General features: G+C 29.0%; 6 protein-coding genes and 1 pseudogene across 10 annotated transcripts; 3 read left to right on the forward strand and 4 right to left on the reverse strand.

Moving 5' to 3' along the window:
- Nucleotides 1-4,128: 4,128 nt before the first annotated feature.
- Nucleotides 4,129-12,877, forward strand: LOC132951163 (luciferin sulfotransferase-like; annotated as a pseudogene).
- A 2,941-nt stretch (nucleotides 12,878-15,818) lies between these two features.
- Nucleotides 15,819-22,411, forward strand: LOC132949854 (ATP-binding cassette subfamily G member 4-like). Of its 3 annotated transcripts, XM_061020938.1 has the most exons (14): nucleotides 15,819-16,442; nucleotides 16,528-16,771; nucleotides 17,161-17,322; nucleotides 17,392-17,509; nucleotides 17,786-17,975; nucleotides 18,062-18,207; nucleotides 18,418-18,659; nucleotides 18,738-18,854; nucleotides 19,245-19,363; nucleotides 19,469-19,634; nucleotides 20,353-20,453; nucleotides 21,077-21,235; nucleotides 21,312-21,497; nucleotides 21,572-22,411. In XM_061020938.1, exons 3-14 carry the CDS (start codon nucleotides 17,226-17,228, stop codon nucleotides 21,725-21,727), a joined length of 1,797 nt encoding a protein of 598 aa, XP_060876921.1. In that variant the 5' UTR covers nucleotides 15,819-16,442; nucleotides 16,528-16,771; nucleotides 17,161-17,225; the 3' UTR covers nucleotides 21,728-22,411. The 3 variants fall into 3 exon arrangements, with proteins under 3 accessions (XP_060876921.1, XP_060876922.1, XP_060876923.1); XM_061020939.1 differs by lacking the exons at nucleotides 15,819-16,442; nucleotides 16,528-16,771 and adding an exon at nucleotides 16,778-16,930; XM_061020940.1 differs by lacking the exons at nucleotides 15,819-16,442; nucleotides 16,528-16,771 and adding an exon at nucleotides 16,933-17,070.
- A 900-nt stretch (nucleotides 22,412-23,311) lies between these two features.
- On the reverse strand, nucleotides 23,312-26,671 carry LOC132949853 (protein kintoun). The gene is made up of 3 exons (XM_061020937.1): nucleotides 24,310-26,671; nucleotides 24,027-24,220; nucleotides 23,312-23,959 (listed from the first exon to the last, which is right to left on the reverse strand). The coding sequence occupies exons 1-3, from the start codon at nucleotides 26,299-26,301 to the stop codon at nucleotides 23,602-23,604; spliced, it is 2,544 nt and encodes an 847-aa protein (XP_060876920.1). The 5' UTR covers nucleotides 26,302-26,671; the 3' UTR covers nucleotides 23,312-23,601.
- A 5,747-nt stretch (nucleotides 26,672-32,418) lies between these two features.
- On the forward strand, nucleotides 32,419-39,221 carry LOC132950960 (ATP-binding cassette subfamily G member 4-like). Of its 3 annotated transcripts, none has more exons than XM_061022604.1 (12): nucleotides 32,419-33,003; nucleotides 33,737-33,854; nucleotides 33,951-34,125; nucleotides 34,481-34,626; nucleotides 34,691-34,932; nucleotides 35,026-35,133; nucleotides 35,202-35,320; nucleotides 35,517-35,685; nucleotides 35,753-35,853; nucleotides 36,704-36,862; nucleotides 36,939-37,124; nucleotides 37,753-39,221. In XM_061022604.1, the coding sequence occupies exons 1-12, from the start codon at nucleotides 32,895-32,897 to the stop codon at nucleotides 37,900-37,902; spliced, it is 1,782 nt and encodes a 593-aa protein (XP_060878587.1). In that variant the 5' UTR covers nucleotides 32,419-32,894; the 3' UTR covers nucleotides 37,903-39,221. The 3 variants fall into 3 exon arrangements, with proteins under 3 accessions (XP_060878587.1, XP_060878585.1, XP_060878586.1); XM_061022602.1 differs by having other exon boundaries at nucleotides 32,424-33,003; nucleotides 33,936-34,125; XM_061022603.1 differs by having other exon boundaries at nucleotides 32,430-33,003; nucleotides 33,936-34,125; nucleotides 35,205-35,320.
- A 2,313-nt stretch (nucleotides 39,222-41,534) lies between these two features.
- Nucleotides 41,535-46,416, reverse strand: LOC132949855 (large ribosomal subunit protein eL27). The gene is made up of 4 exons (XM_061020941.1): nucleotides 46,277-46,416; nucleotides 45,653-45,884; nucleotides 43,858-43,997; nucleotides 41,535-41,638 (listed from the first exon to the last, which is right to left on the reverse strand). Exons 2-4 carry the CDS (start codon nucleotides 45,869-45,871, stop codon nucleotides 41,590-41,592), a joined length of 408 nt encoding a protein of 135 aa, XP_060876924.1. The 5' UTR covers nucleotides 45,872-45,884; nucleotides 46,277-46,416; the 3' UTR covers nucleotides 41,535-41,589.
- A 5,676-nt stretch (nucleotides 46,417-52,092) lies between these two features.
- Nucleotides 52,093-57,107, reverse strand: LOC132950465 (uncharacterized). Its single transcript, XM_061021949.1, has 6 exons — nucleotides 56,575-57,107; nucleotides 55,361-55,565; nucleotides 54,715-55,103; nucleotides 54,449-54,641; nucleotides 52,923-53,210; nucleotides 52,093-52,854 (listed from the first exon to the last, which is right to left on the reverse strand). The coding sequence occupies exons 1-6, from the start codon at nucleotides 56,832-56,834 to the stop codon at nucleotides 52,414-52,416; spliced, it is 1,776 nt and encodes a 591-aa protein (XP_060877932.1). The 5' UTR covers nucleotides 56,835-57,107; the 3' UTR covers nucleotides 52,093-52,413.
- A 10,322-nt stretch (nucleotides 57,108-67,429) lies between these two features.
- LOC132950223 (ATP-binding cassette sub-family G member 1-like) lies at nucleotides 67,430-105,887 on the reverse strand. The gene is made up of 13 exons (XM_061021541.1): nucleotides 105,702-105,887; nucleotides 105,206-105,620; nucleotides 91,555-91,810; nucleotides 86,662-86,779; nucleotides 78,120-78,354; nucleotides 74,531-74,676; nucleotides 72,680-72,918; nucleotides 70,681-70,782; nucleotides 70,364-70,491; nucleotides 68,703-68,871; nucleotides 68,519-68,619; nucleotides 68,279-68,434; nucleotides 67,430-68,204 (listed from the first exon to the last, which is right to left on the reverse strand). The coding sequence occupies exons 3-13, from the start codon at nucleotides 91,661-91,663 to the stop codon at nucleotides 67,857-67,859; spliced, it is 1,851 nt and encodes a 616-aa protein (XP_060877524.1). The 5' UTR covers nucleotides 91,664-91,810; nucleotides 105,206-105,620; nucleotides 105,702-105,887; the 3' UTR covers nucleotides 67,430-67,856.
- Between the last annotated feature and the right edge of the window lie 22,083 nt (nucleotides 105,888-127,970).

Consider the following 127,970-nt stretch of genomic DNA (forward strand, 5'->3'; position numbering starts at 1 on the left):
TTTTTGTCAGTGCACACTTTGTGTTTGAGAAGTATGACACGATTTCCGTTATATTATACATTGATAAATCGATGATATATTATCATGGTTTGTACTATTATTTCGAATGAAACTTTTGTGTTATATTTTAATAGGTAGAAAGTAAAATATTATGATTTGCTTTAACCTCATACGACGATTTCGATTCAATTTTTCGGTCGGTTATTTTATTGTTTATGTATTTACAATATTTGAAGGTTTTTCTATTCTCAATAATTTTCTTCTGTACACATTTCTGTCCACGATTACATTCGATTGTATAGCATTTGACATTTGTAAGCTTATTTGTTATTAATTTATGTATTGCATAACCAAAAAAATATTCGAATATGTCTATAGGCACATAAATTATATTTTTTGAACATTTGAAACAACAAGTCTTAAATGAATATGATTATAGGTAGATAATGTTACACAATAAATCGTCGGACGGTCTTGGACGAACAAGTAGGTATAAAATTATTCAAATATTGTAAATGGTCCAAAATAAAAATGAAATATTTCTCAGCGGCAAAGCATTATAATATTATAATAATAATTTAAACACATGTAGAGAAGATAATCAGTTAACGGCTACATTATCAATACATAGTATTGTACTATGCATAACGGCATTATTACACTCAACTCGACACAATATGCTTAACATAATTTATAGTTATATTACCTAACTATACAATATACAATATACAATAACAACAACAATTTAGGTATACAATTTTATTATAACAATATACAATATGCATGACATAAGATGAATGAAGTTTATGATAAAATATTTAACATAATATCTTTTAAATAATAACTTTATCACGTCATAACCCTGATAAATAACACAATTTGTAAAAAAGGATAATACACAGGATATACATAGGGGAACACAGGATGAAAATAATGGTTATGATAATGAACAAAGTTTTATGAGAACATTATTTATAGTTATAATACCTAACTATACAATATACAATATGCATGAATAAAATGAATGAAATTGATGACAAAATATTTAACATAATATCTTTTAAATAATAACTATAACACGTCATAACCCTGATAAATAACACAATTTGTAACAAAAAAAGGATAATACACAGGATATACATAAGGGAACACAGGATAAAAATAATGGTTATGATAATGAACATTTGAAAAATATGAAAAAATAATAAAAAAAAAAATATGACTTATATCTCGTCGTCTCATAGCTATTCCATATCCTCAGGCGGTACTGTGCCGCACCAGCAACATAAAGTTCTACCGACTTTAAGGATTCTTCTCCTTAAAGCCGATAGAATTGACCTTCGGCGTGGACGACAAACCACTGCAGGCGAAACTTCAGGTACAATTTCCAGCTGCAGAACTGGCTGAATTTCCGTCGTTACAATAACGGCCTGAACACAGTCCGCGGAAATGTGTTCTAAGTCCAGTGCAACATCTGCAGCAGTTATCGAATGCCGGAAACTTCCATTATCCATCACAACGTTTCCCAATGGCCTTTTTTCGATTAAATCGAGGAAACGTCGATGAATACGCATGGGTATGACCAAGTTCAATGATTTTCTGACAGCCGCTGCACACAGAGCTTTAGAAAGCGCTTCAGATAATTTAAGTGTGGCAGCAAGCTTCGATCTATGGCGCTTTGGAACTTTCAGCTGCGAAACAAGTTGCGTTTCTGGCGTTACTGCAACAGTCCGAACACAGTCCGTGTTCCTTTGTCTCGGTGCTACATTTAATTTGTTGTACATAGCCGCAGACTGTGTATTAGCTACAACTCCAAGAAACTCCAATTGGTCCGTCGTTAACTTGTATGCGTATCGTGTTTCTTCATCAACCTCGGAGTAAGAATCTGAAGTCGGAGTTTTTTGTTCACGATCCATAACTAAGTTATAATTAGTCAACTTTACACAAGAATAAGAGAAATGCAAATGACAATTAATCGGAGATAAACTGTTTGAATAATAATATGATAAATAACATGTGAATATTGCATAGCAACAAAATGTAATAATATAGACAGCCAAAACATTATTTCACAATGTCATTTATTTATTAATTTTTTTTTTTTTTCATATAAAGGAAACTAAATTTATTTTCAATAAATACCTCTAATAATAAAAAATAAATGAAAACAAACCTTTATTGGGAATAGATAGCTGGTATAATAATAATTATATTTAAATTTAAATACAGAAATGTTTAGTTACAGCATGGAATCTTATTCTATTAAATTTTTAAATGTAAGGTATCTACATGAATATTAAAAAAGCGGGTAAGTGGATGTCACTCTGCCGAACAGTAAGTTAGGTTAGGTCACAATATAAAATTTATCTTGGATTCAATGATATAATATCATTGTATAAGAAAAACGATTCTGAGAGGAGACGGTTTATAAGTCTAGATTTTTTTAATTTTTATTATTTATTATAGCCTTATAGTAGATTTAATATTAGAATATTAGAATTTGTTTTACGCAACGGTGATAAACAAATCGTTAGAAATTAAAATCCCATTCTAAGCGGATTTTCGTAATTTGTCAGTAGTTTTTCCCGTGGCATTAAATAACTATTGAGAAAATCGAAAAATTGCCTCTATTAAGTGCCATCATCTTGATCCAATTTGCTAAATGATAAGGTACTATATTATGTTGAAATCGAAGCACTCCATCTGGTAGAAATTTTGTATATAGGATATATACAAAAAATAAACACCATTGTAAAACCACTAGCTTCCCTCTCAGCTCAGAATCTAAAATTGTACGGGTTTTTAACTACATAACAATTTGCAAATTTCGAACTTAAACTGCTTATAAAAATAATATTGTGACTATGTATGTTTCATAAATTATATTAATTTGTATATGAACAACACATGAAGAACCTTGTATTACATTTTCAAGGATTTTGACTTTTCATCACATTTTTAACCGAATTGTATAGCAAAAAAAAACTAAAAATAATCTAAAATGTCAAATGTTGCTCAAAACGCATAAAATATATTAGAAAAGTTTTGTTTTAATTTATTTTAGCTAGGTAAATTAGTTATTAGCTAATATTATTGCTATGTAGGTACTCTGTCAAACAAAATTTTTAAATTTTAATAACATTCTTCAAAATTGAAATATCAAAAAATAATCTTTTGAGATTCACTAGATAATATTTCTACCTTTAAGTTCATTTTAATAATAAAAATAACTAAGAAAACCGGGTTCTGCTTGACGTACAAATGGCCATGTTATGCGTTACCTAGTAAGATATATAGGGACATGCGGGTGAAACATCCTCTATTCCTCTTAAAAAACGTCCTCTAAAAAAAATGTTTGTCATAAATCTTCAAAGGTGATGATGTTAAAATTATTTACTTTGCACTAGCTCAATTGATAATTAACTACACATGTGTTTGGGACGTAGGTATAGATTTCAAAACCACACCTTTCCCCACGGATATGTTAATCTGTTAAAAATAATTTTAAACAAACCTAGACTTTATTCAATCAATTTACTCTATTCTGAACTTTCTGTTGACGATTTAAATTCTATTTTACACGACTACGTAGGACGTCGAAACGGCGAAATTTGGGAAAAAAATCGAACCTTCCGACGCACGTATTTATGCTTGTATATAGTAATACCCACTCGACGGCGGCGATATCCTAGGCCTACAAATTTAGCGGGGAACGCGAATACGTCTTCGGCCCGAAAAAAAACGGCAAAAAACGAAGGCATCCGATGTTATTTTGGCAATAGCCGAGATGCTTATATTATATTACTTTATTATTTATTATACCACCATATAGTTTTTAATTATTCGTATCTATACATAACATCCAAGATTGTTATGCAATAACCACGAGGTGTATAACATTATTATAATATTAGTATATAGCTTTTATGATTTCGTAGCCCATACAAGGTTAGGTTAGGTAAATATTAGTATATTATCGTGAATAAAAATAAAAATAAATATCATCTACAAATTCTGAGTCTATGGTAGGGATAAATTATTTTTTGTCGTCCCCCTCCTAAACCACATTCACGATAAAATATATTTCTTCGGACCATCATGAAAAAATAAATGTTAGTAGTAAATTTACTTTGTTATGAGTACCTACTATCGCATGTTTTAGAGTATGTCTTGCTACTGAAAAATTCTTCGAGAAAATCACACAAGCTCTAAGTGTAAAAATGGCCGACATAACGTATTCGAACGTGGACAACGAAATGTCATCTATTCAGAATACGTATTACAATAGCAGCTATCAAACAGGATTATTAAAAGCTAATGATGTCGTTTTACCCGTCTACTACAAAAACTTTGGGCAATGTATAGAAGACATGGACGTCAGAGACGATGACATTTGGGTCTGCAGCTTCATGAAAACAGGTTTCAATTAATTTTACTAAATTATATAAAACTCATTAATTTATAAATAAAGACCGTTTATAATTGCGTTAAAAATACGTCAAAATTGCAATGAAAATATATCAAAATTCCTGTATAAATATTTTAAAATTACAATAAAAAATACATTTAAGTTACATAAAAAATTCATAAAATATATAATTGTTAATTACTTACTTAAATAACATGATGGACTTCAACATATTACAGAATTATAAAATAGTATTATAGAAAAATATTGTAAAAAAGTATTTAAAAATTAAAATATATAATTTGTCTAAATTAAAATATTTATTTATATGCATTTCTAAATAATTGTGTTCTTGAGAATTGTATCGTCTTTTACTTAACGTAGGTATGTTTATAATTTATATAATAAAAAAGTACGTTCTTTACTTATTATCGGTTCATATTTATACAATTTGGCGTTATATCTAAATTACCATTTTGATTTACAGCCATAACCTCAGAATAAGTTTTAATAGTTATATATCTTTCATTTTTTTCTAATACAAATTTAACAACTTTCCCATTGGAATCTGAAATATATCGACTAATAAATTAGTAGTTATTAACGATAAAGTAACACAAAATATTTCAAACGCATGACCTTGAGTTTGAAACAAATTTTTTTTTACTGCATAAATGTGGACTTCTTATTAAGTTAACTTTTTAATCACACTCGCTATACAGACTGCTAAAAATGATCGACGCACCTGACTTGAAACTTTGCGCACTAGGAAACGGTTTTTTTCGGAAAATTTTAGTTTTACTGTCCTAAAAGGCAATGACAGACACAAAAAAAAAACACATAATTATTCATTGTAAAATCAATACATTCATCGCTTCGCTCGGAATCTAAAATGAAACATGGGCCTCTATCAATACTGCGGTTAAACATTTTTTAAATACTGTACACTCTTGTTCAAATAAAATATAAAATATCCATTGTCACAATTTATTTTTTATAAGCATATTTAAAGTATGCTATATAAATATTGATAAAATACGTAAAAAAGACGAAAATTTAAAAATTATTATGAGTTAGAAATTCATAAAAAATTGTATTTTATAATCAAAGATTTGAAAATATAATTCAAGATTCATCATAAGTTTGTCTAACTTTATCAACAAAAAAAAAAATGTCTATAAGAAAGTCAAATTAATTTTTTATGAGAGTTTGAAGTTCAAATTTTTACAATATTAGATATTAATTCGATTTCTCATGTAGCGATTTTCTTATTTTGTTGTAATTCAAAAACGATTTACCGTAGACACTTGATTTTTATGATTTATCTCATATGTTTATTTTATCAATTCCCACACTTGATAAAATTGATATATTTTGAGCTGTTTACGGACAATTTCAAATTTCAATTTTCTAGTTTTTTTTTTCTATAAATATCAATAAAATGTTATTTGTTGAACCAAAAAGAGTGAAAGGCTCCTGATATATTTCTTAAATTGCAGTTGAAAAATATTAATAATACATAAGCACAATTTTTTTTATAAGTATTTAAAGTTCGAATTTTGACAACAATTATCAAATTTAAAATTTAATAATTATTTTGTATAGTTAAAATTTTATAAAATGTTCAACTTTTATATCTAACAATTTAAAATTTAAAACAAGGTTCCACGTAAATAGGTTATATATAAATTACTTTATTCACAATATCATCAAAAATACTTAATAATATCATAGGCTGTCTTCCCTCAGAATCGTTTTTCTTATACAATGATATTATATGATTGAATTCAAATTTAATACCATCCATTACATTGATTCACTTGTAACCTACTGTACAGCAGAGCGACACCCACTTGCCCACCTTTTTACTATTTATTTTATATGAAATTAACTACGTTAGGTTTTATAAAACCTAAAATATATAGTTTAATATGCATTATAAATAAATTATAGTTATAAAATATATTTAGTATTTCATAAAATATTCTAATACAGAAAAAAAAGAAACGATTCCTTTTTAACGGCCTTTTTATGATAAAATACGAAAAACTATCCAATTACAAAGCAGTGTAAAAAATATAATACATTTTAAGAAAAATATGTTTTCAGTAAATAGTAATTAATGTAGTGTATTTCATTATAATATGATTGTTTTATTACCTAAGAGACCAAATCCAACGAGAATGATCAGGACGGGATATTAGAGGTTGTCTGGGGTTACGTATATCGGTATATCCCAGAACTTCGAATATCCATCATCACCGCATGTCGCCATAATGTAGTATTGACGATTTGGATTGAAATCAAAATCTCTGAAATTATTTCAATATTATTATTGTAAGAACATACTACTTTCGAATATTTGAGATCATAAATAAACTGAATATTTACAACATGTACAATATATTTTTTACTATTACTAAAAATAATCTTTATTTTGTATAATATTAAACTATTAAAAAGTACAAACATACAGTTGTACATATTATGGTAAAGAAAAATTGTGACCCACTTGTAACCTACTGTACAGCAGAGCAACATCCACTTGTCTAACTTCTTTTTTATAAATGGTTATATCTAAATAAAAAAAAACGGAATACATTTTAAATCCTTAGCTATAAAAGTTGAACATTTTATAAATATTTAACTACAAAATAGTTTTCAAATTTTCAATTTGATTAATAAAATTGTGACCATGTATTTTTAATAATTTTCAACTGCCATTGTAAATTTGTAACTATATATTAGGAGCTTGTATTAATTTTTCAAGCTTTTTTACCTAACAAATAACATTTTATTGATAGATATTTATAGAAAAAAAATTCATAAAAAATGGTATTTTTATATCTAAACTATTCTAATCTAATAATATCGGTAAACAGCTCAAAACAAGTCAAAATGTTTTAAATATTTTAAGATTTATAAAAAGTCCAAGGTAATTTGTTTTAGAGTTACACCAAAAACCAAATTTCGTCAAAAACCGATTTTACGTAAAAAATTGAGACATAATACCTATATTGTGTTCCAGGAACTACATGGTGCCAGGAGATGACGTGGTGTATTGCAAACGATTTGGACTTCAATGGTGCCAAACAAAGCCTGTTCGAAAGATTTCCTTTTTTAGAGTAATTATTACAATATATATGTGACATACCTATCATTATATTCTGTCCAGCGAAAGAGCTCAACTCTAGCGCGCATCCAAATGAAAGCTCAAACTCTAATTTCTCGCACCATATGAGATCGCTGGTCACGCGCGGACTGCAACTTTTTTTGGTAGCCACCTATAGTTGCTCTCTCTCGCTGGACTGAGTATATTATTATTATATTTATATATTTTATCTACGGACCGTGTTGATTTGATTATAGATTGAGTACTCTCGGAGACTATGAAAAAGCTATACTGGATAAACCGGACATAAAAATACCGAGGTTTTTGTCGAATTCGGTAGAGTTCATAAACGGTTTGAAATCTCCAAGATATATCAAAACGCATCTACCTTACAAACTTCTGCCAAAAAAACTTAGGAATCAATCTACCAAGGCTAAAGTACGACCCATTTGCGTAGTATTTATTGTATAATATTACTATGGGGATAGTTTTTTTTTAATATAATATAACTAATGCATTCAAAATGCTAGTAATGCTGATATTAATATATTATATGCATATAGGTGTATAACTAATTTGCATACCTTTTTTTTTACTGTGTAGGAACTTAGATATCTCATTTTTATATTATTGTAGGAATCTTAATCAAAATCACTGCTATACTCTGTTAAAATTTATTTTTATTTTCGAAAATTCATCATTTTATACTTTTTTGAGTTAAATAAAAAAATATTGATAAAAGTTATTGGACGTGTAATGTTCTCGACAGCTTGGTACCCACTATCGTAGTTCTAATAGTAGATAAGTGGCTGCCGAGAATCGAGATATTATAGTTGCGGGTCGCAGACAATTTGTTTGATGTTGTAGTCGTGGTTGATAATAAATAAAAGACAGTTGTTGTTTTATTGTGAATTTTATTATATTGTTGATAATTTTTCTAAGTCCAAAATATGCTCGTACAGAGTGGCGTGAAGGTGCTTGCACTAATGGGTGGTAGTACACGTCTGAAAACAGGCCGATTCGGGCTCCCTTATATATGAAGTTCCCCGTACCCCTTGCCTATAGCTACTGTATCTCGACTCACGGATGTGATGTGTGTGACCATCGTTCCGGCCCACGCATTTTATGACTTCCAGTATAATTCTGTGTATTCGATTTGATATAATCATTTTTAATTTAATTTTAATATTTTTTATAATGACTATCGTTGCGTACAGTGTTGTAATCAAAATAATCATTCTACTGTTTCATATTTTTATATATTGAACATTGTGGTATACAGAGCAATTATATGGTTCAATGAATTCCTAATATCCGTTTCTCAAACAAGACATTAAAATGTAATATTATTTAATAAACAGAAGGAACCCTTATTTCCGTTTCTATTATCCGATATATGCCGAATTACAGTATAGCTAATCTATAGTATAGTATAATTACTATTATATTACAATGGTGTTGTTAAGTAGTAACTGGCTTACTACAGACGTATGAACCTCGCAACTTATTAATTATTATATATTTAAAATTTTGTGTGATGTACCAAATTACCTAATCCTAAGTCACAAAGGAAATATAATTTATGTTCCTATTAATATTTTATATTATGTAAACGTAAAAAAAAACATTTTTTCTTCAATGAAACCCTAATTCCTAAAAGTAATATAATATAACTTATTATTAATAAGGTATTTAATTTTGTAAATTTATATACATGTTCAAAAAACTATTTTATAAAATCAAGTTCTAAGAAGAAAAAATAAATATAATTTATGTGCCTAACTTTATTTGTACCTGTTTAATTTAATTTAATATAAAGGCATTATGATTCTATATCTATGCTATCTCTATTAACAAAAGCAATTAATATTTCGATATAAAATCTTTTGGCTTAAAGAATTAATGAATTGTTGTACTGGAAAACATTACAAGGAATGCTCAAAATTAAATATAAATTGCTGAAGTACTCCTTGTAATTTTGCGCCACTTTAACCCCTGGGATTTTATATATAATATGTATAAAAGTGTTATTTTAGATTCTGATCAGTTGATCAGTTGACTGAATCGTCTGAATCAGTCGTTAATTACAACGATGAGTGCTTTTCTTTGTGTCTGATGGCACTTTTTGGAGCAGTAAAACTTCTTCAACCTTCAACTTTGTAATAAAATATTATAATATTATAACCTTTCAGATCATATACATGGCCAGAAACGCAAAAGACACTTGTCTTTCATATTTCCACCATTTAACCTTGTTTGGTGAATATAAAGGAAATTTTGAAGAATTCTGTAAACTGTTTGCCTCCGATTCCGGTAAGTAAATTTGTAATAAACTATAAAAGAAAAGTCACATACACTAAGAACGAAAATAAAGTTTGTTATAGTCCGTTTTTTGACCACATTCTTGGCTACTGGAACCGAAGAGATGTTCACAAGTACTATTCTTGAAGTATGAAGACATGAAACAAGTAATTGATCAATCCTTGTTATTATGATCTGCTCATCGTACATATCCCTTTTATATTGTATACATAAAACATATATCCCTTTTTAATAACATTTTACATTTATTTTGATAGGGTCTACGTTCGGTAATTCGACGAACGGCTCAATTTTTAGGCAAAGATATGCTTGACGATCAGCTGTTTGCTTTGGAGGACCACTTAAGTTTTGAAAGCATGAAAAAGAATAAGGCTGTTAATAACGATTTATTTATTGAGTTAGTCTGCAGTACAATGAATTTTTCAATCGGCAAAGGAAGTTTTTTAAGAAGTGGTACTGTTGGAGAGGGCAAAACAAAAATGTCACCAGAGCTTGTGAACATTTTTGACGAATGGGAAGAAAAGTGTTTAAAAGAAAGCGGATTAAAGTTTTTATGAAATTAATTTTGTAGTAACTAAGTATTAGGTACCTATATAGAAAAAATACATACATAAAGTAAGTTCCGTTAGACAATAAAATAAATAAAATACTAAAATGTATATCAAAAAATAATTCATTGAAAATGTATACCTAAGGATTGAAAATGTAAAACAAGGTTCCACGTAAGTTGTTCATACTGTAACCAAAAAATCTAAAAAAATATATTAACACAGTTGTTTTTTAAAGTTACCTATTTGAAGTTCAAGTTTGGGCTAAATTAGATATTTAAACGAAGAACAATGATTTTAGTTTTGTTATAATTTAAAAATATTATTCGTGGTTACTTGAAACTTCTAAGTTATATTACCGTAGCAGTATGGTAGGTATTATATACAAATAATATTAATTAAACTTGCCGGCTACCCTTATTAGTAATAATAATATAAATATTATATAAAATATCCTTGGCTGACAAACTATTTCCGCTCAGAATCTTAAAAATAAATACTATTAGTTACTGTTAAAAAATAATTTTATTAAGGCCCCCCCCCAAAAAAAAAAAAGTACCAATTATCGGTGATGGTGCCTGCCTTTTCCGTTCAATTTCCTTTCATTTCTTTAACACTCGAGAAAGATGCCAGGAGATCCGAAATACTCGTATATCTCTGATAATTGGAATACCGTTATTAATATGTCTTACAATTCATATGGTGACTTTTCCACTTATCTATTTCTAATATTCTTAATGTTACAAAAAACGTTATTGTTACTTCAGAGGAAGATTTATCTATTTCTAATAATGTTAGTGTCACAGACAGTTTAATTAATAAAAGTGAGAAGCGTTGCCGTGCTGCTAGATGTACAGATAGACATCGATGCAACCAAGTCAAGGAAGCTAAAAAAAAAGCCGAGAAAAGCATTATTCGGTCTGAAAATCAATTGCGCAAATGGAAAGGCGAAACACCTGCCAGGTGCTGCAATATAGGTAGAACAAAACTCGATACCTTATTACAGCCACCAGAACCGTTATAACTAAATTTATTATTGAGTCCAGATAACAACAATACTTAAGCCCGGCAACGTCTAGTAATTCAGCTAGTATATAATATTTCTATACTTAAATAAAAACACGGGATAACTATGAGCCATATGGAATGTGGGGTAATTCAATATACATATACATTCCTTATATACACACGTGACATATTCAACACATAAATATAATATTTAACACCTCTCTGATCAGACGTTTAGCAGTGGAAGCTCGCCAGGGGAGGCAAGTGAGGCTGAGCCTCACCTAACTATTGTACAGAAAAAGGAGGTTTATATATTATAGTTATAGTTATTTCCATTCGATTTTAAGAATATTATTTTCAATAATATAATGTACATTTTAAAATACAAAAGCTTTTTGTTATTATGTATTATTTTAATGACAAAAATACAAAATAAATTTATTTTGTCGTAAATAATATGAATTATCATAGTACACATGATTACATACTACATACTTCGTCAATACGAATGTTATCAAAAATCACGACGAAGACGTTCGTTGAGCGATATAACGATCTCGACGAAAGCCGAAGAGTACCGAGAGGCTATAGTAATATAGTAATTAGTAATATTTAGCCGCAGACGAGATGGATGGCCGTACAATAAAAAAAATAAATAATGGTAGAGGAGGAAGTCGGAATTTAAATTTTAAATTTAAATTTTATCTTCCTTAGCTACAATCTCTATTGAGAAGGAGTTCATAAACACTTTATCAAAAAATGATGAAAAATTCTATGAAAAAATAATTGACAAATTTGCATTACTCAAAGACAGAATAATAGATTTAATTTACAAAACATAATATAAAAAAAGATTTATTTTTGTTTTTGTTTTAGTAAATAAGATTTATGTGATAAGTATTTTTTTTTTTATGTATATGACATTTGAAATAAATATTATATGGTTTATTATTTATATGTTTTTAAAGGTTATAGAATTGAATATTAATTGAGTTATATTAAAAGTTAACTAGAAAGTTAACTCATTGTTATATTTTGACAGCATTTTTTCTCCAATACATTTTGAAAATATCTGCCTCACCCCCTCATACGGTTCACGAGCCGCCACTGACGTTTAGTAAAAACAACAAATCAATTATCAGCAGCGCCAGACGACACTCACATTATAAAATCATGAACGCACTGTAATTTGTAACTCATATTAATATATAATACTTCAAGACCTATCCGATCAGACGTTCAGTAAAAGAACACAATAAATTAAACACAGCGGCACCTTTGTCACACCGCACAAAATAAAATCATAGACACATTAATACTTTAACATTACGTTCAATCGATACATACCGACAAGGAAGGGATTACACAAAAATCATTCTATATAAGGATATGACAAAATCTACACAGAAGCCAGAGGAGCCAGATCAGCCCAGCTCATCAGTCCGTCCAAAGGAGCCTCAAGACACAACGCCCACGCCCGTATGCACTACAATATATTTTACGACACCCATGTCATATACCCATAATATGTATATTGTATACCCTTTATATATATATTATTCTAACTATTTTAGACTCTGAGCGGAGCGATGAATGTATTGATTTTACAATGATGTATGTTTTTTTAATTTTTTAATTTTTTTTTGTCTGTCATCACTTTTTACTTTTTAGGACAGTAAAAGTACTTCGATTTTCTTCAACAGTATCTTTTCTGATAGGAAAGTGAATCAAGTTGGTACTTTGAGGAATCAAAAGTAAAATTTTTCTAGTAGTTTTTAAAAGCGCCGTGAAAAACAAAAGAAAAATTAAGGAAAAACTAGAATTTTCACGCAAAATCATTTTTGGCTAAATCGATTTTGGTTTTTGGTGTAACTCTAAAACAAATGACCGCAGATATATATTTTTTTTGAATATTTATATTAGAATTTTCTATACACCATGCATTTTTTTTTTTAAAAATATTTTGACTTATTTTGAGCTGTTTATAGGGACATTTTCAGTTTCCAATTTTTTTAGTTTTTTTCTATAAATATCAATAAAATTTTATTTGTTGGGTTCAAAAGCTTGAAAATGTAATAGAAGGCTCCTAATATATTGTTTCAAATATGGATGAAAAATATTAAAAATCCAGTAACAATTTTTTTATAAGCATTTATAAAGTTCAAATATTGACAAAATACGTAAAAATGACGAAAATTTCCAAATTATTTTGAGATAGAAATTCATAAAAAATTTTCTTTTTAAATTTTAGATTTATCAAAAAAAGTAATTCAAATTTAACACCATTTATTACAGTGACCCACTTGTAACCTACTGTACACTGTGTACAGCAGAGCGACACCCACTTACCCACCCTTTTTTACAATTTATTATTCTTTTTCATTTTCCTTTTATCTTTTCTTATTTTCAATCTACTACATAGTATTTATAGATATACCGTCACGGCATCACATGGGGTGAATAGAAACAGTTTTAAACTTTTAAAGCTTGTAGCATCTTAAATATATAACATAGAATAATGAGTGATACCTTAAAATATAGGTCTCTGTGGACTGTGAGTACATTAATATAGTACCATTGACAACATTATTTAATGCTTGATTTTATATATATTTTTAAGTGCCTTGTTTCTATATTTTCCTGCCGAGTGGGGTAAAAAGAAACGTGTGTTGTTTTTTATCAACTTTTGTGATTTAAACTCGTGGAAGGTGAATAAAAACAAATTGGTAGGTAAGTAAATTTTACTAAACAGTTAAATTACAATTTTTTTCTTGCCTGTTGGTGGGCATATTCTTCAATAATGTCGTCATATTGGACTATAGGAGTGCATTTGTTAACTTTGACTCTATAATAAGTATGGCTAAGGAGTTTAAACGTTTAATTCCAATTGTAGACCGCAGATAATGTTTTAACTCTTTTAAGGAAAATGACTTGACAGAAAATGAAGCAGTTTCCAAAGACAATAATTTGTTGTAAAACACCATTGGCTTCGACCAAATTGCCTTTTAATCATTAACGAATTCTTTACAAACTAAATTAATGTGTTATTGAAATTGGGGGAACAAAATGCACTTTACCACGCCCCTCACAAATTTCAAAACTCATTTTGAAACTGTTTGAATTTTTTGAGGAAACCATTATTTTGGAAGTTATAGCTGCCATCCAAAGCTTGCGATATTACGTTTATGCGCATGCGCGCAACGCTACTTGACTGCCAAGCGCAGCGCAAAACAATTTTTTTTTACGTTTTTAACAAAAAAAATCGAAAATATATGCCTCGATTTGTTGTGTAAAACCACCTTAGACAGGCCTCGGAATTAAACAAAGTTGTTAAAAAGCACATAATGTTCTAGCGTTAGCAGTTAGCACTCGCTAGCTGCGCTGAGCCCGTAAAAAAAAATCAAAAATATCCTCCGATTTGCTGTGTAAACCACCTTGGGTAGGCCTCGGAATTAAACTTTTTGAGTGTCAGTATTGGAGCGGTCTAAGGGAGGATCTTGACGGGCGCCTAGGCCACCCCCCCAGCTGTTGAGGACATGTCGGCCATTCTCTGCGGCCCTGCCTTCGAGGACTTGCCGCTGGATCACCCAGTGAGGGCCGATGTTCTTTACAATGCGGAGGAGACGTTCAGGATCTTTTACAAGATGGTTGAAGAGATCCTGACTCTCAAAGAAGAGGAAGAGAGGGCCAGACAGGCGGATGAAGCCTAGCGGACAGGCTATGAAGGAGGACCGCTGACATAGGGGCAATCTGGAACGCGATGTCAAGGGCGGCGGACTCCGGTCGGCCCGAGAAACCGGCTCGGCGGCTCAACAAAGAGTATAGTATCTGATAATAATGTATTCATGTTTGTAATTATTCATTATTTTTAGTGCATAATAAACGATGGCGACGCTGTCGAAGTAATGCGCAAGCAGTCCCGGCAGCGCCGTCGATAACAAGAAAAAAAAAGGCCTCGGAATTAAACAATGCTGTTAAAAAGCAATTATCTTCAAGTAGATGACAGGTTAATGGTTACCTATATACTATATCTAAGCTAGCTCCAGTCGCTAGACTCGATGGCCAGTGCCCAGTCTGTTGGAGTAACATAAGTATATTATAGTGGCTCCGGTCGCCGAACGCGAGTTGCGCGCATGCGTATAAACGTAAAATCGAACTTTGTATGGCTCTAACTTCCAAAATAATAGTTTCCACAAAAAAAATCAAACAGTTTCGAAATCAGCGTTGAAAAACAAGTCTTTTTGCAAAAAAAATTTTTGAATAGTTTGGGGCGTGGTAAAGTACATTTTAGCCAAGTCGGGTAGGTAACAAACAGGGCTAAGGAAAACAATTAGAAAAACCTATTTGTGTGGCGGGGGGGGGGGGGGGGGGGGGCTAAAAAAGTGGTACTACTTACACTTCAGTTACGGAAAAAGGGTTTGAAGTTAATACCTAGTTATCTATTTTACTGCTAGACCGCGTTTCTCTGTAATGTTTATGAGTGCTGTAAATACAAATTTTCGAATTTCTTTACTAACGTAAATACATGAGAAAATAGATCTATTTTGTCATGCGTAAATACTGCTTTACTGCTTTACTAGCCTTTAGCACGATTTTTGGGTTGTAGCCATGGATAAAAGATAGGGTTGTATAGTTATAACTTGTAGATAATATTATTATCTGTGGTACAGCCGTACTTTTAGGTAGTTTTAGCATAAAATATAGCCATAGATAAGAAATATTATAAGTACGTTACTTAGATAATACAATCATACTTGAAATACTTGATGCTCGAGCGACGAGCACAGACAGAATTATCGAGGTCTCACTGATCTTCAGTATATTAGTCTTTAAGAAAAATATACTATAGATGAGAATACGGGACAGTTCAATTAAAAAACCGCGACACATTTTTGCCGAAAACGTATGGATTGCATACCTTCAAACATATTATTATAGGTCCTTATCATTGGTTCGACAACGCCGAAGTATTTATCATATAGGAAACCACTACGATTTTGGGGATCCTATGTCGTAGAATTTTAACATTGACTGTACCGTAATGGTATCTATAGTATTTGCTTTAAGCCTATTTTTTTTTTATAGTATGCCTTATACGTTTTAAGTTAATGATAGTGTTATTTTTCTAGGTATCTACTGTAAATGTGCTCAGGACATATTGAAGATAATAGTATATTTACTCAACGACATCAGTATGTTGCTGCAATCAATAAAACGTCTGCTTAAATCAAAACAATCACGTACCTACTCAAAAAATGCACTTGAAGAATGCCTAAAACTAATCAAACTGCATTTATATGGACAATAGCAATGAGAATATGACGTACTCGTACTAGAATGTGGGGAAACGCCTTTGATGTAGAAATAGAAATAGTTAGTACGCTATTGCCGTTTATTTTAATTTAATGTTTATTTTTCTGTTATGGTATTTCGTAACGTCTGACACTCTAATTGGAAATGTTCAATGTACAGTGTAATGCAACAGTTAAATTGAAGTTAGGTTAATCAGACTGTTAGAAAAAAAAAGTATAAGTAAAAATTATAAATTCAAAATGTTTTATGGTCTGAATAATTTTATTATTTACCAATTTTGAATTGATTTTGAATTTGACATTGATTTATAATCAACAGTACATAGGTACTACTGTAGATTCTGTAGAGTATAAGCATAGGTAATCTCTTTTCTATGACCAATCCAACTTATTTATTTATTAAACTGACCTTTGAACTACATAATGATTATTTTTGTTGAATATTGACAGATAGTGTACTAAAAATCTTTTAAATGGAGCTATCATATTTATTATACATTTGGTGATAAATCGACATGGAACTGAATTCAATGTTGTCAAACAAAGGACTAGATTTAAGATTTGTGGATATAACGTACAAAGTAAACAATTGGACTGATACATTTAAAATAGGTATATTTTTTATATTATGAGCAAAAATGAACTCTAAGAATAATATATTTAATAATACTTTATTTACAGAAAAGAAAACTATTTTAAAAGGTGTGAGTGGTGCGTTTTATCAAGGTCAACTATGTGCAATTATCGGATGTTCGGGATCTGGAAAATCATCATTATTAAATGCACTATCTGGTTATAAGTAAGGAAATTACTTTAAAAGATAAAAATTTTATATTTTCCTCTTTTGACTAGAAAAATCATACAGTACATTAGATATTAATATTTTTAAATTCTAGAAAAATATCTTAACTAGGAAATATTATTTTATTATTATTTTTATTTTGAAAACTATCTATAATGTTTAGGAATAATATTTAATTTTATCGTACACTTTTGGTAGTTTTTATAAAACCAGTAAATAATAACTTTGACTTATCATAATGTATAAATAATCCTATTAATTTATTAATTATAGGACAAGTGGATATAGTGGAACAATATTTATTAATGACAAACCTCAAGAATTGGAATCATTTCAGAAACAATCATGTTACATTATGCAAGAAGACCAACTTCATAAGCAATTAACGGTCAGAGAAGCTATAGAATTTGCATCAAAGTTGAAATGTTTAACTTTATCATTAAACGCAAGCAAGCTTAAAATGGTAAGAAACTTAACTTTTAGTTATTCCCATAATGGCATAATCCATTAAGAAACATCAATTTTATGCTATAATGTGAACTATTTCAGATAGACTTGATTTTGGAAAATTTGAATCTGCTTAAAATTCAACATACGGCTACAATGAATTTATCTGGTGGTGAACGTAGAAAACTATCCATTGCATTAGAACTGGTCCATAATCCAAGCATCATGTTTTTTGATGAACCAACCAGGTGAGTTTATTTACTGATGATAATATTGTTGCTCATGTGTAAATGCATATAAAATAAATATTTTTATAATATTACCATATTATTTAACTTTTCGATTTTTTTAATTAATTCACTATTAATAAATAAAAAATTATGATTTTTAGATTTTATGTTTAAATATTACATGATTTCAATGATTGGATTAATTATATTTATTATAATTCAATTTAGCGGGTTAGATAGTTTATCAGCAAATCAAGTAATAGCCACATTAAGAGAACTAGCCAACACAGGTCGTAACATAATTTGTACAATACACCAAGCTTCTGCTTCACAATTAAAGATATTTGACATTCTTTATGTACTTACTCCATCTGGCCAATGTATTTATCATGGTTTGACATCAAATCTTTTAGATTATCTGGCCGTCCAAGGTTTACGATGTCCATTGTATCATAATACTGCAGACTACAGTTAGTATACAACTATTTATTGAATCTTTATTTTAAATTTTTATGAAAACTAAATTAATTAATTGATGGTTTCGATAGTTATTGAAATAAGTCTTGGAGAGTACGGAGATCAAGCTGAAAAATTGGTAAAATATATCGATAATGGAAAGTCTACAGAATGGTTAAAGAATACTTGTCAAAAACATTTAGTTAAAGGTTTGTGAAAATGAAACAATTTATTATTTAAGTTTTTTTGTCTGTGGCACCAAAGGTTTTAAAAAGTGGTTGGGTGATTTCAAAACTTTGTGGCCTCAATATCTTCATATTTAATTTAAAGGTGCCGTAATATATATATATATTTACTCATAATAAAGTTATGATATAAATAAAATGGCCCTAATAACATGAACTTCTGGTTTATTTCAACATATATCATAAGGCTTCTATAAAGTAAATATTAAGTAATATTGTGGTGTAGACATGTTATACACAAAATATAGTGTTATGTATGCTTGTTTTTGTAAGCAAGTTTAATTTCTGATGTGACTGTCAGATTTGTAGATAGTTTTCTATTACACAATTTAACACGGGTTTATCTAATTTCAGAGAATCAGTTGATAGCTGTTAACATCAATGACAAATGCAAAGATACACAATTTACCAACCATTTGATTCAACTTGTTATTTTATCACACAGGTCTACAATTAAGACATTAAGAGAAAAAGTATTTACAATATAAATTTAGATTTATTTTTACCATTTACATAGTATTTACTATACATAAATTATATAAATACATATTAATACATGGTATTGATTGTATTTATAGTTCATCACTACAAGATTGATGGTTCATATTATTGTTAGCGCTGTATACGGTTGGGTATACTTCGGTGTTGGTATCAATGCATCATTTATACACGATAATCTAATGTTGTTGTTCTTCAGTTTACTGTTTATTATGTATACTGCTAGTTCGTCAATGATAATCAACTGTAAGTCTTGTACAAATAATAATAATTAATAACATGTATACAAGGTGATTCACCAAGAATGTTCACCTCCATTTTTTCCTTTAATAATGAATAGATTCAAACTCTGATTTTTCTAAATATACACCTGTATTTAACTCTGTTTTTTATAACGTAAATTATTTAGTGGATAATATTTTTTAAAATGTTTGTTCTAAGGATAATTTATTATAGTCCTTAAAAATGGACTTACAAAAATATAAAATATATGTAATATTGGATTTAGTATTTATTATTACTAAGTATTACTTGAGCCATTTTTACAAATTAATAATTAATAATTATTAATGTTGATGGATTAACATAACCATTAACATTTTTAAATCACCATAGTCCCTAACTTATGAATCCATTATTTATGAACCTTTTATTTTTAATACAAAAAGTTAAATAACTAAAACCCTACTTGCATTTTCAGAAAAGTTATCCACTAAATATAGACAGTAAAAAAGGGGGTTTCTTATTTGAAAAACTGATGTTTATATTTAATCAGGAGTACAGGACACTCCTTACGTAGTACAAAAAATCTCAAGAATTTAAAAATCAGATTTTGAATATCTGCATTATTGAAGAAAAAATAGATGATCATGCTTGATGAATTATCCTGAATAAGTATATTGAATAAAATAAACTTTGTGTGAGTATTATAATGTATAATATATTCATGACATTTGTGTTGTAGTTCCCTTGGAAATTCCAATACTTTCAAAAGAGCATTTCAACCAGTGGTATTCCTTGTCGTCATATTATCTGAGTTTCACTATAGTAGACCTACCAATTCAGGTAATGGTTTGAAAAGCCTCAATGAAAAAAATAAAATATTGAAAATATATCTATATAATAATGAAAAAATTGTACACACACATGGTTATAATAATAAAAAAAAAAAACATTAAACAAACACCAATACATCAGATAAAGATATACTTTTCTGAAACTACTTCATAACTGAATGAGTTAAATTTAATATGTTTACTGTTTAGTTTTTTTTTTTTTTTTATTGAACTTAAGCCCGGCGACCATGGCCATTAGCTGTTGTAGGGGTTATGAACTGTGGTAGGGGTAAGTTTGATTTTACGATTGTGTTAACGGTTGTTACGGTAGGTAGCAAACACGTGTATGTGTGGCAAGGTTTTTAACTACTATGAACCCGGGTGGTCAACCATCCGGGAGCTAGTAGCTGTGGCCGTTACTTACTCCCAGTCGCATTCCGCGACTGGTAGTAGCCAGCGCGCCACGCCAAGCCACTGTTTAGTTGTATGTATACTAGTATACTACATTTTTTTTGATGCATTAACTAATGTTTGTTTTATAAACATGATTCACTGACTCAATGTAACACTGTCGTAAGATGTATCCCTAGTATTATTTTTTTACACAAATAACAAGTTATTTATATTTTTTAGGTTCTGTGTACATTTTTGTACTGTGTAGTATTGTACTATTTCACTGGACAGCCACTTGAATGGCCAAGATTTGGATTGTATACACTCATGATGTTAATGGTGGGACTGTTATCACAGACCATAGGAATGTTAATGGGAACATTGTTCAACGATTTAAGAGTGAGTATTCTATAATATGTTTATGGCATTAACCGTTAACTAGTGTTAATTACTTTTTTCGATATTATGTTTATAGTTCAGCACGATTCTAACAAGCTTCTTGCTCATGCCATGGATGATGTTTGGTGGAATTTTCATTAAAATATCTGACACACCAGAGATTTTTCGATGGTTATTTGACATTTCCTTTATGAAACATGCCATGGAAGGAATAGTGCATTGTGTTTACGGTTTGGATCGACCCAGGTTATATTGCCCCAAAGTATGCTATTACTACCATGTTTGAAAGATTCAAAGTTCTGTTGTATAATATTTAAACTTTGAATATCATTTCAGATTTACTGTTACAGCTCTTCGCCGTCAAATATATTAAAAGATTTGGACATGCCAGTCAACAAGTATTGGTTTAATTTCTTTGCTGTTACTGCCATTTACTTGTTATTGAAGGTGTTGACATATTTAGTGTTGAAAAAAAAGTTAGAAATTCACTGATGGGCCTCCATGTTTAGTTTTATGTTTCATAAGTCATCATACTATTATTATTATTTGAACCATCCGCATTGATATTCTTACCAATGATTTTTTTTGTTTGTACTGTTACCCTGATTAACTTTGCCAAAGATATAACATTAAAGTGATGCTAAATAATAATTATTATATTAATAAATTAAAAATAAAGTCAATTATTTAATTTAAGTTTTTAAATCACAAACTAATGTAATATTTAATGAGACTGGTGATTGCTGTGTGACTATTATCACTGTTTAATTTATTGTTATTGTTTACCCTTATGTTATTCACATACTTTGTTTTATTTATTGTTTTAAAAAATATGTTGTATTTTTAATTTATTATTTATGTAGCAGAATGTTCACTCTAGTCTACAACATGTTTACTTTGTACGGTTTATTATAGACACACATATTATAGTTTTATATATTTCATTTGACTTGATATATTTAAACACATTTTATGTGTCTTTTGGCCATAGACTAAGGTCATTCCAATTGTATGAAGTATATTTCAAAATCTTGATGTTTTTAAAATGTTAAATTAATTTTATTTTTATAACAATGTAAGCTTTATTGTCAAACAAATTAATCATCACAAAAAGTATCGTAAGACATGTTCCATAGAATTTAATTTTTATATTAATAAATATTAAATAATATCAGTTTTTGCCTAGTTATTTTATATATAAAATATTAATACTGAAATGGAATAAACGCCGAATGAAATTGTACACCTTAAAAAAAGTTTAGTAAATTGCAGTTTGCTATCTAAAACTGGTTTTTTCCCATGTTAACTGGTCATTCTCCTAACGTAAGCAGAGTTTATACTATGTATTATGTAAATGCAACGCATAAAAGAGAATTTAAAAAAAAAACTCATTAGTTTAAATTTAGGCCACCACTATACAAGAGATAGTTTGTAAACATAATTCATCATTTTAGGATTGATTGGTTATTGTCTATAGTCATCTTAAAACGTTTTTACATGCAGGCAGGTCTTTTTTTATAAATAATTTCTAATTATGTCTTATTTATCTTTTTACTACTAAATCAAAAGGCAATATTTATTTTTAAATGTATACTATTGTTTTATGCTTAAGAAAATGGCAGAATAATTCTACTTATTACATTACGATTTTGGAAAAATACGATATTCATTATTTTAGCAAGTTGCTTTGTTTGATATACAAAAACTAGCCCAGACACATGAAGTTATATTTTCGACACTTTCTGTTGATAAATTTTAGCTTGTGCAGATGTGCAGTACTACACACAATAAGAACTATGAATATAAGAACAATTGACAAACATAATTTATAGAAAAACTCAATCAGTCTTCAATTAAATGTATAGAACATTCTAATAAATATCCTATCAAATGTATATAACAATCAAAGATATTTAATAAGTGATCCCAGTGATTGGCCAATGGTTAGGTTAGTTAGGTAATTATTTTAATTTTACATTACAGCTATTATTTTTTATTTTAAACAATTGTTTGGCCTGATATTAATAACAGTATTATTGAGAAAATCACAAAAAAACAAAAAAAATCCAATAAGCATTATGATTACAACATGGACACATATATTTCAATACAAAAAGACTGCAACAGTTTAAAAAATATATAATCAACCAATGTAGGTGAAAAAAAAACAAACAAGACAATAATAATTTACAAATAAAAACTATGTGTGATATGTTTCTAAAATAAAAAATAAAACACTACGCACCCAAAGAAAATCTCTAATAAACATTTACCAAACAGTAATTTAATAAATAAATGTATTACATAATATTATGATTCAATGATTGTATTAAGTAATAAAAAAGAGGTCTGATGTTCAATATTGCTCAATATTCAATAGGAAATATTAAATTGTTGGTCGATGCCTGTTTCGCAAGAGAAGCGTTTTTCCTGGCTGATTTACTCTTGCGTCGTTTGTGGTCTTTCTTAGAGTCGGCTACAACTGTAACTTTTGACGATACAGTCGTTGGTGTGCCATTAGTATTGTCATCAGACATTTCTCCGGCACTGCTTTCTGACACGCTGGTCTCTTCGCTTTCTGAAACCACATTTAGCGGCCCATACGCTCTGTCTTCGGCTTCAGACGCTTCGCTTTCACTAGGAGTATTATATTCTCGTATATTGCGCTTACGCTGCTGACGTTGTCTGTGTTTTTTTGCTTGTGCCGCTATGCTTATATTGAAGCTGAAAATTGAAAATTATGCTGTAAGACATACCGTTTAAATATTGTATGAAATTTTATAATGCATACTTTATCATTTTTTCAATGACATGATCATTAAAACGAACGGTTTTTTTTGAATTTAAATCATTCATACTTGACCCCAGTACATCTGAACTTTCAGTGTCCACGTTGTCCACGGATGAACTGTACATTTGAGAAGACAAATTAGAGTCATCTATAGTACTACATTCAGACAAAGCTCTTTTTTTTAAGATTCCTCGCTATCGGAAACAAAAAAAATTTACATTAATTTAAATATTTGTAAATTTAGAAAAAAAATACAATATTTATTCATAGCATAATCACTTACAATTGTTGGTCTGATGTTATTAAATTCAATTGGTAACGATCCGGGTATGAAATCTATTGTTTTTCTAGTTTCTGGTAAACTGCCGACAACAGCTATTGGTATGGCATTTGATTTTTGAATCTTCTTTCCTTTCTTTTTTTTTCTTTTTTCCTTAGTTGTTTTAACATTTTTATCTTTGCATCGATAATTTTCATCATTTTTCTTGATGCTCTGTTGTTTTTGATTATTTAGTTCATCTTCTTTACTATAGTCAAATATATCATCGTCATCATCATCATCATTGTCGTCATCATCACTGTCATTGAGAGGAATTGTAACACCGTTTGTTGAAGGTTTTGAGTTTTCTTTATGTGTTTCTATTTTAATACACTGAATTTTTAAGTCATCTTGGTCAAGTCCATACCAATATTGATTGTTGTCTGGTTTAAAATGTATAGAAAAATGTAATATAACATTTTTATCAGAAGGTAATACGTTGACATCAGACTTTAATAAGCTCGATTCAGATGGAATTTTTAAGCAAAAGGCAAACCATATAGGAAAAAATCCCGAACCAATGGAATGGAATTTGCCGGAGATCAAATTTTTGTCTTTAATAACTATCACAGCAATCGATGTTGGATCGACGTTTTTTACATTGAGCGTGAGAAAACATTTATTTTCAAAAATAAATTCGTGATCTGGCAGGATATAGTGTACATCATTTTCAGTGATATTACTATTATTACAGCTATTTTGCACAGTGTTGTCTTTAAGATCATTTATGTTCACATTGTCATGACCATTAGTCACTATAGCTTTATTAACATCCGTAGTATTACAATCTTGGACCTCGTTGTTATTTTCACTATTGTTCACAACTGCATCAAAATTACTATTTGCAATATTAAAGTTTTGACAACTTTCATCTTTGGACATTTCAACCTCACTAACAAGATTTTTTACATACTCCAGCGATGGCTCTGACCGCAAGACTGGAAGGCATAGAATCAACTTTTTAGTACTTTGATCAAACGTAGCATTACCTTCATTTTCCAGTACGCTGTAAGGCAAATTGATATCAAGTTTATACTTTGAAGGCTTATGACAAATTAAATTCAATGTCTTAGGGAGCACATCAAGCTCTAAATTTGCTGTAGAGTCCAACAGCGGTAAGTTAATTTCAATAATTAACTCTTTTGGTATGACAGCATTCATTTTACAATGCATATTATATCCATGTTCTTGAATGTCTATGTCGTTTCGATATTTTATAATGTACTTAGGAACAGTATACAGTGACTTTTGTTTCAACGCACCCAGATCATGATGTTGAACCGGTCGATCAACTGGTGGCTTATACGGACACCCGGGTAATTCGGCAGACTGGAGTTCGGCGGACGGCTGGAAATCCTTGATTGACTTACGTATGACCAACGACCGAGCGACACCTTTGAATGCAATTTTCGGATACTTGAGATTAGCCTTGTCTAAGACCACATTGTTGTTCTTCTCGACCATACTGAGTGCCGTGTCCTCGACCATGTCTTTCAGACTCTTGCCGTGCGTGGTCAACTTGAGCGCGTCCGGATGAAACACCACATCGTACACGTCGCACGGCTTATGGGCCTTGTCGTAGTCCTCGCGTACCGGCGACAGGCAATGCGGCAGGGACCAATGGTCACCGCCGGTGCCCGGGCGGCTGGTCGGCTTCTGCAGCACATCGCAACAGCACACGTTGATGAACACCTTCCGCACGCCGTCGGCGCTCGTCTTCACCACGTACCCGGGCTGCGGGCGCACGAACGTCACTCGGGTGCCGCGTTCCAGTTCGTACTGTTCTATCTCCCGCTCGTACTGCGCTCGGTTCTCCGGGTCGTTGATCTCGTCCACGTACTCGCACAGCAGTTTGCGGAACTGTTCATTCTTCAACGCCTCGCCGATGCTGTCCAATTCCTGTTTGGTGATGTCCAGATCCTCGAGCTTTGCCTGCCGACTGCCGTCGTCGTTCATAGCTCGATCACGCGAGTTTTCGGGCTCTCGTACTGTCGTCGTCGTCGTCGACGAGGAAAAAGCGATCGGTCGGGAGTGTGATTTTCGTGTTTGCGCAGCAGCGTTCACCGTTTGCGTTGTCCGTCCGCCGCGCACCGAACAGTAAATATTATTGTATGTATGTATTATTATATCGATAAGTAGGTGGTACAATTTTATAGTTGTGCCTACCTATTTACTACTATTGTTGTCTATTGGTGGTTCTGCGGCGGCGGCCTATGATTTACAGCTACAACTACTGTGACCGTCACGGAAGTAGCATAATAACAATGTTTACTATTATATTATTATTATATTCATGGTTTAATCGAGCATTGTTCCAAACACCAATACACCATAGATACGTTATCACTTATCAGCGATAGACCTCCCGGCCGGCCCGGCATAGATATAATTATCAGCAAATCCGGGTTTACAGCTGTTTCTTTCGGATAACACGGATGTCGGATATTTGTTGTTTTTTCCGTTTTCGTGCGTCATGGGATTCTACAACAATTATATTGTGACGTGTATGACCATTTTATAACATTAAATTAATGTATTATAACTGTCTACCTATGACCTATCATTATGTTTGAAACAGAAGTAACGAAACGATAATCTAAGTTTTTAACTAAACTCTAAAGTTACACAATATAGACATATCACATATAGGTATATTGGATATGTCGCCATATTGGCTATATATTATTAAATGTGTATACCTATAACATATTATTATTATAGTTATAATTCATAGGTATCTTAAATCGTGGTTAATCCAACTGTAAAATGGGTATTCCTACAAATTCATATTATCAATATTACTATTCCTATGATAATACACGGTAAATTATAATAATATATTATTGAGTACCTATTATTATTATCCGGACCTAGGCTCCCTCTAGAAACGGTTTACCCGAAAGATTGTCGATGTTCACTCCTATATCTATTTTAAACGTCGTTCGTTGTATTAAGCACAATATTATTATTACTAATTATATTTGTTTTTATGATTGAAATAAAGTACGTGTCTATTTGGCAACAGTCCACGTGTTCTGGCTTCTCCGTATCACATAAAAAAATATATATATATACAGCAGTGTCAATTATAAATTATAATAATTAATAAATTAGCCAATAAAATATAAAATACGTCACGACGACGATTAGTATTTGGAGGACGTTGTCGAGTTGTTATTTTCATTATGCTACTGCAGTTAACCGTGGACTACGAATTAAGTTGGATTATAGGTACATTGTTATAAAATATATGACTTTATTACATTAATCTTACACAGGCAAGTAGGTAACTGACAGGTGGTCGTCTCCTCTAGAACGTGTATATGTTGTATAACAAATATTTTAAGACGCGCAGATGTGTATTAAATAATATAAGTCATAACTATTCATATCATAGACAAGGTATTACTAGCAGGTTAAGTACTCAGCTATAATTAATATCGACGGCTATTAAAAGATTAATCATAGTGAACGTCGCTTTGTCGGGATTAGACCTATATAGGTGGCTTGGATCGAATATTTCCATAGTGTTGTAAACTTGTACGTTTTAACTCTGTTTTATTGTACCAACGATGTTAGGTAACTTGGTAGTTGGTGTGCTGATGCATATTGTCTGGTGCTGATTTTTTAATTTAGGAAAGTTGTTAAAAGGCGAAAACTGTGGTTTTCAGTAATTTTTACAACATGCCACTTGGCACACAAAATGTTTCTCTTCAAATTTTCACGTCACGAACAACTTTTTCTCCAACGAAGGCCTTTTTTATTACTATTCAATTTTTTACACCAAATTTGACAACATTTTATTTTATAATTTATTATGATAATTATAAAAAAAAAAAACCTTCAACATCTAACCGGTTGAAAACTACAGTTGTATAGTTACCTATATCAGTCATCAATAGTGTTGCCATTATGTTCCTAGCACCTATAACGGATTGGACATAAAAGTCAAAAAGTAGAAAGTATCTATAATATTCGATTGACCCTAAATTTGTTTATTTTCTTTTTTACTAATTTATTATATTAGTAAAAAATATAAATTCTTAATATTAATTCATTAAAAATTACTACCCATAGAAACCGAAAGTGACTCTAAAAACAGCGAAAATATCCATCTGACCATAATATAAGTAGCATGACCATTAAAATATAAAAATGGAAATATGAAATTATAAAATGTACGAGTAGATGTAAAAATGTAAATGTAAATAGTAAATGTACAATAGTCAATAGATAGAGTAGATAGACAGATAATGACATAGTGCAAACATTATGTAACTATTAGAGTTTAAAGTTTAATTAGGGAGTACAAATGTGATGTTTAATATTGTTTAAACCATAGCGCCCAATATTTAAATGATAGGTTTACCGATTACAAGTTAATTAGGTGTGTGGGTCGAATATCTAATATCAATTAGGTACCTACCTATATTATTTTTAAAAAGTCATTATTCAGAGACATGACAATGTGAGATCGATCCTCGTTGGCCGTTACCTTGGAGGCTTGAAACATTTTTTGCTTTTTTTCTTTTCTTTAAACAATTTTTGAAAATTCTTATTTTGGTAATTTTACAATAATTATCTTTTTATTAATAGTTAGCTTATGACGTATAAATATAATATAAAATCATCAGTTATGAGAATGTTTATTCCACATAAATCCTATATGGGCACTGGGCACTACCTATAGTAACTACTATAAAAATAATATTCATTATTCATTATATTTTTATAATTTGCAGTTTTTTTTATTTATTTATTTATTATTTAAAATACATCTACAATATATACAGTTATTTGTACAATAATTAGATTTGATAAAGGAAAGAATATAAAATTAACGGCGAATAATAGGATTGGGAAGTTATCTATTGATAACACCCAGCAATAATTTGCAGCTAAGCATTTTTTCTTGCAACTTTCGAATTTGGTAAGAATCTAGTAAGAAATCTATCTAGTGAATCTAGTAAGATACATATTTTTTTCGTTGTCTGTGGTGTAAAATTAGATCGTGATGTTTACTGTACTATTCATTCATTAAACATACTTCGTACATCTGTACAATACTTACGTATTACGTGCTGTTTTTTTATTTTATTTTTTTATATTGTATTTCACTATTACCTACCTACCTATTAACTATTATATTGGCAAAACGCGAAAACTACCACAAAACACTATTGACCTTTTTATTACATTATTACTTTTGTCTTTTTTGGTTTGAAGCAAAAAAAAATGTTGAAACAAATTAGGTACTTAAATAGTTAAATGTATTAGTCAGCTAGTTCATGAATAATAAACAACGATATTTTAAATATATTTTTGAATTACCTAGGTAATTAGGTAATATGTATGTGCTATAGTTGTTTTTAATTATTTCATGTCGTTTTAAGTATACATGTATAATAGGTTTAATAAGGTTTATTAATATCTAGGTACTATGAAGCTACTATTATGCAGCTATATGTTCATATAGATTAATTCTATAGGTGTTAACCACTTAATAAGCAGTGGCGGGCTGAAGGGCTCAATTTTGACGCAGCCGCGTCAACTTTTCATAGGGGATGGTGTCACCCCGTGACTGTGGCGCAGAGTTACACGCTAAGACCCGACTTCGTGGCTCTATCGACCACATTTTATTTACATCATAACTTTGTTATAAATTATAATGGGTCAATGTGCCGCGATGGTGGTGGTGGTAAGTACTTAATATTATGATAATGCGTCATTTGAAATATTTAAGTTCAGTCCTCCACTGATAATCGTCCATCATCCATGACAATAATTAGTAGCTAATACCTATAGGTTTGGCTTAGGAAAATATATAATATGCGGAGGCTATCTGCAGAATATATTTTGAAATATGAATTTATAATTATAGTAAGTTATCAATTATCATCGTTAATCAGTAATCTGTGTAAGTGTAACATTTTATAATTTGTTATAATTATAATAATATCATTGATTATAAATACTAGTATTTATAATCAATGATAATATTTTTAATTCATTTTTACACGAGTAAAATATTACAGCTATTTGATATTTAAATTATATTATTTATTTATAGGCAGTGGCATAGCCAGGGGGGTTTCGTGTTTACCACCCCTCACCCATTGACATTCCTCCACTAATAAATGTATTATTTAATATTTATATTATATAAAAACCGGGTTTAATTTATACCAACCACGCCCCCCCCCCAAACACTCCATAGTCCTGGCTACACCACTGTTTATAGGTAGGTATATATCAAACTGCTCACAAAATCAGTGGCGTACATTCAAATTTGCTCTGGGGGGGAGGGGGGGGGGGTTTAAAAAAAATAACCAGCACTAAAACCTTCTCTTTGCAACTACCCATTCTCCTAACAATCAAACACATTACACGTATAAATATTAATAGGCAAATTAATAGCAAAACAAATACAAAGGTTTACGTAACTCATGGCAGTTAAATATTATTTAATATGCACATAGTAAGTACAGAATATTATAAATATTATATTATTAATTATTTATAATAAAAATTCTAGTCTCCTTTTTTTATTGGATAGTTCAACCAGCACTTCATCAGGAGTAATTGAATCATTTTTGTTGATCGAGAGCATAGCTAGACCATTAAGAGTTCCACTAGAGGAACTTATAACTGTTTGAGTTGCATTCAATGAATTTGACAATGAATTCATTATTGAGGGTTGTTTCGAAAAAAAAAATTGCAGTTTCAATTGTTTTTTTTCAGCCATGATTACTATTTATTTTACCTTCAAAAGTTCAAAACCTAAAATATATCGAAATCGAATGATAATGATTATGATGTGATAATAAATCATTAAAAATTATTATTAACAGTATTCACGTTGATAGTTCAAACATTAAAATTAAAAATACCTACTCATCGTATTATGATGTACACAAATAATATCTGTTTGAAAGACAACTAAAATATATAATACTTATTAATTATTATTTATTACTTATTACTTATGTGATAGGTAACTTCTGTACTTAAAAATACAATATATACTATATCTATGTGTATGCATATTAACTTAACTGAGTTAAAAAAAAAAAAACTTCCATTTCACCGTATTATTGTCACTCACGCGAAATTCAACGATTATAACGAAATCGGTTTTTTTCTCCGTTGTCTGATCGAGTCGGTCGAGATAAAAACAATATTAATATGTATTTATATCCGCACGCAACTAACTAACTGTGTACGATCAAAATAATGTCTATTTTGATTGATATACCATATTATACGGCACCCATAATTTCGTTATGAAATCTTTTTTCGTTGTTGGTTAAGTATAGTGTTTACTGTTTACTCAATAGTCATATTATTATGACGTATATTTGTGTATACACGGTTGATCAATAATAAGAAATTCATCAATAATATCACATTATTTTTTTTTTTTTTTGGTCCTGGGGGGGGGTTTGAACCCGACCCCCCCCCCCCCCCGTATGTACGCCACTGCACAGAATACTCTTTAAATTACATAAAAATACAACAATGTTTGAAAATTTGGTCCTTGTTAAGTATAGATGATACCGTGATAGGTATATTTAATGAACATGTCATCTTTTAAAAATAAATCGTGACAAAACATTTCGTAATATCATTATAAATGAAAATGGGTCCAGCAACTTATTTGTACTTTGTAGGGATACATTTTTTTTAAAACGATCATTATTATTATATTCTGTGATAATATTTAAGTCTTCGGATCGTTACGATCGGCGCGTCGCGCATATTCTGGCCTTGCCAGCCTTGGAGTCGGTGCTATAAAAAGAGCCGGGTCGCACGTTTCCGCGTCTCATCGCGTTCTATCATAATAATATATCGCCATATCGGCACCCGCGTGTTTATCGCGCGTAGAGTGTGTCCTTCGCCCACCCACCAATCCGCTACCCACTATAACACGACGACGACGATGACGGCCGCCTCCCGCCCTCGCCGTCGTACGATTGCAGACCGACGATGATAATAATAATAATAATAACATTATAGCCACGACTGGACGGTCACCGACGACGGTAAACACGAGAAACCGGAGAGACGAACATCGGCCTTGCTCGCGGCGTGCACACACTGCACAACAATAATATTATAATAATCAGTATTATTCTTATAGTAATATTCGTAAGGCGTACCTAGTCGCGACGGAGATGATCATTTTATTTTTCCTCTCGTAGCGGTACCTAATATAATATTTTCTTCGTACGCGCGCACATGACAAAATATTGAAAACAAATTTTATTTCGTCGTGCGCGCGCAACATTTGAATAATAATAATAACGACGACGACGACGATACCTACGTAGCGAGTATCCGCGCGAGTGCGCGACGGCGTCCGAGTCGGTAGTACTGCTGTAGTAGTTCTAGTCTTGCCGTCTTGGTCGACTGCCGGGCGACGGCTCCGCACTCGAATTCTCGATTGGCTACCTACCGGTGCGTACCGAGTCGTGAGTACTGAGTGCTCGTCGAGGCACGGAGGAACTCGGCACTTCGTCAGTCGATGCTTGCACGCGGACGACGGCGGCATGGACGAACGCGACGAGTTGGTGGCCGACGGCGGAGGGATCGACGTGCAGTTCTCGGACGTGTCGTACGCGGTTACCGTCTGGACGCCCGGCAGGATATTCGGTCCGGGTAGGTACAGACGGACGGACATAAATAATAATATAATCACAGGGTTAAAGTTAACTTTAATGACATATTGAGGACCTATTGTTGTATCGTAATCTCATGAGTCGCATCGTTGGATAATATTGTTGTGTGCCTAGAGATTTCCAAAATATTATCCGGATACGGTGCTGTTGCTGTGGTAATCCGCGGTGTGGTGTTTACCGGCTGGTACATTATAGTTACCTGTAAATTCTAAGAAAAATTAACGATGTTCAAGGTGGTGTGTTGGCCAACGTTGTCCCAAGGTCTTCTGAACGATGTCGTCCAAAGACCGAATTAACTGTACAATATTAATTATTTTAATCGTAATAATTTGTTGTAATTATATTGTTCTGCTATAAAAAATATGCATTTGATTACCCTCCTACAGCTGTACCTAACAATAAATTAATAATCACGTGATAAATAATTAGGTATTCAATTATAAAAATAAAAACGATTTTTTTAATTTGACTAATTTTAGCTCCACTCAATCTTTCGACAGCAATTTAAAATAGTTTATGTAAAAAACAACTTGAGGGTTGTATCAACCCCCTTCCCTCCCACCCAATGGAATGTATACTACTGAGTAATTTTTTCTCTATTTTGTGATACATATATAACCTTATCTGTGCTCTGTCATCCATAGTTTTAATGCCAGAGGTCAATCTCCCGAGAAAATAAATAAACATTAAAACAATTTCCGTGTTTGTTTCAGAGAAAAAACAGATTTTAAAAAATGTCAGCGGCACATTCCATAAGAAACAAGCGTGTGCCATAATTGGATGTTCTGGATCTGGCAAGTCTTCGCTGTTGAATTTCATTTCTGGTTACAAGTACGATAAAACATATTTATTATTATTTATTAAGTATTGGGTACTTACATTATTTATTTATTTTTACAAATGTATTCATAGGACATGTGGTTACAGAGGAGATGTAATTATTAACGGACAGCCTCGCAATCGAAAACAATTCATGAAACAATTGAGTTATATAATGCAAGATGATAATTTACAACCTCACCTTACCGTATTGGAATCAATGGAAATAGCTTCTAAACTTAGAAACTGTACCATACAACTTGATGTCTATCATAAAATCTTAGTAAGAAATTAAAATTAATATTTAATTACCTATATAAACATTATGAAAAACTACGATTATTTTAGTTTGTCATACTATGAATTATGAAATATATCTATTTGATAATTTAAAGATATATGGAAATTAGAAATAGTAAAAATTAAATAGAAAAATGTATAGGCATCTAACAAGATAGGATAAGATTTTGAAGTTCATAATATCAATAAATAAGAATTAAAATATAAAATCGTGATTATAGGTTGCTAAAGTTAAGACTTCTTTAAGTACTTAATTTGTTTTTATAAAACAGTTAAAAACTTATGTTTAGATTACATTTGCTATTTTGCAAGAGTGATAATGTTTAATTTATTTTCAGATCAAAAGAATATTAGATAATTTGAAGTTGTCAGAAAAAGAAAACACTTTGGCAGGAAAATTATCTGGGGGCGAGCGTCGACGACTGTCTATTGCTGTAGAATTGATACGTAATCCAAAAGTGATGTTTTTCGATGAACCAACAACGTAAATACTAGTACATTATTTATTGATGTAAATCGTTACTAATATTATACTTTATTTTGTTTAGAGGTTTAGATGTGGTGTCCGCAAATTATGTGGTGTCTATGCTAAGAGACCTTGCCAATTGTGGTAAGACAATTATATGCACTATTCATCAGGCATCTGCTTCCCAATTGGAAATGTTTAATGCGTTATACATATTATCACCCACTGGTCAGTGCATTTACCGTGGACAGTCGTCAAGTCTTATAAGTTATTTATCATCTGTTGGTCTCCAGTGTCCCTTACATCATAATCCTGCAGATTTCGGTAAGTTAAACTTTCCTGCTGTTCTAGTATATCTTACTATGTACAACAATATTATTGACAGCATTTAAAATTTTTAACTTGCCTTCTAACTAGTCATTGAAGTGAGTTCTGGTGAATATGGTGATCACAACGAAACGCTTGTCAAATATATTAATAACGGAAAATCAAATGACTGGAACAATGACAAAAGTATTGAAAACTGTGAGTGAAAAAATATTGTATTGTTATTTTGTCATACATTAATATTTAATATATTATTTTATGCATAGCAGGTGTTCAAACGCAAAACCATCGTTCTAATTATTCACAACATAAATGCATCTCAAAGTTTTTCAATGAACTTCGAATACTTATTAATAGAACGTTAATCATCTCATCTAGAGACAGTGTTTGTATTTTACATCTTTAATAAGAGGTATTCTAGTCAAAAAGGCTAAAGAATAAAACAAATGATTACATTTTTGTATTAATTTAGTTATTAATTGAATAATATATTTTGATTGATGTCTCTATACCTACATAATAATATATTATACATCATACACAATTATATTAAATCATATTTGTTTCTTATATTTTTGTAGGACTTCATCAGAGTAAGAATATTTGTACCTCTTTTAATGAGTTTTCTGTTTGGTTCAGTATATTTAAATATTGGAAAAAGTGGTTCGTTCACACGTGATAATGTAATAATGTTATACTTCAGTATGATGGCCATTGTTTACTTATCTGCCTACTCAATGTCTATAAAATGTGAGTGTCATTTTACTTTATAATGCGTAAATAATTAAATTGTCTATGTATAATATTTATATTTTAGTTCCAATGGAGTTGGTACTTATGCGATTAGAATATTTCAACCAATGGTATTCACTTCGTTCATATTACACGTGTGTGACATTAATGGATCTACCTTTACAGGTTTGTAAATCATTATTTTATGTATATTAATTATTAGAGTAAAACTTTGTACTGTTGTACATTTTAACAAAAATTTTAATTTGGAAAGGTAATCAACTGTATGTATATATATTTTATCATAATGTACATTGCTGTTTACATATTGTATACTTATTATAATTAGTATTGTTGAATAGGTAATTGGTATTAATTACAGAAAAATCTATTCTGTTGAAGGTTTTTTAATTTTGTTTTGAAATTTGAGTACTCTTTATCGTAATTGTTGTAATGTAATACATTAAGCATAAAAAATAATAATAATAAAAATAGGGTTTAGTAAGAGGAAACAAATTTAAAACAATCACATCATTAATTTTTCAAATAATAATTACTAGGTAAAATAGTATAATATAGGTATCTAGTATAATGACATAATATACAAGAATTGTTATTACATTATGCTATTGAATAAAAGCATAGAAACCTCTACCAAATGTACTCTATTTAAAAAAAACTAATATTAAAAATAAAATAATATTTTAGTTACTGATATTAGACAGTTAAAGAATTTCAGAATACCTCAAAGAAAATCATTGTAAATCATAAAAAATTATCAATTTTAAAAATATACAAATATAGTCTCAACACGTTAATATTTTATCATTTTATTCTTTTCTGTGGTTTCTACTGTAGGCAAATAATAAATATTATAGGTGCCTTCTGTCTTTACACAACAATATTTGGTTCTGGTATTTTGTTTCAAACATATTAAATATTTCGCATTCCTAAAAAGTAAAAGGACAGCATAAAGTATGGAGGCATCTGGCATATTTATAGCTTATAAAAATATTTTATTTTTTATTTGTTTTAGATTATATCCACAGGTTTATTTTGTATCGTAATCTATTTAATGACTGGACAACCATTTGAATTATTCAGATTTTCAATGGTTTTTTTAATGTTGATTGTAACTGGCTTGATGTCTCAAGCAACAGGAATGTTGGTCGCAATTTTGTTTAAGAATTTCCTTGTAAGTTAATTTTTATATAAAAAATTGACATTTAAAATAAATCCGTAAATAATTATGTATACCATTTTGTTTGAAGATAAATACTATTGTTATATCTTCAATTATTTTACCAATGACAATATTTGCGGGCATTATGTTACGTATCAATGACACACCAAAAATATATAGTTGGATTTATGATGTTTCTATGTTGAAACATTCAATGCAAGGTATTTTACATGCTATATATGGTTTCAAACGATCTGCATTGCCATGTCCAGAAGTAAGTTAGATATTTATAAATGTAGTAGTTAAATTTTTTTTTTATTTAATTGATTAAAGCATTGAATATATTTGTACACCTAAAGAAGGTTACACTAACAAAAACTTTTTCAATAAGTTATGATTATATTATGTGCATTGTGCAATATAATTTAATACTACTTATAATGAAAGTTCAAAACTGGATAGGATTTTAGAGATATCTCCCATATAAATTAAATTACATTTTACGATCAGATTTTAATTACTTTGAACGGTCAATTATTTAATATATAAATTTAGATTTTTTTGAACGTAACAATTTTTAAAAACTATGATATGTGTTACATATTTTAGTTCTATTACAATTGATGGTAAAGTTTTTTAACATTTTTATGTATTCTACGAGAAACAGAGTCAGTAAACTAGGTTTTAGACTTGGACCATCCTTTTAATCAAACAATAATCGAATACATTAAATAATTGAAGATTATTGTGTTTCAAAAAATCTTAATTATTTTTTAATTATTATATTATATTTTTGACCTAACCAAATTACGTTTTATATAATTTAATATTTTATTATGCATTTAGGATAAGTATAAAGAAACATAAGTTTTAACCAAGGAAATATATTTATTTTTTTGTAGATTTATTGTTATAATGGCTCACCAGAATTAGTTCTCAAGGATGTAAATATGAGTGATAACATATTTTGGACTAGCGTTGGATACATCACTGCTGTATTTTTATTCCTTAAAATTTGTACTTATGTTGTTTTAAAACATAAACTTTCCTGATGAAAATAATTTATAATGTTATATGACTAATATTTATTACTAGTTATTAGTAAGTGTTGGTATTGTTAAAAAAAATCTATTTTGTCTGCATAGAATATATTTTTATAGTTAAATAATTGCATATCTGCTAAGTCGGATGATTGAAAATAATAATACAGTATTTATATTTATTAAGACTGTTGTAAGCACGGCTATAGCCGTGGATGTTAGGTACAGTAACACAACCATGAGGAGGAGCTACAGAGATGAAACCCATATTGACCTTGAAGGAAAAAGTTTTTATTTAATGATTTTGCTTTTTTATAAAAACATTACAGTTAATATTCAAGTTCATATAAGTTTTTAAAAATAATTTTGCTTCCCTAATTATAGCTTCTCATTGTGCAACTGTTGTGGTTTATAAGATAGATTATTGTTATGTATTTAAAGTTAATTTGGTATACAGTACGACGTTGAAAATCCAAATATTCTTGAAATATTAATGGTTGGGCATGTCCCGACAATTCGGTACTCTATACCATCCGAAAATCTACTCAAAATTTCTCATTACAGGTGATCACAGTTTTCAGATAAATAATAAATTAAAATGATGCCCAAAATCAAAATTAAATCTTAATCGTAATTTTTATTTAGGATCGTCATCGTTTTTCTGTATAGGTCACAGGTATAGTTTGAAAGCACATTCAGACTAAAAGTCAATTTTAATTGGAACAGGTGTTTAAAAAAAAATGTGGCTTACGAAAATTACCAATAAAAAAAAATTAACCTAATGTTTACAGTGATTATGTTGATTTGGTCTGAATGTGGTTTAATACTACCAAAAAAAATGTTTATTGTATTAGATATTTGGTGTTTTTTTTTGATTAATTATTATTATATTATTATAATTTTTTCTTTGTTAATTGATCTGATTGAGTGCTTAAAAATAAATTTGTAAATTTTTTTTAATTTAAGTTTTATTTATGATATCTGTAAAGTTAGTACCCAGGACCCACTTCATTGTAACATGAAATCACTTGATTTCTGATCTCAAAGCCAACAAATTTATAAACATGTATTTAATTTTATTATTCCATAATATATTATTTTGCTCAAATGAATACTACTATTAGTGTCTTTTATTGTGATCGAACTATTCATATACTGTAAATTATTTTTCATTTTCAAAATAATAATTGTTAAATGTTGTTTATGTTATATTTGACTGTAGCACAAAACTAACATTACTCTGCTATTAAACATATTTTAATAAGTGTGCCAAGGTTACCTTATAGTTTATACTGAAATATTTTTAATTATATACAAATGTTTTTTTGTCACTCGTTTTAAATGAATTTTCTTGAAAATATTATATTTCAATTTTATGTATATAATATACATTTTTAATGCGACTTATATCCTACACTGCACAATTTCAAATAAAAACCATTTATATCAAAACTATAACAGAAATATATGAAAGCACATTTATATTTAGAACATTATTCATCTTTACAACGGTCGTAGATATATTGGTTGCACAACTCTATGAAATAAATGGACTCATAATTTCATTACAAGAATGAAGAACTACAACTGAGCGCTCCTTGTGTGATATTTTTGAAATGTTGACTTAAGCAACCATAGTCCTTATCGCAAAACAAATTGAATGGTCCATGTGTTATAAGCAATTTAATATAGAAGTTGTTTAGCCAGTATATTATCTACAACCGTGATCTTTTCCCAATCAAGAATATTATTTAAGAAAACGAAACCCCCGTGTAACGCCATTACATTTTTGAATGACTACTTACGTTTTTAATTTTGTATTCCAAAGAAGAATGCTATTCGGAACATTGCCATAGTTTTTTAAGATTTTCTATATTATAAACATTGCCTAGGAATTATATGAATTGTCGTAAGCGATATTACATAGGCAGTAAGAGTTTAGTGAACATTCCTAATGTTTCTATGCTTGACTCATGCATTTATAGCATGGAGAGCTCTTTAGGAAGCAGTATGTTTAGATGGTATCACCATTCGTTGGTCACAGGGACTTCTAAAATATAATTGCAAAATTAAACGAAGTAATAATATTAATTGGTATGCCTGTTGTGTGGGTAATAATAAAATGGCCTAATGTCTAGCAGTTTACAATATAAAAATAAACTTGAATGATGATTTAAATGTAAGAAAAGAATGTTTACAGTTTATTATCATATTGCCTAAAAGAACATCACCCATTGATCATGTCTAGTCAACATAAATATTTTTAGAAATAATAATAATATAATTTCCTACATATTTAATTTTAAGGTGTTGTCAAAAATTACTAGAAAGTAACATCAATTGGTACATAAAACGGGCAATTTCATTATTGTCAGTAACATATTAAGTAAGTTAAATTTGAAGAAAACACGAAGCCTGTAATTTAATATACATAAACATTTAATGACCTATTGCATTTCGTTCACAAGCATTAAAAGTTAATGATATTGTTAAATGCAATTGGTACACGTTACAGAATCGTCAGTTTTGTTAAGGCTATTGAAAGCGATCCATTTTTAAGGGATTATTTATAATCGGATTTAGGCAATATTCATATCCACTGATTGATGTGTGTAGTGACTGATCAATAGTGTACGAGAGTTCCCCAAACGCTTTATGTAATTAATAAAAGGTATGCAACTACAGCTAAGATAGTTTTAAATCATTAACGTACATACTTACAATTACACAGCACTTTAATTTGCGATAAAAAAAAATTAACAAGTCCGCTAAATGGAAGAAAACTTTACATAGTACCAAAAGCCCGATCTTAATTTTCGAAACATTCAAATTCTTTATTTTAGGTTATGCGGGAAATGGATTTTGGATTTCTTGTATCGTTTAATTAGGAAGTACCAAATAAATTTTCTTTTTTTTTATAATTCACTTTTACTTTTACTAAACTAAATTTCTTATATAACCTAACCTTGGACTTTTGGCAGTATATAGTTTTTTCCGCTTGGTTTAAATTCACTAAACGACCAGCTTTCAACAGCTTTAAAATGTACAAAATATACTAATCTATGTACTTTCTAGAAATGGAGATTTAACAGCACCTAAATCATAAATAATCAATAATAACAAAACTGCCAAAATCCCCACTTTTCAAAGAGTTGATGTGGCTGGTGGTAGTCGTTTTCAAATTTTCAAAAATGATTATGATAGTCAATATTGTAGTAAAATAAAACCAATTAAGGTAAAATCAACATTGTTTTGTAAAATTTGTTCCACCTTGACATTATGTATTATATATTAAACAATCATTTAAATAAAACTGTCTGGATTTGAGGTTAGTGCTAACAGTTTTCTAAATTTATTTGAAATGTAAAATAAAACAAAAACGACACTAGCCATTCAGATTATTAGTTTCGTTAATATAATAGATAAAAGTTAAAAATTACAATGCACTTACATTTTTTTAAAAAAAAAAAAACGAATTATTTGAATCAGAAGTGCGCTATACACAAAGATGATTTCCTCAATACTAAGTTGAAAAAGTAGTGGTTTTGTTCATATTATCTTGGCAAAACTTAATCTAATGATATGCATTACCACTCCGAATCATGTAAAGTTGGTTTAATTTATTAAATAATAACACAATGATTAAGATTTTTTTTTTTTTTATTATCCAATAAAATGATAAATCTTACATGATGTCAACTAGAACCTTAACTTTTGGAAGAACCATTTGTTCTTTCCAGACTTGAATCTGTAAACAAAATAAATATAATTAGAAATTACAAGTGTTGATTGTTACAAAATATAAAATATTATATCAATGGTTACATGGCAGAAGGAGCTAAGTGACGTTTCTCTACGTATTTAGTCTCCTGGACCCTTCTGCCATGTAACCATCTATATTATATTAATATAATAATGCATTATCATATTAATTATATCTGGATTTATAATGCAGTTATTGCAACAGTAGATTAAAATATATATAAGATATTATATTATATCTTATGTAAGCAGATTGTTTTATAATCACATTCAGAGGAAAATTTAAATGATTATGGAGACCTTTTTAAAGATTTTGTATAGGTACATAATAAGTATTCAATATTTAAGATTATATTTATAATGCACATATTTTTTTCCTGTCTTACATATGTAGATATAGTACAAACATCTCTCGGTGTTTCATTCATTGTGATTGTATTATTCAAATTAAGGTATCATTTACATAACAATCAGGTATACCAAAAGAATAATTTTAACTGTATTTTGTCAGAAGCTTTAGTATTGAATTTTTATGATTACAACTTTACACATATTTTAGAATTTGGAATATATTAAGATGATGTTACAGTCGTGGCATGTCTCACTTCTATCTTAAAAAATTGACAATATAGTGTTCAGCAGTTCCAATTTTGTGTTGTTCGCTATAATATTTAAGTGAATTTACTATATTATATACTACTATCAAACATAATGGTTTTTTACATTATCTACAATTTTAAGCTAGTAATTGGAATTTTTAAATATTAATATTTGCTATACTTAAAACTTGATTAAAAATTTAATTATCGTAAAAATTCAACGATAGAACAGATCATGTTTTGATCCAAGGTTGATAATAGGTCAACTCAATTTGATATTTAAGCTAACCACACAAAATTGAAAAGGCTGAATGAACATTTTAGCATGTCATGCATTGGTAAGACTGAAACAACACTATACTCTGTTCGCCGAGATAATATGCAAAAAATAAGTTCGTTTTGTGCATCCTCTCGCATCACTCACCCATAGCTGCCGACTGGCGTCACTAGCCTATTGTCGTTGTGAATCTTGGAGGGGGAAATAGAGCCTCAGCGAACGAGCAGCCGTCAGCCTGCATGCGCAGAACCGGCATGTTCTCTCGGCGAACAGAGTATAGTCACGAGTATGATGTTAGTAGATAGTTTTTGAAGACAAGTATAGTATAAGACTGACTGTTTGTTCTTTAAAATTTGTATCTAAGAGGCACGACAACAAGCATTAAATGGCTGTTGTAGGTGCGAAACCACAATATCTACACTACTTAATTATCATCAAACAAAATGAGTAGTTGGTAACCCCCCCCCCAGCCAATGCTAAGCAATTGACAATATATTTTAGGTAAAATTCACACACAAAAACAACAGGATTCCTACAACAGGTTCACACCGCCGGTTCATCTGACACTGACTATATAAATATATATTGTGTTTAACATATACTGTAGATAAAAAAAAGTTATATTCTATCTCTAAAGAGAAAAGTTGTTATCATGAACTTATAATTAAATTTGATTATATATTATGGATGGAACAATGTCCCGATATTTGAAGCACATATGTGATGTGTTTCTTGTTGAGACGTGCTATTAGCGCATGCGTGTGTATACTCGTCCCATAGTTATGCCAATAACTGAATTCTCCTTGGGAATTCGTGAGTGACAACTAGTGATAATGAATGATAAATATGCTACAAATATACTTGCATGTGCGCAATTAACACATCTCAATCAGACTTGTCGCTAATATGCGCTTCAAATTGTTTACAAAGGTGAATAGGCTATGGCTACACCCATAGCATATGATTTAAGTTAATAGCTATCTAATGGTACCCCAAACAGTCTCGCAGACGTCATTAGCAACTATTAAACATAGTGTATTTTAAAAATAAACGGTATTCACATCTAGACTATAACTGCAATAAATGACCATATTTCGAATGAGGTATCGAATTAAGGGAAATAAATCTATATAAGTAACAATGGATAGTGGTTTATCTGTCATACAGTAGTATTCAGTAGTTATGTTTTACACTGCACATTGGATAAGAAATCCCAATGCTAAAACAGCCCTAATGGTTGTTTAAACTTTATAACGCATAGTATTACTTTATCATGCAATTTGTTCAATATAACTTAGATTTAACATATAATAAAAATATTAATCTTACTTCTCTTCAAATTTAACTCGGGTCTGGAAACGGTATTTCTTTTTAATCATTGGATCTTTTAAATCTTTAGGTGAAACCTTGTCTACTGTTACATCTTGTACGGAGTATCTAGTTGGCATAAGGTGGTTGTAATTGAGCACCTGAAAATAATATAGAAATTAATACATGCAGTAACATAAACATTATTTTAACACAATTATTTTTAGCCAATACCAATTTGAAAATGATTTTTATTTCATAAATATTAAAATACACTTCATAATTCTTATCAGGTTTTTATGTCATCAAAATATGTCAGACATATGCTTGTTAAATCATCATTAAGAATCGAATAAGTCTATGAGGAGATTAAACTTTATAAATATATACAGGATAGAATAACTCAAGTGTTTTAGCTGATAAATTAATATGGACGGCGCACGGGTAAAAGGGAATAAGTCAATTTTTATAAATAAAAATATATTTTTTGTTTTGTAGGTAATTTTACGCTGGTTCGACTGGTGACACTGCAATTTGTCTATTTTTCTTCACAATGTTGTTAAGAATGAGGTATCCAAATTTCAGTGTCACCAGTCGACTCAGCGTAAAATTACCTACAAAACAAAACATTTTTATTTATAAAAATTGACTTATTCCCTTTTACCACGCACCGTCCATATGTATTAACTATTGAAAAACTACATGATCTATTTTTATATCTTATGACCATGTAAATGAACCTTAAATCGACTTAGTTGGATGTACCCATTATTGTCAAGTCTAAGTCAAGCCTAAATTATGAATCTGAACTTTGAAGGTTCTTTCATATAATTTTATACCCGTAAAACTTAATTGTTTAAAAAGCTACTAAGGTTAGGTACCTAATAAAACATTCAATAAAATTTCAAAACAAATTAAAAAAATAGATTTTAATAATTTTTATTACCTAGGTAAAGAGTTTGAAAACTGAACTGTCAAGAATTGACTTCTATGAAATTATCACAACGCAGACGGATAAGTAAATAAATAATATAATTATAAAATGCCATGCCAGGTATAATGTGGCGAAGAAATTAAAGTGACAGCGTGTAATTAATCTGTTAATTTAAAAGAAATGATACACTAAATAAAAATAAAATCTGTAATTTGTTAACACTTAGAACGTTACACCCACATGGTGATTGATGTCTGTGCCTTATAAACTAAAACATTTGAAATTCATATCCAGTAGAATCAATTTTATGTTTAGTTTTAATTTTAAACCGCGTGTCCAGACCATTAGAGTACATTTAAAGGAAATAAATGTTTTCTATCTTCCATCATAGGTCATGAGGTAACGCAATGTGAATCGAATGTCAGCAACAAATGCGCCCTGGCTTTAGTGAATTGACCTATTATCTTAACTCAAAGGTAAGATCAATATCTATGTTTTAACATGGTTTGTTACACAAGTTAAGAGCATGTAAAATAGAGAAATGTATATATGGTCATATAAAACTTGCTTAAGAACTTAAATATCGTACACAAACAGGTGTTTTTACCTTAACGCTTTGCAATAGGTAAATGTTGATGTCAAAGCCTCAACAGAACAAATAACGGTTTGGCTGAATGTAAATTAGTTATGTTGGAAGTTAGTTTAATAGACAACACGTCATGTGGGTACAGTGTACTCGAGTGTAATGTCTTCTTAAAAATGGAATTTATATAGAAACTATTCTCATTTAAACTGAAGCTATGAACTTAAAAAAAAATGATAGTCATACACACGGGTACGACGTAACGGTTTTGTAATGTGTCAAACAACAATTAGTCTTACTTTCAGGAAAGGTTTGATTTTGGATCGTTTTTTTAGTTTTTCCTGTGACATGCGTTTGGTGACTTTCCGAGGGTAACGATCTATACCGGCCACCAGTGCGTGACCATATTGTCTTTCCGCTGTACCTTCATCGTAGGTCTTCATTATGACAGCTTTTCGGCCGGCGTATCTACCAGATAACACCAGCACGATTTTACCAGATTTCATAATTTTACCCATTGTGCCGCTTTTGCTGAAATCACACAATATAACATTAGTATAAATACGTCAAAAGCGTCGCACATCATAACGTGCACGAAAAGGCAACGACGTCGTGAACAAAATGTGCGAAAGGCATCCGGGGAAAATCTACTCCACATTTAACGCCACCGGAAACTATTTCAACAATAGCGAACACCGAAGTCGGGTCCAACTGTTGCTGGAAAAATAGTCCGAGGTTACTCATTTCGTGGCACGTTTACGACGACGTCGGAAATTCGACAGACGACCATTCCGGCGACGATAAATCCGTCTTTCGTGGATTTCGTTCACGGCGCGCCTCGATTGTGGCACGGTTGACACGAACGCGTACTCAAAGGCAATGCATTTGCCGTCTAATAATTAAAATAATTCGAAATTACTTACCACAAGACTACGCGATTCTTACACGAGGGCAGGCTACGAACGCCAAAAGAGAGAACTATTTGTTTTCAACAGGATTTTGAGGTTACGAGCGGAGCGCCAGTTTCAGTGTTTCACCGACTCGTGACAGTCGCGAGTCGCGGACTCCGCCTGGTGTGCCTGGAAGAAACGACGCACGCGGGCCGACAATCATATGGTGCTCGGGCATTTGGTTTTCTCGTCCATGAGAACTCGCTCGCTCACCGCCAGGCGCCAATGTTTGATTTTCATACTGACGTGCTACGTCCCATTATATTACACTATAATAGCACAGATTGTATTATAATCTGTGGTAATAGAACGAACAGATCATTTTTAGTTTATATTTTGTTCTTATTTCTCAACAGTCATCACTCGAGACTCAACACCGGTGTTCATCCGTGAAATGTTCTAGTTAGGCCAACTGCGTTGTGCGATAAGCTTAATAATTATTGATAATTATTAACCGATGTGGCTAAGGTCCCAAACATTTCCTATATTTTTTTTTTTAGCTTTTTCTTATGATTATAATAGGGCTTTAGCCTCCTTCCCCCACCCCCTACAACTATTGAGCAAATTTGTCGGTGTTTGAAAGGATATAGAAATACAAAAGACAACCTACACGATTGACATAAGCGTGACTAGACTTCATCGGCTGGGGCAGCCTAGCTAATAACCGGTGTTACCTTATTAGTGAACTGAAAAAAGACCTACCTATACGTATTTTTTTAAGCCCCCCCCCCCCCATCCAACCACAATGAAAAATTTATATAATTTAAAATGTCTAAATTATCTATTTACAATAATAATCTACAGTAACTTCAGAAATATTATTCATCTACAGCCTTGGATTACACCACCTAGCTACAAATCAAAAATAATACAACAATAATAATAATTATCAATAATACCTATAGAAGCGTACCGTACCTTTGTCGTCTGTCTCAAGTCTTTATAGTAGGTTTTTCCGATTTCGGAAGTCAGGAAATCAAACTTTGTAAGTAAATGATAATTATTATAACGATACCCACAAAAAAATCAAGTATTAAAAAAAAAAAATGTAACCCTTCTGACTTATAACTTGGTTGACCGGCACCTTTCAAAAATTGCAAGGGCAGCCCAGGCACCCTAGACTGCCACCGTAGACACGTCTATGACGATTGAGCATGGAAAACTGCAACATTGCGATTTTTAATTTTGAACTATAATATTCAAAACATATTTATTTAAATAATTATAATTTATAATAATTCAAAATATGTTAAGAGTTAAAATGTTGTGTAACTATCTAATTGTTGAAATTTTAAATACATATATGTATTTTAATATTTTTAAATGTTTTTATGTCTACGTATAAAATCAAAGAATATTTTTTGATTGTAAATCAATCATTTATTTTACATCTAATTAATAATAATAAAAGTGTTTTTGTGTAATTCACTAAAAATAATGACTAATTGGTATTCAATGTAAAATTTATGGTGTTTGAAGTATAAACAATACAGCATTTAGTGAGCAAATTTTGAAAACCTTAAAGTTTGGTGTGGGGGGCGAAAGCCCCCACTTTTACGTATGCTATTCAATGGCTCATCCCCTCCCTATAATAATTCTTAAATACGCCGCTGACCTATATCGGCTACCACATAGGCGCAAATAGCGTTTGGGATTTAGGGGGGCTAAAGCCTTACTTTGATAATATTGAATATGTTTGGGGGTCTATGGACATTTTTTTGGGGGGGGGGGGGGGTAGACCCTAAAGCCCCCATCTATTTGCACCTATGGGCTACCAGCTACTTATGATTGATTATTGACATTAATTGAGTAGTTTATTTTCTCCAAAAATATTTATATTACTATAACATTATGTTTTAGATTCTGAGCGAAGCGATTAATGTATTGATTTTATAATGATGTGTTTTTTTTAAATTTTTAAATTTTTTTAATTTTTTTTTTTATATTTGTGTCTGACATCACCTTTTAGGACAGTAAAAGTGCTTGGATTTTCTTCAATAGTAACTTTTCTGATAGGAAAGTGAATCTAGGTAGTACTTTGGGGGGTCAAAAGTAAAAATTTCCCAGTAGTTTTCACTAACGACGTGAAAAACAAAAGTAAAAATTAAGGAAAAACGGGAATTTTTACGCTAAATCTGATTTTGATTTTTGGTTTAACTCTAAAACAAATGACCGTAGGGACATGAAATGTTGACTGAATGTTTACAATTGCATTTCCTATACACCATAACATTTTCCAAATATTTTGACTTATTTTGAGCTGTTTACGGCCATTGTCAGTTTTCAATTTTTTTAGGTTTTTTTTCTATAAATATCAATAAAATTTTCTGTTGAATAAAAAAGCTTGAAAATTTAATAGAAGGCTCCTAGGATATTGTTTCAAAGGCAGATGAAAAAAATTAAAAATCCTTAGTCACAGTTTTTATTTATAAGCATTTAAAGTTCAAATTTTGACAAAATACGGAAAAATCACGAAAAATAGCAAATTATTTCTGAGTTGAGAATTCATAAAAATTTTTTTTTTAAAATCTAAGATTTGAAAATGTAATATAAGATTACTCATAAGTTTGTCTACCTTTATCAAAAAAAAAAATGTCTAGAAGAAACTTAAATTACATTTTTATGAGCGTCGGAAATTTATATTTTTACAACATTTGATATTTACTCGATTTCTCATGTAACAATTTTCTTATTTTATTGTAATTAAAAAACGAATGACTGTAGATACTTGAAAATTTCACTGAATGTTTATATTAGCATTTTCTATACACCATAAAATGTTGAAAATATTTTGACTCTTTCTGAGCTGTTTACGGACATTGTCAGTTTTCAATTTTTTTAGTTTTTTTTTCTATAAATATCAATAAAATTTTATCTGTTGAGTAAAAAAGCTTGAAAATTTAATAGAAAGGTTCCCAGGTTATTGTTTCAAAGGCAGATGAAAAAAATTAAAAATCCTTAGTCACAGTTTTTAATTATAAGCATTTAAAGTTCAAATTTTGACAAAATACGGAAAAATCACGAAAAATAGCATATTATTTTGATGAGAATTCATAAAAATTTTTCTTTTTAAATCTAAGATTTGAAAATGTAATATAAGATTACTCATAAGTTTGTCTACCTTTATCAAAAAAAAAATGTCTAGAAGAAACTTAAATTAAATTTTTATGAGCGTCTGAAATTTATATTTTTACAACATTTGATATTTACTCGATTTCTCATGTAACAATTTTCTTATTTTATTGTAATTAAAAAACGAATGACTGTAGATACTTGAAAATTTCACTGAATGTTTATATTAGCATTTTCTATACACCATAAAATGTTGAAAATATTTTGACTCTTTCTGAGCTGTTTATGGACATTGTCAGTTTTCAATTTTTTTAGTTTTTTTTTCTATAAATATCAATAAATTTTTATTTGTTGGGTAAAAAAGCGTGAAAATTTAATATAAGGCTCCTGATATATTGTTCTAATAGCAGTTGAAAAATATTAAAAATACATAGGCACAATTTTTTTTTATAAGCATTTAAAGTTCAAATTTTGACAACATTTATCAAATTTATAATTTATTAATTATTTTGTGGTTAAAAATTTATAAATTTTTAAATTTTATGGCTAAGAATTGAAAATTTAAAACAAGGCTCCACGTAAATAGGTTATATATAAATTACTTTATTCACAATAATATCATCAAATATACTTGGTAAAATCATAGGCTGACTGACCGTTTTCGCTCAGAATCGTTTTTCTTATACAATGATATTATATCATTGAATTCAAATTTAACACCATCCATTACAGTGACCCACTTGTAACCTACTGTACAGTAGAGCGACATCCACTTATCCACCTTTTTTTAGTATACTTTCGTACCTTTTTTTATATTCTGAGCAGAGCAAGGAAAGCTAATCGTTTTACATTGGTGTTTATTTTTTTTTTTTTATTCTGTATACAAATTGTCTACCAGAAAGTGCTTAGATTTCAACATATATAATCTTATCTTTTAGCAAATTAGATCAAGGTGGTGCTTTAGAGAGGTTATTTTTCGATTTTCTCAATAATTATTTAATGCCACGGGAAACACCACCTACAAATTACAAAAAACCACTAAAAATGGGATTTATAACGCTTTGTTTATCACCATAGAAACGAAATAAAAAATTATAATATCAATTCAACTTACAGGCTATAATAAATAATAACAATATAAAATAGCCAGACTGACAAACAGGCTTTGCTCAGAATCGTTTTTCTTATACAATGATATTATATCTATGAATTTAAGTTAATACAATCCATTGTACATTGATCCACTTGTAACCTACTGTACATCCACTTACTCGCTTTTTTAATATTTGATAACTTAAATTAAATTTAGCATTAGTTTTCTGTAGTATGCAACAATATTAAAATATATAGTACCTATTTATTGCATTTATATGGATTCTTAATTCCTTAGTTCTTATAGAACAAATAGGTATACTAAATGGTATTAAGGCCTGAGGGGAGATTATTTATATACCTACCTACTCTTGAACGAGTAAGAAATAATATTATGTTTATGTGGTTCATTAGATACCATTGCAAATGACTAATGCGGCTTAAAATCGGACACCCTTAAAATGAAAAAAAACATTAAACAATATAATCAAAATAAAAACTTTTGTCTCAATAAGTTTAACTATTGATTATAAATACTAGTATTTAGATTATTTAGAGGTAACTATTCTTTTTAGTTTTTTCTTTACTCATGTTTAATTATTATCTACATTCATAATCATATTATAATATAATCAATCGAAATACTTAAATACGTATAATAATATAAGTGTACATTAATATTTATTATAATACAAAAATTTAAAATTCCGGACAAATAATTTTAGAACTTACCATTTTTTTTTATAAACTTTGTAAAATATTCCTTGCTGCATATTTCATAATTGCCTAATATTTTACTTTTTTTTTTAATATTTCAAGTATAATGACTTTTTTAAAACAAATTGATTAAATGTTTTAAATAATTTCTGAGAAAGTTTGTTCAAGTATTAAAGAATATTCTTGAATGTTTACAGTTGACTTAAACATTGGCTAAAAACTAACTGCAGCCTTTGATGAAATACTTTTTAAATGTAAATGGAATAAATACTCAGATACTAATGAAAAATAATGTTCCAAATAGTTCAAAATATTAAAAAATGAGACATCTTTAGTAAAATTTGAAATCATAGCCAGTGTTAAAATATAATGTTAATGCATTTGTAAATTATATAACTGACCACTGTAATAGTTTAGGATTTATAACATAACAATAAATATTTAATTTTTAAAGAATATTAATATTAAAATAAAAATGTTTTAACAACTATATTCTATAAAGGACTCAGAATACAGTAATAAATAATTGTGTGAAACTGTATTCTTGAAGTTAATACTGCACTAGTACAAGTCTGCCTGATTGGATATTAATACAACTAACAAACTAACACTGACATAAATAACAGAGATGCACATGATTACAATTTTTTGGCATTATTATATAATCAAAACAATTTAATATTTATGTATAATATATCAAATTACTTTTATCGGCTTAGAAGTTATTTTCTACATGCGTTTGGGTTTTGAGGAATGACAGTAATATGTGACCCTTAAAAACCAATTAGGTGTTGAGGGAGAAGATAGATTAGTAAGGAATTTAATTCTTACAAAGGTAAACTTCATTCTTATCATAATTAAAATCAAAATCAAATAAAATATTGTAAATCAAAATCAGACATTATCAACTCTTATATATTTTTTTTAATAGGTCAATTATAGAAAATTTTTGGTAAATTCTACTACTATGTATTTATGTCTATTGATACCATTTTCAAAAAAAAAAAAAAAATTATTAATTTAATAAACAAAAAACAATTTCAATCAACATATTAGTTCAAATTTAAAATATTAAAAAAATAAGTTACTTTAAACTACATATTATTAAGACTTAACATTAATTAATTAACAACTAACTACAATAACTGCACAGTATATAACATTAAACAGTAATTTATATATTGAATTCATTAATTTCATATCAAAAAATGTTTTTTTAGGAATACAAATTATAAGTTATCTTGATTTCCATACCATGGTTTTTTTATCTGAGTTGAGTTATTACGCATAAAAATTGTAGTTTTTGGAGTAGAATCCGGTTTTAAAGTCCTCCAATTACCTTCATCCTTATTCTTCACAGGATTCACAACCTGCTTATAATTGTTATGCGTCCATGATTCTTTACGTCCTCTGTCATTACTATATGATACAGTTCTAGCTTTACCTGCTGTAGTATTGTCTGTAACTTTGTTTCCAAAAATGTGTTCTTTATTTTTCATCAAACTCGAAACATATAAATTATATGATTCTAACATTTTCATAACTTCTGTAACTCTTTTTTGATCATCTGTTGACAATGTTGTATTTCTTAAAGCTACAGAGAGTTTCTCAGATATAACATTTAGCAAATTAACTTCTATTGTATAATTACTAAACTTGGTTCTATGAGTCTATAAAAAATTTTATAATGATATTTTTAGTATAATAGATAATTAAGTAAATAAGTGTTTTCATTTACCTGAATGCTGTAAATACTAGTCACATTTTTAATGCTAAATAACATTGGAATGTATTTGAGTGCTCGTATGATATCATTCTCTGTTAAGAGTAAATATGAAATAATTTGACTTAAAATTTTTTCTTGGTGAACAGGATGAGGAAATGATTTTAATAAGTCCACCATCATTTGTTCTATTGGCGCTGTTTTTGGATTAATTTTAAAGAATGTAAAAATGTAGTCAATAGAACTACCAAAGCTTCTGACATCATAAGCTTTCTTAAGATGAAAGTTGGCCTTTATATAATCCTAAAAAAAACAAAAAAAAAAAAAAATTAAAGAAAAGTATTATATTATTTTATGAATACACTTTGATTTACTTTTTTACATGATTAAGGCAGGTCGATTTTTGTGCATTTAAACCAATAAGCAAAAGAAAAAAAATACACTTCCAAAAGTCCAATTTTCATTTTGAAAAAATATTTTTTTAGTATCATTACAGTAAAAGTATATTTTGCAACAAAAAAAAAAATGAATTTGGTACAATACTAATTAAAACAATACAATAAATCAAAAATCAATTTCCTACAAAACCTAGAGAAGAGAACAAGGAAATCAAATGTTTTCAAAATTGAAATCAGGCTTTAGGTAGTACTGAGTAAATTTTTTTGACTTTTATACCCGCAAGAGTTGAAACTTTTATTAACGCAAAACATAGAGACGTGTGAGTGTATCTGTGTATGTATGTATGTACATACGTTACGGATTTCCAAGAATCTTAGCCATAGTTTATATCTTTAATTACATAATGTGTTTGGGAAAACTCACACACAATAATGATCAGTCACACAGTTCTCCCGATTCATATATAATATTGCCTAACTCCTTAAAAATGATTTGCTTTCAACAGCCTTAAAAGCAAATCTATTTTATATACAAGGCTAGGCAAGTTAATGATTTTTTTTAACTCAGTTAAGTTAAGTTAATAAGCACCAATAACAAAAAGTTAAAAGTTAGTTTAACTATAGGTTAACTCAGTTAAGTTAAAAGTTAATACACACTTTTTGTTAACTTTTTATTAAGTGAAAAGAAAGTTAATTTGTTTATACAACGCTAGCTTACTTAATTTTTTTCCAACCCAAAACTAAATTATAGGATATAGTGTTAATACTTCATACAGTCTTTCCATATAAGTTAGATTCGAATGATATAAGTTTTAAACTTTAAACAATTTACGACACATATTTTTTGACATGAAAACAAAATAAACTGAAATAGTGAAATATTATAAAATTAAAAACAAAATGAATTAACTTAACTTACTTCTTAAAATGAAAAATTAACTCGTTAATTTCACGTTTATTAAGAAAGAAATTTAGTAAGTTAACAGTTAAGTTAATGAAAATCCAAAAGTAACTAGTTAAGTTAAAAAGTTAAAATAAAATTAACTTTTTAACTCGTTAATGCCCAGCCTTGATTATAATATATCCAACATAGGTCTATACCTGTATTGGTTATAATTTTAGTCATATTATATAGTAAGTTACCTTTTTATTAAACAAATAATAGTTTCCAATTGCCCCATGCACATAACCATTATCACTATGTTCTAATGCTTCAATAAGTTGATCCAATATGATAGTAATATCATTGTTATACTCTTTATTTTGACTAAATTTCGATAAGCTAAGTAAACAATTTTTTAGCAAAAGCAAATCTTTTGTATTGTCGATTACTTCACTGAAAATATTTAAAAAAATAATTCAAATGGTTGGAAAAAAAAAATTAACAACTTATATAAAAAAAAACTTACATTAGTAATCTTAATGCTTCATCTAGAATTTTATTTTTGGCATTTATATTTTTATTCATGTTTTTACTCATCCGATGATATATATGAATTAAATGCAATTTATGGTGATCCTTGTTACCAAGTTTAACAGCCATTTCAGATGCTGTAATTTCTTGTTCAGAACATTCAAAGTAATTTCCACATGTTCTTTGCCAGTTCGTTAATACTTTAGCCATTAAAAAATACCATTCAGCTTCAGTTCCATTTAGTGATAATGCTTTGAGTGCGCAATCTTTTGCTATTTGTGCACAAGATAAACCATACTCATAAAAGAATAATGTTTGAATACCAAATAATCCAGCTTTATTGGCATTGTTCATGTTATTTGGCATAATAAAATGCTCCAATGCCTAAACAACAACACGGTATAACATTAAACATAATCAAAAAGGTTAAAATATCAATAATTAATGTAGTTGTGTTATAAGCAGAAATCCAGTTATTTATTCATGGAGATTAAATGTCAAATAAATGTTGTACTAATGTAAGTAAAAAGGTAATAACATTAAGTATTGAACAAACAAAGCATTTTTTAGTTATAGTTATCTAATATAATTTATAACAGTTTGAAATTCAGATTTCTGCCTAAGGATTATGTTTTACAAACCATAGTTTCATTTGAACACAATTTCAACAAATAACCTTTCATTGAAAATGTAATGTGATTGAGAGCTATCTTAATAGATTTCAAGAAGATATCATTACTTTCAATACATTTTAAAATGTTTTCAATTTCACCAATTATTTCTAAAGCTTTGTTTGGCTTTCCTTCGGCAATATATTCATAACATATGACTATGTTATAACCAAATCTAAAAAAAATCAATTCAAATTAATAATTATAATACAATTAACTTAATTTATATTTTATAATGTAGTTGCAGTGGCAAAAAGTTAATAACATTAATTTCGTAAATTTTGTTACCTTCACACAACCCCTTAACAAAACTTAATATTATGTGAATCATAACATAATAAAATACAACCTTCATGAAGTTTCAATAAAATTCTATTACAATACCTAGGAGATAATCATCAATATACTAAATGGTTTACATTTTTTTAAATTAGAGAATAATTAATTTGAAAAATATTACCATCAAGAAAATGTAATTAGAGTGAAAGCGAAACTTAAAGTGTAAATGATTTGGTAAAATGGTAGACTATTGAGAATAAGGAATCGGTTTTCCTTTAAATTGGAAATTTAAAATGCTTAAACAATGCATACATTGGTTAATGTTTCAATTGAAGTGTGGGATTACTAGATTAGTAGAACAGTAAAACATACTAATAGGATAATCGAGATTTTCAAGATGAGACATTTGATACTTAGCAGTTATGTAGGTACATAATCGTAACAAGGTCTGAGTCCGATACGAGTCGGTACATTTTGCAGTTATATCACGCATGCAACTGCTTGAATGATCAATTTTAAACGTATCAACTATCTAATTATACAATCAAATTTCTTTCTTGAAAATCTTGAATTATTATCATTCGAGTAATTTATTATTTAATTAGGTATTTGAGTATTTCTGTTTGTTCAGAGACCAAGTGAAATTTACCATTTCCTATCTAGACTTTTCCCACCACTAGATAATTTAACTAACTATACCTAGGTAATTCATTTTGATAATTTATAGGAAGGTACCTAGTTAGGTAATTTCAGATTGCCATGACAAGCATCTACAAAAAAGAATTTGAAAAATAATAATTAGGTACCTATAAAATATGTGTTTTGCTGCTACACAGCAAGCATTTAAGCATTTTACTTTACAATATTATTTAGTATGATAGGTATTATTCACGAAGAGTACTCACAATTTCCATTTGATGAACTCGGGGAGCTTGACGTTCTCTACGCTGTACTGGCTCAGGGTGATGGATTTCATGTCCAGGTTGTCGAACAGCACGTCCGACTGATCGCTGCGGCCCTTGTACCTTTTCTGCCAAGCCACCGGATTTTCGAATCCGTCTACATAGTCGACGACCTTTGCCGATATGGCGCAGCCTTTTTCGAAACCTTCGCTGATGGTCGTAGACGCATCGACAACGGGTCGGCGTTCCCTGTTGTCCGCCATGTCCGCTCACACGCGAGCTCTTCTCCGACCACGATAAAATTTTATTCGCACGCGGCGAAAAACGGAAAATTGTTGGACGGCCCGATCGAAAAGTAATAGGGCGACTACCACCGGTCTTCAGCGGTGGACGGTGACCGGACGACTTGTCTGGGGCGAAATCATAAGAAGTAAGGTAAAATTAATCTCGGCCTAACCGTAAAACGACAATATTATTCAAAACGATTAACGACGAATCGGAACAACAATCAGAACGGTCAACGCGCCGCGACGGCTGACGGGACAATATTGTAATAGTATTGTACAAATAACGGCCTCACGGCCAGTTGAGATAACAATTGGAAAAACCCAGCGCCACAGAAGAGACGTATCTATTCTAAGACGCGGGATATAATTGACAGGACGTCGTCGTTGCACCCGCATTTGTCTCTCCGTCTTACGAAATGAGTACGACATGGCAAGAACGAACAGGTTTGCGCGGGGAAGAACGCTACGGTCGAAATATTAAGAAACGAAACGAACTCTTCGCCGCATATAAAGGAGAACTTTGGCTGCGCGATGTCGTTTTTAGTTTTTCGCTATCGGAACTTCAAAAAGGACTCATCGAAGTTTGAAAAACACAAACAATAATGGATTTTGAAACGACGAGAACTTTTTTCGTACAAGTGATATCAATAAAAAAAAAAAACGAAAACGACATTGCTCAGCCAAAAGTTTTTGCTGTACGTGTGCAAGACGGAGACAACGTAATATTATGCGGGTGCGATTATTATTATGTTTTATTTGTTTTATGTTCGTCGTTTGTGTACGGTGTACCGCAGTTCCGTGAGCAATAGTATTTACGAATATTAATTAATAATATTGATCATGATGATATTATTTATTTGACATCGAATTACAATATCATTGGCATAAAATATAATAGATACAATGATCGATTAGGTGTACGACAAAATAAATGAAAAAATTGAGCTTCGGTTCTGGTTTTAAAAGCAAAGCTCGTGCTAAAAAGAGACTTCGTTATAAGTCATATTCGAGTTATTTTTAAAAATCAGTTGAAATGCAAATAGAATAAACTAGTATATTAAAAAAAAAAAAACAAATATAAATAATAATAATAGAACGCAATATTATTATTGTTTAAAACATAATATCTTATTATACTGGATTGTGGAGGGTAACAGATTTAATATTATTACCTACTACTCTTATAACTCTGATTAATTAATTAGTATTAATATAGTATTATAATTCTAATCAAACTTAATGTTTTCAAACTTTCAAAGTCTACAGAGTATGTCATATAAAATATAATTTTTTTATTTTTACCAACAGAAAGTTCAGAACAGAGTAAATTGACCGAGTGAAATCTACTAAGGGCCGTTCTTACATCAATGTCCGGTTAAAGTTAAACGACACGAATATTCTGCCCGTAATAAAAATATAAAATCTGTTATCAGTCAGTTAGCGTTAGCCGACACCACGGACTATGATTGACTTATAACTAAATCTAGGTTTATTTAAAATTATTTAAGGTTAATTAGTCTGTCCATTGATGAATCATGACATTATTATAATTTATTGATCTGTTCCGTTTGGAAAGGTGTCAGGAGTGAACAGTGATATTAAAGTCTATATGCCCATATGTTATATTATAGTAATGCTGTTAGTGCAATGCAAATAATTCTAATAGTATTATCATTGATTATAAATACTAGTATTTATAATCAATGGTATTATGAAGATGTCACCAGGCTGTACCTCATGAACCGCGCAAGTTAAACAGTTGAAAATTTCCCAGATGATGTTGCCGCTATAACAACGAATATTAAAAATCCGTCAGATTATATAATAATATATTATAGATAATTCTATGGAACCCTTCGTGCGCGAGTCCGACTCGCACTTGACCGGTTTTTGTATTAAGATGTTCAAAATAAAAATTATAGTTTAATTTAAATAAAATAATAACAATAATAATAAAAAAAGCAGTCTTGTAAAGAATACTTTTATTTTGTATTCTTCGGAATACGTACTCGAATATTCGAAAATAGGTACTATTAAAATTTATTTTTTTACCCCGCCAATATTTATCTGGTTTGAAGTGGATGAAAATTAACATGGGTCAATCATATAATTTCATTTAAAGAGAATGACTATTGTTTATAACTTATAATGTGCCCGATTTTTAAAAGGAAAATTTGTTTCGTCACAAATAAAAACAATATATAAACTATTATTTGAGTTCAAAAAAGTATTTCTTAAAAAATAAAAAATACAAAAAAAATTATTCAGAATTTTTTGATTATTTAATGCCTTACAAGACTGTAAAATAAGTTTCATTATCATAAATAACGTTTTGGCCGTAATAGGTATATTATATTATTATATTTTGTTGCCATGGATTTATACTCGCGATTCCATGTTTATCTTATAGTATACACAGATGTTGACTAGCAGTCACTCGATTTTCCGATTTATTCGTGTATCTATACTAATTATTATTGGGTTAAGTTTGACTGATTATTTCAACTGAACAATGGATAGTCAACTAAACAACATTACTGCGACTTTGGGATTGCACGACAAGGCCGACGACCGCGACGGAGAGGAAAATGATATGAAATCGGATGTGCTCCCTCCCAATAACCCACCGGAAATTCGGCAAAACAGGGTTGACATCGAAGACGTATTATTGGCCAAAGCTTTGCGTCCGGCGGCCATACCAATGCATTATTTTCCACGGCGCATCAATATCGATGTGATCGGAGAAAAGTCTCTTGGAAATATTACGGAGGATAGTACGAAAGATTTGCCTGCAGACTTACTGCAACAGCCGTCCACCGCGACTATGCCGACTGAGATTGTTACTCCGAAAATCAAATCGATCCTGCCATCGATTTCTTTTCCACGGCAGATCGATGTCGATGTCACTGAAGAAAATATCGACCGGCCGGAAACTGCAACAGCTGAACGTGTCCGACGTAGGCCGATCCTGGCTTTGGGGACGCGACTCCTTAAGGTAGGTAGGTGGTTGTGCTGCTGGTGTGGCGCGTACAATCCTCGGTACGATAATGATGGTATAATATGAGCTTGTCTGGCTCTGTGAGACGACGAGTATAGTTAAGATTTAACTTAAAACGAGTGTTTATTCTATGTTATTGATCGAGGCATAGAGTTGCCCAGCTGACGTGTTATGAACAATATGTTACCTATTTTCAACTGTTTAAGGCCCGATTTCACCAACACAGTTAATCACGGTTAACGCTTAATCGGCTGATAACAGATATTTAACCAGCCAAATTCAGCCGATTAAAACTCCGGTTAGCTTTAACTGTGATTAACTGTGTTGGTGAAATCGGCCCTTAGTGCATAATAATTTTGTTCCATGTATATATAATATTGTTGTATCAAAAATAAAAATACTTATTTACAAATAACCTGTCAATCAGTCTTGTTAAGAATACTTTTCAAATGTATTCAGAATGCGTATTTAAATACTTGGTGTAATTTGTATTTAAAATACGTATTCAAATACTTTCTTTTAAAAGTATTTAAATATAAATACAAATATCTTTTAAAAGTATTCAAAAAACTTACAAAAATACTTTATTTTAAAATCAATAAATGAATAATGAATAATCAATAATTCAATCAATTCAATGACTAGTCGACTTTAACCACTACTAACCACGCCATAAAGTACTATTATTGAATAGTCTCTTTGATCAAGCCAACCAAACCCTCTTATGTATCCCTCCATCTATTGTGTTTATTGTGAAAATATTTTATACAGATTGTACAAACTAAAAATTAAAATAAATATGACAAAAAAAAAAAATTCAATAACATTAATACCAATATTTTATATTCAAATTATAAACTATACTACCACAGTATCACCCATTAAATAAGAAGAAATACAATTTAAAGATTAAATGCCAATCCGGTGGTCAGTGTGACAGTGTCTTGTATGCCATGGTATAATATTATGTTAATATGTTAGTGAGGAGCAGACAGGGGTTTCAGTGTTCAGTCATTTTGTTATCTGATTGTATTTTGGCGAAACCTTATTTATAAATGATCAGAAGTTAGAACCGTTTTAAAAAAAATATTTCTGTAACAAAATTTAAAATAGTACATTCCGAATTATTTGAAATTGGAATTTGGAGTAGACCACGAGAATGAAAAAAAGTATTTAGTATTCTAGAATACAAATAAAAGTATTTGAAAAGTATTCGAATACTTAACAAGACTGCTGTCAATTCGATCGACTTTTATATACTTTTATAAGTATATAAAATAAAATAATTTAAATGTGATAAACGATACTTCTATAATAATGTGATATTGTGATTAACTAAATAGCAGTATTTTATTAAATGTTGAATAAATTTAGAATGAAAACAAGGTTTTATAAGGTACATTGTAATTTGTCATTATTTTTCACGTGATAATCTTATATATAAAATTGAATATTATAATCACAAAATAATCGCCTGAGTTCGTTATTTTGATAGATGTTGTCAACATTTCAATTTCAAACGATTATAAAAATAAATCGTGCCTATGCGGTATTTTAAATATTTTTTTATCACTGTATAGGTATAAAAAATGATTCTGAGTGGAGATTTTGAGGAATTTTTTAACTTTTAATGCTTATGGCCTCTTTGACCCAGCAAAATACGTTTAATCGATAATCATAGGAAAAGTATTTTTTAAATGTTATCATGTATTGAAAATGTTTAAATAAACATTTGGTGAAAATTTCAAGTATCTATAAGGATATTCATTTTTGAATTACAACAAAATAATATAAGTGCGTTCCATAAGAAACCGTTATGCTTTACGGGTGAATATACAATGTCAAATATAATTGAGCTTCAAATGCTCATAAAAATTAATATTTGACTTCCTGGTACCTTTTTTCTTTTGTTAAAGGTAGAAAAACGTTTGTTTTAACTTTTTTGATTTTAGATATAAAACAGAAATTTCTTATGTATCTATTTCCAACTTAGTTGGACTAACAACGGTTGAATATCCATCGTAAAAAAAGGAATTTCAAATGCTTATAAAAAATGATTCCAGTGTTGGAAATAGATAACTATTATAAATTAATAAATAGTGAAAATATTGATTACAAATTGTTTTTACCGCATAATATTTACACTTAAATAATATGCTCACATTTTCAAACACGATACAAATCAAATATTTCCAATTTGAGCTAATCGAATAGAATAATGATTTTTAATATTTTTTGAAGTGTCTCGTACATAACGTTTCTTTGAATTGTTTGTCAGCCCTACGTCCCACAAGTCACAACACCCACGACAATATGTATATACCGTACATATTGAGCACACATACTGTATGTATAATAGAAATATAGAATTGACATCGGACATCACGCGAACACTGCTGAAGTGGGACGACCATCTATACAACCACAAACAACCCACCACCGATTTAAATCATCTTACAAATTACAACAAATACATTTCATCACGATTTAAACTAGATGATTATTTTTTTAATGATTTAAAAACGTGTTCATTGCTGTTGTCAATTCAGATTTAATGTGAGAAAGACATCAATTAATCTCAAATTATCATACTATTATACATTTTACTACATTTATAACGAATATAGTATTAATTTAAAGAAGCGTAGTGTTTTATTTTTTTGCGACATTGCTGACTAGCAGATAAAAAGGTGCAAACACTTTTTTAGTCGCAGCCAGCAGTCCTTGGGTAAATGACTAGGAGGTTATAGTATCATTTTTCGTAAGACTTCAAACTGCATGGTTATTAGCTAGTTTTTACTGTGGACAATATTCTACCCCATTATTTTTAACTTGCAATTCACTATGTCATGCGAGAGGTTCAAAAATAAATCATAAAATTAACACTCGTCTGTTTTTTGACACTCGGCAACATTTATGGATTAAGTTTAGTATTTTGGTTTTGGTTCATATTGTATTTTAGTGTATGGGTTGTGTATGGAGTGTACTGTGTCATCAAACTCAAGTCTCATACTAATTATTGCGATCACGTCATCACGATTCGCGATCTTAAGTTTTGAGCAATTTCATTTTATCTCATCTTGTAAAATATATTTCCTGGTTTATTTATATCGTACAAAGTGTCCGAGATCGATTTTTATCAATTTATTTTCACCGTACAAAATGTCCGCGGTATGCAACTCAAACAATAGATAGTACAAAGTGTCCGTTTACCATTTTTTCATTGCACAACATTTTAAAAAAACGCAAAATATATAGATCTATTAAAAATTTGAAATATACAAATAATAATTAAAAAATATAAAATGTATCAAAAAAGGATACTGAAAAAGCTCAACAAATCAAAGTATACTGCCGATAGCTGATGCCATTATCAATTGAGAAAAATAAACCAATAAAGGTATATATGCTAATATTGTAATATTGTAAAATATATCCATTTTTTTGAACTTATAGTACCTATAAAACCAAAAAAAATGTGCAATTCAAATTTTGACAAAATCCACGATAATTGCAAACATTATCAAATTATTTTGTATTTAAAAATGTATATTATGTTCAATTTATATATATATAAGAATTAAAAGTTTAAAACAAGGTTAAAATACTTTTAAATATAAGCTATACCTATTTAATTATTGCAAATAATAGGTAACAACTAGGCAACAAAAGAACAGCGGTAAAAAGGAAATATTTACACGACAACAGTTTAGAATTAAATTTATTTTGATGTTTTTGTTGTAATTACAAAATAATTAGGTAACCATAATAAGTTAAAATATTAATCAAATACTTAAAGTACCTATATTTTATATAGACCTGATATTATACCTAATAACTTATTATTATAGCAAAATTACATTAAAAATACAACATCTAGGACGTTACCAAATAGGTATGCGATTTTTATTTATTAGATTAACCGAATTCGTTACCAAATGTATTCATTTATTTTTTCTATTATTAAGTTGTGTTTTGTATGTATTATGAATTTTTTTTTTTTTATTATGTTTGTGTTTTTATAAAAAAATGTATTTATTATATTAGCACTATTATTATTGGCATATCATAAAACCGGACAAGAAGAAGAATAAGAGTTCTAATCTTTACTACGATAACCATAGGTGGTCCTTAGGATTTGGATTTTGAAAGAAATTTAGTCTCGTATGCCTACATTTTAAACATAATATAAATACGAGTCCATGGCTCCATGGCTGATGGGCCTTTCGCTGATAAATTATTTAACTAAAAGCTGTATTTGAATAAATCTGGTTAACAAATCTATCCTAAGTTCACCTATAATAATTGTATAACTAATTTTAATTACTGCAATCTAAACTACGACCTGCAGCCACATCTTAATTGGTTGACGGAATATCACTTCACGCGTGAAACTTAGCACGCTAATAGTACTGCGTTGGCAGCAATTTTAAGTCCAGTTAAGGAAAAAGAATTCAATTAATTGAAAACATTAGTTTGCTTTACTTTACTTTAAACACTAAATATAAATATCAAACTTAAAAACGTTAAATTTGAACTTATTGGATACAATCATCAAAACAATTTACTGTAGAAATATTACAATATATAAATAAACTAATTCTATTCGATTAAACAGTGTATAGGCACAATCGTCGTCAACAATAAACAATGCTAGCCAGTATAATATTAATTTTATATACGGCATAGTGTTTATACGTCACAATAATATAATAATAATAATAAAATGTAATAATAGATAGGTATATAACGCCATTGAAGTTACTTCAGGTATTTACTTGTAGGTACCTATCATAGTATAATAGTATATTGTGTGGCAATAGGTACTTATAATTGTTTTATCACTTGTAAAATAAAAATAGTAAATGTACTGTATTATCAGAGATTTTTGACTTTTTACACAATACCATTGATTATAAATACTAGAATTTATTTATTAATGGTAACACTATTAATTAAATTATTTATTAGTTATTGGCTATTTCTAACGTTATCACACAGTATACACACTGCACGCTACGACACACGAGGAAGTCATCTTTCTTATATTTGAATATCTGTACAATATATTTTTATACTTAGGATTACGATTACCCACCAATTTGGGGGGTACACCCACTCCTTAAAATAGGTGTGGCGGCTGCCACACCTAATACATGGGTTCGGCGCCTGCACTGCGTGGTTGTTATCGGTTAGCCAGTTAAGTATATAATTTAAAAATCAAAAAATATAATATTTTGTATTTACCTCCATAACATGTACTATGTCACTATGACAACATTATATCATCAATAAATATTATTTTCTATGGAGATTATAATAGATATTAACGTGGAGTATACCTATCAGTTATCAACTTTTATTAAACGTGTATTTTAAAATTATAATATAACTAAAAAAACATAGTGTTGTCAATCATCCTACATGTCCAAATTCACCCCATTTTACGGTATTCATTAGTACAAGAATCTTTGGTTCAGACGTTTTTAAGGCCCCCCCCCCCCCACATGCGGACAAAGTCTGTGCACGCCAATGTCCAACTACAAAATAATTTGCAAATTTTCGCAATACAGTCAAATGGTGTCAAAATTCTAACTTCAGACGCTCATAAAAAATTATTGTGAATTTTCGCTCAACTTGTTTTTTAGTTTACACTATAATAACAATGAGCAACCTTGTATTGTATTAAAAATTAGAATTCGTTTAATAACAATATAGTTAAAAATAAAATCGAAAATCGAAAATATCTTATTTTTGTTTTGTTTTACCCGACGCTTTTGAACATTACTAGGACTTTGATCTCTTAAAAGTACTAACTAGGTTCACTTTCCCGCCAAAAAAAAACTGAAGTTGTAAATCAAGCATTATTTCTATTACTTATCGTGTACAGTGTCGCAACTATAGTATAAGCTTTTAGGCTCGTATGAAAGGATTTATTTTGAGGCAACAAATTAATATTATTGTTGTTATTTTTTAAAATATACCTAATTAAAATTAAGGAAATTAAAGTTACTTTATTATAGTTATTACTTTCATTAACCATTCCAACAAATCAAATCAATATCAACGTTATCTACTCTACTAATGTAAAATTAAAATAACTGAAAAATAGGTCATACAAGGTTTTTCTAGCAAAATTGTTAGTTATACACTTATACCGTGTTGGCGTGTTTTTGCTATTAGTAATTCATTTTAACATTATTATTATGAAAGGTCGGTTTAATTTTTGCCGAAATCATTGCATTTATTGTATTAGTTAATATTCAATTATTATAATAGTCTCTATAAAACTATAGTTATATAATATTATATTATTGTTAGGTAATAATTTTTGAGTCAATAACACCTTTTGTGAATAGGTTCATGGTACAAATATGTAATAGCTTAAAATTAAAAATTAATCTAAATATTTGAAAATAACATTGCCAAAGCTGGGGAAGTTACCAATTTTTTTAACTAGTTAAAGTTAAGTTATCTTAAAATAAAAAATAACTAAGCTAAGTTAAAGTTAGTTTTAAAAAGTTACTGAATTTGAGTAACTAAGTTAAGTTATGAATTTTCGTGAAAATAATAACCAAGTTAAGTTAAAAGTTGTGTTACTTTTATTTTTTTTTTAAATACCTTTAACTTACTCATAAACGTTTTTTTTTATCTTATCGTAGGAAAATAACTAGTTTTGGTATAAACTATAAAGTAAAACAAATAAATAACAAATGCACAGACTATATTATTTTATAAATTATACAACTGTTTTAGATTATTGTTATAGCTGTACCTTACATACAGATAAAAATTATATTATATTTGCAGTATAATTTAAATATTAGTATTTATTTATTAAGAACAATTAAATAGTAGTTGAATCTTGAAATATGATTTTTTTCCATTAAAATACAATAGAAATATAGAATAGAATATAGTAGGTAGTAGAAAAAAATCTAACCTCAAAGTTTTTTTTTTAATTGTTTACCTGCACAGTCAATACAACCCATTAAAGTAAAACATATACGACTCAACTCAAAAATAAAAATAAAATTTAAACGTTAGACTTTAGAGCATCATATACAATTTATAAAGTATCTGAATTTTATTTTTAATATCAAACACGTTATTTGAGTTACATTTTGATAAGGATTTCATAGTGATAAAATTATGTAAATACTAGGGCACCATGCACACAGCCGAGAGAATGGGAAAATATTTATATTAATATATAATTAATTCATATTTTTTTTTTATATATTTATTAAATGGTAAATAAATTTAACGTCTTAAAAATCGATCAAATTCATTATAAATATAAACGTCGTTCACGTTCACGTTCTATTTGAAAAAAAACGAGTGACGTTCGCGTATCGTTCACTAAATATGAACGTGCGTTCACGAACGACGTTCTATAAAATATATAAATGCTATATTATATATAATTTCATATACATATAATCGGAATTTGAATTTTGACGATTTATTGGTTCTAAACTGTTTCAAAGGTTTGAATACTATTAAGGATCTTTTAATCTTATTATTTTTGCGTGTACCTAAATTATAAATAATAAATACAATTTAAAAACAATTGAAAAATGAATTGCATTTTATTTTTACGATCAACCTACCGCTTTAAGTACTAATTCACATGGATAGAAACAATATAGTTACAATACCTAAACTAAGGATACTTTACATAAATAGGTGAACATCTATAAACACTATTTAATATCAATGATATAAAAATTAAATACAACGCTTACAATTTACATAAATAAAAATAATAAAAATAATAATATATTGAACAATGTTCTATATATCTAAATAGCAAAGGTACCTACCACTTAGGCTTAATATAAATATACCGGTAATCCTAAATCTTAAATAAAAAAGTATTTACACTAAATTATTAAGACGGTATCAATTAAATTACAGTATATTGGGTAAATCTTTTACCAAGTTAGAGTAACAAGTTCAACATACATTTTAAAGATTATAATCACAGATTGACAGGCTTAACGACATTTCAAACTTTTTCGTAAAGTCAAAAAACTAATTATCACAATGACAAACAAAAATCCAACCATCACTGATATGTCCGTCCAATATTTTCCATCGGTCATACCGATCTCTTTGAATGTCGTTTCCGGGAAGCGGTAATGGCAGTAACCTTCTTCGTTTAAACATATCAGAGGTTCACGACCATAACCGTAAATGGAGACGACCAGCCCTTCTAGTGCATACCTCATATAACTGATGTAGGACACATAGTACAGGGCGATAGGCATGTGGTTGAAAAGTACTAAGAAACCGGCGAAGAGAATACACAGACAAGTGATGATCGAACCAATGAAGACTCCGTTCTAAAATAGTATACAATATTAGTCTGAGTAAAAATGGACACGATTTGTATACAGAGTTTACAGCATCGACTTACAACTGGGTTCATGGCTGTGCCCAGAATTAGGCCAATACCTTCAGATATTAGGGTCATTAACTGACAAACAAATAAGAACATCAAGAATCTGGTCCACGTCATCAGCTGTGCTGACAAGTAGTAAGAAATCGATGTGTAAATAAAACAAAACATCATCTGTGGAAAACACAGTTAGGTAAGGTATTAATGAAGTAAAAAAATGTTCGTACGAACGTTTTCGGTAATTTCTCGTTGACTTACCTGTAAAGGCATATTCGTGACGAGAAACGCTACGAAATATGTCGATAGCTTATACCAGTTGTTAAACAACTCTTTTCTCAGAATGTGAAGTTCGGACGGGACTGAAAAATAAAAATACAATTTAGTTGACATTATAAACGCGTAATAGGTACGCAATGCTAGTGTATTATTAATTTATAATCACATTTTAAAATAGCTGGCATAATAGACGTATAGCTTAAGTATACAAGTGTAACAATACAGAATCCGATATTGTTGATGGTCTTGCCACCGTCGATGCCGGCGTTTTCAAACAAGAGCCCCAGTAAAATCCCGACGAGGAAGTGCATACATACTTTTACATGAGTAACCGTCTACAACAGAATAATTAAATCGTGACGCTATTATAATTTATAATAATATAAACATAATATTTTGTACGATTCTTTTATTTAATTTCACTACAAACAACATCATTTGGTTTATTTAATGCCTAATTGGTATAAAGAAAGGAAGACATTGATTCAAGTTGTTTCGCTTGATTGCCTTGAACAAGAGGAAGTCTCATGGGAACTATGTTTTGGGTAGGTTATTTTGATATTTTTTCAAGAGCTTAACAGCAAAACCATTTATCAAAAAAAGAAAAAATAATTCCTACGATGTAATATGTTTAATTTGCATTTCATTGAGTATAATATTCAAATTGTATAAAATAATATTGCTGACTTGAATAATAACTATAACTATACGTACACTATGGTACATACATTTAATTAATTTCCAAGAACATTAGAATATTTGAACTTTGAATTCTAGCGTGACCTGATTATGTAGAACATAAGAATTTATTTTGTTTGATTACTATTACCTATGTGATATAATAACGTGCAACTTTAATGACCTAGTATTTATTTATTATATAATTTCCCTACATAATAATTACTTTCTTGACAGATTTAAAAACTAACAGTTTATTTTACAATGAAAATTAAATTGTTTCTTTTCAAGAAGTTTATTGATACCTGTAAATTGTACCGAATCTAATTAAACTTAAATGCCGGTTAATTAAGCGTCCTGAATATATTTTCTTTGAAAAATTAAGAGTTATGTAATTTAAGTATATTATAAAACTATTCAAAAATTATTTATAGGTAAGTCTTGTTGGTCATTTGAAAGATATTCGTAAACTTAAATTTAAATACAAAAAAACAAAAAAAAAATAAACAATGGTTTAGTTTATTTATATGTAAACCAATATTTAAAACAACTTTTTGTTGGTATACACAATTTGGGCAGAATCACTCCTTAAACATAATATGTAACCTAACCTATATATTATATAGGTAGCACAAGATTCTAATTTTGGTAACTAGGTAGTATATTATAAAATCATAAAAAAAATTTTTTTTAAATTTAATGTGACCTTTTTTTATATAAGACAATCTTTCTTTCTATTGTTTGTCGTATCAATACATTAAATAATACAAACATTTAAAATGATGCCAAGAAAATATAATTGGCTTTAATCAAGTACCAACATTAATAAAACACAATGGTGCGACCAGGATTTTTTTGAGGGAAGTTTTCGCATAGTGGACCATTTCGAAATTTATTTCCTTTATATTTTTTTTATCATTAAAATGCATTTAAATATAATAATATAAATTATGATAATAGGTACATATTTACTACCTATGTTGGTAAAAAGAATACTTTATCAACAACAATAAGTACCTTACTGAAAAGGGCAGGGAGTACACCCTTTTTAGGTATTCAGTGCGTAACTGATATAGAACATATCTGCATATAGCTGTTAAATGGTAATAGGTAAAACTAAAAACATAAATAAAAATTAATTTAACTAACCCAATCTCTGTAGACCTGCATCAAACTTCTGTGTATCAGTACTAATAATTTATTGAATTCGGAGGGCTGGTTGACCAAGACTAATGTAGTCGGACCAGGGTTCTTAGATTTTCTTTTTAATAATGTACCTGGAAATTTTAAAAGCAATTTAATCACCATTAAAGACAAGTTTAAAAATATGTTACTTAAAAAGTAATTTTATCCAACAGAAATCTGTACACTATGTAGTATATACATACATAATATACGTATAATGTACTGTATAATTATGTAAAAATGAAAGACATAAGGCATTAAAAAAAAAAAACGAATATTACGTGAATCGGCAATTTGAGGTGGTGTCCGCCATGATTGATCAATAGCTGCCGTTTTGAGTTGAGAGGTAAAATTTCCATATTCACCCGTCACTACTTCCAAAACTATAACAACATTTTTTTTAAAAATATGTCAGTAGATATTCGACAGTAAGTAAAACATTTATCATAAGAGAGAAGAGAACACATTGTGTTTTAGTAAATATAGGGTCGGTAATTTTTGATTAGTTCAAAATGGTATAGACGGTTAATCACCCAAAGTCCATTTTTATAATAATGTATAGTAGTGTTTAATACTATTTATTATAAAATTGTATTTCTAAACTAAGTGAATTTGTTATGTTGCATATGACAAGATAGACATGCAGCCATGCAGGTGAAATAAATCAGGGTGGTATCGCATATACTTAAATTATTGTCAAGTTATTGGTGATTGAAAGTGATAAGCTGTAACGGGGACGCTGTGTATCATATATATGTTAGTTTTCCAGTTCTCCGTTACAGATCCACCCCCAGCTGGCATGAAAATTGATAAGCTTTCAATCGCCAATAGTTAGGTACATTGAAGGTTAAAAATGGGTGATACAAATTTAAATTATTATTTTATGGCATATTTGTATCTCATAATATTAATTGTTACGTAAAATATTTTAAGAACAAAACAAATCATTAAATACCAGTTTTGATTTTTGATTTTAAATTCAAATTTCAGTAATATTTTACAGTTTTGCAAAATCAAGAGGACATTTTCGTTTAATCGTAATAAATTACTGTTTGGAATGTTGATAAATATACTATATAGTATATATACTACCTACCTAACTACCTACTACTCGTCGACCGTCGTATACGAGTATTTACGACTATATAGTTTGTAGGGACAAACAAGATTTTATAATAAAGAGCTGTAATGTAATATAAAATTGTAAGGTCATCAGGAAACTCGGGTGTGTACCCACTCTTCTTCTAACAAAAATATATATTAAATAAACAAATAATATATACACATTATACGTACCTCTATATTTTAAAATAGCAATACCATACAGTATATATTGATGTATTATATATACATTTTGATAAAGCAAACGTTAAAAGCGATATTATGTAAATTTTTCATTATCGAGTGAGTATCATATTATACTATTATAATATCGCTATAAAGCCCGAAGACCAGTTTAACTGTCCGACACGCAGTGGCGTATTTAGGGGAGGGGGAGACGGGGGTCAATTGTCCCGGGGTGCCAAATTCTGTGTCCTCAAAGGGGCGCCGTCGCTAGAGGTTATAACAATTTTATCAGATTTATTGAGAAATTATATTAGTGATAAGTGATAACCTGTATCTTTCTTATAATATATTTTAAATTTCTATACATATTTCTATATATAATATATATAATGTATTTTATAATATTGTCATAAAAAAAAGGCTAAAATCTAAAATTATAATGTGTTTTAATTGATTATAAAGGTTGATTTTTTTATTAGGAATAAATTGAGTGGTAATGGAAAAAAAAGTGTTCTCTAAATAAATGCAATAAGGGGAAAATATACATTTTGGGTTATCACTTTTACAGGGCTTGAAACCGATTGTAAAAATTTTAGTTTCGGTTTCAATTTTTTACACAGGTTTTTATTTTTTTTTGATTTTGGTTTAAATTTTTTAATACCGGTATTAGGAAATTTCTGTTTTGGTTTCGATTTTGTATACCAGTTTCCAATTTTTTTCTAAAATGTAGTTATTATATGTTATATGCATATTATACAATCGAAAATGTTTTGTCGATCATCACGGTACACAATGATCTATGGCCCACCGGAGATCGGACCGACCCTGGTTAGAAGAAGAGTTCACAGTTTGCTGCAGTGACTCCGACGACACGTGGACGATGGTGATTACAATAATATACGCGCAGTGGAAAACAGACGATGAAAATGGTAGCGTGATGGTAAACATATTATTATAAATGTATTAGGTATATAATATCGTCGCGGTACTCACTGAAATCAGCCGGATTGTGGTATTGCGGACAGTTAAGTCCGATTGTTTGCAAATAAGGTATGGTGTTCTGACTAGAGCCCTGGTATACGCAGTGCCCCTCGGCCATAATGTAGACGTGATCGAACATTTCGTACGTGCTGGCGCTGGGTTGGTGTATCGTGCAAACTACTGTCCGACCGCCTTTGGCCAGACCTTTCAAGATCGACACGCACTGATGTGAGCTCGTACTATCCAAACCACTGAAAATAAAATAACGAACGTGTTTATATTATTGTACATCGCTATTATAGGTAATATGAGCAGAGAATATCTAGATATAAAGATAAATAGTATTATAGTTTAAATGTTAAGGGTGTCGGTGCCGGATTTTCCGATTTCCCGCTATTTTATAAAATTTGAAAATTATATTTTATAATATTTTAATTGCTACCTTAATTTTATTATAATACTAATCTACAGTTGATACACGGTGTACTATATCAACAAAAATGACTTCACGGGAAAAACTCTCACGTTTCATTGATATCGTATGTCGAATGTTGGTAATTATTTCTTTATCTGAAAGATGAAGACTTATTTCAGGTTGGATCGAAGCCCGAATTTTCATTTTACTTTAAATGGTGCTAGAAAAATCCGATTGAAAAATAACAAATATTGTGAATTATTCAAATGAATATTTTAGCATCTGTAATTATGATTTTAAAAATCAGGCTTTGATCCTGCAAAATGTTTTATTCTTAAAAACTAACAAAATCCGACTATTCTGAGAGTATTTCCTGTAAAACATGTTTTTGTACTAAAAATTCACCGGCTCCGACGCACTTAAACAAGATATTTTCATGTTATTTATAATATTTTATTTGAGATACCTATGTAGTATGTACCTATTATGTTTTTTATAAAATAAAAAGCGATAACAAATCAATAAAAATGGGAGTTAGTTTAATCTTACAATCGAATATTATAGCTGTATTCATCTATACGAGTATATATTTTATCTTAGACGACAATTTACACCTACTGCAGGCCATTTATTTATTCATCTATAATAGGTAGGTGAGAAATAGATGAAAAAGTTATTAAAAATCTTAAATATTTTTAATCTTTTTATACTTTGGCACATTTTGATAACCATCGTTAACATAACTTTGGTGTCTTGGTGGCTGTAAAAAAAAATTGGTGAAAAGTAGATGCTTAAAATAAGCCCAAGGCAATTACAATTACCCGCTGTGGTTTGCCACTGCAAGGAAAAGTATTTATTTAGTAGGTAGGTAGTATTAAATTTATCGTGTCTTCCAATAATATGCTAAGAGTTGCCATGTCAATAATTCTATGAGCCACACAAGTATACAGTTCAGTAAAAAATTAAAATTTGAAAAAGAAAAAGATAAAGGAAACCAGTGTTAAGACAAAAACAAAAAAAGCGTCGTTATCGACCCAGTAAATAAATTTGTTTACTATACTTTAGGTACTGTTATATAATATTATTTAGGTATGGGTATATAGGTGTTTTTAATCACAGTCCGTGCAGTAATAATAATTATTAAATATATTGTATAACCACTGAAACCCGTCCAGTTCATCTTGTCACTCGGCAATCGTTTAATGTTTATTACGATTTAAAAAAAAAAACTGGTCCGAAAACTATATTTTTTCCAATATAAGAGTTTTTGGACCAGTGTTTTTTTTTTAAATCTTAACGGTTGCCGATGACCAAGATGAACTTGAGTCTGGACCGGTTAATGGTTATACAATGTAATAATCACATGATTTGTACGAAATATAAACTAAATATAAGTAATTTTAGTATGGTAATATCATGTAAAACGTTAAATTTGAAGAAGAGCTTACGTGGTGGGTTCATCGAGAAACATAATAGGTGGATTGTCAATAAGTTCAAGAGCTATGGACAAGCGTTTCTTCTGTCCACCCGATAATCTACCGCACCTGGTGTGAAGGCTGCCGGAGAGTCCGATGCTGTCTAGAATGTCCTCGATCTAATCAAAAAACAAGGAGAACAATGTCAGTTTAAATACGTGATTATAATATTACTGATGTACACGTCACACACACAAGTTTGTATTAATTAGGTATGTACCTACACGCGTGCGCATGCAGGGAAAATTAAATAATAATGCAATAGGCACGATGGGTAAGGTTTAGATATGTCATAGGGGCATTGGTTTTTCGTGACTTACACATATTTGGTGACTGACGTGAAAAAGGAAAACTCATGGTCCTAAATTGAGAAGCAAAATAATATGGCTGAAAAATGAAAATCATTTAAATAATACCAATAGTTTGAGTTCTTCTCTTGTAATTATTCGAAGAATGACATGTAATAAATAATTGTATGATAAATTAAACATAAATAGCCTTGGAGACGATTGAATTACGCTGAGGTTCGAAGAGGCCATCATAAAGACTATACTTTTATGCGAATTGCTTGTATAAATGTTGTGCGGAGAGACAAATAAAGGAAGTTTGTTCAACAGAACAATGACCTAAACAATAGTATTTTTAAATGTATTTAGGTAGTAGGTATTAAGATGCAATATATATTTATATAGGTACCAATTATCATTATTTATTAATATTTGAATAATTATGCAGTAGGTAGCAGAAATATAAGCGTATCGTTGAATGCATGAGTTAACAATACCTACTTAATAGTATAATTTGTTTTGAAAACGACTCAATATAATTACGTTAGTAAAATATTTGTTTATACTTCGTCTTCGTAATTGCTTTTTTAAATTGTAAGATACGCGTAGGTATACAAGCATCACGCCATTACTTGCACTATAATACAATTTAAAATAATTATCAAAAAATAAATAATCCCGGTTTTCTTTCGAATTCAAAAACTTATACATTGTCGATGTCCTAACATCACATCTTAAAGCTTAGAAGTTATATAGGCAAGATATGTTTATAATAATCATAACGATAACTTTTAATCATTAGTCATTAGTAATTACTCTATACAGTCTATACTATGGTAATTTTTTATATTTTAGTATTAAGAGGATTCTACCCATACATTTGTTGTATCCGTCTTACACACGTACGACATACCAAATTTTCGTTCACTAGTTTCAATAGTGTTCTGTTAGTTTTGATATTAGAGTGAATTGACCTATTATCAAACTTTTAAGTGAGAAAATTATCTGTGCGTAAATGTTGGCAATTTTTAGATACTTTAATTTTCAATCAAGATGTATCAAAAATTAAAAATGCCCATATCTAGCTTGAAAATTAAAATATTGAATAAACGCCGACGCTTATAAGTATCAGATTTGTGCACAGATAATGTTCTTATCTAAAACTTTAACGATATGTCAATTCACCCTAATATATAAAAACTAACAGTATACTATTGAAACTAGTGAACGCAAATGTGTTATGTCGTACGTGTGTAAGACGAAAACAACAAATGCATGGGTAGCTAGGTAGCTAAATGTTTCACTAGTAAAATAAAATATTAAATTATTTAAAAAATTAAAATAACTGTAAACAACAATATAATAGTATGTGAATTATTTATCAAATTATTAGATTCACCTATGATAAGATAAGATACGTAAATATGGGTTATAATATCACTTATATATACTTATATATATCTCTATGATAAAATAATAATATGAAGACATGTTACAATCATGTACCTACTTTAATTTTCAATAAAATATACAATTATTATGATATGTATATAATGAGACGTAAACCCATTCAGCTCCCATCATACATTTGGTAGATTTTTCGACCACAAAAGCTATTGGGAATAAGCAAACAAATGGATTGGAGTCGTTTGGGATGCACCGGATTAAGCGTTTGTGTAGTTATTTATTAATGTACAAAATTGTGAAATCATTATTGAATTTAGAAAAACATTTGAAAAAAATACTATTTCATTGAATATGAGTTTCAAATTTACAATAAATAAATACATTACATTTTATAATAAAATCTTAAATTACAATCAATTTTTAAAGAAAGTAACAAAATATTTCAAAAAAAGCTATTACATTTTCAATATAAAAGAGCATTTTTGTCAAACTATTTGTGAAATAAACGAAAATAAATACGTATTGAGATCATGTATAAAACTAGGTCAAATAAACATTTTTATGCTTTTTCTTCATTTTTTATCAAGGTAGTTCTAACCCGTTGCATCTGACCTTGTTGATAACAAAGAAATATAGACATAATAATTAATATTTAATATATTAGTAATATTAATAATTAGTTAATACTAATATAGTTAAGCTATATTATATATATTAAATTATAAATACAGTATGAATAAGTTATCATTTTCATGTTAAATTTGTATCTATTTATAATTAACTATCAAAGTTAAACTTCTGACATTACGGAATTTTCTATTGATTGTTGTTAACAACATGATTTTGAGTGAATGCGTTTTGTCTATATTGCGCGTGAGCCAGAGAGCAAAAACTAACAGTGCGCTAACCACCTCTTAAAAATAATTTAAACCATAAAATATGTTTTTTAAATAATTAAATTATTTTACAGTTTATAATGCAAAATATTGAGTACCTACCTGTATTTTAAATTCATATTACATTTTTTATGGTTAGGTAAAAGAATTATTTAATGTACCTACCTACGCCTTTGTTACAATTTAAAAATAAAAATTTAAATCATGGCATCGAAACAGGTTTAAAACCAGTTAATAGCAAAAAAAACGTTAGCTATTTTTAGATTCAAAACTGTCAAAAAAAAGGAACCTGTTTTGTAATTTAAATTGAAATTGAAAAAAAACAAAACCATTTTTTTGGATTTTCATATAGGAACCTTGTTTCAATTTGTAATACCTAACATGATATTCGTAAATGAAACAATTAAATGTGATTAAATGGATTATTCTTCATGAACTAATGAACTTTATTACAAGTGTATTCATAAATAAAAAAAAAATAAACTATAATTTTTTCTGACTTTGAGTTGCGTCATGAGAGAAATATAATTTAAAGTTTTAACTGCTGATAAAGTATAAAAAAAAAATTTTAATTGGTACCTATGTCCTATACGTATCTTATACCGACGTTTTTAAACAAAAAAACGTTTACACGTTTTAACAAAGTAATCTAGCATTATAAACAATACTATTACATTTTTTAATTTTTAAATCAAAGGGTTATCGAACAGTATTAATTGTTGTTTATGTTGACTTTTAATTTTTTTTCTAACTATGCAACAGTAAAACGTTTCTGAGGGATAGGTATAAGAAACAATTTGTAATGTTATATTTGCCACAATGGCTAAAAATATAGTTTTAGGGTGTAAGTGCTTATATTTTGATATGAAAGTTTATGTATTGTATCATACTTAATATATTATTATACATACAAAAAAATAAAAAAAATTGTATTAGGTATGTCACATTGTAAGAAAACGACTGATCACTTACTACAAGAAGTTTAGATTTGTAGGAGAGTGTGTATCCGAGTTTCAGGTCAGCTGCCATCATCATGATTTCTAATACAGTGAAAAGTGGGCACAGTTGGTCGTCTTGCATTATGTAACAGGATTCTTTTCTGCATATGGTACGACCCTCGTTACTCTTTTTTCTCAAATCATTATTTAATAGCAAGTCATCGTCATCAACACGGCTTGTCAGAACTTCGCCATTCATTCCTTTGCGTCTATAACACGTAGAACGAAATTCAAAATGTATAACTAACGATTGTTTATGTTTTAACCACTACCTATTGATTAAAGCCTATAATAACAAGTTCAATTGATATGTTTGAACAAATTTTAAACTAGTATTAAGATAAATATTTTTTTTATTAATTTCGTTTAATATATAATACATGCTTTCAACTCTAAAATTATATTTATTTTTATCAATATATTTTAGTTGAAGCTTAATATTTAAAAAAATAATATTTACCCAGTTATAAAAGTGTCTTATACAACTATAATAATTTTAGAATATAATAACTCGTGTCCTTATAATAATATAATATTATTATTAGGTAACTAAAAATATTATCCTTTTGTTCTTTTAAAATAATACTATTTACAATTTATACAAGACACAAGTGAATACCGCAATAATAGTAATTACTATGGTTTCTTCTTATACCTCAAAACATTTATTATTTTACTCTATACAATATAAATTTTAACGACATTTTTAAAATCCGTTTTTATGTCTTGCGGCAAGTCAAGTTGACTTCCTATACTACATTCATTGTCAACTTATTCAATGTGAACCAGACCACCCTGAGAAATACATTCAATGTCCAAATAAAACGTACTTGATATTGAATTTTGAAATGTATATTTTGATTTTTTAATGTGGGTCACCCTGTTGGAACGTTTTTTGCTGGAAGGTCATATGTTCGAAACATATTGTGAGCGAGAATTATAATAAAATTATTATTGCCTTTAAATGTTTTTATAACGATATACCTATACATAATTTAACAAATACAAAAAATACTGAAATGCACATAACATAAATTATGGTTAACCATTAATAAAATAAAACGAATATTTATTTTGTATTATTTATGGATTTCGTGATTTTACAAGACGCTGTTTGGTTACTAAATTTAATAAAATCGTTATTATGACGATAGGACTATATAGGATAGGACTATATATATAGAGGTTAGGGTTAGGTTTAGGTTAGACTACGATAGGACTATACACACAAATCTGTAATACTGAAACTGAAACAAATATCATCTCAAGTACAGATGAATATAAGAATAGTTTTAATACATGTGTAATCTTTAGTACCCTTACCAGTTTGAAACATGTCGTATATTATGTATAACCTGTAGGTTTGATTACGATTAAAATATAAAATTCCAGGCTTTGATAAAATCCCGAGAAACTCTAAGTAATTAAAATTACTAGGTAGGTATCAAAAAAATATGAAAAATTGGAATTGGAAATTAAAATAGTGGCTGATTTATTGGGGAGAATAATTTTAAATATTTTAATTATTTATATTCATGAGTGAAAAAATGTATTTTTGTTTCTAAAATTATATGCACATGGGTCATTAGAGTCCACAAATAAGGGCTAATTTTTATATATTAACTATGATTAATGTCAAATGTGTTTACGGCTGTTATCTTTTTAAACGCATGCATAAACACATATATTTTTATCAATGATAATAATTAATAACAAATAATATTATTATGTTGAAATTTTTTTTTTCCGTGAACACCTTATGGTTAAGGAGTCAAGGTAATACGAATCAAGAATGTGATGACAATCGATAATAAATGATATATTAGTAGGTACCTATTCTTATTAATACTTTGAATCTTTGATTGATTCTTTACATTATTATTAGTAATGACTTAAACAAAGAGTTATGAAGTGCAGGTATACCGTATACACATTATAATAATATTTAATAGTGCTATACACTATAAAAATATGTAAGACCTGTAAGTTCAATGGACAATGATAACTATGCATAATACTTATATAAAATTGAGTATAATTTAAAAACGTTTGCTTAAAACTCAAAAGTAATTTAACTTGCACTGCTCCTAATATAATTTATAAAAAAAATCAAATTAAAATAAACAATATTATATAAACTTCATAATATTTGTATCATTTTAGTAAATTTATATTTTATATTTTTACATTGATCAGGTTTTGATTATTCTGGGCGAAGTCGGGTAATACTGCTACCTATAATGTAGGTACATTATAATATTTAGCCTAAATATACGAAAATATTTACAACGTTGCGTTTCGAATCCTCTTAACACTGTGTTTTATTTTTAACCTTAAATATTATTATTATAGTCTGAGTCAGTCCAGGCAAACATTTTCAAACACCATTCATTTTCTGTGACATGGCTATATAATAATTTTTATTTTGACAAATAATAATTGAATAGATAATTTAGTTAAAGTTAATACGTATATTTTAAATAGTATGGTTTTATTGTTTGTTCGGCGCCATTTCCAATGGCACCACCGCATCATGAACAAAATTTCGGTGTTCAAGGCATACCTCAATATTGCCTATAGCTACTTTTTTGAAGTGTGTTTATAAATTATATTAATAGCCATTAATTTATGTATAGAAAATATATCTAATAATAGATGTCGAACAAATTTTTTTTTATAATTTTATTTGAATAACATTATGGAATTACAAAACATGGTTCTATGAACACTTATTATTATGTCCTTCTAACACGTCATAATGGCCAAACAGGTGACCGGCGCCCATATATTTTTAATAAGCAATAAAGATCTACTATAGAGGTAGGATGGCTGTATGTGTTTATGTGGTTTTAGTTTTAATATATAATAGGTATATCGATCATATAATAATTGTATACTATAGTGTAGTCACTACTCGTCATATTTGATATTTATATTAAATTAAAAAGAGTAGTTTGTATAAAACGCACAATATAATACATATTTAATTACTTATGTACCTATCCATGATAAATTTATTATACTGGCATTGATCAAATATTAATTATAAGACCCTGGAATCGTTATCATTTTTAAAGAGATTATAGGTATAATATACAGCGTAAGAAAAAAACTGATGTAAACGAAACTGCAGACCATTTATACTGTGATATAGAAGCTATATTATACATACAATATACCTAAGCTTTTTGTGTCAAGGGCACTATTAACGTCCACTAATTTGAGAAGTCGAAAAAAGTAGATAGTCTAAGTTCGTAAACGATCACGTTCTGCCTTTATTATGGTAATTTTTTTTTTACAACGGCCATGCGCTCAAATATAAGTACTAATATATTTATATGGAATCTTATTTGAATAATGTACAAGAATCATTCCGAAAAATATTAACATTTTGTGTACACTAAAAACAATACAGGAACTTTAGTAGAGTATTAGGTAAGGTACATCGAATACATTTGCTTCGAATAAACAAGATATTATTGATAGGTATTATAATTGATTTTATATTATAAAAATAAAATCAATGATGTTATATAATATAATTTATACGGTGCTCAATGGACGCTTTATTTTTAACAGCTCATATTATAGTAATTATTTTAAAATTATTTATATAAAAATAATTAAAGATCTAATGTTTGCATTTAATTAATAGTATGATTTTCATAATTTGTAAAATGTGAGAAGAAAAATATTTTACGAATAGAATTATCAAATTGCATAATATATTAATGTATAAATAATAAATATTTAATTTATGTATAGAGAACCTAACTCCAATATAAATTACATTATATACCTATTACATAATATATTACAAACATTAAACTTCCGAAGCTTGCAATAATTTAATTACAATAATTCTCCATGGTAATAATTAGGGCTACAATTTAAACACAATAAAAAATGGTAAAATATGGTAAAATATTCAAACATTTTTTTTAGATTATACATCAAAAATTAAATATTTTTTACATAAAAATCAAAAATTAATTCCATATATTACTAGTTGGATTAAGTACCTACATGGATAACCAACCACTTAGTTTATAATTACCTAGTGTATTTAAAACAATAATTATAGAAGTTCATTAAATAAATAATTATAAAATATAACGTATAATAATATATTAACGAAATTATATGCATATTATCCAAAGTAATAAAAAAAATATTGAATTAAATTGAAAATGAACCAAATTGCGGACATAGCTGACAACCACTCAATTTGGAGTAATGGAAAATAAATAAATAAATAACATACAAATGCTTAGAAATTCTACAGTCATAGTAATACATTTTAAAATTATTTACGAGTACATAATATGCAGAGTGATTCACCAAGCATGTTCACCCCCTTTTACTTCATTAATGCAGTTATTCAAAATCTGATTTTTGGAATTTATAAATATGCCTTCTTAAGTCACTATTTTTAAACTCTTAAAATTATTTGTACCAACTACTTTTTGAGTGTTCTGTGGGTATACAAACTTCTTTTTTCAAAATAAAAACGCCCTATTCCACTGTAAATTATTTAGTGATTAATTTTTCTGCAAATTATGACGTATCAAAATCAAAATTCAAAAGAGTCGTTTTTGAGTTTGTGTATTACAAGAATAATAGGTCCATGATATTAGGTTTGGAATATTAGGGGCAATGGTTAATTGAAAATTATAGTACTTACCTAATTAATATTATTTAATTTATCAATGACTTTTATTTGTTAAAATGGACGAACTATAATAAATACTAGAACCAATATAATATATTATATTTTATATTTTTGTAAGACGATTTTTAAGGATTATTATAAACATTTGAGATACTGAGATACTCGAATTTTGGACTAGATACTTACATAAATATTTTCAAAAAAATTGTCTATTAATTTACATTAAAAAGTGACAACTAGCAAATGTGGACCCCTCTTGCCTTAGTATATAAAACCATGTAGTATGCACTTGTTGCTTAATAATTATTATGTTGGGGGACGAGGTGGCCGAGTGGTCTAACGCGACGGATTCGGCACAGCCGGTCCGAGTTCGATCCTCGACCACTGGGCGGCATTTTTCTCCGTGCAAGTCACGGTGTCCGGAGAACAAGTGCCGCCATCCCCCCACCCCGGGGCACGGCAGATACCTACGGGTGCCCCAATAGAAATTCTGCCAAACACAACACACACGTGTACCAACCTACCCAATATAAAACCTACAGTGCCCTCCCCACACCCAATGGCCTATGTTGCCGCGGGTTACCCAATAAAAAAAAAAAAAAAATTATTATGTTGTTATAGTGTATAGTAAATAGTAATATTATATCATGTTATATATTATTATGTACCCTAATTATAGGTACTTGGGTGCAAGCCCGTTTTTCTATAAAATAAAAAAACGGGGTTCTCATTTGAAAAACAGAAGCTTGTAATTTGTATCTCCACTCTTTAAGTTGTACAAAAAATATTAAGAATTGGAAAATGTGGTATTTTAGTATATATTTAAAAATCACAACATTTAGAATTTGAATAGATTGATTATTAAAGGAAAATGGGGGTGAACATACTTGAATCACCCTGCATATTTGTACCTATATGATAAAATTAAAAGTTAAGTATTTTAAGTATGAAATACATTTTATTTGGTTTTCATAATATTAGGTTTCCAGCGGAGGCTATTGGTTATATTATGGTTTTTTATTTTTAAATTTTAATATTTTAGACAAAAGCTTGAGAAAAAGATAGACATTAAAATTCTCATAATAACATAGCATTTTGAAGAAATTAAATACGAATAAAGTCTAATAAATCTTATTAGTATTAAATTTAGCCGTTTAGGCGTTTGGTTAGTAAAAAAATGAAATAAATGGATTTCACGTAAGTACGTCGTAAACCGTTAAAATTAGAATTAAACAAGTTTTACGCGTTATGAATAAATAATAATAGAGTACCTATAGTCTTGTACATAAAACTGTCAAACACTATATTTAATGTATAGATACACGTTTTAGTAAGGTTTGTTTTCTTATAAAATAATAATTAACATTTATGAGTTAAAAAAAAAACGCAATCTTTCATAAAGCATATGACGGAACAGCAACTGATAATAATGCTGATAGGTACATCGGACATAATAATATTATGAAAATACTAAATGGACATCCTTCTCACCACCACATAGGTACAGCATATAATAATGATAATAATAGTAATCAATGACTTGGTGAAAGGGGTTTTATAACGCTTAGACATCACGGAGAACTTTATTTTGGGTGGATGGATGAGTAAATTATTATGGTAAGAAAAATTAGTTATTAGTTTTCTTCAACTTGTGCAGTATTTGAATACTGGGATACTGGTTACTGGTAACTTAGTGAAAAAAGTGTTTTGGTATAGGTAATAAAAATATATTTGTTGTATAACCCGATGTATGTCACTACACCACACCACATCACTGGTAGGCTAGTAGTATAATATAATAAAAATAATAATAATAATATCCTTTATATATTGATAAACATATTACACACAATATTATAATCACGTAGGTACTAACTATATTGTCAACAGTATAAAAAAATTATGTTATATAATTTTATTAAAAAATTGTATTTTAATTTTAAACATGTAAATGATGATTTAGATGTTACAAACCATACATTTAGAATAATACAAGTACCTAAATGTTATTGAATATATCTATTTTTTGGTAGGCAAGATACAAATATGTTGAAAATATTACTAATCGATAATATTATAATAATAATTCTAATACATTTTATATATTATGCATTGTATAATACAATTAGCGTACGAATTCGTAATATTTTGTGGTTATAGAATTTCAGGTCAATACCATACAAGTTAGCTATAAGTACAAGGACGTTTAATGTATAGTTCTACTTCAATAATTTGTATATTATCTTAGTTACCAATTTATGAATGCACATAATATACAGGTATTATAGCCTATCTTTTTCCCTAAGGTCTTATACATAGATTACAGGATCATAATGATATGTATTACTTACCATGTATACGTATTTAAAAAAATATATACATTAAATGTGAAATTCGCTAAAATTAAAAACATAACTACTACTTACTTAGGTACTACGTAATTCAAAATATAAAATTTCTGTATTTTGATGAATTATTATTCAAATCAACTATTCCATAAATATATTATGTGAATATAACATATAAATACACACATTGAATTAGATTTATTTCATTCAAGTCATTTTAGATTTTGAGCGGAGCGAAGAAGTTAGTGGTTTTACAATGGTGTTTTTTTTTATCCTATATACAAAATTTCTATCAGAAGGAGTGCTTCGATTTCAACATATAAGTATCTTATCTTTTAGCAAATTGGATCAAGATGGTACTTTAGAGAGGTCATTTTTTCAAGTTTAGTACAAACCATTATACATTGACCCATTTTCAACCTACTGTACAGCAGAGCGACATCCACTTACTCCGCTTTTTTTATATTTAAGAATATATTATTTTAGGTACTTTATCTTCCGCGCTTGATATTTATAATACTATAATATTATTAAATGCTTATGTTTAAAAAAAATATTTTATATTATGTATAACAAAATTATATATTATATACAGGGTGTATTTTATGTCATTGTGGGCGGGTGTTTTTAACAATTATGGATCGATGACATAAAATTTCGCTAAAACGAAAAATGACGTGTTTCTTTATTTTTAACAGGCAATTTTTTTATAACAATTTCAAAATTTTTAAACACGCAGGTGTACTAATAGCAAAATCAACTTTATTTTTTCAATTGGTTGACACATTGAGAGTGTCATTAGATTATCGATTAAACTACTTAAGTGTATCAAAAGGCAGTTATAAGAAAAAATTATTTAGCTCTTTTAAATTAAATCTATACTAATTATTTCAATTAAAACTAATGCATATTTTACTAAACTTTAGAGGACCATAGTTAATAAACGAGCGAACCAAATTTGATGATTTGACAGTCAAAATGTTTAGGAAAAAAAGCTTTACCAGAATCCATTAAAATATAGTAGTTACTATTTGAAAAAATAAAGTTGATTTTGCTATTGGTACACCTGCATGTTTAAAAATTTAAAAATTGTTATAAAAAAATTGCCTGTTAAAAATAAAGAAACACGTCTTTTTTTGTTTTAACGAAATTCTATGTCATCGATCCATAATCGTTAAAAAACACCCTGTATATATTATATACACATATTGAATTAGAACTATTTTATTCAAGTCATTTTTGTATTTAAGAATATATTATTTTAGGTACATTATCTTCCATGTACATACCGGCTTGATATTTATAATAGTATTATATTATTAAACACTTATGTTTAAAAACATTATTTTATATTATAACATAATATGTACCTATTGGTTATTATATAAATTATTAAACCGCCATATAATTTATGCTCGAAAATTAAACTAGTTTTTAACAACGATAATTAATTTTCTATATGTGTTTAAATATTTTTTGAGAATATAAAAACTTACTCAAATCCGGTAAGAATATTTAGAAGCGTTGATTTTCCAGCACCAGATGGTCCCATAATTACAGTTAGTTCACCACTGTTGAAGCGTCCAGAAACGCCTTTGAGTACTTGTTTTTTTTCTAAAGATAAAAACACATAACATATTACATTAAACAACAAATAATACTGAAATACCTATATATTCATTATTCATCTTACAAAAAATGAACTATTATCGTACTATTATATCACTATATCTGCAGGTATATACAATAGTACGTATCGACCAGATATACCAAATAGCATTGCCTATAATTGCTTGATACAATAAAGTTTATACATTATAATTTTGTATAATATTCAGATTTAGGTACTTATGTTGTGTGAAATAAAGATTTCGTCCCAAGACATAGAAAAGTTGAATGGGCGTTACGTGTAAATGTTTGAAAACAATATAAAATGGGACGCAATGATCTCGTGCTGCGTGCGTGAAACTGAAGTCTGAGCACATCTTATAATACGTTAGTAGGTAAATTTACAGTTATCTACCATTAATTTGGTTTCGTCATTATTACAAAACTTGTCACAGTCACTAGCTACTGTGATGTATTTAATTATTTTAATTTTTAAGAAATATTTTACAAAAAAGAAAATTAATATACTTACATTATTAAATGTACCTATTCATCGTTTGTCAATAAAAATGTGTAGATATATTTTATAATCACATAATTGTACGCTAAATAAATTCAATATTAAAAGTTAGTTAAAAGTACTAATTACTGACCTCGAATCATACGCCTCACAAACTAAATCAATGTCACTATATTTAATTGTAATAATATAATAATTAATTATCATACTTAATGCCAACATTATTCGTCATTTATTATTGTTATTATTATAATCGATAAGAATATTATATGGTTGGCAGGCTACGCAGGATACATATAAATTTACACAGGACACGGTATTATACCTTAATACTCAGAATACATTGTAATATTTTTAGGATACCATATTATTATGCGTTGTAAGTTATAAGTTAACATTTATAAAAATAATTTATAATTTTTATGCCTGGCGGTTGTAAGTAATTACTAACTACCTATGTCCTATATAGTGTGTTTAGCTTGCTATATTTTTGTAAACCGCTCCAGAAGTTCGGCTGCATATAAATGGTTTTCTAATTAATATCTATGTACCATACCTAACAGGACACATTGATTTTGGCGATTGAATTATGTGATTCACATAATTAAAATAATACCTATATAATTCACATTTATGTTAACTTGGCGACCATGTAATACTAACGAATTGTAAGATGTATATTAACTGATTATAGATTATATAGTATTATTATTATATTCTGTGGTAGTATATATTATGGTTTATATCCATTATATTATGTGCTGCTTATTATAATATATAGGTAGTTAATAGTTTATTCAGGTTTTGTGCATCCGAGTTCCGAGTATAATATTACCTGTTTTACCACACAGAGGTCAAGATTTCTTCAATTTAACTATTTAATAATTCCATTAAGGATAAATATTAAGTTAGTAAGTATTGTTATTCCGAAATCTTAATACATGTTTGAATGAGTCCGTCCATACAACATAAAATATAATTATAAGCAAAATCAACAGTAAATACATTTACATAGCTTTTAAGTACCTACCTTCCTATACACTTCAAAACAACTTCAGACAAAAAATATCAAGCATTTTCGAAGCTCAAATCTACAAAACTCGTTGAAATTTAAAACACGTAAAATTTGAAATTACTACATTTATTAATGTAAATGAAAGTAAACTCTGATTAGGTACTAATTTACTTTTAATTGTTATAATATAGTTTATAGTTACATTAGTTTAGAAAATGTATTGCATATAAACGTTTATTTAATAATGACCGATTAGGATCTACCTATACTAAACATATCATACCTAAGAATCTATTATTGAGTCTGATACTACATATTGTAAGATCTGCAGTTTTAACCTGAGTGCACACGCGACACGCCATCATATTATTCAAATTTATACTATTATAATGTTATATTTCGTTTCTCATCGCACTTATAATAACTAGGTTTTCAATTACTTCAAATTTATTCAGGTATATGAGTAGGTACCTAACTTTTTACGTCAACTTAAATTACTATAATTAGATTAATTATAGTATTATAACTATTAACTATCATTAATTTTTTTGTTTATTACATATTCTATCATTTTGAAACATAAAAGGAGCTTGAGTGTTTAAATAAGCCACAATAAAACAACTAATAAAAAATAAACTTTATTTTTATGCTTTAACAAATATGACTTAGAGTAGACTATAATCTTGTACTTAAAATAAGTATAATAGTAATTATATTAATACTATTATATTATAGTAATATAATAGTTTTATTGTTAAAATAAATTGTACATGTTGCCTGTATAGTTTGATTTATATTTTTATATTTATATCAAGAGAAATTGGATAATTATTGAAATTTAATTATAATAACTAATTTTTAATTTTTTTTCAATAATCATTAAAAGTAAGTACATTTTGGAGTTCATAAATCATAATATTTGGTGGCATTATTTTATTGTAAGCCAAATATTCAAATATTATCGTTGCCTAAAATGCATTTTTTTAAACATTTTTTTTAATGAATATTGTTTTAAGTAAAAAATAGAAGATTAAATTTCTCTACTTAATATTTGTTTAATGTTTTAGACAACAAAATACGTCGTAATTACACGTGTGAATACTACAAATGTCTTTCTGCAATATAGTTGTTACGGAAATACTCGTACGTTGTATTGGACTTGGATATAACTAAACAGAACCGGAAGGAAACTAAAGTCAATATAAATTCGTTTTCTCTTTTAACTGACAACAAGGTAGCTAGTTCGTCACGGTATATAATATACCATGTATTTTGAATAAAAAAAAACAGGTAGGTATAACGAATTGTACAGTTTGTTTCTAATCAAATGAATCGTTTAGATGTAAAATAATTTACTATACACAAATATAAAGATTTATACGATTTGTTAGGTCAAATATGTATTTTATTTTAAAAAATAACTATATAATTTACTCACAGGAAAAAAAATATAGAAAGAAATGATTACATAGAATTTATGAGTTTAAAAATGATAAGTATATTTAATATTATGTATAATACATACTAAGTACTTAAATCAACGAAATGTATATTTTAAAATATATTTATCATTAGGTATGGAAATTCTAAAGGAAATGAATTATAAAATAATATCAACAATTTTATATGGTACCTACCTTAGACTATGAAACATTTAACCATCGTAAATTTAAATTAAACGATGTTGCAAAATAAATGGTTCAGAAGTTATTATTTGAGTACTACCTACTAGGAAATATAGCACCTACACCCAGTAATATTTTTCAAAATGATAGACACTGAATATTAGGTAATACCTAAATAATAATATATTTAGATTTTTAGAGCAACAGTATAGTCAATAAAAAGTTTCCTATAAGTGATATAATCATACATTTTATATCTTTTAAAATTAAAATGTCAGTTTTTGAGGATAAACTGTAGGTACCTACACAAATATAATATAGTTGAATAGTTGATTATAGTTACGTAAGATAACATTTTGGATGAATAAAAAAAATGTACTAACAAACATCGTCTATATAAAGATTGTATAAGACATATTTAGGGAGGAAATGATAATATTATAATATTATATAGATATGTACTAACCTTATTTTTGGATGTATTTAATTATGAATAATTTAATTTATAATGGTCTACAAAATCTACTTATTATTGAAGAAAAATACATTGTAGGTAAGTGAAATGTTAAAACCAGTTATAATAGTAGATTCACAATATATATTATACTATAGGTACCTAATTACTATAAATTCTAGGTTTCATTTGGATTGGTATGGTAAAAAAATCACGTAAAATATATAATAAAATGATTTTGTTGAGTAAAATTTTTTTTTCTTTCTTGTCAATCTCATTACCTATCTATACGACCCGGCAAATAATTTTGGCCCACGATGTCAAAATGTATCTTAGATTCAGCTAACCGTAAAAAAAGGCTGGAGATTTCTGTTATATATTGCATTTAATATGAACGAGAGAATAATTTATTTTTATATAGCGTTTGTGAAATTATTTTAAATAGAGTTCTCCACGGCGATGATCAAGACTTCTTGTTAAAATATTATCAGGCTGCAGATCAACAATAACTATGCACGCATTTCTTCAACGTTCTGTGAAGGAGATTAAAAATGTTCTCAAAAACTAAACTAGAAAATTCAAAAAATGATCAAAATATGTACAATATAATATGGCGTATTTGAATATCTGTATACACAAAATGTTTAGATCATATTTCTTACTGCGGAATAATTCCATTCAAGTATTCAACTGTTTCCAGTTTTATGTAGTGCGTCAATAACACGCGGTTGTAAAAATATAATTTGCCACTGGTTAGAATCTAAAACAGTCTAATAATGCAAGTATATATAGGTACAGCGCTATTTTCACTACTTATACAATAATAATAACATAGAACGATAATTTCGATGTACTTAAATAATTGTTATCGATCAATCACTCGAAAAGTTTTACTTTCATCTGCTATCATTATAATAGGTGGTATAGTAGTATACCTATAATTTGTCATACCTAAATAATAACTATCAAGCGAAATGTTGTTCCGTGGGCCGATACATACACACCAAACAATCACGTACCATAATATAGTAGGTCAATGCTAATCAAGGTTACGACTTACGAATATCTTTATGTAACACTACCAAATATATAAATGATACTGTACATTATATATTATTATTAGTTTTTGAATTTGTAATTGAATATATAGGTATGTATATTTTTTACCTCTGCGCAATGTCCCGACGTCTACGGTGAACTGGATGTCCGTAAATGTGATGTCGATCGGATTGTTTTTGGGTAGGTGCATGAGTACCATTCGGGTAGCAGACGCCATGTTTTAATCCGAATTGACTAGTATTCGTGTTTTTTTGTCTGATCCGCGGATTGGATTATTTCTATAGGATGGTATCTGTCTTAACGATGTTTCGTATATACGGCGAACGTATTATTCATCATAGAATTGTGTCAACCATTAGGCAACCTGTGAACCAAAACAATTTGACGTGTCATTATATTTAAAAAATAAAACATAACAAAACGAAAACAGACAATTTAATCGTAAGATTAGGTTAGTATACTAACTATAGTTAAAGTGACCCATCTCTCCCATAATTCCAAATCGTTTTAATTTGAAGAAAAGCCGAAAAAACAGTTTCTAGCAGCATAATCAATTCCGCGGGATTCCAATCAAATTTATTAAAATAATATTATTGTGTTAAACAGTAACGCAACACTGTGAACAAATATTAACTTTCGTTTTTTAAATATGTCTAGTATAATATTATATTGTTTGTAAGACTGCAAGAAACAAAAGTTTACGAGTTAATTTTTACTGTAGATATTATTTAAACGAATACTATCTATTGGGCGAAAATGAAACGAAATGTCAAGGATGACTATGTTATATGTATATTTAATTGTTAAATATATGAAAAATATTTCGAGCCTTATATAGTTATTTACAATATATTATGTTAAATGGTCAGTATATTATATATTATAATGTATAGCTTAATAAATTATGTAATCAAATAATATATTTAACATTTGAACTATTATATTATTATTATTAATGCACACACTATTATTTGCACTAATAGTCTAGTAATATAGTGTAACATTAATTACTAGAATTAATCAGTAGAATAATTACACAATTTGTCATCATTAAAGTGGTGTTAAGTAATAAAATCAATTGTGAATAGGTGAGTAGAAAATAACTATATTATATGAACTTACGAATGTTATCGAATACACATTTAATTTGTATTTTAATATTGTTAACATAATATTTAAGTTCATAACAATAATTATATAAAATATTATAACTCACCTGAAATTAAGATACAATTTCAGAATAAGGCATAACTATAAGAGCTATATGAAGTATATAGAAAATAATCTTAACTCAATGACTTATCTGTTCTATGTAGGTAGTCAATTTATTCCATCAAGTACCTACATTATTACTAAGTATGTACCTACAATTTTTGTACTGAAACATATTATACAAGTACATCGGCGATACTGATTGGAGGGGAATGCTGGGGAATGCTGGGTAGCTAGGAGAACTCTTGGAATTTAAACCAAGTCCTTCCAAAAAAAAAACTTTGTCGCGCATTCTAATATGTGTCTATATTGTACCAATGTGATTGGTTATTTTTCTTCAATATACAATAAATATAAAAAGATAGGTAGTAAGATTAATGATAATGCTATTTCAAATTATCGGTTTATAAATACAGGAGGTAGGTATCTATAACCTATAGATAATTATAAAACACAAAATGTGCATTCTGATGAATAAAAAATATGTATTTATTTTATTGTTTACATTTGATTTTTGAAAATTATTTCGTAATGATAAGGGGGGGGGGGGAGGAGGTTAACTCAATGGCTTATTTTGGACTTTGATTTTCCAAGACTCTAGGTCCTGTAACTTCTAAATTCTAGTTACCCCCATGCGTAAGTGTAATAATACATATTATATTTATTTACATTACGGCGCCATACAACATACTGTTTACTCGGTTTATACACAGCCGGCAACGTAATTAATTCATAAAACGAAAAAAAAGGTTATGTAGATGCATCATTAAAAAATATTTTAGATATGCACGGTAGATTAATAAGTATGGAAATAAACTAATTTAAATAAATCAAACGTCTCCGCAGTTATGTTTAACCTCCGATGACTGAAATATAATATATACCTACCTGTAATATTACTTTATACATTGTTATACAAAATACGAATTACATACTATGATACGCATAAGAATATAAGATGTTATATCTGTATATTGCGGTATATTCAGAGTGTATGTGTATATCACGATAGGATTTAGATATATTTTCATGTAATTTTATTGAAAATTGTCAAACATGTTGAACCCTGCCAATATAGCTATAATACGTCACTGGAAGGGTAGAACTTTCTGGAATATCTCTTATGTTATGTAGGGGGTAAGGAGGTTTCACCATGTTCGTATTCGTACACATTTACCCATTTCGTGCCTCAAATTTATGACGTGCATAACTATGATATGAATACTTAATTGGAATGATTAATTCGATTTTTAAAATAATATTTACATAAATTTAATTTAATTATAAATTATAAATTAGCTATATATAATTATTTAAAACGAGATAATTACGATTTTAGTTTTAAGTTCAGGTAAATAAAAAAATACTATATATTTTAATAATGGTTTTTACCATTTTAAATGGATTATAGATACATTAATTTTCCCAAAAAGCAATTTGTTTAAATGGAAAAAAGAGTTATTGACGGAGACAAAAATGTCGGTAAAAATCCTGTACAGCGCTTTTTACAGCAGTATATTGTGTATTCATTATATTATATAATATATTTTGTGAATTTGTGATACCATATTGTGAGAACATTTCCAAAAATAAGTTTCTAAAAAAAAATTCTTATACATTTTCTAAAATATTCAAATACATTTTATAAAGCCACAGTCATGGGGAATGCAGCTCTCCCAAAAATTTCAGGAAATAGTTATTATTTTTAAAAAATAACAATATGTTAATGGAAGTTGTATGGAGGTTACTGCAAAAGCCTAAATTTTTGTATATACCCACTACTTCCGCATACCAAGCTTATGAGGGATCCTAGTCAAGCTTCCCATGTATCATGTATCCCCAAAGAAAAATCTTTGTGGCAAAACTGCATATAGCTCATGACATTCTATTAGACAACTATGTACCTATATTATTTCGATCTTGGAACATTTTTATAAGTAATGTAAGTATGTAACTAAAATTTACATGTCTGGGATTCATTTTTAAATTATAAAATTTCTGAAATTTTTGGAAATTTAATATTTTAATGGGTGGCGGGAGCAACTGAAAAAAGATGAATACCTTACCTTTTATGATAATTTCTACGTTTCTCACCTACATTGGATATTCTTTACACTATACATTTCTAGGGAATTTTATAAAATGGGCAGTTTTCTACTTTTCCCGTATATTTATAAAACGCGCGTTTTTATTAATTTTTATAGAAATAACGGAAACTTAATATGTATATCTCATGACCATTGTCAAGGTTTCCATCATAATTTGTAAACACATGATACACTATATTATTACTTATTATGCCGTTCGCACACCGGCCACATGAAAAGTATACGTCATATTATGCCAACATAGGAGGTAAGTACCTTCAGTGTGTATACATTATGTATGCATAGGTAGTATGTATACATCACCCTTTTCGCCACAACCGATATTTTATAGTTTTATACCATTATTATTATTATTATTATCATTATTACATTTTGTGCAAAACTAGGTTTAATCAGCAGTAAACGGCGTACGGGTTAAGTAACCGCGTGCGCGTACCTATAGGCTATATGTATATATACCGCGCCAGTGTTTCGCGCGTTTTATACGCGAGGCCGACGAAATTACAGGTTTCTCAGAGCTTCGAGGAGGCTGTGTGCGCGGAGCGCATTCACGCGTGTCGACACTATCGCCGCCGCCATGACAATCTCTGCAGCGGAGGAGTTGCTCAACGATATACTAGACTGCCGACGACACACGTATGTTTTATTTGTATACGCTGCATAGATAGGGCACAATCACTGTAATAATATTATATACGTACCTATATGTATGTATAATATTATTACCGCAGCTATTATATAATATACATTTTTATCCACATCAGCATTTACGATAAATCCCGGGCCGTCCGTCATCGCGCTGAGGTATATGTATATTATATTATATAGGTAGGTATATCATCGTACATTTGTCATCGTTAACCGAGGTAGACGAACAATAAGTATTCGTTTCAAAATCGTTAGAATTGGATGTAGGTCCGTAAATGGGAGACAGAGATAAATTTAGTTTGCAAAGATCCATACCGATCTACGGCTCCGAGATTTATTTTTTTTAAAACGTTATAACTTATAACGCATAATATTACGGCTATATTAAGATAATTGTATATGCAAGACGTTTAGCCGTTGTCCAGGGTCGATATTTACCGTAATGAAAATTGAATATGGTCTATGAATGAGCCAAAATCTTTTGACCTTCGCTCCCCCGTGTACCTATATAAAATAAAAATCAATATATCATCTGCAATAACTGTGTCGATGTTGAACGTATGTACCTATATTATATCGTTGTTAAAGTAGTAGGTACCAATAAGTACCATGTATTATTGTACCTATATATTATTTAATAACCAGTTCCATTTTATAATTAAGATATTGACTTAAATGGCGTAGAACCATGAAACCTCATAAAGCACTCGAATATTATAATAAAACAGGTACCTAATACACTACAGCATACACAGCATACAGTATAATATACACCTATGACTTCTAGGTTAAAATCTCTTCGGGAAACTTCAAAAACGGATTTTAAATACCTACTTTCAATATATTTGGTTGTTTATTATATGTATACGTCTGACCATTCACCCCATCGATGGGGCCCCAGCACATGTTTGCTTATCTTAATAAAATAGTGTACTCTGTCTAATTCGTAGGGACCCCATTGCCCAGGGCCTCAAAAAGGTTAAAGACGGACCTGCGTCTGACATGTGTATAGGCATAGAGTCGTTTGGAATTTGAATGCCATCACGAAGAAGTTTTTGTTGTTTATATAACATACATTTAAAATTAAACTTAAGACCTGCTTAGGACCTAACTTAGGACCGTTCAACGCGTACAGCTGTTATGAAATTAATTTCTCATTTATTAATGGTTTCAAGCATTCGTGAATTGCAAAGCAGTTACATTTTCTTGACCTTCTACAGACGAAAAACAGAAAAGTATAAATTCAAAATTAATATTTGAAATTGTCTTACTAGATGATGCTTCGATCATCACAGATTTTTTTTCAACTTAACAGGAGAAATATTATCGAATACTTGTTTTCTCGTGGTTTCTTAAGTCACGAAGTATTGGGTACTACTGTGTCATATTGTACCAATAGATAGTAAAAATGTTCCCACAGATTGCGCACATGATGAAATTTCCAGCAATATCATAGTTACGCATGATAAAGAATAATGTAAACTTGTTATAATACAAAACATTATGTTTGGCGTTGGTAGTTTATGTATCATAATATTATAATAATATATATATAATTTTACTATTTGAGTCTCCTATGCATAAATTAAATCCGTATTTAAAATTCCTTCATGTTTATAAAAAATCGTGTTTATTGTTTTTTGAATATCGTTAATTTATGTATGAATCATTCAAGGGCATGTACCTACTTATATTAAATATTTTTTGGACTTAAGTGAACATGGTTTTATAATATAATACTACATATTATATAGAAACGCCATTACATATAATGAGTTAAAAAAATTAATTGGTAATGGTTTTTATTAAAATTTTTTTTTTTTTTAAAATAATTATAAATAATTAAATTTTCATTCGTTTTGAGATTATATATTATCTATAAATATAAAACAACCATTAGGATTAGGGCGTATGGCTTATATGATAATTATTCTATATTATGCATGATATTTAACCACGGAAATAATAATTAATATAGTTGGACGTAAACATTCTTTAAAAAGTTCTGATTCATTCAATAAAATCTTGTTTTAGGAATAATATAATATTAAGGCACAGAAATAATACGATAATCATAAAATGTTTGTAAAACTATCTATTAGTTATGTCTATTAGTATGACATATAGTGAATAGCTGATAATCGTAAAAACTATGCTTTATTAAAAAAAAATAAAATCATAATCATTCTATTATCTTTCAAAGCATATTTAGTTTTTATTTATTTTATTCGTAAGCAAACGTAAGCACACTCGTATGGATTTATTAAGTTTTGATTATTTAGATGAGAACAATTTGTACATACGCGTTAAGTAGGTCTATTGGGTCTCAGTTGTTTAGGGTATGTTACGACTTGCAAGTTACAAGTGCGTGTGTGATTTACATTTGAAAGCGATTATTAAATCAATAAAATATTAAATTCAAATTGAATAAAAGGAAATTCTGAACCGATGTTTTTTATCCAGTTATTTTTAAATTTTACCAACAAAAGGAAAAATGTTTACACTATAATTTTTACGTAGTTAAACCTTGTGGATAACAAGACAATGAAAATTGATAAAATATATAAAATTACACTTATTATTATAATAAGTTTAATAACCAAATACGAATATTCATATTTTTTTCAATTTAAACAATCGTACGAGATGCTATTCGCTTAAAAAAAACATTGAAAATAACCTTGGATATTTATTTTGAGGATAATTGAAGTCACGAAGAGTCAATTTTTATTGCGGAGTAGGTACCTACTAGGTACACATATGTCTACTTTTTATGTAGATTTTATGTTTTCTTGATCACGAATAATTCGATTCTGTCAGTAAATACCCACATAAAAATAATATCGAAATTATAAAGCAAAATAAAATAACTTAAAAAATAATGAAAATACAATCAATTTGTAGCCTATAGGTAATTACTAGGTAATTAACAATATATTCGTGTTTTGTTATAAGAGACGATTGTCCCTTAAAATGTCTTAAACTAGTTAAACTCCCCTTCTATCAATTATACAGCAAAGCTCTTGGCCACTCTAAAAAACCATTAAACAAAATTGGGTTTAAAAAAACAATTATTAAGATGTATCACATTAAAAATTAGGTGTCTTCTTCTAGTAATTTGGTTAGCATATTATAAAGGTCTGTTCAAATAATAAAAATATAGTAATATCTAGTAGGTATCTATATAATAAACATCACTATTTATTATATCTATAAGTTCTGACCGACAGAATAAAATATTTAACTATAAATCAATCAATACCCGTGGCAACTTTATTATATCAATTACGTAGGTATGAATTTTAGTTTAATGTTATTGTTAATCATATTGGACATGTTTACAAGTATATTATACTACTATCATAGTATTAACGACATTCACAATTATTTATTTATTTATTATTTCGTGATGCATTTATAATAATTGGGTTAATGTCTGTCTGGCCTCAAACTTCCACTACTTAATCAGTCGGTTTCATCGCAGTGACCTCATTCTTCATTTTCCATCTCTAGAACTCATCTGCATTGTTTTATACGTCTATTTAACAAACAAACTAAATCTCAAAATTTCATCACACGTTTAACTGTTAAAGAATGTTTTTGCAATTGTACGTCAAACACAATAAACCTTTCTCTGGTATAATGTTCAGTACTTAATTAATATTATATTACTCGTGTATTTGGCACTACTGTTGCATAACGTTTATCCGCGTTATTATCATACGCATTGCAGTTGATATTTTATTGTATGATTTGATATTATTATTATTATTATTAATTTTTGGTCATCGATCGCTAAGGCTGAATAAACTCATTTATATTTAATTCAATATTTATAAACTGCATATTTATTACTATAAGGTAACAGGTATCAACTAGATTCTGGTTATATCTTATATAGTATTGACTGGTTTTTTCCTTACATGACAAACGACTGATTCTATAATCGAATAATTCGATTCGAATACTATTAATTTCCTCAGGACGACCTTTAATTTTTAAGGCTAATAGAGTAAATTATTTAATGAGGAGTAACTCTCGCAGTAAATAGTTAGATCAGTTATGAATTATCAATATCGTAGCTATCCTTCATTGCGTCTTTGGCAAAACTAAATTTTCGCCCCTTGTATTACCGCTAGGCAGTCGACAGTCGACACGTTATGAGAATAATGTAGGTACTCCTTTATCTCCAGTATATTATTATAATTCTGTAGGTAGGTATATACATATACATATATGGGTAGGTACATATTACAAGTTAAATTAACTACACACAAAATTCTTAAATTTCACAAATAGACAACAATTATTTTTTTGAATCGTTCGTAAATATTGTAATGAAATTTAATTTACGTACCTACATAGTTCAAAAATGATATGTTGTACAATTTTTCTATGTAAAAATTATAAGCGTTGTGGGTTTGTTTTACACCTTAAACATGTATGCACTCTTGACGTTCGCACCCATGTCACCAACCTCTAGCTATGGTACTGTTACCTCTAAGTTATCCGGCATCTGTAGATAAAGCGTAGGTAACAGGTACCTACTATATTGCAGTGTGAAGAGTTTAATGGAATATGAACTGTTAACGATGATCGCACAATTTTATTCATCAAAGCTCCAAATCGATTATCGTGTATTTTGTCAGAATTGAACCGGTTTATTACATATTATTTAAATGTATATTATAAACATTACGAGCTAGCTTTACTCCCGCGCGAATTTAGTATATTTACGCATTATGCAATTAGTATAATACACATTACACATTATAATATTTTATATATAGGTGATTTAAATTATAAAATTGTATACAAAATAGTATAAAGATAGTTAATAATAGTTAATAATAATAACTTATCCATATACTTAATAGTAAGTATTTAGTACTTATACCTACCTATATATTATTTGTTTAATATTGAAGAGTTTAAAATATTTATATCACTAATAAACCCTTAAACCAATTTACTAAAAATGACGTGTTAGCAATCATCAGAAATATTTACAGCTGTAAACCTTACAATCGTTGTATACCTACTACAGCGACTATATTCCGTAAATGAAAATTAAATTATTAAGCTTTAAATAATAATATATTATGTTACTTTATATCTGGAAAACATAGATGTTTTTTATATAATAGGTACAAAAAAGTTACAAGTTTGATATTTTAATATTGTTCACCTTTAATATTACTAAAAAGACTTAAAAAGGTGAAAAAAATTCAACTACTTTCAGTGGCACAACTTTTAAAAATATAAATCAATAGGTAGCTGAATTTTATAACGCTTTAGCAAGATTTTAATATTATGTTATATCATCACTTAGGTACCTATATTGAATAATTTATTATTTTAAGTTTTAAGTTTTACGAAAAATTAAGAAATGGACAAGTATTACAGAACATATTAAAATTGGTACAACTATTGATATAAAATAAAGATATTTAAAAAACCACAATCGTCAAAAATATATTTCTTACTGTAAAAATCGAGTATTTAAAATAATAGATACCTAGTAGATGAATATACAGAAAGTTTGACTATTAAATGTGCATTCAAGTATAAAAATGGGGGCATATACTTCGGACGTCAATAAACCACAGGAACAAGATTGCAATGGCATTGACATATTGTACCTATATATTGGCTATTATTACTATTAGTATACTGTTCGAAGCGTATAGCATATTATAATGTTCAATAAGTTTTCGAATTAAAATTGTCGATTTATACAAACAATAGGTATTAACGATTTTATATATTTTTAAATGCAATATTTATGAGCTGATAGCTAATTATTTAGGTTTTTATTAAAATATTAAGTCTTCTAAACTTTAAAATTTAAAGTCAAATTGTCTAGGCTACAAAACGGATTTAAACATAGCTTTTTATAAATTTATATTAAAACAATAGTTTTCAAAATTCAAACACATAAGTACAAGAATAAAGAAAAAACATTGACAGCATTTTTCGAAAGTCATATCATATATTATATCCAGATAATAAGTATCTATAAATATTTAACCTCAAAATATTCAAATAAATAATCAGTGTTTACTAATAACTGGCTGTATCCTATAATTATAATATGACATTTTTTTTCGGCGTAACGTTTTGGATGTTAATTATGGGTGCATTAAATAACGAAATAATTGACGTACGTAATACGTATAATTTTTTGAATATCTGTTGGAAAAAGTAAAAATTACCAATGATATTGAAAATATAGTTTTTAAACAACGAGGTGTATAAAACTTAAATAAACCTTTTTACCTAAAAACGAACTCACAAAAGACACTTAGTTATAAAATTAACAGCAGCTTACACCACCCGAGATCTAAAATTAGAATACAATAATGCAATTGAGCCAATTTCAATTATTTTTCCAGGAATATTATAGGTGAGTATTTTAATTTAAAAATTCAAATTATAAATATAATTATTAATAAATGAAACTAAACACCAATAGTTTACTATAGACAGTATATAGGTAGCAAAAAAGTTTTATTATTCAGTTGTGATTATTAATTCAAAAACAATTTACAATTTTACTCAGTTGATAGTCTACACTCTACAGCAGCATTTGCTGAATTTTTCAAAATATTTTGCAGATAGCTACTGGGAAAATAGTAGAAAACAGATTCATCAAAGAAAGAAAATACGTAATTATACGAATATAATATCTACAAGTTAGTTTAAAAGTTATATTATATCAACTATATTTAAAATCAGCATTTGATTTTTTTTATGTGACTTGTTTCTTTTCTTATTTTGTTTTAGGTACCTAGTTACTACCTATAGGTAGATACAGGTAGATATTTACTTTTACATATCATACTTTTTGTATCTTTTTTATTTGTCTTTTTTCTAGTTATTCTTTAATGTATACCAACTAGACTAAATATATAAACCAAATATATCTATAATTTATCTCGGAAATCAAAACCAAGCTTTTGACACCAATTTTGACAAAATCGGGATAAGTGGATTGGCTACATGAAGTTGGCCCACTCTCCAGTGGATTGTGTACAAGATACTCGCAAATTCTCTCAAATTACTCGCGAAATATTGGCATAATTTTCATATTAATATGTTCATGTCGGTGGGCCAAATTCATGGACGTGATTTATAATCAATAATTAGCTATAGTGCTATAAACAATCATACATCTTTGTTACTGCTCAAAAAATGGCTACACACTGAAAATATCACTGAATAAACTCACAGTACATTCCTAGAATTTAAAATAGGTACCTTAGAAAAATGATAATTGATATTAATTTTTTGAGTATAGCAACTATTTAAATTTAAATACACGGTTAAGATAAAAAATTATAAAATTATAATATTTTTTCCTAATTTGATGGTGTATTTTAAATTATATACCTTAACTTGAATTTAGGTTTATGTCAAGTCATGTCATAAATATATGATGTATGACGACAATTATAGCCTTATAAATAATTACAGTATTGTCGAGTAAATTAGGTAATTTTTAAGAACTTGTTGTATAATTTAATTGTCCCTATTGGTGAAAATGAAATCAATTTTTAAAATAAATAAATAAATGTTTATAGCTGTATAATAACTACGTTATTTATTTCTTATTTCTTCGTATTTCTTTATTTTGAAAATGACATAATAATATATGGTGCTCTTATATTTTTATTAAGAGTTAAATTAAAAATTCTTAAGTAGGTATTGATCAACTAGTCAAAAACTATTATACTATATTTCACATCAATAACTACAGTACCTCCAAAATCCTCATGTTTCTCATCGATATCCTCACTCACGCTCTATGACAACCCCCCACGTCAATTTAAAAGTCGAGATTTTTTAACCTATACTTCAAAATAAATAGTTGATTCTGTGTTCAATCAATGGGTATAGCCTCCCTCATCAAGTCAATTAATAATTATTTATGTTATATTTATGGTTCATCATATTTACTTATTATATTGTTGATTAATATACAAATTGTTAGTTTTTAAAATAAAAAAAAAATTGACCAGTAAAAAAATAGTCAAACACCTTAATTTATTACACTTGAAAGTATTGGTTATAATCGGATAAGCAATAGGTAGTGCATAACTATTAAAATATAGGACCTTTATTTATTTGTGTATTTGTACTTATGTTTTTATGATATTTTAATTTTTGACTGAGTATGTAAAATTATTACATTTTTTGCTGAACCCAAATTTGCTATAACCTTGTACCTACGTTTGTATGAGTCGCGTGGATGAGACACTGAGACGTACTTTTCAGAGATAATCATACATTTTTAAGCAAGATACATTATCACCCCCTTCCCTTATATCACTTCTGGACCATTTATTGCTATCGAATTTAATTTCAGATATGACGTTTTTTTTTTTAATTGATTTTCGGTTATTATTTAAACATTTGAGACTAGGTAATGAAACTACTAAGGTATTATAAAATAGTATAGCTATTATGTATACGTCGTTACCTATTATGTACCTATGTATAATATTGTATATAATTAAACTACGACAATAGGTCTGAATCATTGATATTATTTTTGAAAATAAACATCAAGAATTAATTTATAATAATAATAGTTTTCCGTGGACATTCAAGGCTATATTACTTATTCGACTAATTCGTTGACGTATAAAATTATTTGGTAATATTAAACAATAGGTTCGTAGTTACTTATGTTTTCGGTGCAGGGTAACAATTAGTGTTGTCGCAGAGTACCTAGGTATCGATAATTCAAGAACACCGTATGCACATTGCTGCATGTATACTTTACACAATAATAAATAAAAAAATATATAGGTAATAATAATAATATGTAATATATACTAATATGTATATTTGTGATTAAGTAACTGGGGTACACTGGCCGCCTAATATAATGTGTTAGGAAAGTCGTAACCACCACTTTGTTCGTATATTTTATAGTGTCAAACATTTTGTAGCGCAATGTATTAACACTCGAATATAGTAGGTAGAGGAACATATCTATTTACCTAATATGGGATGATTCAATTCAAAAACAAAAGCAAACAATCAGCACGTGTAGTTATTTGGACAGGAAATCGTGGTACACTGGTACGTAGGTACCTATATATATTGTTCATAAAATATTATATTTATATCATATTATTATATATTATTTATAATGCGGTGTTTACGTCGCCAAAAATGTCGAGATTATTATGCCCGCAGACCGATTTAGTTGATCACTGACACCTGCACACGGCATTTTGGAAGCTTAATTTTTTATCGATTTTTAAATCGTACTATGATCGGTCATCGAACGCTATATAGCACGTTACAACCGTTCAAAGGTACACTAGGTCGATGGTTTGTGCATTTGAGCGTGTTATGCATACGCACGACCGAAAGAGAAAGTAATAACGCATCGTCGTCGTCGTATACCAATATAATAATAATAATAATAATAATAATGATATGATTATAACGTTGCAAAGAGAAACGAGTATAAAACAAAAATCGTAATATCTTGTTAAAACGAGATATCTGCAGCTGGAAACACTCGAATTCAAAAACAAATCATTCACACCGCAAGCGGACTCGTCGTAATAATAATAATAATCCATCAATAAGAAAATGTAATTATTAATTACTAATAATATTATAATATTATATTGAAATATATAATACAATAACCCTATAACCGTCACCGCACCCAAACGGAGGCCTCAATAACACACATATGTCAACGTAAGAGAACTGAAATAATAATAATAATAACTACAACAACATCGATGTACGTAATATTCGCAAACCTGCTATATTGATATATCCTTCGTTGGAGTAATCGATGACGGGCGAGAGGACTCTGTTCACCGACGTATAAATATCCTCTTTGCCGGTGTTATGACGTCAAACGGAGCGACTGAACCGGAACGTCGTCAACGGGGAAAATATTGTGCCGTCGTTCTCGGATGAAAATTTAAAAAAAAAAAAAAACAGTCGGTGGTGCGGAAATTACAACAATGACGTGTATTGGTTGTCCCCGTCTCTTCCGGGTCCGGGGATAGGATGGACCTAGGTCGTCGTCGTCGGCGGCAATCGTCCCGTTTTTGAACGGGCAACGACGATAATAATATTATTATTATTACGATACGGAAAACGAAAGGAAAAACCGTACGAGCGGCTTTACCGCCGAAATCGAATTATTCGCCGCCACACACACGCGCGCTGTTGAAAAACAGAGAGTGTGATATATAACGTGCACAGGTAATTATTTATATATACGATTATGATTAATTAATATCGCACCGTGTAGCGCGCCGATCGATATTGTTGAGGCGGCAGACCGCTGTCGATACGTCGGCGAACACAACTGGACTGGCCACGGGTCGACCGATTTGTTTACCTATAATATATAATATCGGCGAGCGTTCTCGCGTGCGCACGCGTGTGAGTGTTACCGCGGTAGTAAATTGGTAATAGTAGAGGTACTGGTAACAGCAGTTGTAATAGTAATAGTAGTAGTAATAGTAGTGTACGACCGTCGTCGTCGCGACTGGACGTGACTCATGGGCTGAGGACGACGATGGCGGTGTGATGAAAGAAACGACAACAGCTGATCGGCGGCGCTCGCTACTACAGTTTCGCCGTGGCGAACCGGTTAGCGGGACGCCATCTGTGGGCCGATCGGCGCGACCACGATAAACTGCAAAAATTGTGACTTTTTAGCACTTGAAATCAACAGGCTATCAATACGTATAATATATTTTTAGATTCTAAGCGGAACGATGAATGTATTATGCAATTGGTCTTAGAATGATGTGCGTGTTTTTTTTGCACTTAAAATATTTTGTTTTTTGTTTTTTTTTTTTTTATCATATTTTGGAAGTACTTACTTGACATTTTCATCGAACATTTATAATGAAATGTTCTAGACATATAACTTGGTTTTCAAAATGTTTTGGCTCATTTCATCAAATGTATAGGTATTTTTCCAAGTAGAAAAAGTTTAAAAGTTTAATACAAGATTCCTTGTACGTTTTACTGATATCTATAGCAATTTAAAAATTTCTAAAATACATGGTATGCACAATTACATTTTTTAGCCATTTGAAGTTCTAATTTTGATTAAGTTGGATATTAAACGAAAAGTCATGATTTTTTTTCTAAGGATTTCAGTTATTACCTATGTTATAATTTTTAAAAAAAATTACTGCATGGACCTGAAATTTTTTGAAATTCTGTTAATTTGTTTACGCAAATTAGTAATTTCTGTATGGATAAGATAATAAGATGTACAAAATATTTAGATTAGGTAACTTTAAGCTATATGTATACCATGAATACATTCATTCAGTTCTATATACACTTCTACGGTATAATATTATGTAATATTGACTTATAAGTTAATAACAAAAAATATTTATCATATATTATTATAATAATATCTGTGTTGTTTTTGGAAAAAATTAGTTCAATTTAACTAATATTTTAGTTTATAGGTAAGACGACAAAAAACCGGTTTTTGTTCGGGTAGCGAGTCCCCCTCCACGGCATATCCTCATGGGACACCCTAGATAGATGGAAATTATTATTTTAATGGACTCGATATTTTTTGGACAAATAAATAATAAAATTTTAAATTTGATGTATTATATTTTAAGTTTTAAAATATTTCCAATTAAAATTTCTATTTTAGATTCTGAGTGGAACGATGAATATACTGCAGATTTTACAATGATGTGTGTTTTTTTATTTTTTTTTTTGTGTCTGTCATCAACTTTTAGGACAGTAAAAGTCCTTGGATTTTCTTCAACAGTATCTTTTCTGATAGGAAAGAAAATCTAGTTGGTACATTGGGGGGGTCAAAAGTAAAAATATCTAGTAGTTTTCAAAAACGCCGTGAAAAACAAAAGAAAAATTAAGGAAAACTGGAATTTTTAAGCAAAATCTGTTTTTGAGAAAATCGAATTTTGGTTTTTGGTGCAACTCTTAAACAAATGACTGTAGGTACATGAAATTTTGACTGAATGTTTATATTAGCATTTTCTATACACCATAACAGTTTCCAAATATTTCGACTTATTTTGAGCTGGTTACGGACATTTTCAATTTCCATTTTTTTTTAGTTTTTTTTCTATAAATATCAATACCATTTTATTTGTTGGTTAAAAAAGTTTGGAAATTTAATAAAAGGCTCCTAGTATATTGTTTCAAAGGCAGATTAAAAAATTAAAATCCATAGTCACAATTTTTCTTTAAAAGCATTTAAAGTTCAAATATTGACAAAATACGTAAAAATGACGAAAATTTGCAAATTATTTTGAGTTAAAAATTCGTAAATTTTTTTTTTTTTAAATCTAAGATTTTAAAATATAGTACCTATAAGATTCTTTAACAGGTTATCTAGCTTTATCAAAATAAAAATTTCTAGAAGAAAGTCAAATTAAATTTTTATAAGCGTTTGAAGATTTTCACTCGATTTTTCATTTAGTGGTTTTGTTATTTTATTGTTATTCAAAAACGAATAACTGTAGATACATGAAAATTTTACTGAATGTTTATATTTTCATTTTCTATATACCATAAAATTTTGACTCTTTTTGAGCTGTTTACGGACATTGTCGGTTTTCAATTTTTTTAGTTTTTTTTTCTATAAATATCAATACAATTTTATTTGTTGGGTAAAAGAGCGTGAAAATTTAATTCAGGGTTCCTGATATATTGTTACAATAGCAGTTGAAAAATATTAAAAATACATATGCAAAATTTTTTTTTATAAGCATTTATAGTTCAAATTATGACAAAATTTATCAAATTTAAAATTTAAAAATTATTTTGTAGTTTAAAATTTATAAAATTTTCAACTTTTATAGCTAAGGATTGAAAATTTAAAACAAGGCTCCACGTAAATAGGTTATATATAAATTACTTTATTCACAATAATCTCATTAAATATACTTGGTAATATCATAGGCTGACTGGCCGTTTTCGCTCAGAATCGTTTTTCTTATACAATGATATTATATCATTGAATTCAAATTTAACACAATCCATTACAGTGACCCACTTTTAACCTACTGTACAGCAGAGCGACATCCACTTGCCCACTTTTTTAATATTATATTACGTTACAATAAACGTGACATTTTAATACACATTTACCTACTCGTTTATATACTCATTAAGTTGATTATACCTGTCCAGTATTGGTTGTTTTTATATATCTGTGAAGGTAATAAATGTATTTCAAGGAATTTTGACATTATTGCTAATCATCCATAGACCATAGACACAACTGCAATATTTTTTTTTATCAATAACAATAATATTTGGCACGAAAAAACGTTGTTAAAAAAAAACATAAGTATTTTTGCTTATTATTCTTATTCATGCTACATAATAATTCATTCGTGTTTGGATAAGTATACACTATACAGTATAGTATATAAGTACGAGAGTGGATTGTGGATAATATAGAAAATCAATTCGCATCCGCATCCGTATACGCATATTCGTGTAATATCACGGTGTTGTTATTATGTAAGGTAATAAGGTATATAGGCAGTAGGTACAGCCTACAGGCACAAAATATATCTAGGTATAATTACAATAATTTAGGTTCGTTTGAATATTACTCTATTAATACTTCAGACGTCAATCGCTATTCTTTGTTAGACAATTTTATTGAAGAATTATTCAAAAACAATAATTAACGATCATATTTTTTGTGAATCATTCAGTATAAAAGAGTGAATAACACGGACACTTGTATACACGAAATAAATGATTTATTGTAAAAAATTATCATATAATATTTTGTGTGTACCTATACGTCATACATATACACAAAGTTACTGTAATAACTATATTAACTAAAAATCAAACTAATTAGAAAAAATAAATATTAACAACAATTTGACAGGACAGACATTCGTTCCTCTGACGACCCTTTCGTGTGAGGGGGGCACGCGACGACCATGACCGGCTGGTGTCGTCCAACTTTGAGTATAACGAATCTCGACGGACGGCGAGCGGCCTGTACGATGTTATGCACGTCGATGACCGACAATGACGGGTTTAAGGTTTTACATGACTTAAGTTTTAGTATACGTCCAAACTATATAATGTATAATGTTTGAAATGCGCGTGTAACGTACCGTCTTGTAGTTTGCCGGTCAGACCGTGCATTCTTGTTCAGTTTTTGTCTATACGTCTGGATATCAATGTGGAGCAGGTAATGTGCCTACCATAGTTAAAAACAATGTGTTTCGAATTGCAACGGCACTACTATAATATACCGGGTTTGATCCTATTGGCGTTTAAACGGCCGTTTCAGTATAAAGACTGGTTCACAGCTACGACGCCTATATACTTATACACTTATCGTGTCCAAAAGTTGAGCTCGGCCCAACCGTGTACATTTCCTGGTATAGATCATGGTTAGTGAATTATACTGCGATTACAACGGTTGATCATAGTACGATAAAAGCCACACGGCACGACAGACGACGTATAGCTGCTGTGAACCGCGGCCTTACTCCACACTTAAATGCGTCTTGATATCAGGCATAGCCGCGCTGCATAGACAATAGCCAATAGGTATATTATTACCTGCTATCCTATACTATAGGATATACTCGTTATCGTCCACCTGTCGTGCGTCCGACAGTCCAACACGCATAGTGATTATAGCCTTCTCGTTATTCGACTTTCTCTGCTTATTTTGGCACTTTTTCTTAGCTTTTGTCTATTACAAACCGCAGCCCACCAGCCACCGCCGCTGCTGAAACAGCACACAATTCAGCCTGTTCGTGCGTGCATCATCACACGGGATCGCAATTATTGGCATGGGCTTGGACTGCACTAACTAACTAACTAACTATTTTGTTCCCTAACAAAGTCTCCATTTGTAAATTACGATATTCGCGTTGAAATAGTTTCCAATATACTAACCGAATATCTCTCGAAAGACAACGAGTAGTGAGTACGACTACATTATACTCAATAATAAAATATCTGCAGTACCTACCTTTATTAATGGAATGATAAAATATTGACCTTTTTCGATGACATATATGGTATGATAGGTATAGGATTCGATATACGTTTTAACTGAGTTAAGGCATTATTGCTATAACATTTGTGATTTGTACTATAAATTTGAGGTTAGGTTTGAAAATTGTGCATATTCTGATAATATATTACCACATGTACCAATCATATACCTATTAACTATGGACAGCGCATTCCACCCCGCTCTGCCCACAATACTAGGTGATCCTATAACTGAGAGAGAAAGAACACAAAGTAGTGAATCATGGAGGAAATACTAAACTTTTTTTATTTCCATTTCCTTTATCCATAGGCTTTATCATCTATAAGACTATAAACATACTATACAATTTTATCACGTTATCAATGAAATATAACGATCGGCAACATTTTATTGTATCACAATTTTTTATTTGGCAGTAGGCACACTGCAAAACACTACTTTGTCTCTTTTCTCACTCGACTATATCGTATCCTGACTTCTCTCTCTAAGCGCTGTCCATAGTTAATAGGTCTATGGTACCTACACATCAATCTACACATTTATAGATTGTACTGTCGTATAAGTTAAATGTACATAATAAATGTTTTATTGGTTATTAGTCTATTACTTCAAACTCACTAATGTCTAATCTACAGGATTATATAGTTACAGTTTTACGCATCTGGCCACCCTGGATACCTACCCAGGTTAGGCATGGGCCTTAAAAAACAGCCTTCCCCACGCCACTCCGTTGACGAATAACTTACACAAGATGCTCATTCGATTTTGAATATTAGTGAGATACCTACTTACCTATGGATATTGTATTGGAAGATTCACATTGAACGTCGCGTTTTGTTATACCATTTTACCATCGTATAATTCACAGGTAGTTTGAATGTTTTAATTTTATCCTTGAAAAACAGTTAGTTGGTCGTGATCGAAAACAATGTGATGGATCAAAGTGTTTAATGATTGGTAGTTGGTACCTAGAACTTACATAGGAAATTATATATTATAATATGTCTCTAACCAAATTGATTTTGTTTTGTCTGAATGTTATACATGTATCATGCCACAAGGTTATACAACTATACAAAATTATAAATAAGTTTTATGAAAAATAATAATTGTGTGTTGTGTTGGCCAATAAACAGTGCGACCCCCACATAAATGCCTTCACTCCCCTCGAGCCCGGTATAATTAAGTCCGAGAAAGGCGCAATATTCATTCGTCAATAATTACAGTAAGTATAATACTTTAGCCCATAAAACATTATGTTTATATTAACGTCAGCAGATAATAATATTATCAAAATTATACCTATATCGATGTACCTACATTATGCGTATAAGATCAAATACCTGCATGGGTGGAGACTAGAGAGGTTATGACGTAGAAACGCTAAAAACAAAATTCAGTAGATTATCTTTATAATTCAAAAACACGCGGCGTGATAGATATTATGTCTGTACCCAAGTCTCCATAATATTAGTTAGAGATACCAGTCTATTATTATCATATTTTATCTATATATTTATATACCATTTGATATTGGCCAATTATCGCGTTGTTTACTACCTACGTCATACTGTGGAGTAATAATATTATAACACGGCAATGGATGGAGGATAAAAATAAAAATTATACACGTTAATAAGAAGTATTTGATAATACATTTATGATTTATCTTACAAACAGTTTATGATTAATGTTAAATAATATTATATAACTTATAAATTATAGTAATATGTGTACCACAATACAGATTGTAAACAAAATCCATAGCACCTATATACCTACATAAATCAGTAGATATTAGTACCTAGTCACAGATAATAATATAGTTGTACAGCATAATATACGTTGGTTAAGAATTATACGTTTATTATGCGTTATGATTCAAGATCAAATTCCGTAGGTATAGGCAAAGCTGGGCATTAACGAGTTAACAAGTTAAAGTTAAGTTAAAAAGTTAATTTAATTTAAACTTTTTAACTTAACTAGTTACTTTTGGCTTTTCATTAACTTAACTGTTAACTTATTAAATTTCTTTCTTAATTAACGTAAAATTAACGAGTTAATTTTTCATTTTAAAAAGTAAGTTAAGTTAATTTATTTTGTTTTTAATCTTAAAATATTTCACTATTTCAGTCTAATTCGTTTTCATGTCAAAAAATATGTAGGTATCGTAAATTGTTTAAAGTTAAACATGTATATCATTCGAATCTAACTTATATGGAAATACTGTATGATGTATGAACACTATATCCTATAATTTACTTTTGGGTTGGAAAAAAATTAAGCACGCTAGCGTTGTATAAACAAATTAACTTTTTTTTAACTTAATAAAAAGTTAACAAAAAGTGTGTATTAACTTTTAACTTAACTGAGTTAACCTATAATTAAATTAACTTTTAACTTTTAACTTTTTGTTATTGGTGCATATTAACTTAACTTAACTGAGTTAAAACAAATCATTAACTTGCCCAGCCTTGGGTATAGGTACGTTTTAATCGTGTCGTGTGATTATTGTCGTGCTATCAACATTAAGCAAACCCCTTTAATCGATAGTTTATAATATTTTACTATACATTTTACGGAAAAGATTTTAACATAAAATATGGTTATTCGTTCAATTTTTAGTTCCCGCGATCGATTCTCAAACACGTAAGACAGTATAGTAATATTAATATTAAGACAATTATTATAATTAATACTTATATAGAGTTGGAAATGGGTACATGCATTCACATGCATGCTAACCCGATATGCGATACCACCATCTGGTGCTGATACTCAGCAATAATATTACAGATCAATGCCAACGACAAAAACATAATATTGTCAATAAAATATATAAAGGGGGGAGTAGGACAGTCGTCATCGAGGAGTAAGTCACTGTAATTAATGTGTTAAATTCGAATTCATTTACATACAAGTTAAAAATTATTGTATTAACGTAAAATGATTTTGAGCGCAGATGGATTGTGTAGTATTGAACTATGTGTCTATGTATAATATTTTCATTCTTAAGCTATTAAAATTGATCATTTTATACATTTTCAATTACAAAATGATTAACAAGTTTTTGTGAATATTTTACTTTAGACCCACCAAAGTACCAACTGGATCTAATTCACTACCAGAAAACACACTCAAAGTGGAAAATCAAAGCATTTTTACCGCCCCAAAAAGCGACGACAGACAGGAAAATATACATCATTGTAATATCACTGCGTTCATCACTCTGCGCAAAATCTAATACAATAATATACGTTGTATAATATTAATCACAGAAAATCTATGCACGTGTTATTTATCAGGGTGATAAATATATTTTTCAAAGGTGAAATTAATACAATTTTGTAAGAACTGTGAGTAATTTTTAAATTTTTATTATATAATATATTAATATGTAATTGGTTTTTACAATTTTCTCAAACACTGCCGAAAAATCGTCAAATGATTTGACTATAATTCGAAATCGATGTGTCGCATGCAACTTCTTGAGCTTTAATACCGTCCTAGAAACATAATATAAATAAAATATAACGCTCGTATGTCCCTCTCCGCTGTTATTGCTATTATGTTACGCTTGCACCGTCGCGTTAAACGTGTAGAGAATAATGAACAGCTGTAGTTAATGTCATAATAAAAATATATAAAAATGATGTTCATTTATAAATGCAAACAAATTTGGGCGCTGCTAATTTAAACACAAAGAGTGCTAATACATACTATCAAGGCCACCAAAATTGCCTGTGATCACGGTTGCATGTGTTCACAAGCAATTGACATGCATATTATTATTGTTCAATGTTCAGTAAATGTTGAGTAAATGTCGAGTAGGTATCTAGAAATTAATGAATCTTTTGTCCAAAACCATGTATACATTAATTTTAAAAATAGAATTGTCTTAACGCACCTGTTGGTTACTTAATTTGTCAAGGTAAAAAATTAAAATTGTATAGATGAATGACACGCCGACTCTCCTTTGGCAACATAAGTACCTACTCTTTCATTTAATTTTAGATACCACTTGGATTGATGTGGTGAGTACCTACTTAAATAGCGTACTAGATCGTATCAAAACGCATGGTCAATCATACAGGGAAATGATTAAATAAAAGCAACTCATTTCGTGAAATTAAGATCACGAATAAAAAAAAAGACATTTAGGTTACGATAAAACAAGAATTAATCTTATACGTTTTTAGTAACTCTGATTGTAATGTTCAGAAATTAGATGAATTTTATAAATTATAATTAAAATGCATTTGCAAATAACTACTTTAGTGCATGATGATGCATATTTCGAACAAACATACTCAGCAGAAAACTAAAATCACGGCTTCAACAGTGGTCAGTGACTATAGTCTATTAGTGACTGCATGTGAAGCAAAAATTCCTTGAAAATGTTTGGTGTAATATTCAAACTCACTAAACTTCCAATGACTGAAATAATAAATTGTTGGTTCAACAAACAATATTTTTACATCAATACTATTTAAAATATTCTTCTTTAGTATGAGATATTCAAAATGTGGGTGTTGCAACGTAAAAAAAAAAATTTTTAAATTTTTAAACAGCAAAAAATATAACTTTTTTTTTTTACAAAACTTTTTCAAAATAACACAATTTTACTGAGAAAACATGTGTTTTCTGTTCGGTCGCAACGTTCAACATGAACACACATACTTCGTATTATCTCGCTCCGTTATCGCCGCAGTGCGCGTATTGTCTATTTCAGTGTATACTATCGGTCGTTTCCAATTAAAAAAGTTGCCGTATAAAAATACTCAGAAAGTTGGTAATGACTAATGATTTACCGGGTACACGCATACCCTCAAAACGTCATCTCTCAAATTCGTCTTTGTCACCCAGGCAGGATGATAAAAAATCAAAAATTTTCGTGTCATCGAACAAGTTTGCCGTTTTTGCCAATAATGATACCTGTGACAGTAGCCACACCTTCAAACAGCTCTAAAGACGACCTCACCAAGTCACCACAAACCAATCAGGATTTTGATCCTCCGGCTCCACCACTCTACATAAACAACATTGCAAATTTCTCCGCCTCCAACCACATTCTGACAAGTATCACCAGCCCAAACGGTTTTACTTGCAAGTCTTCAGCTTCTTATCTCATCATCCAACCTTCAGGTCGTTATAGTTTTAACAAAATTGTCCCTCATTTAAATGACACCGACGCCAGTTTTCATACATTTTTGCCTCGCGTGGCATGCCTCTACAGAGTCGCCATCAGAGGGTTACACCCTTCTACCTTAAGAACCGACATCTCCTCCACTCTGGACGAACTAGGTCATCAGGTACAACACGTTCACAACGCCAAAGACAAAAACAAACGTCCCTTCCCACTATTCTTTGAGGAGATCTACCCAAATGAAAATAACGTGGACATTCACATTTAAGTCTTTGCTTAATTCTAAAGTGGTTATCGAAAAACTCCACAAAAAGAGCCACATCCTTCCACAATGTCATAGATGTCAATCTTTTGACCATACGCAAAACTATTGCAACCACGCCGCCCGCTGCGTTAAATGTGGTGCAAAACATTCTACTAACGAGTGCTCCAAGGACCGGACAAGTCCAGGCAAATGTGCACTATGCTCCGATGACCATACCGCCAACTTCAGAAGCTGTCCAGCTTTCAAGAAAGCCCCAAAAAAATAAGACCTTCAAAAACACCTACAACCAAAGTTCCGGAGCCACAACCTCATTCCAGGCCTAAATCTTACACTGAAGCCATCCGGTCTCAAGATTTTCCTTCAGATCATTTTTCCGTTACATTATCCAATTTCATCACTAACCTTAACTCTCTAATTAGCCCACTAATTACTCTCCTTTCCTCAGTTCTTAATCAGATTCATCAGATCTCTAAAGTTAACTTATCTACATAAATATTTCCATAAAATTCTCCTTCATTATAACCTTATTATCTTAGGTTTCTACTTTATAGTTTACACCTCATAAATGTTTGAAATAAACCGATATCGTCGATATCGATTTTATTTTTGTACCTGCCTAATAATAATTAGGTCGTAAATTTTTTTTTTTTAATCTCATGTTTACATATTATATTTATAGTTGTTGAGCTGTAATACTTATTGTGAAAGCTAATAATAATAATATTAAAAAAAAACATGTGTTTTATGTTAAATGTATTATTTTTTGATACAGCTATCAGAAGTTGAGGCAGTCATTATGACTACAATATAGGTAACTAAAATAAAAATAATATATATATTTTTGTCTTAAAAATATTTTCCATAATAATTATTGATAAGATACCACATAATATTATAATATTATATGAGAATATTCTGTAAGAAATTACTTTATTATTATTATTTTGGTCCATGATGTGGACTATATAATTGTTTGGGTTATGGCCATGTGAAATTGATTTTTTGACTGACCCTCTTATTTTTCTATTTAACTATTTTGCTTGCAATAAATATTTTCTATAACAATGATGTATAGAAGATTTTACTATGTAATAAAACATAATAACTTTAACTACTGAAATAACTGGTATTACTACATTCATATCATAGGTGGCCTAATATTATAGTTAAATTATTTTATTTTGTTGGTTATTTATTTTACGAAGTTTTTCTTAAGCCTTAAGACATTTTGTAAGAGGCTGGATTAAGGGGGGGGGGGGTCTAGCAGGGGTGGAAGCCCCAGGGCCCTCTAAAGTACCAAAATGAAAGAGGCCCAAACAATTTTAAGCTGATACACATTTTTTAGTGATTTTAAAGAAAAGTTTTTCAATATTTAAAAATCATTTTTTTTTATCGTCAAAAACAACTAATCAGTAAATACCTACCAAAGCACTATGGTAGAAAAGACGCATTTTACTGTTATTTAATATTTTTATTATATCATCAATAGTTCATAATGTTATTTATGTAAGGAGAGAGCTTTTTCTCAATTAACTAGAGTAATAATTAAGTATATAACCAGTCAAACCTAAGAAAACTCAGACATACAAATGATTTTATACACTGAGAATAATTTGTAAAATCATTAGACTTAAATGAAGTACTTACTAAGAGAGTTGGCTTCAAGTGAAGCAAGAAAAAAAAATTTATTTGATAAAATGGTTTTTGTTTTATATATTAACTTTTGTTTGATATTTGTTGTAAATGAGTATACTGTTAATAAATTTAAAAGTTATTATGAAAATTTGAATTTGAATTAATGAAATATGAAGTATTAAATTTACTATACTACAATGAAATGAGTAGCCTTATAGACATAAATTACATTTACCTATTATTTTTATAAATTGCAATTGTCAATTTGTGAAATAGTTAGAACAATGTATGTTCCTGCGAGCGTAGTGTGTGGCTTTGTAAAGCATGTATTGTCAAAAGGACCCATATGAAATTTCAGCTCTGAGGCCCAATAGGTTCTTAATCCGGCCTTAGTATCACAATTTACCAATGATAAAAATTTTAATATTTTCCACAAACGCAGTGAAACGCTCGTAATGTATCATTTTTAAAAGTGTTATAACTATAGGGATGAGAAGTTATAGGAGTTGCATATTTTTTTGTGTATCTTTTATTTATAGCTAGGCGAACTAAAAATCTGTTCTAGATCCTAATTAAATCAAATTTGGTATTTTAACTCTGCATATTTTTGCATATTTTGGAATTTTTTTCAAAAATAGTATATTAATGATTTTTCGAGGATATAAATGCTTTTCTGTAAATTTGTATTCATTTTCAATAAATTTATCCAATAAAACGGTAATTGAACACAAAACCTGTTTTTTGAATAATACAGAGTTCAAACTTAAAATGTAAAATGTATATTTATTATAATTTAATAACGTATCTATTATTCATTTATTAGTACTTAAATTGAAATTGAATAGAACATAAAATAAATGGTTATCAAGAGACTGGTTTTTTTGTTTTATCTATAGTTCGATAATCTTAACGCGATTATTTTTCCTTTCACGATTGTCAAACATAAAATTTTCAGTCGTCCGTCGTATATGCTCTCGTTATTATTTGTGTGTTCGTTCTGTCGTTTAGTATTTTATTTATTTAAAATACCGAAAGTTCCTAGTTTAAATAAACACGTTACAGAATTTGTAAAAATGTGTTTTCTACAGATGGCGATATTTTATTTTGTAAAATGTATTTGATTAAAGTTAATGGTAATAAAAGGTTTACCGTTATACAGCATTTAAAAACAAGCAAACATGAGCGATTGGTGAACCGTCAACAAAATTCAAATTTAAGAAAACAACAGTGGATTATAAAAAGTCTATATTCTCAAAAGATTTGTGTAAGGCTATGTTGTGTGCTAATATACCCTTACTTAAACTCATAAATATTGAATTTCGATCATTCCTTGAAAAATACACATTGCATGATATCTCAACCTAGTCAACTTTAAGAAAAACATTTGTGGACGATTGTTACAATGAAACAATGGATTGTATTACAAAAAGTATTATTGGAAAAAAAATTTGCGTCTCTATAGACGAGACAATTGACGTGGAAGGTAGATTCATCGCAAATGTTATTGTCGGCACACTATTGGTTGATGGGCCAGGTGAAATATTTTTATTAACATCTGAAGTTCTGGAAAATGCTAACTTTTGAACAATAGCCAAGCTTTTATATAAATCTATGTTTCTTTTGTGGCCAGACGGAATACAGCATAATAACGTGCTTTTATTTTTGAGCGACGCCGCTCCACACATGATAAAGGCTGGTACAAATATAAAGGCATTGTACTCGAAAATGGTTTGTTACTTGTTTAGCCCATGCAATGCACAGAATCGCAGAAGAAATTCGTGGTAACTTTCCTGGGTTAGACAAGTTAATATCAAGAGTGAAACAAGTTTTTTTAAAAGCTTCATCTCGCACAATGTTATAATTTAGAACCAAAGCTCCGGGTATTCCACTTCCACCGGAACATATACTTACGCGTTGGAGGACTTGGATAAATGCTGCTTCATACTACTGCACATACTTCAAAGAAATACACGGTGTATTACAACAACTAGATTCGAGTGCCGCACTTTCTATTAAAGAGGTAAAACTTCTTTATAGTGACAATTCCCTAGAAGCTAGAATCTAACTTAGTTTGTATACACGCAAATTATGGATTTTTACCTTCAACGATAATGTAACTTAAAAGTCAGAATGTTTCGTTAATTGATTCAATTACTCTCATAAAATCCGTACAAAATAAATTAGATAATGTAATTGGTGAAGTGGGTGTGGCAATAAATCAAAAGTTAACCAATGTTTTGTAAAAAAAAGTGGGATTTCGTATTTTACAAAATATATCAAATATTTTAACTGGAGAAATCACACCTATGGAGGGATTGCCTGAAGATTTGATCGGCGATGACTTGGTTTATTTTAAGTACGCCTGTATAACATCAACAGATGTTGAAAGGAGTTTTTCCCGTTTTAAAAATATTTTGTCGGACAATCGTCGTCGGTTAGATGTTGATAATTTAAAAAAAACTTTGATGATCCAGTGCAACAAATTTAATTTATAGATATAATTAAATTTAATAAATGCATTTATTTTTTTGGCTGTAAAATTATTTAATTATAGAAGTTATGTAAAAATAGTAAATATTTAACTGTATAATAATTAATTATCAATAATATAAAAAAATTGTCTGCATATTTTGTTCTATTTTCGTTTTTTTGTGTATATTTGCTTGCATATTTTGTCAATTTTACCTCCTATAACTTCTCATCCCTAAGTTTTAACTTATATTTTAATTTTCAAACAAGAATGAATACCAACAGTCAATATTTCAGTCTTAATGTTTTGGCTCTAACCATTTACAATTAGTCGTACACTCGTACAAAACAAAAATAACACTGTTAAAGATTAATATTATATTTGTGTATTATTAAAACACACCTAGACGAGACGAGCGATAAATTTAGTCACTTATGTAAAACCAGTTTTGTGTGTAGATGTGGGCCCACCCTATATTCGTCCGAAATTAGGTTCGGATTCGTGTGGCTGAAATCATCGCACATCACTTACATACAAATTTAATACGACTTTAAAATATATTCTATTATAATTCATGGTTTCCGCAAATCTGCTCATCCAAATGTAATATGTATCGCTTAACCGTTTGTAAGCTGTCGTATCTGCCTTCAATTTGTTTTTTTTTTTTGTAATCTATAATATAAATAAGAATGGAAATTAGAAAATATAAGTAGGTATATGATTACAGAATATATCTTTTATGTATTTATTTATCGAAGACAATACTGACCGCAGTTTTTGGGTTAGTTGTCTTGCAAACACAATCTATCAAGTACGAATATAAATTAATAGTATATTTTGATCGTTCGTGTAAAGTGGAAATACGATTTCAATATTTCATTATTACAATTTTCAGCAATATTATTGGACAATTTGAAAAATTAAACACAATCAATAATATTTTATTGGACAGTACCGCATGGAATATTTGCCTGTAGAAACTGCGCTTGGCAATGCAAATATTATAGAAACAAACTTGAAGTTTCAATGTGTGGTATAACGATATAGCTATATGTAGGCTAAACGTTAAAGCTTAGAACCATAAGACTGAATAATTCATACATGTTTTGAATAAATATAAAAGATTTTTCATCAGAATACGTTTGTTATATCTTTAATAACAGAGTACCTATACCTATACATAGTTGTGCGTTCTAAGATATAATACATATAATTTACCTCAATTGAGTCAGCAATTTATGAATGTAGTATAACTCTTCAAAGTTTATAAATAATTATAAAAAAATAAAATTTACAATCTTTAATTTAATTTGATTATAATTTAATAGTGTGCAAATGGGGAACCAGGGCAACGGATAGACTGACACAACATGCGTAACAATGTATTCTTTTTTATATTTTTTATAATAATAATTACTCAATTCTATAAATGGTTTTATGGAGTTTTAAGTAGGCACCTACGGAGGTATGATGTTATTTATCAAAAACCCGACGCAGAATATATCCATTGTAAATAGTTAGTAAGCTTTACTATTTTAAATTCAATTCATAACAATAATAGGTCGGAAGAATTTCCCACATTAGTAGACCTTCTTCCTCGTGTAATTCGCGTGTTGTTGTTATTCAGTTTTTTAAAAAATGTTTATTCAATTTATTAATTGCACAAAAAATATGACTACCGCGACTGGTAAATATTTCTTTATTATTTATTATAGAAAAAACAACAAATTAGTGTGTGGCTATAATATGAGCAGTTTCCTACCGGTATTGTGGTAGGGTGGGGTGGGGTGGGATGGCGTGTGTGTAATAGCTGTGGCGACAATTTAGTTTAATGATGACATAGTAATAAATTAAGGAAGTAGTTTACCACGGAGAACCGGACAGTAGAAGCAGTATAGACTGTCAATCGGAGAGTGCTGGTCGAGTGTCAAAATATATGAGACAGTCCGGGAAGAGGAGGAAGAGCCAGTAAATTGTAATGTAGTTAGTATCAAGTTAAGTTCATTATTAGTTTAGAAATAAATATAGTACCTATATTGTGTTGTTGAATAATTATATTATTATATTATGTAAGTGGTAACCCATTTTGCAGCTGAACTACTGTACTGCGTGCCTATGTAGGATAAAGTTTAGTATATTATTTTATAATTAAACATTTAACCTACGTAGTTTTGCGAGAGAGGAGACCATAACGATTGTATGACGTATAAATTGGATGAGAACAATCACACATTTTTTTCTTTAATAATGAGTTTATTCAAATTCTGATTTATGCGGAATTTGTATTTTGTAGTTGTTAAGCGTGGGTAGGTGTATTATGCGTATTGAGAATCATTGGTTAATTAAAGTTTAATTTAATATATTATGTTAGTAGGTACCTAATTAAATACGATATTTTTAATAGATACTTAGATTTTTTTATGTCATTTAAAGTTTGTCCTCTATCTTTGTTTTTGAAAATTAGAACCACCTTATTTAACTGTAAATTCCTAAGTGGTTTATTATATTTGAATGTCATTGATGTAAATAAATTGCAATTCAAACGAGTAGTTTCTAAACAATTAAGCTTTATGTAGGTTCCTACTAAGGATAATCGTCCTCGATGAAAGGTTAAAAGATGATTTGAAAATAGTATTATAATCATTAATATACTAATAGCATTTAATATTTATAAAAATTGTCTGAATATAATAAGTAGGTACTAGACTGAATATTACATATTATACTTTATTTTTTATGTAAAACCATTATCAAGGATTACTATCATTAGTAGGTACATACACTTTAATAACTCAGAAACTAATCGTTAAAATGTTGATTTAGATAAATCAACATTTTCATAAACATCATGTGCTTAACAACTATCATCAATCATTGCCATTTAAATAAATTAACATGGCTGGGTATTTCATGAACTTACAAAGAATACGAATCTATAGTTTTTAATGTCTCGGTCCTTGATTAAGCAGATACTTGAGTACAAATAAGTATAAGGATCAAGATTTGAGAAAAAACGGGATTTTTCCCCGAAAACTATTATAATTAATATAATAAATACGTTAAGTATCTTACTGTAGTTAATATTATCACTTAAAGTCTATTGTATTGGATAATTCTCCCAGGTTAGATAATTTATTATTATAATATTTCATAGATATTACTATTTACTATTTATTTATTTACTTTGACTAATTTTGTTAAAATTTGAATTTCAAACTATTATCAAATAACTCGTGTTTATGTGTTTTTAATATTTTTAAATTGCTATTAGTACAACTAGAAAAAAGTCAAAAATTTCAAATGCCTATAATATATTTTGAATAATATCAAAATAACAAAACAAAAATCGTTAAAATACGTTTGAATATCAGCTAATGTCATCATCCTTTGAACTTAAATAGTTCATAAAAAGTCAGGTGCACTAAGGTTGCGCACTTTTTATCGGTAAAAAAACACAACACGATTCCTCACAACAAATACTTTGTACGGTTAGCTTAAGAAATTCATAATAATTGTCCTATAATGCTTATAAAGATTTGCATTATGCGAACACCTTCCTACTTAGTAGTCGGTATAATCTATGTATAATATTATGTATATTTCTGTATATTAAACTATGGAATAATTAATTTTTGTATTACGATGTGAATAATCGTACACATTTTATATGGTATCAAGATTCCTATAATTATATTCAAAATTCTTTTATTTTAAAAATTATGCAAATTACATAAACAAATTCACATCACTATACATATTCATAAAATATAAAACTAATATTTACCTAAAAAAAAAAAATTAAAAAAGAATAGATATTAATAGATATTAATCTGGAATATAAAAAGGCAAAGAACGCATTATCGTGTAGTGTTTATTGCAGGTAAAAGGTAAAAGTTTGTAATCATGTTACGTCTAAAAAATGTAGGTATCTGTAGATTTTTTTTACACTTGCATTAATTTTTTGGCTTTTGTCTAAACTAAAATACTAAATCCATTTCAATTCAGTAGTTTCATTACCACATGGGTCATATTATTATAATTTACTAAATTTTTTACTGTAAAATTAGACGTTTTCGTTCTCTGTCAATAATTCTTTTAATTGTAATTTTGTTATACTTTTAAAACATTTCTGAAGTCACTTTTTTAATATTCTAAAAACACTTGGTGTTTTTCGTAAAATGTATTTTTAATGTTTTTTTCCGCCATTTGAATCCCTGTTCATACGAGTACGTAATAGTTTCGCGGGCGTTGGACCTACACATGCACCGGCCGTGAAGTTGATTTTAAGTTAACGTGGCTCGGAGAACTAAACTTGACCGGTATATAATATACTGTGATCTGCAGAGAGGTCAGCGGCGTTTATACAAATACTATATTTTAAAGATATTTACATTGCTATATAATATTATGTATAGTGTTTTTGCCGGTGTTTGGCCAATTTGCGGGGGGTCGTTGACTCGGTTTTGTTTTGCGCGTTTTCTGCAAACTGTTGCGAGGCTGCGCTGATGCGGGATGTTGCCGGTACTGACTGCACACTTTAGGTCCAACTATAAGTGAACAGGTTTTCCATTACAAGAATGTTCCTTCACACCGATTGGACGTACTCTTGAGGTTTATCGACTGCGGGAGTGGTACGGCAATGCAAACGCACGCACAGAACAACATAATATTATACCGTAGATTCTATCGAAAAAAAAAAAAATTGTTATTTAATTGCTAAAAATCGAAAGAAAACATTTTCATCGCAACGATTGCAATATAGTTGTCCAGTAAGTCCTCAAAGGGTGAGATGATTTGTATACCACAGAGTTTCAAATTTCTACCACTGTTATATTTAAAATTCCTATGCGGTGAGAATTTGCACGTCTTTTTCCCGTGTCGCTGTTTTAAAAACATAATATTATAGGCACATTAGACGAATTCGTTTTCAATGTCATTATCCAATAGAGGCGAATTGGAAAGTTATTGCTTTACTCTTTTATTATTAGCTGGATTATGATTAATACTGCAGAGAAGAAACAGTGTCACGTCCATAATAGATACAATGTTTTAATATTGTAATACTTCTAATATTATATATTATACATATATACCTATATCCACCTATATTTAGGACTCTGCATTTAATGTATTAAAAAACTGTTAAGTATGCACAGTTAGGTTAGGAGTTAAATATTATAGTTACAATATAGTAATTTTTTGAATAAAATAACAAAACATCATTAAATAAAAAAGGATTTCAAATAAATCTTGGCCAAGATTTACCTATACGATTGTTGTTGTTGTTGTAGTTGTTATTTTTTATTGCACGCAAACATATTGTATTATGTTGTGATCTATTGTTCTGTGTTTAAAGATAACTACAGTTAAAAACACGATGCGTAATAATTTTCTTCCATAGGTATTTATCATCAATAGGTTTATTGACAACGACGGTTTAAAAATAATTTGTCTTCGGAAAAATAGTTGAATCATTATTGATGTCATTTATGAGCCAACATTCACAAGAAAAAAAACCTGGAGAATAAACTGTACGATTACCCCCCTCCCACATATATAAAAAAATACATTATATATTTTGTACTATTAAAATAGGCAAAATACATTTTTGTATTAAAAGTTATGTGAGAAATTAACCATTTTTTTTTTCAAATAATTTTTTTATTTTCTCATAGACTTATTATTTCATACGTAATTAATATTGCATCATATACAATCTCAAACTTTTAGATTCATGAATTTTCGCTTAAATACAATAATAATAAACAAAACAATGAACAATGTTTTAATTTATGATGATAACTCTAAATAGAATATTCGAAAATCTGTGTACTATTATAGTAACCACATTATGTCTACTGATTCCAAAATAAACTGTTCAGACGTTCTACCCCAGACTCCTGTGTGGACCAAACTGTGTTTAATTTCAGTGTTGTGTAAAATGGCTTTAATATCGTTTCGAATATTAGAAGACAATACTGTTGACACGTCAGATGTCAATGACCCAATGGGTTAGTTAAGGTAAATAGGTTTTTATTTTGACACATAAACGGTTTGTATTGGTTTACTAGGTTGTTATCTTATTTCAACATAAATATTTATTATTATATAAATACGTATGTATAGTAATAATAAATTATCGTATAATATTAAATGATTTGAATTAAAATTTGGGTGTTTATTAAAAATTTCAAACTAGTTATTATTTGGGTTAATGCAGGCGGTACCCAGCAAAAAACATAATATTAGTTTTATGATAAACATTAGGTGAGTGAAACCTACTGACTATACTAAACTGGCTATCACAATAAAATATATAATATTATAATATGTGATCTATGGGCACATGAGTAATTTTAAATCACAAATAATAATATTACGAGGACGCTATGAACTATATTTTTTTTTATCGCTTTGGTATCAATGGTTCAATATAATATGGTCATTGTCCCACACCCAACACGACACATGTCGCATATGTACCAAACATAAGTTAACGAAGTTAGCCATACACTCATACGCCGTTGTTAAGTTATATTATTTTACCATAATCAATCGGTTATTAATCGATGTTTTGTTTGACTTACGGTTAATTTGGACGGTATAAGACTTGATCGACGATCGTATCATTATCAAAATATACATTAAATGCATGTAATAAGTAATAAAATATAAATAAGTAAATTATGTATTGGATTATGAGTTCAAAGCTTACGTGTTTTCGTTACATCAACAATATTAAAATTCGCATCCTTTTGCTGAGTTGTTATTCATGTAAATTGTAATATCGCATACAAGATACAAAATATTGAAACTATAGAATGACATAAAGGCGGATCTGCCACATTCATATTTCAGATATAATATTAGATATAATGATATTTAATTATATGTGTAATGTGTCGAAATACATTAAAGTATGATAAGCTGTTATAGGAAATATTGATGCTTTATTAATAGTTATTAAACTACTTTTAAATACCTATTTATTACCTGTCTATAAGCGAACGAAAATCTTTTTTTTATCTTAATCATTATACGCGATAATAGATAATGGAAAGTTTCTTGATATTAACATGTATTGTTTAAAATATATATCAGTTTGGAAATACAATACATACAATTCCGTGCAAATGTCTGGAAATATTAAGTCTAAATATGTATTTGAATTATATATTTTTGATTATACAGACACGTAGTAATTGTTATTTTACTCGTTTTTATATCAATATTAAAAATTAAATTAAAAAAATATTTTAAACATAAATTTCAGAATTTTCTTAAGTGTCAACATCATCTATACGATGAAAAATATTTATTTTATATTATTGCAACACCTGAATCATACCTACACATATTTTATATTTGTATAACACTTAGCACTTTACACGCGTATAATAATTGTTGTTCGGTACCAAAATCATATTATTTGTGATGGTGACCATATATTTTTTTTAAAAAATTACATTTTTATTTACAATCTTTGTGAGTATTATTACAATACAAACATACCATAAGTAAATTTGTGTGCCTAATATCTATAGGTACTTATTGTTTATTTACAAGACATGAACATGGACAGAGATTATATTATTATACACTACGTCGGTGTAGATATTTATATTTATATTTATATGTTTTTTATTTTAGTTTCTGAACAAAAAAGTATACAATATTACAATACGCAGTGTCAAAATATAAAACTACAATTAATAATACATGTAGGTACTGCCTACCTAACCAATTAAATTATATACGTAGTTACAAAAATCAATTTAAATTAAATTTAAAAGTAATTTGTAAAATTCTCTGCTAAAAGTGTTTGGTTTCATAATTATCAGATATTTCGAGTCAGACACAATATTAAAATATAATTTAAGTACATAATATTGTGTCTTTAACTGTAACTATATTGTGTTTGTACTTAATATTATTTATTATTTTTAAATGTTTAATACAATGTACTGCTGTGAACTATATAATACAACTTGGGCAGTCCAAAT

Source organism: Metopolophium dirhodum, chromosome 8 (assembly GCF_019925205.1).
Source record: "Metopolophium dirhodum isolate CAU chromosome 8, ASM1992520v1, whole genome shotgun sequence".
In the NCBI taxonomy this organism is placed as follows: domain Eukaryota; kingdom Metazoa; phylum Arthropoda; class Insecta; order Hemiptera; family Aphididae; genus Metopolophium; species Metopolophium dirhodum.

Coding starts and splice junctions, on each gene's coding strand:
- LOC132949854 (XM_061020938.1), top strand. CDS start 17,226: ATGGAACTGAATTCAATGTTGTCAAACAAAGGACTAGATTTAAGATTT. Junction 18,855..19,244: donor TCAAAAACATTTAGTTAAAG/GTTTGTGAAAAT, acceptor ATCTAATTTCAG/AGAATCAGTTGATAGCTGTT. Junction 21,236..21,311: donor CATTGTTCAACGATTTAAGA/GTGAGTATTCTA, acceptor TTATGTTTATAG/TTCAGCACGATTCTAACAAG.
- LOC132949853 (XM_061020937.1), bottom strand. CDS start 26,301: ATGAACGACGACGGCAGTCGGCAGGCAAAGCTCGAGGATCTGGACATC. Junction 24,221..24,309: donor ATAACATCAGACCAACAATT/GTAAGTGATTAT, acceptor TGTTTCCGATAG/CGAGGAATCTTAAAAAAAAG. Junction 23,960..24,026: donor GTCATTGAAAAAATGATAAA/GTATGCATTATA, acceptor TTCAATTTTCAG/CTTCAATATAAGCATAGCGG.
- LOC132950960 (XM_061022602.1), top strand. CDS start 32,895: ATGGACGAACGCGACGAGTTGGTGGCCGACGGCGGAGGGATCGACGTG. Junction 35,686..35,752: donor CTACTCAATGTCTATAAAAT/GTGAGTGTCATT, acceptor TTTATATTTTAG/TTCCAATGGAGTTGGTACTT. Junction 37,125..37,752: donor CTGCATTGCCATGTCCAGAA/GTAAGTTAGATA, acceptor ATTTTTTTGTAG/ATTTATTGTTATAATGGCTC.
- LOC132949855 (XM_061020941.1), bottom strand. CDS start 45,871: ATGGGTAAAATTATGAAATCTGGTAAAATCGTGCTGGTGTTATCTGGT. Junction 43,998..45,652: donor AAATCAAACCTTTCCTGAAA/GTAAGACTAATT, acceptor TATTATTTTCAG/GTGCTCAATTACAACCACCT. Junction 41,639..43,857: donor CGAGTTAAATTTGAAGAGAA/GTAAGATTAATA, acceptor TTTTGTTTACAG/ATTCAAGTCTGGAAAGAACA.
- LOC132950465 (XM_061021949.1), bottom strand. CDS start 56,834: ATGGCGGACAACAGGGAACGCCGACCCGTTGTCGATGCGTCTACGACC. Junction 55,566..56,574: donor GAGTTCATCAAATGGAAATT/GTGAGTACTCTT, acceptor GATTTTTTTTAG/ATTTGGTTATAACATAGTCA. Junction 54,642..54,714: donor GAAGCATTAAGATTACTAAT/GTAAGTTTTTTT, acceptor AAATATTTTCAG/TGAAGTAATCGACAATACAA.
- LOC132950223 (XM_061021541.1), bottom strand. CDS start 91,663: ATGGCGTCTGCTACCCGAATGGTACTCATGCACCTACCCAAAAACAAT. Junction 72,919..74,530: donor TTTCTCGATGAACCCACCAC/GTAAGCTCTTCT, acceptor TTTTATTTTCAG/TGGTTTGGATAGTACGAGCT. Junction 68,872..70,363: donor TGCAGGTCTACAGAGATTGG/GTTAGTTAAATT, acceptor ATTCTGTTGTAG/ACGGTTACTCATGTAAAAGT.